This window comes from Mesoplodon bidens (assembly GCF_964165515.1).
Source record: "Mesoplodon bidens genome assembly, chromosome: 7".
In the NCBI taxonomy this organism is placed as follows: Eukaryota; Metazoa; Chordata; class Mammalia; order Artiodactyla; family Ziphiidae; genus Mesoplodon; species Mesoplodon bidens.
Window position 1 is genome coordinate 80693924 of NC_138164.1, and position 121896 is coordinate 80815819.

Sequence of the window (121896 nt, forward strand, 5' to 3'; positions counted from 1 at the left end):
TGAATAATATTCTATTGTGTATATATACCACATCATTTGTATCCATTCGTCTATTGATGGGCATTTAGGTTGTTTCCATATCTTGGCTATTGTGAATAATGCTGCAGTAAACCTGGGAATGCATATATTCTCTTTGAGATTCTATTTTCATTTCCTTTGGGTATTTACCTGGAAGTATGTTAGCTGAATTTTGAAATTTTTGATGAGCCTCCATATTGTTTTCCATAGTAGTTGGACCAGTTTACATTCCCACCAACAGTGTACAGTTGACCCTTAACAACAGCATTTCTGCATTCACAGATTCAACCAACCTCAGATTTTATTGAAAAAAAATCTAAGTGGACCTGCACAGTTCTAGCTTGTGTTCACAAGTGTTAACTGTATAAGGGTTCCCTTTTCACCACAGCCTCACCAGCACCCGTTATGTCACTTCTTGGTGACAGCCATTCTAACAGGTATGAGGTGTCTTATTATGGTTTTTATTTGCATTTCCCTGGAGATTAGGCATGTTGAGCATCCTTTCATGTACCTGTTGGCCATTCTGAGGTCTTTGGAAAACTGTCCATTTAGTTATGCCCATTTTTTAGCTGCATTGGGTTATTTTGTTATTAAGTTGTATGTATTGTTTATATATATTTTGGACATTAAGCCCTTATTTAATATATGGTGTGCAAAATTTTTTCTCCCATTCAGTAGGTTATCCTTTCATTTTTTGTCTCTTGCTGTGCAGAATTCTGAGTTTGATGTAGTCCCATTTGGTTTTTGTTTTTGTGCTTTTAGCATCATGTCCAAAAAATCATTGCTAAGGAGCTTCACCCCTTCTAGAAGTTTTATGGTGTCAGATCTTATGTTTAAGTCTTTGATCCAAGTTAACTTTTTTAATGCATGATTTCTGTTAATATATTCAAAGCAGGCCTTATTTGATTATATTATCAGAAATTGCCCCCTCATCTCCTCATTTACTATCAGATTAGCCTATTTTATTCACAGCACTTACCACTATTGAAGTTAATTTTTGTGAATGGTGTTAGGCATCCAATTTCATTGTTCTGCATGTGTTCTCTGGTTTCCCAGCACCATTTGTTGAAAAGACTATCCTTTCCCCATTGGGTGTTCTTGGCTCCCTCATCAAATATTAGGTGACCACTGGGATTTAATTCTGGGCTTTCTATTCTATTCCGTTGGTCAATGTGTCTATTTTTGTGCCAGTACCATAATGTTTTTATTACCGTGACTTTGTAATACAGTTTGAAATCTGAACGCATGATATCCACAGCTTAGTTCTTTTTTTCTCAGGATTATTTTGGCTGTTCAGGGCTTTTTTGTGGTTCCACAAAAATTTTTGGATTCTTTCTTCTGTGTCTGTAAAAGAATGCCTTTGGCACTTTGATGGGAACTGCACTGAATCTGTAGATACCTTTGGGTAGTAAGGACACCTAGTGAAGTCCTCCATTGGATTCTTCCAATCCATGAACATAGGATGTCTTTCCATTTGTGTCTTCTTTGATTTCTTTCAGCAGTCTTGTAGTTTTCATTGTACAGATCTTTCACTTCCTTGGTTAAGCTTTTCCTCAGTAGTATATTGTTTTTATGCTGTTTTGAGTGGGATAGTTTTATCAATATTTTGTTTTCAGACGCTTCATCATTAGTGTAAAGGAATGCAACTGACTTATGTGTGACGATTTTGTATCCTGAACTTTACTGAAATTGTTGATTAGTCCCAAGTGTTTTGGTTGACTCTGGGATTATCTATATATAAAACCAAATCATCACAAATAGAGACATTTTACTTCTTCCTTTCTGATTTGGATGCCTTTTTAAATTTTCTTGCCTAGTTGCTCTAGCTAGGAATTCCAATACTATAATGAATATGAGTGGTGAGAGTGGGCATCATTGTCTTGTTCCTGATCTTAGAGGAAAAACTTTCAATTGTTCTCCATTAACAGCTGTGGGTTTATGGTACACAGCCTTTATTATATTGAGGTATATTCTTTTTTTTACCCAATCTAAGGTTTTTATTATGAAAGGATGTTGTATTTTGTCAGATCCTTTTTCTGCATTTATTGAAATGATCATGTAATTTTTCTTTCATTTTATTGATGTGATATATTACATTTATTGATTTGCATATGTTAAATCATCCTTGCATACAAGGGATCAGTCCCACTTTGGTCATGGTATATAATCCTATTTGTGTGTCCTTGAATTTGGTTTGCTAATATCTGGTTGAGAGTTTTTGTGTCTATATTCAGCAGGGATATTGGTCTGTAATTTTCTTGTATCCTCATTTGGTTCTGGTATCAATGTAATGCTGGCCTTGTAGATGACTTTGGAAGACTTCCCTCCTCCTTAATACTTTGGAAGTGTTTGGAGGAAGATTGTGTTCATTCTTCTTTATGTTTGGTAGAATTCACCACTGAAGCCATCTGGTACTGTAGTTTTCTGTGTTGGGATTTTTTTTGATTACTGTTTCAGTTCCTTTACTCATTACTGGTCTGTCATGGAGATCTCTCTTCAGAAATCTGGGGTGTCGCTGAAAAGCAATGGGACCCTCCAACTGCAGCCCACAAGCTGAGTAGACTTATACTTACCCTTTTCACTTTCCACCTCCTCTGCTGGACAGGTTGCTGCTGCCGCCACAGCCAGTGTCACCACATCTCCCTTGGCTCCCTAGCCTCCTTTGAGGTTTCATTCACCTAATTTCAGATACATGGATGAATCTCTCTCAGGTGTCCTGGTATGCTGTGCAGAGGTACTTGTGTCCATTTATGGATGTCTGATTCGTTAGAAGTCAAAGGGAGAGAAAAGGAAGCACTGGTGCCACCATGATGCTGATGTCTTCACTAAAGGATCATCTTAAAGGCACTCCACTTGGAGACTCCTGCAAAAGGTAAAAGGAAACCCCTGGAAAGTTTTAAAAGGAGAAGTGATAGATTTGCACTTAGATTGCTCTGAATGGAATTTAGATTCTGAATGGAATTAGATTGCTTTGAATGGAATTTAAAGTGAATATGAGGGTATTAAGACTAGAAGTTTTAAATTCTTGAACCTCTTCAGTCATCTACATTCTTTTATGGGGCACCAGACCAAGAAGGCTTAAGGGAGGGAAACAGTAGAATGCAGAGAGAGAATGGATTTATAAAATATTTGGAATAGAAAACTTAGCTTTAATACTGACAGACTGGTCACTTAAATACTGTTATAAATTTTCTTATAACAAATTTCAATGATCAAATCATTTTGGTACCAATTTTGCTAATATTGGATGTACTAATAACGGAAATTATATTTACTCATTGCAAAACCAAGAGCAGGGCAAAAGGTTCAGACTAATGAGTTAACAAGTGAAAAAACACTGATTTTGAGTATTTGATTTATCTGATCAAACTGAACATTTATTTCCCTTAGAGCAGCTGCTATGAAACACACCTTTCCTCAAAAAATTCCAAATAACATTTCTGCAAAAGAAACTTAAGGCAAACAACTTAGAACAAGGACAAAGTTTAAAAGTCAGTTGAAATTTTCTTTTAATTAAAGACCCAAGGGACAAGAAGCTCCTTTGTGTTACAGTACATAACATATGGCTCTTATACAGAGTAAAATAGACACCAGGGAGTCAAGTGTTTGTACCAGCGCTAAATTCTTACTGTAGCAGCCAAAAAGTGAAGCAGGATTTCCTTTACTGGCATTGAGACTGTAATACATTTTTACATGCAATAAATTCTTTGGTAGACTTAATCATTCAGTGGAATTACAGAATTTTCAGAGAAAAGTAAAAGTAAAATATTTCATATAAAATTTGAGCACAGTACTTCTCACCATATGCTATTTATACAGACTTCAGAAAAAAAGTGAATCCTACTAAACTTTTAAATACTGCCTCAAAATTTGCCAGTTAACTTCTCTGTGCTCAAAAAAAAAAAAAAAAATGTAACTAAAATAAAGTAGGGCAGATAATGAGTTTTTTAAATATGCTTCATGATGCTTCTAGTAATTGTGCAAATGGAAACTAATCTGAAAGATGTGGAATTCTTTGAAATCCTGGACGGCTACCACTTTCTCCTCTCCAGCCTCCTCCCAAGCACATCTGTAAGGCATCATTTTGGAACATCTATCTAATACATCTTAAATTAAGTACATAAATAATGACAGCAATAATTTTCAACTATTACTACACCATAATATCCTCAAGACTTTGCCTTATTATATGAAGAACACGAGTTTCGAATGGTGAAAGTAAATCACTTACTACAAAAAGGAAAAACCCATGATGGGCAAAGGAGCATCAAATGATATTATGACACTGAGGCCCAGTATGTATAATGCCATGAAATGTCAGTATTGGTTTGGTTTGAAAACTGATGCTCCTCCTTCTGTGCAATGAGTGCTCTTCCATCGAGAAGTATATTTCTGAAGTAGCTTGTGTTTTGATTTTACCACACACCAAAATTTCTGAGACAGCATTTTCCTTTTAAAATCAGAAACTTGTTCCCACTGTGGATCCAGGACTGAAGCATTTTAATATTCTTTGGGTGACTTATAAGATTAGTGTCATAATCATGTAATTACACATGGGGTTATTTCACTTAAACCACCTGCACTGCTACAGTTCTAAACTCATCCTAGAGAGATTTAAAATAAATAAAGTGACTTAAGTTCTCTCACAGATGGGTTCTGTATTCAGAAACTTTCTCCTCATGAAGCTGCCATTGTAATCAGAGTTCATGGCAATGACCGATGGCCCCATCCAGTAGTCCTCTCACACAACAGTCTGTACAGGAGTGACACACTGTGCAGGAGAACCAGCTCTCTCCGAGGATGAGGTTGATCGGTTGGAAATTTCTCTCTGTAGTTCCTCTACTTTCTTCTGAAGCTCTGCTCGTTTAGCAAGAAGTTCTTTATATCTGTTGTGAATGGGCTCCTACAAGAGCAGCACACCCTAAAATTATTTAACTAGGCAATCCTAAACAAACCCAAAGTCAAGTCATTCCAGTATAGAGCTCCTTCCCTAAATGCTGCAATGTGTGTGTTTTCAGCTATGGGGACCACACCCACCTTTCTAGAACATCAGTGAAAATTAACTTCAGGGACTCCTCTGACACCACTGCTCTTTTCACTGGTTTCCCTAGTGCCCCCAAGTGTTTCCACAGAATACCCTGAAACTGGTACTTAGCCAAATACAACAAATAATTAAGTAACAATGTAATCTAAAAGCCAATACTCAAAGATTTCCTGTCATTTAGTTGCAGACTTTTTAGTCTTTTAAACAGTTCTAAGCAGTAAATATTCCATAACATTTTAAAAAAATCAACCAGAATTTTGTTAGGCTTTTAACTTTCCTAAAGCTATTTTCTCCAGCCTATTAAAACAAGACCTCTAGTCCAGCGCCCTCATTTTATAGAAGAGGGGAAAAAAGACAAAACAGAAGTGACTTGTCCAAGGCCAAACAAGAGAGTCATGATAAGAACCAAGTGTACTGATTATCCCTATGTAGTGCTTTTTCTACTATGCAATTAAAACTGTTAACATGAAAAAGTGAAATATGCACAGATAATTTTTCTAGCTGCTTTAAAGGGGACGAATGTAGTTCATACAACTGCATGGATAAAAACTCGCATTGTATATTGCAGGGCATATACCTGTGGCTTCATCCGCGGATTCCACCTTACGTAGTATCCCACCCAGAGCTCTAGGTGGCGCATGCTGGCTACTGGATAAAGGACATGATTGGAATAGCTCCCATAGAGAGGATTAGTGAAGTCCTCCAGCTGACTATTTATGTAAGACCACAGTGACACAGTCCTTTTGGGAAGATTCTATAAGAAGGAAAAAGATTCTCCATTATATAAGCTAATTATACTTTAGATGGAATTTGTAAAGAGGTATATTGTGTTCATTTAAATTGTTTCAGAGGGAGAGAGAACTCAAGACACTGTGGTGACAGCCCCACTTAGATTAAAATTAGAGAGTATTGGAAAACTGTGCAGTTCTGCAAAAAGTTAAACAGAGTTACCATACCAGCAATTCCACTCTTAGGTATATACCCAAGAGAAGTGAAAACACATGCACACACAACCCAGTACACAAATGTTCAAAGTAGCATCAGTCATAGTAGCCAAAAAGTAGAAACTACCCAAAAGACCATCAACTGATAAATGGATAAAATGCAGTATATCAATACAATGGATTATTAAGTCATAAAAAGAAATGAAGTACTGATACACGCTACAAATTGAACCTTGAAAACATTATGCTAAGTGAAAGAAGCCAAACACAAAGGCCACACCCTGACTGATTTCATTTATATGAAATGTCCAGAAGAGGCAAATCAAGAGACAGTTTAGTGTTTGCCAGGGTCTGAGAGAAGAATGGGGAGCAACTACTAATAGGCATGGGTTTCTTTTCAGTGTTCTGAAATTAATGGTGGTGACGGCTATACAACTCTAGAGATGCTAAAACCCACTAAATTATACACTTTAAAAGAGTGAATTTTATGGAATGCAAATTATGGCTCAGTTTTAAAAACATTTCTTTTTTTAAAGATATAGTGAATCCTATTTGAGGCTTTCAAAAAATGGAAGTATCTTTGGAAGTTATCTATTAATTACCTAACATGCAAGAAATTCTTTTTTTGTACCAATAATTGTTTCTTTTATTGCTGAGTAGTACTACATCATATAGAAATACCACAGGTGAAGGGCATTTAGGTTGCTTTCAGTTTTCAGCCACTGTAAATAAAGCTGGTATGAACATCTGTGGGAAGAAAATCAGAATTTTGTGGGAACAAAAGCTTCTATTTCTCTAGGATAAATACCCAGTAGTGTGATTACCAGGTCCTATGGTAAGTAAATGCATAGCTTTATATACATATGTCAACTGTTTATGAGACGTTCAATAAATTCTTGATTGCCTACTATGCATGGAAATATTTACTGCATGCTACATACTGAAGATGTAACGGTGAATTAAAAAATTTAATATCGGTTGACAAGGAATTTCTAGTCTAGGAAGCACTTACTACATGGCAGTTATTATAGTGTTTTGTATGGCTTATTTTATGTAATCCTCACAACAGTAAGCAGTATTAAGTACTTAAGTAAATAAGTACTATTATCCCTACTTTACAGAAGCCTAAATTAACTTGCCCAACTCCACACAGTAAGTCAAAGATCCAAGATTTGAACCCAGGCAGCCTGGCTCCAGAGCAAGCATTCTTTGCCACTAGGCTTTATAGAAAAGCATGAAGAAACTATTTTATAGCCACATTTTTTAGAATGAAAATTGAAGCAGAGGGAGACACTAATCAAGATAATTTAGAATTTCATACATAGGATAGATGTATTTTGAGGAAGACAACTTGAAATGTAATCCTTACAAGGTTTCTTCTAAATAATATCAACACTTAAAAGTGGTAACTCTGGGCTAGTGGGGTAACAAATTTTAACTTTCTACTTAGTATCTTTTCAGTGTTCGAATGTTTTATGGTATTATTTTACAATTTTAAAAAAACCTAAAATGGCTCATACATATGCAGAATATATTTGGGGAAGTGAGCTGTCCATTCATTCAAATATTTTTTTTTGCTCATTATATTTTTCTGCACCTGTTTTGATGGATTTCCATCCTGCAGGGAGTAACAGGTACATGGGCACTCCTAAGACTCCACATACTTCAGTTCTCTTTAGGAGACACTGCTTCCTACCCATAAACTCAACTGACAGCTGGCTAGCATGTTCAGCCTTGTGACAGAGGTGCTTTAAAATAGATCAGGTTCAGATGTATGGAAAGAAGCATATTACAGCATATAAAATAAAATATAGCTAAAGGAATCATCCAAAAGAACAACTGTTCAGCTGAAATCCATCAGAGGATGCACTCTAGTAGAGAAAGCACATATTAGGGATACAGGGGGGAGGGTCAGGGCTCATGTTTTACCTCTTTTCCTCTCTGCTGTTCACTGTTACAGAGGAATGTTCCAAACAAACAGCTATATAGGTGGTCCAAAATGGTAATGAGAAAGTATTCATTGAATTCAAATGCTGTAGGAAACTGCAAAATCAAACACCACAAACACACAAAATTATTAAGAAATCTTCTCAAGCATATTCATCCCTGTATACTGGCAGATACTTTGTAATACTTCTTAAAATTAGGCTAAACAATATTCAAGACTATATATTTCTAAGCCATTATGGTATTATCTGCTTGGTCTTCTGTTCAAAATTATTTTCTGAGGTAATTTTTCCTAATATCTCCTTTTCTTGTACAGTAAGAGTCTGAATGGTCTGATCTTAATGTTTCTGCATCCGTTTGTATCAGTTAACCCTCAACTTGAGCCTAATAAATTCTGACTTGTCTTTCTCTGCCAAAAATGACCATAAGCAACATAGGAAAATGTTTCTTTAAATCTTCAACAACATAGTTTTGTTTTTAGGAATTACACAAAAAAATATCGACGTCTCCAGAAAATGTCAGCAATGCACAAAAGTGAATTCCAAGGCAGACATGCAGATCATTTAAAAGTCAACCTACTTATCTTTTCAAGGAACATGCACTCAAACCAGGATATCTTGTAATCCAGTACTTTGGCAGCCTCTTTCTAAAAAAAGAAAATTCACTGTCTCTTTAACCTAGGACAAGTGCTTGACTGGATGTCTTGCTATTACACAAACAACACAATTTTGGGGGAATGTATCAAGGACCAATTACAGATACCAGGAAGGAGGGTAAGGGATTTAGTATAATCCATCCTATCCATCTAATGTTTCAAGAATTATTTGAAAGCTTCTATGTAGGACTGTACCATTTATAGGACTGTGAAAAGGAATTCCATGAATATTTGGATCGTGGATTTGGGAAATAAATATTGGTGCCAAATTTTTCTTAGAATGATCCCTACCCCATAGTGGAGGAAAACAGTATGAACTGCATGCAAAAGGGACAGGGATGCAAACAACTTTGCCTTGAAGTTTCCTAAATTTATAAGCACAGTAACATGGCAAATTTATCTTCTCAAACAATTTATCTTCTCGAACAATTCATCCTTGAATAATAATTTTTGTGGCTGTGAAGCAAATGAAGCAGGTAATAAAGCACATGCCAACATAAAGCCAATCAATTGTAAGAAACTTTGTCAAATCCCATTCATTCATTTACAGAACAAATCCCATCTCCTGTACTGTTTTTCTTTTTTTAATTTTTTACTTATTTATTTTTAGCTGCGTTGGGTCTTCGTTGCTCCGTGCAGGCTTTCTCTAGTTGCAGCGAGCTGGGGCTACTCTTCATTGCAGTGCATGGGCTTCTCATTGCAGTGGCTTCTCTTATCGAGGAGCATGGGCTCTAGGCGCACAGGCTTCAGTAGTGGCACGTGGGCTCAGCAGTTGTAGCTCACAGGCTGTAGAGCACAGGCTCAGTAGTTGTGGCACACAGGCTTAGCCCACAGCATGTGGCATCTTCCCAGTCCAGGGATTGAACCCGTGTCCCCTGCACTGGCAGGTGGACTCAACCACTGCACCACGAGGGAAGTCGCCCCATCTCCTGTACTGTTACACACTCTTAACAGCCTTATTTATTAGCCAACCATGAATGCACCCTGACTCATTACATAGCAAGCCAAAGGAGCTAAGCCTATGATTAGTCTTTCATCTTTGTGGCAAAACTATTATCTCAGTTATGAGAAGATGGCTTAATCAGTGAGCATTTCCTCACAACAAAACTAAAATAGCATTATTTTAGAGCATTATTTAAATAGAGTACTAAGTGCTGCTATTGTTTTTAAAATTCTGAGCAGAGGAGGAATATTTCGTTTCCTTACATGTTTAAAATCTAAAGGGCCCTTTATCAACTGCTTCCTGATCCCAGGACTGAGGGGATGAGGATGAGGGCAGAAGGAGATATAGAATCTGGCTAATTACATTATTGGTCCCATTTTAACAAATTTGCTATTTAAATCTCTGCACATTCAATTATTCATAAAACTGATTATTGCCAATAAACATTATTACTATCTAACACATTCAATGCTCAGGAAGAAAATATCATGCAGAAAAATATAAGAAGACATTTACAATAAAGACTCACAACTATAGTGGTATTTTAAGTTCTATCAATGAAACAAGATTAAACTGGTATTTCATTATTTAACTTAAGCTCAAAATTAGAGTTAAATTGCTTTTACATATACAGCATATAAAAAGTTAACACAACTACTTAGAAAGAAATGCATTTGTCATGTACTCTTCTATGTGAACAATTGGTAAATGTGACTGATTTTGTTTTTCTAACAAATATACCAGAACTAATAGTTCACACACAGTGCTCCTTTCAAGGTATGTTCCCCAGAAAGCAGTACACTTAACCATCAATGATGACTTCTGTAGTCCTTTGATATGGCATATTTGATTTTTACCAACATTGTCAAATATTACTTAAAGATTGATAATGGTCAAAAGTAGGTCCTATTGTTTTTGGTCAAACACCCCCCCCCAAAAAAAAGGATTGATAAGCATTTGTAATATCTAATATATCGAACACTATCTCAAAGGCAGTTCCAAAGGAAAAATTCAAACCTACTCCAAGAAGCAGTAAACATTATTAAACTAATAAGCATGTTGTACCTCCCTTCCTCCTTGTATGCCAAGGGCCTAATTTGTAGAACAAAACTGAATTGTATACACATTTGTATCACATGTGTTAAAATACCAGCCTTAACAAACAGTACTCATATCTATTACGACACTTCATTTAAGCCAGCAGGTTTCAAAACAATCCACCCAAATTGCAATGCTTATGGGAGAAAAATAAACTATTCGATATGTAATTAATGTGTTTCACTTGAGGATCACCATTTTTCTCTTAATGAAATTAAGAGTATTTTATTGAAGCCAGAACACAATCCTAAAGCCAAGCAGAGCCAGCAACTGCCCTACTTTATATTCCTGTGGCAGTCTAATGAAAAACTAACCAGGCTCCCAGTTGTTTGAGGCCTCATAAAACTCTTGGATAAATAATTAACTGAAAAAAAAATTAACTAATACACCAATGAACTGTATCTAACTTTTGGCTTCTGAGATTGTTTTTCCTGAGTTAAACATTTTTAAGACACCAATTCCTTGCCTCATTAGTGAACTGATCCCATAATAAATCAGGTGTTTTTCAATCTCCTCTGGCATCTTTCCAAAAGACTAAATCTATTTACAGTAATATTTCAAATCGTTTGCTAGAATGTTAAGTCTAAAAAAACATAATCTTTCTCTCTCTCCATACCTAAAAACAAAAAGAACTGAATCTATTACATACATACCTTGCCATAATTTCCATCTAAATACATTTTTCCATCAAAAGTGCTTAAAACAGGATTTCATTTCGCTTGAGTTACCTAGCCTATTTCATTTCTTCACCTCCTTTAGCAATGTACAGATGAGTTTCTGGGTGAATATAAAGCCATTATTTAACACTACTTGTCCAAAACAAAAGAGGAAACCTCTCAGGGGTTATTATCAATGCCATGCATTGAAATGCTAATGGAATCAAATTGTCAAGTGTTTAATACTACCTCCAAATAATATCCTTTAACTTAATTCATAATGTAATAATAGGTAATAGTTCTAGTACCTAGAAAACTTACAAGAATTTCCATTTTACATGAAATGTAAGATAATCAGTGATCAAATCCAACTCTGACTGGATAGCTTAAAAGAGAGATGTAAGAATGGATATCCCAGATAAATTACCTGTCTTGTCATTTGCCAGACACAGTCAATAAACTGAAGAAAAACAGGTGATCTGTCTGCATCTGCATGGTTCTTATCTCCATGGCCAAGTCTCTGAAGCAAAGAATGAAATATTACATGAGCTTTGTGGGATTTTTCAGCTTTTAATGAAAGTAATTTTATTTTCCAAGAAAAGTAATATTTGCTCAATATTTTTAAAAATTCAGAATATCTTTTTAAAAGAGCACTGCAAGGAAAATAAGAAATCACCATAATCCCACCAAGCAGAAATCTCTATCAACATTTCAATGTGCAAACTGCCAGGTTATTTCCTAACATGAGACACTTGTAACAGGAATTACAATTCAGTTTAGTAAATAAAACTCAGATCCTAAAAGGCTGATAATGGGACACAGGAGCAGCCAGACCTCAGAGCCCAGATTTTTCTTCTGGAGATTTTGCCCTGAATATTAACAGTTCCTTGTACACTAGCTTCAGGAAGCACCCTTCTCCTTTAACACCTTGGCCAGTGCATGAAGGGGACCTGTTGCATCTGAGCTCCAGACTGTCTTTCAAAAAGAATCACAGCACAAATCTTTGAAAACTTTTTAAAAATGCTTGACATCTCCCTTCAAGCATGCACTCAGTTACTTTCTCAATTTTTTCTTCTCCTCTGAGGACTTCTGCCCCCAGTGACTGAGGTAAACCTCTACTCTGTACCCAAAAACAGTGATTCTAGAAGTATGATCCACAGACTTCCGGCAGCAAGGCAGGTCTGTGAGTTCAAAACTATTTTTATAATATTACTAAGACACGTTTTGCCTTTTTCAATGTGTTGACATTTGCACTACTGGTGTAAAAGTGATGAAGGATGAAAACTTTTGGTACCTTAGGAGGAATCAAGAAGCAAGGCATTGAAATCAATCTATACTAGCAGTTATTATATTCTTCCCTGCCATTCCCTGCCAAACACGTGCAGTTAAAGAAGAAAAAAAAAGCCAATCTCTCTTAAGCCAGTTTCCTTGATGAAGCAGTAAAAATTATTAACTTTATTAAATCTCCCCACTTGAGTACAAATTTTTTAAGTATCCTATTAACAAAATGGGAAATACACATAATATGCTTCTGCTGCAGACTTAAGTAGGATGGTAGGAAACACGGCTTTTTCATGGAACATCATTTTGACTTGAAAGAACAATATATGAACTATGATTATTAAGACTTGAATATCTTGCAGACATTTTTTTGAAAATGTACAAAAGTGAATGCGTCACTTCAAGGAAAACAATGGACAGTATTTGTTACCAATGATACAATTCAAGTTTTTGAGTGAAAATTAGATTTGGGGGAAATTTTTATCTGCTACAATGAGTTTGATAATACTTTTCTGATAAAATCAGTAGTGGTATTAACAAATGTGACTATATTATATAATGAAATGCATTAATATTGGAAGGGCTGTGGAAATCAGTAAGCCAGTATTTTCCAAATTACCAACACTTGATGTTACGAAATCATGCATGGGTAAGAGATCTATTTATTCTAAGTGCAAGACAGACCAAAGGAATTTAATAGAACAAACAACGAAAAATTCATTGAGTTAGTTTTGGATTCCACATTACAATTAACTGCTAAGAAACTACCATTTGTCGAGTTTTGGCACAGTATCAAAGAAAAATATCCACAATTCCCTGAAAAAAATTAAAATACTCTCTCTGTTTCAACCTACATATCTGTGTGTGGTCAGATTTTCCTCATTTCTGCAACCAACAGAACATATTGCAACAGATTGAATGCACAAGGAGACATGAAATTCAGCTATCTTCTATTAAGCCAGACATTAGAGAAATTTGCAAAAAATGTAGAATAATGCCACTCTTCTCATTAAACTTCTTTATTTGTTTTGGAAAATATAGTTATTTTTCTTTAAAATGTTATTTATGTTAATATATAATAGTACTATGGTTTGAATGTTTGTGTTCCCCCAAAATTCACATGTTGAAATCCTAATGCCCAGTGTGATGGTATTAGGAGCTAACTAGGTCATGAGGGTGGAATCCTCATGAATAGGATTAATGCTCTTATCAAAAGAGACCCCACAAAAAAAAAAAAAAAAAAGAGACCCCACAGAGGCCCCAGCCCTCTTCCACCATTCAAGAACACAGCAAAATGTTGGCAGTCTGCAACCCGGAAAAGGACCTTTACCAGAAGGCCATGCTGGCACTCTGAACTTGGACTTCCAGCCGTCAAAACTGTGAGAAATATAGCCATCCAAATGGACTAAGAAAACAGATTTATTTCTTTAAATAATATTTAAATTTTTAAAATTTAATTTCTAATATGGTAAATACTGATAGATATAAACAAAGTTCTTTCGGGTCATCAATAATTGTTAAAAAAGGAAAGAGGTCCAGAAATCAAAAAGTTTGAGAATCATTACCCTGTATTAACCATGTGAGAATACCCTCTTGATCAGATGTCCTTTAACTGTCAAATTCTGCTTTCAGATAACAACTAAGGGGGAAAAAATGGAGTAGGTAACCAGAGTCAACAATTTAGGAATCCACTGCAACGCTAAGCGGTCTGAAATATTTATGATTTTGGCTACATTTATATGAACATGTACAGCTTTGGCTGACTAACACTTCATTCTTTTTTTTTTTAATGGTCTTTTCATGGTAAGTACATTTTATAGAGAATTGAAAAACATGAGCTATTTGAATAGATACTCCAGATGACCAATTTTATTTAACAGTTCAAGTTCAAAAGAGCAGACTACCTTTAAATGTCCGTTTCTTGCAAGTTTTTTTTATAAACACTGCTGGCAGCTACTGGATACTAATGGTTAACATTAGAGACAGCATCTGAGCAAACATGTTTCAGAAAGTCTTTCAGCTAATCTAGGAAAATGCTGCCAAAAATCACACTCTCAGGGGCTTCAAGGCCTCTGAACAATCTTAACTCTCATCTCCAGATTTTCTAAACCTGCCCCTCCCTCGACTCTACTCCAGCCACACTCAGTCCCACCCAGTGTGAGACATTTGCTCACACTGCTCCTCTTTCTTGGGAAAATATTCCTGCTCCGCACTCTCTAAATTCTATGATTACAGCTAACATATACCACGGATGGGCATACTGGGAACCAAGGCCTACAAGGTAACTGTTCCCAAGTTTGCTGATTCCGAATTTAGTGTTTAGCAGAAACACAGCTAAAAACCACTTGAATGTTTATTTAATTAAAAGCTACATGAATCTAAAGTATGTTGTAACAAAAAGCAAATACAAAAGCATAGTATCCTTTAAAAGGGACATAATAACCCCATTCCTCTATTTTAGGGACTACTACACTTTTGGGTACCACACTTGTAGAAAGCCATGAGCAAAGTCCAGAGGACAAAGGGGAGGGTGAGGGGATTAGGATGAGGAAAGACTGAAGAAAATGGACATTTTGCCAGAACTGAAGATTATGACTGACCCAGGAAGACAGCTACTTTCAAATATTTGCAGGGCTACCTTATTTGGATTAGTAGTCATATTTGTTCTTCTTATCTCCAAAGGGGAATGTAAGAAAATGAGAAGTAAATTTTAATTCACTATGAAGAAAAAGTTTGTAGTAGGTAGACTTTCTTCAGTGAGACTGGACAGCCTCAGGAAGGGACTTGCTGCTTATTTCTGAAGGTGTTAATGAAGAAACCAAACAACCATTTCACGGGGACACCAGAGAAGACATTCAACAGTTAATGCCTGGACTCTGAGCCCTTCCAACTTTTAGATTTGATACGAACGACAACATCAAAATAAATTTTAAGTCATATAGAGGGCACAAAAATTTGTCATTTCCATAAAACTAACTGCAACACTTTCCATACATATGGTCATTAAGAAGGGTAATAGAAAAGCTATTTTATTCCCAACTCTAAATTAAATTATTTTTTCTGTTATTTCTTTTAGTCCCAGTCTAAATTGTTTTAGACCCTGATCCTCTGTGTGAGTAGTGCTACTTTGTAGGGCTACTTTAAATTAAGAATAATAGGCCAGTCTCACGTTTTTTTAAGTCTACAGGAAAAGCTAGAAGCGCCCTGTAGCTCCATAACAGTCCATGCTGCTCTGAACTATCATTTGAAGGTGCAAGTCACAGAAGGGTATCTCCTATTCCTGATAGAGAGTATGGAAGAGATTGGGCCAGACGCCTGACAAACAGCTAACCCTGGCTCCAGACTGCAGAGCCACAGCAGGATAACCTAGTGCTTCCAAAACAAGCCCAAGGTTCTCTTGGGATGTTTACCCATTCAAACAAAGGATCAGATTTAGACAAATATCTAGTGAGTAAAGGCATGATTTTCACACGCCTTACATGACATGCATATGTGATACACTGAGTCACGGTTCTTTACTCACAAGCTGAAATCGATGTCCAAAGCTTAGCCACTCTTTTTCCACAAGGACTTCAAATCCTCGGATGGTTCGGTAGTATCCATCCAACATGAGCATGGCCAGGGAGGTCAGCTGAGCTGTGCGATCCCAGCCATCACTGCAGTGGACTACCACAGACGTCTTTCCTGACTCTACTTTGTCAGCAATCCTAAGAGCCCCTGCGAGAATAAGCTGCAGACAGACTTTTTAAATTAATTTTTTTAAAAATTAAATGCTTCCTTCTTCAAAATTTACTAATAGAGTTTTGTTTAGAGATGACTCAATACCATGTGGAGAAAAAAACATCAGTCCCTTCCTAAAAAGAATTTTTGTGAATGGTAGAAGATACATAAATTTTGCTTTTAAAACAAAAAAAATCTCATAAATGCAGACTCCTATTAATCCGCACAATGAAATATCCAAACAAAAGGTGCCTTTGAGTTCTAAACAAATAAAAAATATGAGTAAGAGGAAAGAAGGATTAAGTTCTAAAGAGATCTATTTCTGAGAATCTTCAAATATTCCAACATCATCCATTTAAATAAAAATAATACACCAACTTTAGTCTTACCTGTTATTTAAAACAATGATACTTAACCAAATTAGAATATGAAAGCAATAAAGTTGGATATTTTAAAATATTCTACAGCTTCTATAGCATTTATTCTACTGTTTTTATATACATCATATAGTATACAGCAAGCACAGTATAAAACTTCACAGTAAGCTGCTTTTTTTGTATCAGTATGAATGGAAAATTCTGATCGGACCAATATATTACCATGTCAATTTAACTGGTATCTAAAATAATTTCAGGGTTTTTTTTAAAATATGCAAAGACTCTGTAAAATAATTTACCTTTTCTGAAGCTGATCTTGAGTTAAAACTAGACAGAATTAGATGTAACCAAAAAAGAAACACAAAGTATGATATCCTTTAAAATGAACAATATAGCCATATTTTTCTCTGCAATGGCCAAATCATACTTAAAGAACAGCATGATTACACAAACATAGATAAGAATGAAAGAAAAGATATACTAGGCTTAGAGAATCTCATGATGACCTCCTTTTGATTATAACTGTAGGCATATTCTGGAAGTGAGGTACTCTGAGGCAATCTCAATCTTGACTATGCATCAGAGTCATTTGTGAGCATTAAAAAAAACAAAAACAAACACCTGGTCCCCATTCTCCACTAATCCTAACTCACTATTTTAAATAACTTCTACCTAAAATTCAAATGTATATCCAAACTTACACATCACTGACCCAAAGGATTAAAACAGCTGGGGAGTTAAGACTGACAAGAAAGAGTTATCCAAAGTGGTCATTTTCATTGATTGATTGATTGATTCATTCATTCAAAAGATAAACATTTACGGAGTCCCCTACCATGTGGCAGGCACAGCTCGAGGTGTTGGAAATAGAGCAGCAAACAGAACAAAGTGCTGGCTTAACGAAGTTTACATTCTACTTAGGTGAGGCCAGCCAGGTGCAAATAAAGAAAGAAATACACAGTGTGTCAGAGGGCAGTAAGTGAAAAAGCACCATCTAGGTCTAGGGAGTGCTGGCAGAACTGCTATTTTATATGGAGTGGTTGGGAAAGGCATCTTTGAGAAAGTGATATTTGAGCAGAGATTTAAAGAAAGTAAGTGGGTAAGCCTTGCAGGTGTGAGGACTGGGGGAGGAGAAAGTGGTCCAGACACAACTGTACCTCTTAAACTTCTAAGGAAACGTATTTCGGTTATAGCCAGATTTTTGGAGAGAATGTTGTACCTGCTAAAAATTGACCTGGAACTTACAGAATGCTGCAATTTATGTTAGTTCTGAATCAAGTCTTATCGTTTTCTACTTATACATCATACAATGCAACAGATGGTCCCATGACCATTATCTTTAACAGAAGAGTGTGTTTACACTTTGCTACATTCAAGCTTCTATGTTTCTAGAAGAGAAACAGTAATCAAAATAGTCTATAATTTTCATTAGGTCAATTTAGCTTTCAATTCTGTCTTAGTTTTAGAGGTTTTAATGTGAGTACAATCTGCTCCTTCTTAACATGAAAAATCTCATTTCCATTTAATTCATAATATGAATATATGTGGTCATATATATTATAGAAATCTATATTTTGGTAAGGTCTCTTACTGAAATTCAGATACTATCTGAAAATATTTGTAACTATATTAACTGAAATAACATTTGGTGCTTCAAACATTATATATATTAACATATTAGGCAAGCTAGGGCTCACATGGTAGTCTCCAAATCATTTAGCATTCAAATAGTATCCTTCATTTAACTACTTCACCTCATGTGACTGACCAGAATGGTTTTCACAAGCCATGCAACAATTATTTATTGAGTGCTTTATTCATATCATATAGTGCTGCCCTGGTTCCTGAGGGGACAAAGAAGAAATATGATTTAGCCTGTCCTACTCTCCATGAATTAGCAATATATGTTGGGTGACACATAAAAGTAATTAAATCAAGTGCATGGTAACACCTGATTAGCTGGAAAGCAAAAGTAAAGTGAAAAGTTCAGAGAAAATGAAAACGAATGCAATCTGGGAAGACTTCATGGAAGAAATGAAATATGAGCTGGGATCTGAAGGATGGGCAGAATTCAGATAGGATGGGAAAGAGAGGGAAAAAAAGAAGTACAACTGAACCAAATGCATAACACAGAAAACTAATTCATTCAGGCACCAAAACTTAAAAGTAGTTCTAATTATCAAAGCAGTTATCAATTTTTCGCTGTTTAAGAAGGTACTTTCATCTTGACTTCAATTGTAAGAAAAGAGCCGATATAGACAAAAGGGCAGAGAAAGTCCTTGTTTGATATTCTATGATAGTTTAAAGAAATAATAACATACCCACCTTAATATGCTCTAGCCAGTGAGTAGATTCCAAGTTAGACAACCAGTGGGTCTCCTCAATGTTGGGGTACACAATCTCCTTAAGTTTTCGTAAAGATTCTCTCATAACATGGATATTGTGGATATCTAGGAAAACTAGCTCTGCATTTTGATAGGCATCTTCACTTTCATAACCTCCACCTTTTGCCTGGAAAAAAAAAAGCAAACATCACAGGAAATCATAAATGAATTCACATTCATTGTATGTTGACATCCCCAAGAATGCCACAAAATATCCAATAGAATCAAAGATGATACACATTACTGATGGATAGGAAAACTCCACGGGAAAATGTGGCTGGCTCAAGGCAACTTAACACAACCATGCTCTATCACATGTTCTTCATAAAACAAGAATATACTCTCACCCTGACTTCCTTTTGTTGCTGTTATTAAAATATATGTGATAACATAAATGAAGGTAAAATTTCCCTATCCATATTTCAAGTCCTACTCAAACATAATTTCACAGAGAAGACTGAAGTCACCAGACTAGCAAGCTCCATGTGCAGGGACATCTGTCTAGTTTACCCCTGGCCCATGTTTCTTCACCTTCCTTCCTCTTCACCTCATTTTAATCTTAATATTTGCAAAGTGCTTTGCAATCATAGTGACTGGCTTCTATTATAACCACACAACTACTATTAAACAAAAAGACCAAACAAGTATAAAAGCACAGAGTACTATAGTATAATACTATCACTATTTTCAAAGATGTAAATCTACTAGTACAGAACAGAATGAGAAATATTTGGTGTTCACAATAAGCTATGGCTGGAGAACTAAATTTTTCTGGATTGAATCTTTCTCTATTTTAAGAATAAAATATTCTCCTACCTTATGTATAAAATATGCATCCTGTCTTATGTATAAAATCATGCTTCTTAGAGCACTAATGGAAAAAAAATTAGGAAGATACAGGAACAGCCACTGTAGTTATACAAAATTAAGAGATTACACCTTTGAAAACAACAAAACTCACCTCTTATCCAACAACAAATTACCAAAGGAAGTTCAAGTTTCCTTTCTGACACTGATAGTCTGGGAAATAGTTTGGAGTTAAGAATGGTACAGGTATAAAATTAACAGTGTTTCATTAGATACCTGTTAACATGGATTACTTCTGGAGAGTGGGATAGGACAGGCAAGGGGTAAAGGGACGTTCAAATTTGTTGCAACAAATCCTAGAAACATGGCAGTAGTAGCAACTACACAGAACCTGTCACAAAAACACACAGAATGAAAATGCTCTGGAATCAGATAGTTATACAACTTTATGAATGTAATAAAAACACTGAAATACAATACTTTAAAAGAGTGCATTTTATGGCATGTGAATTATATTTCAATAAAACTGATATTTTTAAAAATAGAGCAACTAGATAGTAAAACCAAAAACATCATTCAAGACAGAACTGGAGGACAAAGCCTTCCATCAAACCCCAAACCACCAACAATCACAAGATCTAGATGCTATCAGCGAATGTGTGAAGGAACAAATGGATATAAGATGGACTGGAGAACAAGAGATTCACAAGAGAGTCTTATAATGTATAGTGTTTGTTCTGCTTCCTTGTTTTAGCTTTCTTCCTCCAAAACTACAGGAAAGAACAACAGATCAATCTAAGAAGTACCACTGAAACCAGGAAGGGTTCTGTCCAGTCTAACAGCCGAGTTATTAGAGAAACTCAGAAATGAAATGAGACTTGGGAACAAATTAGAAATAAAAGAAAAAAAATCAAAAATAAAGACTAAATTAGAAGAAACTCTAGAGCAACTAAATACAATGGATATTAAATTAAAAGAAACAGACAGTGAAAAGCAAAATATAAAACCAAAACAGAAATAGAAAGCATAAAAAGGATTCAAGAGAAAGTGGCAAATGATGAAGACAGGCAAAGAAGAGCCAGCGCAGGAATAACAGGAGTCCAGAACAAGCAAGCCATACATGGAAACAAAACAAATACTAAGAACTATGATTAAAGAAAAAATTCATGAAATTTTTAAATTGGAAATTACCAATTAAAATAGCATACATGCACACTTGATAATATAGACCCAGAACACAAAACATGAAGACATATTCTGGCAAAATAACTGGACTTCAAAGAAAAAGAAAAAACAAAATCTTTCACAAATCCAAGTAAAAAGAGTGACTTAGAAGGAAAGGAAATTTAGTTTATCATCAGACTTTGAAACTTTATGCCAAAAAAAAGCAACATATTTAAGACATTCAATAAAATCAAATGTAAGCCAAGAATTTTATGCCCAGCAAAACTAACTCGAATATAAAGGACATAAAGCTGCTATCAGCATACAAATACTCAGAATATAGTTCTTATGAGCGTTGCTGAAATATTTACAAGAGAACAACTCCAGACAAAAGAAAAAGACCAGAAAGACATCCATATAAGAATTGGTTATCAGCACAAAATATTTAGCTACTTGTAGAAGTCAGAGGTAAAAGGCAAAAAGTATGTGTACAAAAGGGACTATGTAAAGACTACACATGCTCTGATGACGTAAATATAATACAATTCATTTTAAAATGGGAGCAAATGGAAAAAAATTTAACTTTTCAGTAAATGTACTGGTGATGATACTATTAATACTGTTATTCTCAGACCATGGTAGGATAAAGCAAATGAATAATTATGTAGCATACTAATGTTATTATCCCCTCTGTCTCTGAGAATCGGGATTTCTGGTGTGGAAGGAAGGAGATACACATGTAATTTAGAGGAAGTTATGCAAAAACTCTAGCACTGAATTTAAATTGAAAGCACCAGTATGAACTCATGAGGTATAATACTTTATCTTTAAAAACGTATAAATGTTTCCTAGCTCTATCCCCTGAAAAGACTTAGAAATTAGACCAACCCAGTAGCAAATAATTATCCTTAGCACCCAGATTATGGTTAGAAATACCATTTCCTACTAACAGAAAGAAGAACATCTTAGAGAAATGGCTATTGTAAGCCTGCGGCAGGAAACATACAAGATTTCCTGATGAGTCTGGTATACCTTGTCATACCAGATAGCAAAGATTACTACGGTTATGTCAAAAGAACTCAGGAGATAACTTGAAAAGTGTCCCTCAGACCAAAGGTGGGAATTTTTTTTTTCAAAAATACCATCTGCAATGAATTAGAAATTGTTGACTACATATAAATACATGCATTCGTAAAGACACTTAAAAAAATCAGTCACCCTCATGGGATGGTAGGGAGTAAATTCATTATTGGGAAAACTGATAAATAAGGAAAAAGAATCAAGCATTTATCCTGGCTTTCTTATATGAACTGAACTGCTGGTTAACCAAAATTTAGATAAGAGAAAGTGTTTCTTTACAGAAAGAGTTCAACTAAGCTGAAAAGGAAATCATGAAATTAGAATATCACCATTTTGCAACCCCAGTGAATTAACACATCTTGGTACTGAGTATGAACAGCTGCTGATATCCCACAAAGAAGAATCAGCCACAAATTATGTGCCTCCTGATATATCCCCTATAGCCTTGCCAAAGGAGTTGAACCTCAATCTGAATAAAGCTCTGAATTCATGTGAAGGAAATTCAGAGAACAGAAGAAGGTTGAACCATACCATAATATAATCGGCAAAATCTGGGCTGTGGAAAACCCTACAATAAAATATATTGGAGTGAAGGAGGGAGGGAAGGAGAAAGGAAGGGCAAGGGGAAGACTATAGATGAAGAGACTTAAAAGACATATCAAATACAATACTTGAAAAGGCAAGGCTAAGAGTCTAGAGATGTATACACTTCAGTAATAAAAGTATAAGGTAATGTAAGAAGACTACTATAAAAGTTAGGATAGTGGTTACTTTTAGCAGGGGTAGAAGGTAAATTTAATTGCGGTAGGGCACACATGGAAGACTCAGTGGCTAGTACAGTTTTAATTCTTGATACGGCTCATGGTGCAAAAGCAGCTGTCATATTCACACTGACAAAGCTATAAAAAATGTTCTTACTACGAAGGTAAAAAAATACTTGTTGCAACAAGGATGTATACTTTTGCAAATTTTAAAAGGGAGACGGTGGGGAGATTGGGTGAAGGTAGTAAAAAAGGGCAAACTTCTAGTTAAAAGATAAGTAAGTAGTGGTGATGTAATGTACAACATGATAACTACAGTCAACAATACTATATTGCATATTTGAAAGTTGCTAAGAGAGTAGACTTTGAAAATTCACAACGAAAAAAATGTAACTGCGTGAGGTGATGGATGTTAACTAAACTTAGGGGGGTGATCATTTCACAAAATATGCATATATCAAATCATTATGTTGTACACCTTAAACTTACACACTTTTCTATGCCAATTATATCTCAATAAAACGGCAGGAAAAAATATATCAAACTGGTAAACTAACCTTCCTGAAGAATGCTGGCAATATGTAACAAAACTTTTTAAAATATACATACTTTCAACTACCATATAGTAATGGTATATCTACAAAACTATTTTATGGAAATAAAGATGCCAACAAAAGATACTTATTTTAGCTATATTTTAAATACTAAATACTTAACCACCTAATATTAGAAGAATGATTAAGTGCACGATGATATAGCTGTATGATGAGTACTATTAAAGTTATTTCAAGAATATTTCATGAAAAGAAATAATTCATATAGAGAGGAAAAACAATGAAAAATAACAATACATAAATGCACAGAACAGTGGGAGAAAATATATCAAAGATTAGTGATTATAAGTGATTTCTATTTCTTTGCTTTCTCTATGCCTTCCTACATTTTTGTTGTCTATTACATATGAGAAAAATGTCTCAACAGATAAAATATATCAGAGTCTTTTTAAAAAAGAGAGATTTCTGTAGTGGAAATACGCATGGGAATGACTTAAAAAATAAGACGACACCAAGACACATATTAATCAAACTATCAAAAACTACAGACAAAGAAAAAATATTAAAAGCAGCAAGGGAAAAACAACAAATAACATGCAAGGGAATCCCCATAAGGTTAACGGCTGATCTTTTGCAGAAACTCTGCAAGCCAAAAGGAAGTGGCAGGACATATTTAAAGTGATGAAAGGGAAAAACCTACAACCAAGATTCTCTAACCAGCAAGAATCTCATTCAGATTCGATGGAGAAATTAAAACCTTTACAGACAAGCAAAACCTAACAGAATTGAGCACCATCAAACCAGCTTTACAACAAATGCTAAAGGAACTTCTCTATGCAGGAAACACAAGAGAAGGAAAAGACCTACAATAAGAAACCCAAAACAATTAAGAAAATTGTAATAGGAATATACATATCAATAATTACCTTAAAAGTAAATGGATTAAATAGACTGAAAGTGAGGGGATGGAAAAAGATATTCCATGCAAATGGAAATCAAAAGAAAGCTGGAGTAGAAATTCTCATACCAGAAAAAATAGACTTTAAAATAAAGACTATTACAAGAGACAAAGAAGGACACTCCATAATGATCAAGGGATCAGACCAAGAAGAAGATATAACAATTGTAAATATTTATGCATCCAACACAGGAGCACCTCAATATGTAAGGCAAATGCTAACAGCCATAAAAGGGGAACTCGACAGTAACACAATCATAGCAGGGGACTTTAACACCTCACTTTCACCAGTGGACAGATCATCCAAAATGAAAATGAATAAGGAAACACAAGCTTTAAATGATACATTAAACAAGATGGACTTAATTGATATTTCTAGGACATTCCATTCAAACACAACAGAATACACTTTCATCTCAAGTGCTCATAGAACATTCTCCAGGATAGATCATATCTTGGGTCACAAGTCAAGCCTTGGTAAATTTAAGAAAATTGAAATTGTATCAGGTATCTTTTCTGACCACAACGCTATGAGACTAGATATCAATTACAGGAAAAAATCTGTAAAAAATACAAACACATGGAGGCTAAACGATACGATACTAAATAACCAAGAGATCACTGAAGAAATCAAAGAGGAAATCAAAAAATACCTAGAAACAAAGACAAAGAAAACACGACGACCCATAACCTTTGGGATGCAGCAAAAGCAGTTCCAAGAGGGAAGTTTATCGCAATACAATCCTACCTCAAGTAACAAGAAAAATCTCAAATAAACAACCTAACCTTACACCTAAAGCAATTAGAGAAAGAAGAACAAAAAACCCCCAAAGATAGCAGAAGGAAAGAAATCATAAAGATCAGATCAGAAATAAATGAAAAAGAAATGAAGGAAATGATAGCAAAGATCACTAAAACTAAAAGCTGTTTCTTTGAGAAGATAAAATTAATAAACCATTAGTTAGACTCATCAAGAAAAACAGGGAGAAGACTCAAGTCAACAGCATTAGAAATGAAAAAGGAGAAGTAATAACTAACACTGCAGAAATACAAAAGATCATGAGAGATTACTACAAGCAACTATATGCCAATAAAATGGACAACCTGGAAGAAACGGACACATTCTTAGAAAAGCACAACCTTCCGAGACTGAACCAGGAAGAAACAGAAAATATAAACAGACCAATCACAAGCACTGAAATTGAAACTGTGATTAAAAATCTTCCAACAAACAAAAGACCAGGACCAGATGGCTTCACAGGCGAATTCTATCAAACATTTAAAGAAGAGCTAACACCTATCCTTCTCAAACTCTTTCAAAATATAGCAGAGGGAGGAACACTCGCAAACTCATTCTACAAGGCCACCAGCACCCTGATACCAAAACCAGACAAAGAGGTCACAAAGAAAGAAAACTACTGGCCAATATCACTGATAAACACAGACGCAAAAATCCTCAAAAAACTACTAGCAAACAGAATCCAACAGCACATTAAAAGGATCATACACCATAATCAAGTGGAGTTTATCCCAGAGATGCAAGGATTTTTCAATACACGCAAATCAATCAATGTGATACACCATATTAACAAACTGACGGAGAAAAACAATATGATCATCTCAGTAGATGCAGAAAAAGCTTTAGACAAAATTCAACACCCATTTACAATAAAAACCATACAGAAAGTAGGCATAGTGGGAACTTACCTCAACATAATAAAAGCCATATATGACAAACCCACAGCCAACATTGTTCTCAATGGTGAAAAACTGAAACCATTTCCTCTAAGATCAGGAACAAAACAAGGTTGTCCGCTCTCACCATTATTATTCAACATACTTTTGGAAGTTTTAGCCACAGCAATCAGAGAAGAAAAAGAAATAAAAGGAATCCACATTGGAAAAGAAGAAGTAAAGCTGTCACTGCTTTCAGATGACATGAGAATACATAGAGAATCCTAAAGATGCTACCAGAAAACTACTAGAGCTAATCAATGAATTTGGTAAAGCAGCAGGATACAAAATTAATGCACAGAAATCTCTTGCATTCCTATACACTAATGATAAAAAATCTGTATGAGAAATTAAGGCAACACTCCCATTTACCACTGCAACAAAAAGAATAAAATACCTAGGAATAAACCTACCTAAGGAGACAAAAGACCTGTATGCAGAAAACTATAAGACACTAAGTAAAGAAATTAAAGGTGATACAAGCAGATGGAGAGATATACCATGTTCTTGCACTGGAAGAATCAACATTGTGAAAATGACTCTACTACCCAAAGCAATCTACAGATTCAGTGCAATCCCTATGAAACTACCAATGGCATTCTTCACAGAACTAGAACAAAAAATTTCACAGTTTGTATGGAAATACAAAAGACCCAGAATAGCCAAAGCAATCTTCAGAAAGAAAAACGGAGCTGGAGGAATCAGGCTCCCGGACTTCAGACTATACTACAAAGCTACAGTAATCAAGACAGTATGGTACTGTCACAAAAACAGAAATACAGATCAATGGAATAGGAGAGAAAGTCCAGAGATAAACCCACACACATATGGTGACCATACTTTTGATAAAGGAGGCAAGAATATACGATGGAGAAAAGACAGCCTCTTCAATAAGTGGTGATGGGAAAACTGGAAATCTACATGTAAAAGAATGAAATTAGAACACTCCCTAACACCATACACAAAAGTAAACTCAAAATGTATTAAAGAACTAAATGTAAGGCCAGACAATATCAAACTCTTAGAGGAAAACACAGACAGAAAACTCTTTGACATAAATCACAGCAAGATCCTTTTTGAACCACCTCCTAGAGAAATGGAAATAAAAACAAAAATAAACAAATGGGACCTAATGAAACTTAAAAGCTTTTTGCACAGAAAAGGAAACCATAAATAAGATGAAAAGTCAACCCTCAAAATGGGAGAAAATACTTGCAAATGAAGCAACTGACAAAGGATTAATCTCCAAAATTTACAAGCAGCTCATGCAGCTCAATATCAAAAAAACAAACAACCCAATCCAAAAGTGAGCAGAAGACCTAAATAGACATTTCTCCAAAGAAGATATACAGATTGCCAACAAACACATGAAAGGATGCTCAACATCACTAATCATTTTAGAGAAATGCAAATCAAAACTACGATGAGGTATCACCTCACACCAGTCAGAATGGCCATCATCAAAAAATGTACAAACAATAAATGCTGGAGAGGATGTGGAGAAAAGGGAACCCTCTTGCACTGGTGGTGGGAATGTAAATTGATACAGCCAGTATGGAGAAAGTATGGAGGTTCCTTATAAAGCTAAAAATAGAACTACCATACCACCCAGCAATCCCACTACTGGGCATATATGCTGAGAAAACCGTAATTCAAAAAGAGTCATGTACCACAATGTTCACTGCAGCTCTATTTACAATAGACAGGACATGGAAGCAACCTAGGTGTCCATCAATCAACAGATGAATGGATAAAGAAGATGTGGCACATATATACAATGGAATATTACTCAGCCATAAAAATAAATGAAATTGAACTATTTGTAGTGAGGTGGATGGACCTAGAGTCTGTCATACAGAGTGAAGTAAGTCAGAAAGAGAAAAACAAATACCATATGCTAACACATATATATGGAATCTTAAAAAAAAAAAAAAAAAAGGTTCTGAAGAACCTAGGGGCAGGACAGGAATAAAGACACAGACCTACTAGAGAATGGACTTGAGGACATGGGGAGGGGGAAGGGTAAGCTGGGATGAAGTGAAAGAGTGGCTTGTACATATATACACTACCAAACGTAAAATAGATAGCTAGTGGGAAGCAGCCACATAGCACAGGGAGATCAGCTCAGTGCTTTGTGACCACCTAGAGGGGTGGGATAGGGAGGGTGGGAGGGAGGGAGATGCAAGAGAGAGGAGATATGGGGATATATGTATATGTATAGCTAATTCACTATGTTATAAAGCAGAAGCTAACACACCATTATAAAGCAATTATACTCCAATAAAGATGTTAAAAAAAAAAAGAAGAGGAATGTAACATTTTGCTCTACCCCCTTTTCTGCCTTATACGCCTCTCTCCTTTTCTCATCCTAGATAACATCTTAAGTCTCATTCATGCTAATTCATGGTATAAGGTTTACGGAATGGAACAAGTAATTACTGGAAAAATACATGCCAGTCTCTGGGGTACCAGCTTCATATACACATTGCCTCATTTCTCCTTTAAGGGGAAATACTTACAGTTTAACAGAGAATGTCTGAAATTCACAATGTTCCCAAAACACTAAATAGGACAGAAATAATTAGGTACATGATCCATAATTTAATTTAAGGATGGTCACCCCAGCACTGTTTATAATAGCAAAAAAAAAAAAACCAGAAATAACCTAAATATCCAAAAACAATTGGTGTAATTATCATGTTACAGATATTTATTGACATAGAAGGAAACAGCACCAATTAAAAAAAGGAAGTTGCAATTATCCCATTCTGTCTCAAACATATGTGTGCACGCATCTGCACATAGGCCTGGAAGTATAACCAAGATTTAATGGTGTTTCTCTCTTATTTCGTTATAGGATTTGGGGTGTTTTAGTTTTGGGGGTGCTTTTGGGGGTTTTTCTGCTTATATGTGAGGTAATTTTTTAAAGCTACATTGTATCTCTTCTCTTTCCTTCTCCTATGGTAGATTTTGTCAACTGGACTAGAATTTCTATTTCCACAATGCTAATATTTATTCTATAGCAGAAATCAGGACCACTGTTCTAGCTAACTGCAAGTTTTCAGTCTGAATAGCTTGTACAGGTGGAGAGCTGCCAGAAGAGGGCAGCACTGGTCACTGAGAACACTGCATGATTTCTACAACAGTGCTGTGCAGACTTCTTTTGTCAGTCACAAGCTCAGTTTATTGTCCAGTTTGCAGAAGGGAAAGAGAAACTAGTAATTGATGAATACCTATTTCTTACGTAAGTAAGCAGGATTATGCACTATTTTTTATCAGGTGAGTTTTGCCCCTAAAACAACCCTGTTAGTTATTATGATTCTCATTTCACAAATAAGCAAATTAAAGTTACTAAAAAGTTTAAATAACTGACTCCACATTATACTGGGATTGACATGTACACACTGCTATATTTAAAACAGATAACCAATAAGGACCTACTGTATAGCACAGGGAACTGTGATCAAAATTCTGTAATAACCTAAATGGGAAAAGAATTTGAAAAAGAATAGATACATTTATATGTATAAATGAGTCACTTTGCTGTATACCTGAAACTAATACAATATTGTTAATAAACTATACTCCAAATTTTTATAAAATAATTTAAAAAAAAAAAAAAGTTATACTATCAAGTAGAAGAGCCAGGATTAGAATCTACATTTTTATCATTGAAAAGCCTGAAGTCTTTCTAGTGCACTGTGGCTCCCACCAAACTCATGAAACTGTAACTATAATCTTAATTACTGGAAGACGATCTCACCTTATTGGCAACAGCATTAACACTTGGCCGGGCGTCAAATATAAACATTTTATGAGATTGGGCATTGGAGTCCATAATGGCTTGAAGGTATTTTTCATCTTCTTTGCTTCGCTTCCCACTTACCCCTACCATGGGCTGGCTACATCGAGTGATTGTAGCTTGACTTTCAGGATGAATCCATGATAAAACCTTAATGGGGGGAAAACAATGCCAACACACCCTTTACATGCTTCTCTGTTTATAATCCTTCTGAAAATCATTACTCTATAAAACTCTGCTTTCTAATTGGATTCAAAGCCTAGCCATAAAAGGATATACGAGGCTGCTATGAAAAATCACCTTTCTTTCAAGCCAATTCTGGCATGTGGAAAACCTGATCTAATTCGTTAATCAGATATTGATTTATGAAAGTCACTGATTATTGGAAGTGTTGTCTCTAGAAAAAAACAGATTAAAAGGGGGCTAAGTAAACCCCACTTTTAAAGTCTGAGTACTATATCAGCAAAACTGTCCAACTATAAAGTCTTCAGAATCTGAATTTTTGTACCTAAAATTATTTGAGCTTTCTAGAACACAGTAATTCATCATAAATTTGTAAAGTTTTCTTCTTTCTAGGATTTAAAGGAAAAAAAGCATTTATCACCATGACCAAAGATGTATATAATAAGATAAAGAAATAGTGAATACAGAGCCAACTTCGTTTTTGAGTTAAGAACCATGCAATTCTGTGCAGCTCTCTAATATCTATCTCAAATTCTCCAGAAATGTCTTTAGTCTAAGTCTTTCCTCTGGTTTTAATCATACTAAATAACACATTCCCTAATATCCCCAGAGAAGACCTGCCACTGTAGCTATTTTTAATCCTGCAACCATTCTCCCATTTGCCATCCTCATCATTATGTGAAGTACAAAAGCAATGGGAAAGTTTCAGCACAGCTTCATACTTACTGGGATACGGCCCCGTGATCTGAAGGATGCCACTCTCTTTAATTCTTCATCAGGAATATTTGCCGGCACAACCAAGAGGGCAGGGTATGTATCACAAAGCTCATACCGTTCATTTATCTTTGATATTCTCCAGCTTTCATTTGGAATTCCCTACATGTGAAATAAAACATAAGACAAATTACTGCCTAACAAAAATATTTTAAAACATCAGAACAGAAGCCTCCTATTCAACTTCTCTTTTCTCCACTATCTATCACTTAAGTTGTTGGAATAGTTATTGTCTGCCTGTGGTGACCAGGCTTTTAAGATGAGATATTCTAACACAGGGATCTGTGTTTATTTTGGCATTCAATTTTATGTTAATAGATTTATTAAATCATTAAATACTGACTGAGTGTTGGGTCTGTCCTAAGCACATCAAATGAAAAGCAAGGAAACAGTAAGACTGAAAATGTTCTTGTCTTTAAAAAGAACACAGGCTCATACAGTTTGACTGGTGAGTGATTCTGCTGCCATTCATCTATACAAAGAAATTTCTGAGGGCAGGCACCAAGTGTCCCAGAATGCTACGTACATGTTTATCACTTACATACCTAAAGTGAATTTTACAGTATTAATAAAATGTTGCTGATGTAAAACATATTAAACATATTAAAAAAAAAAAACAAGGAAGTAATGGAAGGCAAAACCAAAAAAAGAGGCAAGAGAAACACTTAAAACAATTATTAAACTCATTTGGTCCTTAAATATTTGCCATATTTATAGCTAGTATACCACTTCACATATAGGATTACTTAATAAGACACTTTAAAATTTCCATCCTCCATTCCATAGAAAATAAAGCCATTACATTAAATGGCTGGAATTAAGAAAATACATATATTTTTAATTTTATTACTTCTGACAACTCATAATAAACCGAAAAAGACAAAACTGAAAGAAACCAAATTACAGAAAAAAAAAACTTTTATTGAGTACCTACTATGTGCAGGCACTATGCCAGCAGCCTTTCTCTCTATCCCTCCCTCCCTCCCTCCCCCACCCGCCCCCCAACATACACATACTACTGTATTCAGGTTTCATTACTGTCATTTTATAGATAAAGAAACTGTGGCACAAACTGTAACTTGACCAAAGGAAGCTGTAAAGAATTCCATGTACATTCTAAAACTACCCTTTTAATAAAAAAAGTACATTGTGCCTCAAGAAAAATTTTACTATCCTGGTTCACAAAATTGTTATAAAAATCTTAAATCAAAGGGCTGGAGGTACTCTCCTTTAAAAGGGTATTTCTAAAGCTGTTGCTGAACACCCAGGAGGATATTAAAATTAAGAAAGGAAAATTCCCTTCCAGTAATCATGTGATAAATATTATCAACAGAGTTTCCACCTATCCCTAGCCAAGGTCTGTCTCTTCATTAGTGCCTTAAATACTATTTACCCCATTTATTTAGCCTGGTCCCAACTTGCTTCCTATGATCTACATCTCTCCTTCCCTCCTGCTTTCCTCAACTTTCTAGATAATTGTTCAGATAAGATCCTTATTTCCAGAAATAAAAAAAAAGGTTTAAGAGATGTTTAAAATAAATGTTCATGCTATAATAAAAAATGTACAATGAAAAAAATGAATTCGTAAGTTTAGAGAGGTGGTACTCAACCAAGAAACTTGGATACCACCTCTAACTCTCGCTCACCCTCTACTTCCAACGAATGACTAATTTTTATGATTTTTTTCTTCCAAAAGTGCCTGAAACAAGTTTGCTCACTTCACTCAATCTTCACTGTCACTTCCTTAATTCAGGCCATTGCCACTTCTTTTCTGTCCCTCCGCAATCCGTTCTCCACATTGCCTCAAAATTCTTTTAAGATGCAAAAGCTATCACATCATTCTTCTGCCTAAAAACTATCAATGGCTACCTATTCCTTTTCACATAAAGTATAGAACCCTTTATGGGACTTGGCAAAGACCTTCACACTCCTGCTTTCCCCAGACTGATCTCTGGCCACTCTAAACTCTAGTCTAGCCTATACCAAACACCTTCAGTTTCCAGATGGCTTCATATTCTATCACCAGAGTACTTGCTCTATTATTCACAATATTCATCACTGTGTATTTTGATTGTCAGTTTACTTCTTTGAATCCTCCATTAAACATATGTTCTTTGGGAGTCAGGATTGTGTCTTTCTGTTTTAGCCACTAGTACACAGTAGGTGCTACATGAATTTGATGAATGAATGAATGAATATATGAATGAATAAAATCAATGAACCACAAGGAAGCTTCTACAAGAAGCAAAATTAGTTTCTGAAGTTTTCTTAGAAAATATGGAGTCAAAGCTGAAAGGGTCAGATCTCCTGAGATCCTAGTGTACCATCTTTAACCCAGGTAGGTAACTCCCATCTCTCTCTCACTGCCTTCCCATATCCTTGAAAGATCACTACCAGGGAGAACTGTTACCACTGAGATTGTGTCATATTCTTCAGAAAAATGGATGGGTGGGAGTAGAATCATTGACTTAAATTACCTTAATGGCTATTGTCCTCCTCATTCTTAGAGAAGCTGACACACCTATCTCCACTAAAGGAACTGCCTTCTAAGCAGAAAACTGGAGTTGGCTAGTCAGCATATACATTCTTTGTAGACAGTGCTAAAGATATAAGGACAGCTGTTGATCTCTGGCATACATCTTTCTATTCTCCATGCAAATCACTGCCCTTCAGTTGATGTATCCTTTTGTCAGAGTCAATTTACAACCAAATTAACTGGATTATAGCTTTCCCTAGTTACTTACATTCCAGTTCTGAGGAAAAATTCTGTTCTCCTTTACTGTACTTGAGTGCTCTCCATATTTGTTAAGCAAGGTATCTACCATATGATTACTTCTGCAGAAGACCATGCTCATTTTCTATATACTGATTTTTACTATTTTTAGCAACTTGATAATTTCTCTTGACCTTATCCACAAATTTCAGGGTCCTCTGTATAATCACTACATGTGTCAAGAGAAAATTAAAGAAATACTCTCTTATATAACAAATAAATTGTTACTAACAGTTTTGCCCATTTAAAAAATATATAATCTAATTTCTTTAGGCACTATAACGTATAGGTCTACAAATTTAATGTGGCTTTCCTTTTGTGTTTCAGCGGCAGCACACAAAAAGCCAACCAATCATGACTTCTGTTTTTAGAGCTTTACAATGTAATAAATGTAATAATAATCATTTGGATCGATTTCTATGGTTTATAATGTGCCTTTCTGTATATCACTAATCCTTCAAACAATCCTATAAGGCAGTTACTATCACCAAGTAAAAAATAAAGGCACTGTGACATGAGTGACTCATTCAACAGCACATATCTAAGTGTGACAGCTAAGCAAGTGCTAGAGCTAGGATTCAAAACTGAGTCTTCTAAATGATCTGGAATTAGATTGTGGTGACAGCTGCACAACCTTTAGTAGAAAATTTTATGGTATGTGAATTATATATCAATTTTAAAGAAAAAAAGAATAGAGAGGCTGTGTGTTTTGAGATGGTATAATCTCCAAAATATGTTAGATGAAAAAGAAGGGTACAGTGTGCACAGAATGCTATTATCTGCTTTAAAAAAATACTGTATACACATTATACAAGCTGTGTAGCATAAAATCTCTAAAAGGATATACAGGTAATGAGTAACATTATTTCCTAAAGGGAGAGGAACTGGGATGGCTGGGGAACAATGTTGCCGTAAGGGAAACCTTCCTTTCAGTATAACCTTTTATACCTTTTGAATTATATACAGAGTGTATTACCGCATCCATTTTTTTTAATTTAAAAGAAGAAAAAAGGAATACTCTGATGCTTTATCTTTAGTCTCAACATTTATATTAAGAGATTACCCTGAAGAGCAAAGGAAAAACCATCAACAAAATGAAAAGGCACCCTATGAAATTGGAGAAAATATTTGCAAACCATATACCTGATATGGTGTTAATATCCAAAATATATAAAGAACTTAAAAACAACAACAAAAAATCCGATTAAAAATGAGCAAAGGATCTGAATAAACATTTTCCCAAAGACATACAAATGGCTAGCAAGCACATGAAAAGATGCTCAACATCACTCATCATCAGGGAAATGCAAATCAAAACTACAATGAGATATCACCTCACACCTGTTAAAATGGCTAATTACACAGCATTGTAAAGCAATTATACTCAATAAAGATGTACTAAAAAATAAATAATTTTTAAATAAATAAATAAATAATAAAATAAAATGGCTAATCACCAAAAAAACAAGAAATCACAAGCGTTGGCAAGGATGTGCAGAAAAGGGAGCCCTTGTGCAGTGTTGGTGGAAAACAGTAAGGAGGTTCCTCAAAAAATTAAAAATAGAACTACTATATGATCCAGCAATTCCACTTCTGAGTATTTATTCAAAGAAAATAAAAACACTAAGTCAAAAAGATATATGCTTCTATTCATTGTAGCATTATTTACAATAGCCAAGATATGGACACAATGTAAGTGCTCACTGATGAATGAAGAAAATGTGGCATATTATATATATGTGTGTGTGTGTGTGTGTATATATATATATATATATAAAGAGAGCGAGAGATCTCTATATATAATGGAATTTTATTCAACCACAGAAAGAATGAAATCTTGCCACTTGTGACAACATGGATGGAACCTGAGCGCATAATGTTAAGTGAAATAAGACAGAAAAAAGCAAATATTGTATGACGATCTCACTTATATGTGGAATCTTAAAAAAAAAACAAGAAAACAAGCTCATAGATAAAGGGAACAAACTGATGGTTGGTTGTTGGAAGCTTGGAAGCAGGGGGTCAGGAGTGGGCGAAATGGTGAAGGGAGCCAAAAGGTACAAGCTTCCAATTATGAAGTAAATGTAAGTCACAGGGATACACTGTACAGATGGTAACTATAGTTAATACTGTATTGTATATTTGAAAGTTGGGAAGAGAATAAATCTTGAAAGATCTCATCACAAGAAAAAAAAATCCTGTAACTGCTTTTGGTGACACTGCCTAGATGTTAACTAGACTTACTGTGGTGATTATTTCGCAATATATATAAATATCAAATCATTATGGTGTATACCTGAAACTAATATAATGTCATATGTCAATTATACCTCAATGAAAACAAGAAAAGAAACAAACAGAAGAGATTATCTTCATTTTCTTCAGTAATAAACTTAATTTTTTTTTAAAAAGTCTTCTAACTACACCAAATACAGTGTCCTCTCCACTAGACTTTAACTTAGTTGACTCAGAGACAAAGTGTCCAACTCTGCAGTAAAAAGCCAACAAATTAATCTAGTAAGTCAAAGACCATAAAGCATCTGTATTATTCAATGTAGAGTTCAATGCTGTATTCTGATTACCGCATTTCCTAATCTCATAATTCTCTTTCTGAATGCGTATAGCTGTTCATTTACTCTTTTTTCTCAATTGGAGTATAGCTAATTTACAATATTGTATTACTTTCAAATGTACAGCAAAGTGATTCAGTTATACATATTTTCTCTGATTTTTTTCCATTATAGGTTATTACAAGATATTGAATATAGGTTCCTGTATTATACAGTAAATCACTGTTGTTTATTTTACGTACAGTGGTGTGTATCTGTTAATCCCATACTCCTAACTTATCTCTCCCCCTACCTCTTTCCCCTTTGGTAAACATGAGTTTGTTTTCTATGTCAGTGAGTCTGTTTCTGTTTTGTAAACAAGTTAATTTGTAGTACTTTTTTAGTTCCACATATAAGTGGTATTATATATTTGTCTTTCTCTGCCTGGCTTACTTCACTCACTATGATAATCTCTAGGTCCATTCACATTGCTGCAAATGGCAATATTTCACTCCTTTTTATGGCTGAGTAATATTCCAGTGTGTGTGTGTGTGTGTGTGTGTGTGTGTGTATATACACACCACATCTTCTTGATCCATTCATCAGTTGATGAACACTTAGGTTGCTTCCATGCCTTTGCTACTGTAAATAGTGATGCTATGAAACATTAGGGTGCGTGTATCTCTTTGAATTAGAGTTTTCATCTTTTCCAGATCACATGGTAACTCTTAGCTTTTTAAGGAACCTCCAGACTATTTTCCATAGTGACTATACCAATTTACATTCCCACCAAAAGTGTAGGAAGGTTCTCTTTTCTCCACACCCTCTGCAGCATTTATTTGTAGACTTTTTGATGATGGCCATTCTGACCAGGGTGAGGTGATACTTCATTATAGTTTTGAATTGCATTTCTCTAATAATTGGCAATGTTGAGCCTCTTTTCATGTGATTGTTGGCCATCTGCATGTCTTTGGAGAAATGTCTATTTAGGTCTTCTGCCCATTTTTTGATCGGGTTGTTTGTGTTTTCGCACTCACTCTTCAACTTATTCTTTTTCATATTAATTTCTTTCTTTTCGCTGGACACAGTTATCTCATCTCCTTTCCAAAGTTCTATGTTGAATGCTACTACAACAGACAGCAATTTTTGCCCAGATTCCCAAAGAATACTCTTCATTTTTACAATCTACAGACATTTGTTAGTTTTTGATTGCTTTGCCACCTAATTCTGACACTGGATTTTTAGTTTAGCAAAAATTTTGCAATGTTATTTGTAGACTCTTGGTTTTTAAAAGCTGATCCATTTATTTTGTATTCTGCTTCATATTTTGCCAGCTGATGGTTTTATAACTGAATAGTTTTATAACTGGTGATTTTATAACTAATTTTAAATTTTACTTGCCACATGCAATTGAGCAACAAAATCAGTTTCAAACCATCTGGATATCTTTAGTTCTCTAGTGATGGTTATTTATTCTTCCTGGCTTTCTGAAACAAACCTAAAAAATTAGAAGCTTTATAGTAATTAAAATGCAATGTTTAAAATCTAAATACAAAAATCACAGCCTAATGTTTGTCGTATTTGAATTCTAGATGATTTGAATATCAAATCTAATAATTACCAAGAAACAATCATGTGTTTGAAAAATTCTCAAGAATGCACAGTGAACATGTGGAAAGTTAAAAATAAAGACTATTTTTGGTAGAGTTTAAGTATTGCAGTATACGAACTCTGGGAAGTGGTATATTGAGGAAGAACAGGGAGAATGATACACTCTAACACAGATTTCAAGACTGAATTCTGGGGCTTCCCTGGTGGCGCAGTGGTTGAGAGTCCGCCTGCCGATGCAGGGGACACGGGTTCGTGCCCCAGTCCAGGAAGATCCCACATGCCGCAGAGCGGCTGGGCCCGTGAGCCATGGCCGCTGAGACTGCGCGTCCGGAGCCTGTGCTCCGCAACGGGAGAGACCACAACAGTGAGAGACCCGCGTACCGCAAAAAAAAAAAAAAAAAAAAAAAAGACTGAATTCTGCTTTAATCTCCTACTGTGGTGAATCACATTATTAGGTTTTCTAACATTAAGCAAACTCACCTTAGTCATGATGTATTTTCTTTTTTGTATACTATCAGATTTGATTTATTAACATTTTATGTAGAAGTGTGTCCCCTGAAAATGTAGAACTTTCAAATGTTTATGTGCAGCTAAATTATAAGCAATAGAATTATTAGGAAATGATTTCCAGAATTAAATTATAGGATACTCACAAAAGAAAAATCTGAGTGAATAATGCGAATGGCATATAAAAACATTAAAACGTAAATATATTTACAATTTTATTTTTTTTAATTATTAAACATTTTTTAAATAAACTGATTTACTTGTAAACTCTTAGATAAGATTCATGAAAGATCATTGGCATAGTCTGAAAAGCTGTTTAAAGAAACTGAAAGGCAATCAAAAAAATCAAGATTAGCCTTTATTAAAGAAACAACAACAAAAACCACAAAACTATATAAAGTTGTTCACTTCTATCCATGAACATTTTGTTGTAATGAAAAGAATACAGAATATTGAAATTCAAAAAAAAAAAGTACTTACCTGCCTTCTATACTCTAAAAGAGAGTCATATAGCTTCCACCCATTTTCAGGGAATACTTCTTTGTACTCAAAAGCAAAAAGAGGCTACGAAAAGTAAAGAGTTAATAGCTAAAAAAGACATTTAAGAAGGTAATGAATCAGAAATGTAACCTTATCATACCCCAAGTTTTCATTTACTTATCTGTAAGGATATTTTGTATTGGTATTCTTCTTTATATTGTTGTTTTAGCTTTTGTTTTATAATTTTGAAAACTTACTTTTTTTTATATTTTCAAGCACAGAAAAGCACAAAGGTCTGCCACCAAGATTTATCAAATGCTAACATATCACCATGTTTCCTTCAGATATCTTTGGTAGCTGTTTTAGGTTTACTTCTAAATAATGAAAGATATTACATTAAAAAGACATCTTCTGATATAATTAATTAGTTTGACATCACAGATATCAGCACTTAAGCAGCTTTAAAGATTATGCTACATTTTCTAAAACATACTGAATAAACTTTTTATTTTAGGGCACGCTATCTGTACCAAAAAAGAAACTTTAATTTATCATTAATTTAGACAGAATAGCAGGAACAACTATGATGATAAAACACTCAAACTCGAGTCAGAAGACCAGGATTGATTCTAAATTTTACTTCTTACTAACTATTCCACTGAGTCAATTGTTTACCCTGCTCCTGGTTTCAACTTTAAAATATGGATAAATAATATTTAGCACCATAGGGCTACTGTAGAAGTTAGATTATATAAAATAAATGGGGAAACCTAGTACTGTTAATAGCACACAGTAGGAACTCAGTTCTAAGTATTTATCCGCCCTTCCCTCCTGAAATTGCTAGACTTAACTCTCAGCTCTCAATTAAAAAGATTTCACATCCTAATGAAAACCACATACAGCTTTTCATCATGGGAATACCCTGGATAGAAAGGTCATATAATGACAGAATATCAGTCTGCAGGGATGGACCTCAGAAATCAGCTAGTCCAGCTTCCTCATTTTATACTCTAAAAAGCTGGTCCTATAGATTAAACCTAAACTAGACATCTGGCAAGGTGGGATTGTAAACAGAGAGATTTCTAAATAGCCTAGATAAGTTTCTTGACACTACACCAACAATTATAATATAGCTTTTTCAAAGATGAGAAACCTCTTACCAGGTTATTAGAGACAGGAAATGCATATTTCATTAGATTCTCAAATATAGATCTTCTTGTTCGCCCCTCAGGCTTATGAGCAAACCGTAAGTTCCGAATATCCTAGAAAAGAGTTATGATTCAAGTCACCTATCATTGTTCACTTTTTATTTAATGAACAAATAAGGCAACTATTTGTTCATTAAATAAAAAGTGAATGAATGTGGGATACAAAAATAGACAACAGCTCCTGGAGGCAGGGAAATTACAATGCCTTATTGAGAGAAACAAAAATAAACACAAGACACTCTGATACAAGGCACAATTCAGAGGACAGAAAATTTCCCTCTGCTTATGAACTCAAAATAGGCCACTGAAGGAGCCAGCATCTGATGTAGGCACTGGAGATTAGAGATACTATATCTGAAGTCATGATATTACATAGCTGATACACACTATCAACACTATGTCCTGGGACTTCCCTGGTGGTCCAGTGGTAAAGAATCCACCTTCCAATGCAGGGGACACGGGTTGATCCCTGGTCGGGGAACTAAGACTCCACATGCCACAGGGCAACTAAGCCCCCTCGCCACAACTACTGAGCTCACATGCCTCAACTAGAGAGCTCGCTTGCCGCAAACTACAGAGCCCACGTGCTCGGGAACCCGCACGCCACAACTACAGAGCCCACATGCCACAACTAGAGAAGAGAAAACCTGCACACCACAACTACAGAGAAGCCCATGCACTGGAACAAAAGATCCGCGTGCCTCAACGAATATCCCACATGCCGCAACTAAGACCCAATGCAGCCAAAAATAAATTAAATAAATAAATCTTAAAAAAAAAATATGTCCTTTCCCTGTGAAAGCCCAATGTCTGTTATGAATTTCCCTATTAAAAACCTGATTAGCTGTTGTTATATTTCATAAATGTCTTCATTCCCATTATGCTTGGTGATCATTTGCCTACTTATAATCCCTTTCCAGGACTCATTTCCATTGGATCTTCAATTCATAAGGCTCCTGCTACTAGACTGATAGAACCAAACTCTGCCTAAAGGTCTTCCTCCAGTCCACGTCCCAAGTTCTTCAACTATCTACTAGCAAAAACTTTGAATAGTTTGACTGATATCATCCAGGCTCTAAAGTCAGATCTAAAGAGCAAAATTCCCTTCCCTTATTTGTTCTCAAACAGTTTGCTATGCTCAGGCTGAATGTAGATATTCATGTTCCAATTTACTGAGACCTTAATAGCACTAAGAAAATAAACGGGATTAAGAATAATTTTAAGACTATTCATTTCTTTTTTTTTTTTTTTTTTTTTGCAGTACACGGGCCTCTCACTGTTGTGGCCTCTCCCGCTGCGGAGCACAGGCTCCAGACGCGCAGGCTCAGCGGCCATGGCTCACGGGCCCAGCCGCTCCGTGGCATGTGGAATCCTCCCGGACCGGGGCACGAACCCGTGTCCCCTGCATCGGCAGGCGGACTCTCAACCACTGCACCACCAGGGAAGCCCAAGACTATTCATTTTATTTAAGTGGTTTCATCTAGACAGAATTCAAAATAGCTTTTTTCCACTGCATTCTGTAAAACTGAGCACACTCCACTACAATGCACCTACAGAACATGAACAAGTAGAACATTTTATCATAAATCTGATCCAAAATTAGAATGCCAGCTCTACCATCTTCTAAAACAAATGTGTGAGAACCTAAGCTGATATTTTGTTTTTCATCAGTAAATACCTTTACAACTAATAGAGATATTCATAATCACTCTGTTTAACAGAGCTCTCCAAAAGTACCATAACAGGGGCCCTACAAATGTTTGGGTTTATTAATAATGGTCTTGTTCTATGGAAAGTTATATTTAAAATGATCAAAATTTCAAAGTCACCCTCTTTCATGTCCTCTTATATTCTATGCTCTATTTACTCTTAGACCACAGAAGAGCAATCAGGAGACAATGTGCCTGTCACACAGCTGACAGCTATTATACTCTTAGAGCCCTTCCAACTATAATGGAAAAGCACACAAATAATTACTAAGTCATTAGCTTTAATACTAGATTCATAAGGCTTCTAAGATTGGCATGAGAAAGGATCTTGAAAGTTACGCATATGCTGTTGCTTTTACTTTTTTGGCACTCGCAGAACAGCAAAAGAAAGGAAAAAGATAATCTAGAAGTGAGATGTACACAGCTGTTAATTAGGCTATATAGTAAGAACAGTGACCTTAGAAGTGGCAATGGTATTAAATATTTATAACTGAATGTTAAGATTATAACAATCTAACTCTCATTCAAGTATCAATGCACTTAAGGAATACCAGTTAGATAAGAAAATGCAGAAGGTCTATAACATGAAGTTTTCCTCACCACTGTTTCAGAAGCGGAAAAATTATGAGAACTAGAAATAGGAAAGAGAGGTGATTGTATCATAATCAGTTCCTCCACTACAAAGTACTATGAGCCTTAACTGCTCAGAGTCTTATGTTTCTAATTTGTAAATTAAAGGTAATAATGTCCATCATGCCTACTTCAAGATTTTTATGAGGCTCAAAAAATGAAATAACGAATGTGAGAGTACTTTGTGTTCAGTCCAAAAAATTCAAGTCTAATTCACGACCGATCACTTTTTATTACTCCTAAATGTTGTTTTCTTCTACCAGAATGACGCTTCTAGCATGAAATCCATTTGATATTTTGGAAGTTTCTAAAATATCTATTCAATAGAAAGCTTTTCAAATAAACAAAAAAATTGCATACGTATTACAACATTTACCTTGCACACAGTTTCAAGTCCGTAAGAGTTTTCACCTCGACTAGAAGCACCACCAATTTTTTCTACTCTACTTATAACACCAAGAGAAGCATCTAAAACAAATGGGGGATCCTAAAAGAAGGGAAAAAAAAAGAAAACTGAGCAACTGATACTGTACAATTATAGCTGAGAAAAATATTAACTAGAAATGCTCTAATTAACAATGACCAAAGATGAACAAACAACACACAGATGTACATATAAAAATCTAATCCAACAAGCCTTACCCGTTCCATGCTTTTGAAATATAACCTGTAATTCGTAACAGTCAGAGTTCCTCGTACAGCACCAGTGAATGGACATATATAAGTTACATCTTTGGCTGAAAAGGAAAAGAGCCCACAATTTACTATACATTGTGCACTATTAAAAACTGCACTATCATCTTTTCACAACAAAATTTAAAAGAATTCTGATTGCTAGTCTAAATTACAATCAAAAAAATCACAGAATCAGTGATTCAAAGAGACCTCAAATGCCAAATCCAAGCTTCTAACCACACACTAATCTTGGGAAGGAATGTAGAATAAATGGGTAAGCATTTTTTTTTTTTTTTTTTTTTTGCGGTACGCGGGCCTCTCACTGCTGTGGCCTCTCCCGTTGCGGAGCACAGGCTCTGGACGCGCAGGCTCAGTGGCCATGTCTCACGGGCCCAGCCGCTCTGCGGCATGTGGGATCTTCCCGGACTGGGGCACGAACCCGTGTCCCCTGTATTGGCAGGCGGACTCTCAACCACCGTGCCACCAGGGAAGCCCTTAGAATAAATGGGAAGGACTGAAGAAGCGGAGGGACATCCTTTACCCTGAGACAGACACAAGGAAACAAAGATGGCCACTCTCCCTGATGGACAGACTAGGTGTGGCAGTTGGAGTGGTGAGTGGAGGAGTAGTGGTAAAGGTGGGAACAACAGTAAATGTCTCAAGTCACAGTCACCAATCATCTAATCATAGTTCCTAGATCATCTCTCCAATCTGCTGGTCTTCTTCTGGCCACAGTCTAGTGTGTCACCATTCCTCTAACTATACAATACCTAAAACATAATAACAGAAACTCCTGACCTGATTATATTTATATGGAAAATACTGTACAGAAAATGAAACATATATGAAATAGATTCTTAGAAAAAATAACAATACGAGGGTATTATATTCCTGACCGAGCAACAGATGTCAAACTTTGTAGAGAAATAACCACAAGCATTGTTTAATTAAATGATAAATGAATCTATACAGTATTATCGCTTTTTAAAACGTGTTAATTAAGCAGGGTAACTCAGCTACCACCAGCTCAAAATAATATTTAATATGGTAGAGTTCATATGCCCAATACAAAGGTTTTTTGTATCTTAAAACATTCATAAATCCCTGCTATGTCATTATTGTAACAAAGCAGCAGGTAAAGGAACACCTTCATTGTTCCAAGAAACTAAGGCACAATTAGGAGCAAAAAATTTCTAAGAACGTTTCAAGGGGCTTCTGGGAAAACTTAGGAACATGAAATATGTTTAATAAGGTATTGCAACGTCCTGACTTTGCTTTCTATTCCTCACTTTGAAGGACTGACCGCTTTGTATGGAGTTTGAAATGAGACTGATCTTCTAACAAACATTTCTAACCTTCAAAATAGCTCCCCTGGGAATGTTCAAGTATGAGCTAAATTATTTGAATCATTGTTTCCAATGCATTTCCAATGTTTCATTTAGAGGGAAGCTATTAAAATTAAATAAACCAATAATTATAGAAAGATACATAAACTTGCCTTGCAGACATTTTCTTGCCCTTATGAATTTTTATCTCAACTGGGAAAGCTTTATTCAATGTTACTAAAAACATTTCTTGTTTTCCAGAGCCAATTTTCTTCACTCACACAAGAAAATCAGTCTTATTATTCTATATTCTACTACAGGATATGTCTCTCTTAGTCCCAGCCCAAAGTTTTTGTTACACTTCCCCTTTATTCTAAAATCATGAAATAATATACATGAAAGTGCTTCCAAAATTAAAAATACTCTACTAGATATTGGGTTGGCCAAAAAGTTCATTTGGTTAATGAATATATTATTCAATAAACTTCTTGATGAAAATTACTTACAACCGAACGAACTTTTTGGCCAATCCAATACAAGGGTTTATAGCTATGTTACTATTATCATCATTAGGCTTGGCTTTGCTCTGTCCCTTTTATCCTTTTTCCTCAGGCTGGTGGCAGCTAAGTCACTCTGAAGAGAGAATTTATGCCTAGCAGAGTTTGTACCAAGTAGAAGAGAGACTGTGATTAGGAATCTTAACCAGAGCGAATGACAATAGTAACAACCAGCACTGATAGCCTAGCACTTCAGAATTTATAAAGTACTTTTTACCTGAGTACCTCCCTTAACCTTCAAAACAACCTTTAAATATAAAACCTCTAATTACCTACAATTTTTAGATGAGAATACCAGGGCTCAGAGAAGTAAAACAAATTATCTAATGTTTCATAACCAGTAACTGCTAAGATTAGGACTTGAATGCAATTCCTATGACTGCAAATTCAAATTTCCTTCCACCACATCATGCAAAGCTAAGCCACTCAAGTAGCACAGTCTGTCTCCTGTGTTAAAGGGTGAAATACTGCCGTCTGGGGCCACCTCTACTGCTGATGTGTGCAGGCCACAATACTCTGAGGCTGTTGCTGCTACTGTTAAAGCATTCTGTTGATGTTCCTAACACTACTCTTTTAAAAAATGTCTAAACTGCAGATTTACATTAAACCAACTAAGAATGTCTTTTCTATATGAAGTAATACACTCAAGGTTACCAGCCTTATCCTTTGTATTACATTGAATTTTTTGAAGAATAATCAAGTCTATACAGATGACTTTGAATCAGAATATTTTATTTAATATGTTAGGTATTCCTCTAAATTTCCCAATATTGATACTGCCTAGTGGTACCAAAAGAGCTTAGATTTACCAATCCTCTCAAATTTTCCCTGAGCTCACAAAGAATCAATAATAGTTTCCATGAGGCAGTTCAAAATGACTTTGAGAGTACATATCTATAAGGATGTAAAATATATACAAATAAATGTAATATATGAGAACATGCAGTCTGTGCAGAAAGAGAGGCACAAAAACATACTCTAAGTAATACAAAGAAGGAAAGTCCATTAAGCTATGGGATCGGAGAAGGTTCAAGGAACACAGCCATGTGAGTTGTGCCCCACTGGCTGGTATCCTTTTAATGGGTAGAGATGTTGATACAGCACTCAATGCAGAGAAGAACCTAAACTAAAATACAGAAGTAAGAAAGTAAAGTAACTATTTGGACAAGGTAAGTATACAGTCTGGATCTCTCTAATTTATATTATATCACATTCTCTTCATTCCTTCTCAGTTTCCCTCCCTGGTTCTTCTTCTACCATTTACCAAAGCTATGTTCTTGGCCCTCTTTTTACTCCATACATTCTCTGGGTTATTTTCCTCCTTTCATTTTCAACTAATATCCATATTCTGATGATTCCAAAATATTTACTTCCAGCCCTGCTCTCTCTCCCAAACTCCTACAAGTTTCTCATAGGTACTTGAAATTCAAGGTACATAAATATTATACCAAGGGCTCATGAAAATGAGAGAAAAAGATATAATTCAAGAAATTTTTAGAGATTACTCCTCTGGATCTGGTAACTGACTGAATGTCAGAGTTCAGAAAAAAAGAGCAGCCGAGGATGACTCCCAGATTTCTGCCTTGAGTGAACGGACAACCAATGCTAATATTAACTGACGGAAAGAATAAAAGAAAAGGAGTAAATTTAGAGATAAAGGTGATGACAGTTTTGGAGATGCTGAGCATAAGGGATATCTACAGAATATCCAAGGGCATGTGTCTAAGACACAGGCATTTGTTTTACACATATTAAGACAGAGGTTCACACTAGAAGTAACAAATTTTGGAGTCATCAGTAAATTCATGGTAGGTAAAGCTACTATTTTAGATATGATCAACTAAAAAGAGCAAATAGGAGAGAAAAGGGAAATGAGCCAACAATGAAGTCCTAACTGGAGTGTTGCTATCTGAAGGAGGAGAAGACAACAAAAGAGATTGAGTGGTAACTTGAAAATCTTTTACAAGGCCATTTATCATAGTGGAAATAGCATATGCTTTAGGCTTAGAAGAGGGAAAAAAAATTGTCTCAGTGCTAGCTATAACTTTACTAGCTAGGTAGTCTCCCTATGCCTTAGTTTCTTCATCTACAAAATGGGATTAATATCTTCTTCAGAAGATCACTGTGAGGATGATTAAATGAGACAGTAGGCACTTAATAGTGATAACTACTGTTATTATATAATATCCAGTGGTAATAACACATAACACCTAACTTAGTAGGTAGCTCAGCAGAACAAGCTTAGGATACCTGAGGTGAGTAGGGGGGGAAAAAGGAATATGGAGGTATTCAATCAAGAGTTAAAAGAAAGAAGAGAGAAATGCTAAGTGTGAGGGAACTAAATGTACCTCAGGCAAAAACAACACATTTAGGGGATAGGTCCTCTTTGGCTTGCTTATTTTTACACAAGGAAATGACATGTGGCCAGGGGAAATTAGGCATTTATTAAGTGCTTTTTAAAATTATGATTGATAATCAAATGAAAGGTGGTGTTTACTTTGAATGAAAAACCATCTACTGTATTCTCCTATATATTACTTTATTTCTCAAAAGCTATGAGTATTTTCTTTTAATGACTGAATAATATCCCATTGCATATATATAAATATATAAACATACCGCATTTTTTAATCATCTTACAGTATTTCTTTACAGAGTTCTTTTACGAACACAAGCATACAATTTTTTCTTTTCTTTTTTTTTTAATTGAAGTATAGTTTCTGTACAATATTATGTAAGCTACAGGTGCACATATGGCAATTCACAATTTTTAAAGGTTTTATTCCATTATAGTTGTTCTAAAATACTGGCTATATTCCCTGTGTTGTACAATATATCCTTGTAGCTTATTTTATAACTAATAGTTTGTACCTCTTAATCTCCTACCCCTATATTGCCCCTCCCCGCTTCCCTCACCCCACCTGTGACCACTAGTTTGTTCTCTGTATCTGTGAGTCTGCTTCTTTTTTGTTATATTCAGTAGTCTGTTGTACTTTTTAGATTCTACACATAAGAGATATCATACAGTATTTGTCTTTCTTTGACTTATTTCACCTAGCATAATGACCTCCAAGTCCATCCATGTTGCTGCAAATGGCAAAATTTCACCTTTTTATGGCTAAGTAATATTCCATTTTACACACACACACACACACACACACACCACAGCTTCTTTATCCATTCATCTATTGACAAACACTTAGGTTGCTTCCATATCTTGGAAATTGTAAATAATGCTGCTATGAACACTGGGGTGCATGTATCTTTCTGAATCAGTGTTTTGGGGTTTTTTGTTTTTTGGATATATACCCAGGAGTGGAACTGCTGGGTCATATGGTAGTTCTAAATGTACCTCATCTTCTTTATCCATTCCTCTGTTGATGGACACCTAGAAAAGAATGAAATCTTGCCATCTGCAAGAACATGAATAGACCTGGAGGGTATTATTTTTAATGAAATAAGTCAGACAGAGAAAGACAAACACCATACCATTTACATATACATGGAATTAAAATAACAAAGGAACAAATATAACAAAACAGAAACAGACTCACAGATACAGAGAACAAACTAGTGGTTACTAGAGGGTAGAGGGGTGGGGAAAGGAGCAAAACAGGTAAAGGGGATTAAGAAGTATAAACTACCAATTGTAAAATAAATAATTTACAAGGATGTAATGTGCAGCACAGGGAATATAGTCAATATTTTATAACAACTTTGCATGTTGTGTAATCTATAAAAATATCAAATTACTATGTTGTACACCTGAAACTAATACTGTAAGTCAACTATACTTCAATAAATAAATAAACATCTTAAAAATTAAAAAAGCTATGGGTATTTTGTAGATCAGCACACAAATGAAACAAAATAAAAGCATGAGGACAAAAAAATAGCTTAGAAGTGTGTTTCCAGTTTCCAGTCCATACAATAAGTTAATGCTTAGTTATTTAGGCTGGACAAAGAAAGGCACCTACATGAAAATGGCTTGCTTTGCAATGGAGATGAAATATATTTATCCAAAATTGACAAATTTATTCAGAGTAGGAAAAAATAAAGCAGCAAAATGAGAGAATGTGCTTTAAGAAAAATTACTTGTACAAAGTGACAATTCCATTTTTTTATCTATGCAACCCACTATCTTACTGCAGTAATTCAAAATAATGAAATTTACTTTCACGAAATTCAGCAACAGTTTTTAAAATAAGTCACCTACTTTCAATGAAAGTAAAGCAAACCAGAGAAGCAGCAGAATATCATTCAACTTGCATGTTCCCCGGTAGTCCAAATCCAAACACAACCAACAGGTCTAGACTTAAGCTTACAGAACACACTGGATGCTGGGAAGGCTGGCAGTAATGAGTCCACCAAACAGGAGGTGTCTAGGCAGTGAGCCTGTTCTCTGTACACTGAGAGTACTGAATAGTCTGTACAGTCACAAAAGAGGAGGAAATTCGACAAAAAATACCATTACAGACCCATGTCTTTAATATTTTCTCCTGGAAGTAAGGGTGGTTCTTCCATTTCTGCTAATTTGTTAGACTCCCTCAGGACCTGGATTGGAAAGGGGAGGAGAGAGCAAGAAAAGAAACATTTTTTTTATTCAAAGGCTAACTTTTTACTCAAATTTCAACTGTGTATGCTTGGTCTTATTTAAAGTTATAAACTATATTACATATACTGCTTTAAATCAAATTATAAAGACTATAATGCTGGCATGTGTCACATGTGAAATTGCTGTTTTTCTACAAAACATGTACTGAGTGCCTACTTCGCATAAGGTACAACACAAAACACTACGTTTTCTCACTGACTCCTACAACAGCCCTATAAGAGTAGGTATTATCATCCTCATTTCCTAGATGAGGAAAAAGAGGCCAGAATTAACTTGTTCAAGATCCTATAGCTAAAAAGTGTCAGAGCCTAGATGTGAATTATAGTTTTGGTGGACTAGGAAGCCCATTTTCTTTCCCTTAAGCCATGCTCAAATGCCTTAGTGCATTTAGACTTGGATGAAATCAAACTCTTATATAGATTTAATGTTTAGAGAACTTGGAAATGATGTTGATAAAGAATCTTACTGAAAAAGAGATATTTAATAAATTAAAATCAAGATCAACATTTATTGAGTAGTTACCTTATGAAGGATGTTATACTGGATTCCAAGAATGTAAAGGTACAGATCATGGTTCTAATGGATTTACAACCCAGAGACCACAAACATACACGCACGCACGCACACGCGTGCACGGGCGCGCAATTGTCATATGCTATATATCGCAATTGTAATACACTAAATATCGCAATTGTCATATGCTAAATATCACAATTGCAATATGCTAAATATCACAATTGTCGTATGCTAGATACATCCCGCTAACTGCCAAAAGCCTCCCCTTTCACCTCTTTCACTGCTAAACAATAACCTTCACTGTCGCCAGTCCTTTACCTCCCATTAATGCCTCAACCTTCTGCAATCTGGCTTTGCGACCTAACCCAACCCCTTCCAGGGAACCTGCTTTCTCCCCAGTAACCTCCTCAGTATTAAAGACAATGGGTATTTTTCAGTCTTTATTTCTATCTCCTAGCTACATGTAATACTATCTGCACTTGCCTGCTTCTTGAAAGTACACTCTCCTGGCTAAACTCTTCCTTCTCTGGCCATTCTTTTCCAATGACCTTTATATGCCCTTTTCTCAACCCTCCCTATTTCTTCAAGGTTTGTCCATTTCTCACTTTACTCACTTCCTGTTGACTTCATACCTTATCTATGACATTACCTAACTTCAATCTACATTGTCAGCCGAGATTTTTCTTGGACTCTAGTTCCATACATCCAACTGCTTAATGTTCCTCTCCATCTAGATGTCTCACACTCTGAACGCAACAGATTTAAAATTGATCTGTGTTCCATACTTAGCAAGAGGCACTACCATCCATTTGGTTGTCCTAGCCTGTCTGGGGGGAGGGCGGAGCAGTGGTCTCTGTGAGCAGACTCAGGCCTTCTACTTCAACCTCAATTTGTTTCATTAGGCTGAGAACCAATGCTACTAGAAAAAAGATCCTCAATTTTTTTTTAAATAGCTTTTGACTTTTATTTCCTTCCATCCAAAAAGTAGACTTAAGAGTCCTCAAAAGAAGGTAAAAGGGAGAAAAAACAAGGTATTACCACCTCCTTAAAGGTCACCTTCTGCAGGCCGTCAAAACTGAGTTACATGTCTGCCATGAGTGAGCTCCTATCTGGCACTTACTACACTACTCTAATTGCCTGTCTGTCTTCTTCCATACTAGACCCCTAGAGAAAAGGTTACCATACCTTATACAATTTTGAATTCCCAATAAAAATATAACACAAGGCACATACGTAATTTTCAATCGTCTTATAGTCACATTAGAAAAAGAAAAAACAGTCAAAAATTGATTTCAATAACATATTTTATTTAATCTAGTAAGTAAAAACTATTGTCATTTCAACACGTAATAAATATTTTTAAGTATTAATGATATTTTATATTCTTTTATTCATACTAAGCCTTCAAAATCCAGAGTATGTTTTATACTTCTAGCACATCTCAACCAGACCAGCCGCATTTCCAGTGTTCAATAGCCATCTATCTAGTGGTGCCCATATTGGCAGCACTAATCCAATGAATCTAATTCTTACTGATAGTCAAGTCATTCCCTAGTTTAAGTTAGGTGCTTAGGGAGGATTACACAAAAGGGTTAGACATTACTGCCACAGCCCAATGCTCACCTAAGGCCAATAAAGGAAGAACTACAAAGAACAAATTACTTCTGTTCAATAAATTTGCAATCTAAACAAATTCATACTTTTGAAAATCTTAAAATTTATTTCAGAAAGTCATCTTAGTGCAATACCTAAAGAACTAAAATATATACACACATACATACTTTTTTAATATTCCACATTCTAAAACTCAAAAAAGGTCATATTTTTGAATGGTATCTCATTGCCAGTTCCTGATATAGTCTTTTATGTAGTCATAAAAGAAACTTAAGAAAAAAGGAAGAGAGAGAAGTAGGGAATGAAGGAGAAAGGGCGGGCCCATGAAGATGCAGAAAAACAGGATAAAAACTTGTGCTATGCAAATATGTAGATTCCCTGGCTTCAAAACCTGACTGTGCTATATGTTAGCTAAGTACTCTTAGACAAGTGTTCAACTTCTTTATGCCTCATTTTTTCCACCTATAAAATGGTGATAATTACAGTATGCCACAAAAGGGCTGTTATAACTTAAATGAGTTAATACAGTTAAAGCATTTACATCAGTGTTGACACAAAATATATACTTAATAAGTATTTTCTATTTATAGAAATAATAATAGTAAAATTAATAATAATAGTAAAAATTTAGACTAACAAGATTGCCAGAATCTGCTAAGGATTTCTACTAATTATGAAAACAATTAGATCAAAAGATATGAATAATAACTAACACACAGTATACTGAAAAAACCAAACAAGGCTACACATGTGAAAGATCACATAAAGGGAATCTGCTTTATCCTTTGTCTACTGTCTACCACTTGATTTGGAAATACAAAGATTATGTCACTTCCAAAGCTGGGCACTAGTTCGCTATTGCACAGGTATACCTTCTTATAGTTGCCATAGTGTTGTTCCCCATGGTTTCCTCTCTTTCTATATATCTATACTCAGAAGGAAGCTGCAAACCCCAGAAAATATGTGTGTTGTAGACAGGTGTGGAGAGAAAGGCAGTTCTGGCAGAGGCACAGGTGTATGACGAGGTACAATCTTCATAAGTAAAGCTTTGCAAAGTGAGAAAAGACACAGGGAAACGCATGCAAGTAGTGCATGTGAGAATCATAGGCTCTCTTATACCCTTGGACTAGAATGTCAGACAGCAAGACAATGAAGAGAAGCAAGATGGACAGCTTTGTTTGGAAAATCTGCACCAGATGACAGACTTTCAATAATAGGCATACACTGGAGGTTATACATGAACAACTCACTTTAGAGCTCAAGATATAGAAAGGAACTCAAACAAGTACACAAAGCAGGGCCAAGGGCAATCCAGACCCTTTATTTACTGGCAAACACTGATTCTGAACCAAGCTATCCTTAATGAAACAGAAGAGAAAAAAAAATAGGGCCTAATAAAAAAGATTATTTGACAAGAAAAAGGTAGTATCAGCCTGAAGCTCAAAAAAAGAGCAGTTCTCTGAAAACATTCCTATAAGCATTAGTAGAAACAATGTATAAACTATATGGTATACCCCAAAGGAAACCAGCCTATCCCCTAGGACACAGGAATAGAAAGGAGAGACTGAAACTAAGAGAAATGGGTAAAATAAGGAATTACTACAAAAAAATTTAAATGTAACAGCAGAAATAAAATCTGTGCTGGAGTTAATAAAGAACTGAATGGATTATTCAGAAGACAGCATTTATGTACAGGGCAAATGTGAAAAATCCTCTAATAATTTGTAGAAAAGAACAGACATAAAAATCATGAGAGAAGATGATAACCAATAAAAGAATTCTATTCCCTAAAGGAAAAAATTAAAACAGGATAGAATTAAATTAAAATTAAATTAAATTAAAATTAAAACAATCCAATATGTAATTGAAGAACATGCTTTTGAAATGAGTAAAGATTTTCTAAGTTTGCTGATCAAAATAGTTTATCATGTTCCACATAAAAATCAGTGAACAGACATATATGTATATCTCAGCAAAAATTTTTGAACTGTAATTAAAAGACAAACTGTGAAAATACAGACAAAAATGTTTAGAAAGAGAAAGAATTTACATATAAAAGCAAAATCAGGCTACTTTCAAATTTCTCTGTAAAACCATATTCTAGAAGACAATAAGAAAATGTTATCAGATTCTTGAGGGAAAATGTTCTGACCTCTCTAATGTGGAAGTCATTCTCAGATATGCCAAGTCAACAAAAATGTAACCCACGTGTCCTGCTTTTGAAAAAAGAAAAAAAATTACCCAAAGCAGTAATTGAAGTGAAAAAGGGGAATGAAAATTAAAATTTATATATAAGAAATTTGTGGTACCCAGTGAAGACAAGTTTTTTATATCCTAACTGCCTTCCAGCCAAAAAAAAAAAAACAAAAGAAAGCTCATTTGGTGGCAGTAGCCACCATACTAACCTCTCTAAGTCTTAGTTTCATCATTTATATTATTACGGTAATATTAATATCCACCTTACAGGTTTGTGAATATGAAATGAGATAGCTGCATCATAAAGGGATTTGCAAGATGCTATTAAAATATAAGAAATACTTATTATTCACTTAACAGAAGCATCAACATAAATTTGCACTGTCCCTTCTCACAATGGCTTATTCACATGGTGCTTTATTCCTCTGCTCTAAAATACACCGGGATTAATATTTGAGACAGCATGTCATAAAGGTAACCATATATCTCTCTAACTCTTGACCTACTAACTTCTAGACTTAGCTACAGAATAGCAAGCATCTTACTTTTCTAAAGAAAGCAGCAAGAGAAGTGATGCTAGCTCCATGGTAGCATAAAGCATCCCTCATTTTCACTGTCCTTTAGCATCTAAAATTTGGTATCTAGCCATGAACAAAAGTGTCCCCATGGGAGCTATGGAATCCAGCACCATATGCCAAGGGACCTAGAAGGAGTTTCCCCCACCACTGCATCGTGTAAAAAGCAGACAGAACTTGATACAGGCTATGGAACCAGCAGGAGCCTGTGAACTGACTCCAACCCCTCTTAACTGAGGTACCTGGAAAACAATGACTTGAGCAAATACCCACAGATGAGAAAGGCTTTATGGAAGTTCAGGTTCCTAAAGAAGTTCCAGCACTCCAGTTGGAACAACAACAAAAAAATAATAAGTTTGGACCCATTAGAGTAAGAGGACCTTTGCCAGTATCACCCCTCCCCCCAAGGTGGCACAGCCTCGAGAAAAAGGTTTGGAATCCCTCTGGGGAAAAGGGAAAACAGTGAGTGAGCACACAGCTTTCCCAGCTGTGGGGACACGGCTAAAGAAACCCACCTCTCTCCCACAGCCTCAGAGTATTATTAAAGCAAGAGCTCCGTGAGAGGAGTTCAGGGAAGAGGCAGGTAAGAATACCAGAGGGCATTAAATGGATGTGGTTCTCTGCATTCTAGACTCCAGGAGGAAGGCCACCATGAGTCACTGGAAAATCTTCATCCAAAGATCCCCTAATCTGACCCACCAGAACTCCCAATTCCCCAAATGCCACATCCAGACCCTCCCCACTCTGCAGCCAGCTCCTTGTTCACATTTCCAAGGGCAACAACAGTGAGAGTAAGCTCAGGTAGACAGGGAGTGTACACAGAAAACAAGCCAGGGTCTATGGGCAAGGGAGAAACCACAATCTTGAGCTGTAGCACCACCCTCTGGAAAATGAAAGAGAGGTTAACCAACAGCCAGCCTGGGTCACAGTAAGATTTAGGGAAGACATACAAGCTTAATAATTCTGCCACCAGAGGGAGCAAGAAGTGTGGAGCTGATGTACCCATACAAGGTCACAGAAAGCCCCAGAACACAAGTAGGATCAACAAAAAGTATCTCTCAGCTAGTAAAGATTGGAGGAAGCAACTTACTTCAAATGCCAAAACAGCAATGTAAAACGACAAGGAACATGAAGAATAAAGGAACTGTGACATTACCAAAAGATCATAATTATCCCCCAGTAACTGAAGGCAAAGACACAGAGATCTGTGATTTATCCAGTAAAGAATTCAAAATAGCCATTTGAGGAAACTCAATGACCTACAAGAAAATAAAGAGACAATTTAACAAAACCTGGAAAACAATACAGGATCAAAATGAGAAATAAACAGAGATAGAAATCATTAAAAGAACCAAACATGAATTCTGGAGCTGAAGAATTCAATGAATGAAATGAAGAATGCAAAAGAAAGCATCAACAGCAGAACAGAACAGTCAGAAGATAGAATCCATGAGTTAGAGGATAGGAACTTTGAAATAACCCAGTCAGAGAAGAACAAAGAAGAAAGAATGAAAAAGAATAAAGAGGGCCTACATGATCTATGGAACACTATCAAAAGAAGCAATAGCAGAATCATTGGAGTTCCAGAAGGAAAAGAGAAAAGAAAGGGGGAATAAAGCTTATTAAAAAGAAATAATGGCTGAAAACTTCCCAAACCTGGGGAGAACGTTGCACACCCAAGTTCATAAAGCTAATAGATCCCCCATTGTTTCAATTCAAAATTATTTTGTCCAAGACACATTATACTCAAACTGTCAAAAATCAAAGACAAAGAGAAAATCCTAACAGCAGTAAGATAAAGATTGTAAACTACGAAGGAACCCCCAGTAGGCTATCAGCAGATTTCTGAGCAGAAACCTTTCAGGCCGGAGAGAGTGGAATGAATGATATATTCAAAGTGCTGAAAGGAAAAAATTGCCAGCTAAGAATACTCTATCCAACAAAGGTATCCTTCAGAAATGAAGACATTCCCAGATGAATAAAAGCTAGATCAGCCATATAAAATCATCACCACTAGATATACCTTACAAAAAATGCTGAAAGGAATTCTTCAAGCTGAAATGAAAAGACACTAATAGTAACATGAAAATATACAATTCACTGATAAAGGTAAATATACAGTGAGGTTCAGAAAATTCTAATTCTGTATTAGGATGGTGTGTTAACCACTTAACTTTAAACATTATATAGTTTAAAGGAAAAGAAATAACTAGAGCCAGTATAATTTCTTCATGAATACACAATATAAAAAGAGGTAAATTTTAACACTAAAAACATAGAAAGTTCAAAGCAATCCCTATCAAAATTCCACTGGCATTTTTCAACAGAAATACAAAAAAAAAATCCTAAAATTTGTATGAAACCACAAAAGATCTTGAACAGCCAAAGAAAACTTGAGAAAGAACACAGCTGGAGGCATACTTCCTGATTTCAAACTACATTACAAAGCTATAGTAGTCAAACAGTGTGGTACTGGCATAAAAAATACACATAAATCAATGGAACAGAATAGAGAGCACAGAAATAAACCCACTCATCTATGGTCAATTAATTTACAACAAAATTGCCAAGAATATACAATGGGGAAAGGACAGTCTCTTTAACGAATAGTGCTGGGAAAACTGGACAGCCAAATGCAAAAGAGTGAAAATAGACTCCTATCTTACACCATACACAAGAATCAACTCAAAAGGAATTAAAGACTTGAATGTAAGACCTGAAAGCATAAAATTCCTAGAAGAAAATATAAAGGATAAGCTCCTTGACATCAGTCTTGGCAATGATTTTTTGGATTTGACACCAAAAGCAAAGGCAAAAAAAGCAAAAATAAACAACTGGGACTATATCAAACTAAAAAGCTTCTGCACAACAAAGGAAACCATCAACAACAAAAAAAGACAATCTTCCAAATGGGAGAAAATATTTGCTAATCATATATCTGATAAGGGGTTAATATTGAATATATAGAGAATTGATACAACTCAATAGTGTGTTTGGAAATGTTTAGAATAAAATATGGGGGAAGTGGGGAGAGTAAGGATTTTAACCTTGACCAGTCATGTTAAGGAAAACCACTGCAGGTCTCTGATAGAGGTAAATGGCATGGTCATAAAGGTGCACAAAACTGTATATGATAAAGATGAAAGGATAATAATCTAGGACAAAAATATCAAAATCCTGGATTAGTCTGTGGTAGGAGAAATAAAGATGCATATGAAATAGCTTGTTGGAAGAAGTGATCAAATTTTACCCTAGGTTTATAAAAAAATACAAGCAATTATTGAGTAATACAGGATGCTTTTCACTTGAAGAGAACTGCATTTCAGATATGTCAGTAATGAAAAAAGAAATGCAGATTAAACAAAGGAGTTAAGGTCAAAACAAGAGTCAACTCAAAAACACCAGGGTCCCACCTTCCTAAAATGAGAGTAGAGAAACTAGGACAGCAAAGCCAGACTGATTCATTAGGTTTGTCAGCAAACTATTTTCGAAGTGCTCAGTAACTTTCCATGTGACTCTAACCTACCTCCCTTTCTCTCCTTCTCTCTGATCAGGAAATTACTATAAAGAAAATTCAGAAACCTTGTCTATAATGATGATCTGGAAGTTGGCAAGTTTATGGGTCAGTTTTCACATGGAATGTCAGATGACAGAAAGATAGGAAAGAATTTTTCTGAAATCTGCAAAACACTAAATTATAATCACCTGAAAGGGAAAAATGAGTCTGTAGAAGTTACACACTATCTCTCACAGCTTCTTTATGTACTAGAACTGTGAAGAAAAGAATAATGAACTTACTCTTCATAGGATAATTCTATTAAAGAAAATTATTTTACATCAACTTCACTTTATTCTATTTTTATACTTCACTGACAAACCACAAAGTACGCAAATGAATCATACAAACCAAAATCTGAAGAGGCACAGACTGGCGTCTGGGATGGATCTTACTGGTTACATATTTGAAAGTATATCCAAATTCAAGCACAAGGAAGCCCGTTCTTTTTACAACACTACCAAGGACACTGGTTTTCAGATGAAAGCACAATTAGTAAGATATGGATAATATTACATCATCATCAATGATTGAACAACAACAAAAAAAGGGCAAGTATCTACACAGGAACAGTCTGGAAAGCATCACTTCATGCTATGGGTTGAACTGTGCCCCTCAATAAACATAGGTTGAGGTATTAACTGACAGCACCTTGGAATATGACCTTATTTGGAAACAGGGTCAATGCAGATGTAATTAGTTAAATGAGGATATACTGGATAGGGTGGACCCCTAATCCAATATGACTGTTATCTATATAAGAAGACATCCCTAGAAGACACAGAGATACCGGAATAATGACATATGAAGATGGAGGCAGAGATTGGAGTGATGGATCTACAAGGCAAGGAACACCAAGGATCGTTGGTCCTCCCCAGCAGCAAGAAAAGAGGTATCAAACAGATTCTTCCTCTGAACCCTCAGAAGTAGCCAACCCTCTCAACACCTTGATTTTAGATTATGAGAAAGAAAGAAAAATCAGTTTTTCTATCCTCTACTCTCAACACTTCTGACACCAGATGTGTGGTTTTTTCCACACCAAGTAATTCTCCAATTCTCAGCAGATACTAACTGGGTGCCCTATAACTCAGTTACTACACTATCACCCATAGTTAGTGCAGACTTCACACTGTAAGGGCTTAGTCCCACAAGACTGCCCCCTACTTCAAGCACTAATCTCAAGTCCCAGATTGCCAACTGTACTTCTGACCAATCGTTCATAAATCAGGGGTTCCCACAACCCCTTCTTGGGTTCAATAATTTGCTAAAATGGTTCACAAAACTCAGGGAAATACCTTACCTACATTCGCCAGTTTATCATGAAGGACAGAACTCAGAAACAACCAGATGGAAGACCTACACAGGGCAAGGAATGGGATATGAGGCTGTGTGGAATTTCCATGCCCTGTCTGGGCATATTACTCTCCTAGAACCTCAAAGTGTTCACCAGTCTGGAAGCTCTCTAAACCCCTTCAGTAAGGGTATTTTTATGGAGGCTTCATTACTTAGACATGATTGATTAAATTACTGGCCATTAGTGATTAACTTAACCTCCAGCCCCTCTCCCCCCCCCAGAGATGGGAGGGGGCTGAAAGTTCCAAACCTAATCAAAGGTGGATTCTCATGACAACCAGGCCCCATCCTTAGGGGCTTTCCAAAAGTCACTCATTAATATAAACTCAGGTGTGATCCAAAGAGGTGTGTTATGAATAACAAAAGATGTTTTACTTTTATCACTCTGGAACCAGAGACAAAAACTAAATATTATATCAAAAGATGCTCCTATGGCTCTTATCACTTAGAAAATGACAAAAGTTTTAGGAGCTCTGACCAAGAATTAAGGATGAAGACCAATATATATATATATATATTTCTTATTACATACTCCAGAACTGTGAGAGAATAGATTTTTATTGTTTTAAGCCACCCAGTTTGTACATTCTGTTACAGCAGCCCTAGGAATGAACACACCTAACATCAAGAAAAATTTTCAAGTTTAAAATCTTAAAATGCAAGGTGTTCATAACTGCCAAAACTTGGAAGCAACAGAAAAGTCCTTCAGTGAGTTAATGGATAAACAAACTGTGGTACATCAATACAAAGGGATATTATTTAGTGATAAGAAGAAATGAGCTATCAAGCCACAAAAAGATATGGAGGAATCTCAAAGGAATACTGCTAAGTGAAAGAAGCCAATCCGGCTATGTATTAGATAATTCCAACTATATGACATTCTGGAAAAGCAAAACTATGGAGACAGTAAAAAGATCAGTGGTAGTCAGGGGTTCAGGGAGAAGGGGGAGGGACAAATAGGTGGAGTAAAGAGTACTTTTAGGGTAGTTAAACTACTTTGTATGATACAGTAATGGTGGAAACATGTCATTATACATTTGTCAAAACCCACAGAATGTACTACACAAAGACTGAACCCTAATGTAAACTACAGATTTTAATTAATATTATTATGTGTCAATATTGGTTCATCCATTATAACAAATGCACCACACTAATATGTAAATAGGATGTAAATAGGAGAAACTGTGGAGGTTGAGGAGGGGAATAACATAGGGCTGCAACTTTTTTAAAAAAACACTTAGGACATTAAAATAACCACAAAAACAACTACCATTGGGACTTCCCTGGTGGCACAGTGGTTAAGAATCCACCTGCCATTGCAGGGGACACGGGTTCGAGCCCTGGTCCGGGAAGTTCCCACATACCGCAGAGCAACTAAGCCTGCACGCCACAACTACTGAGCCTGCGCTCTACAGCCCACGAGCCACAACTACTGAGCCCACGTGCCACAACTACTGAAGCCCGTGCACCTAGAGCCCGTGCTCCGCAACACGAGAAGCCACCACAATGAGAAGCCTGTGCACCAAGCCCGCGCACAGCAACGAAGACCCAACGCAGCCAAAAATAAATAAATAAATTTTAAAAATTAAAAAAAAAACTACCATCTATGACCAATATCATTTCATAAAAGAAAGGAGACTTTTAAAACCAAAAAGTTAGAATGATATAATCCTGTGATAAAGAACACTTCTTCCCAGTAAAGGATGGCTTATATTAATTTCTGCCAAAAACAAACAGAAGTAGATAGGTAGGTAGATAAAATATTATCTCATTACTTTCATTTTACCTCATACACAGAAGATATCATCATGACCTGACCTGGTTAATGCACTGCTTTTAGAAGATCATTATAATACCTTGAAAGAGAAGTAGTGTTTTTATTCCCATTTCTAAATGGGGTAACTGACCCTTAGAGAAGATAAGCAACTTTTCCAAGGTGACATATACCTCACAACAGCAGCTGAACTTGAACAGATGTATGACTGAACTAAGACTATGACCATGACATAATAGCATCCTACTGTAACTGTATAGCAAACAAGTGATATGATGGATCAGAGGCTGAGAAAGAGATCACAACCAGAGGTAAAGATATGGGAGTCATCCATAAAGTGACGACAGCTGAAGTTATGAGAAAGAAAGAGCATAAGGAAGACAGGAGTAGGGAGTCTGGGGGTGAGCAAGGGATGAAGGACATATTATGGTCACCTTGTTTAGCTGAGGAGAGAGGAACAGCAAGTACACAAAGGAGGGGCAGTCCGATAGAAAAGAAGTGAACCCATAAATTGTCACCAGGTTTGAAACCTGGAGTCATCTTTGACTCCTCTCTCCCCCAATCTGCAATACTCAGGCAGCTTAAACACATTACGTCCACATAAATATTTTTTCAAACCTGTCCTTTACTCTGCATTGTCATTACCCTAGTGCATGCCCTTTATCAATTTTTACTTGGAATTGTACAAACAGCCTCCAAACATTATCTCCTTGTTTTCATTCTACCTGCTTCTAATTAATACCCGTTTATGTATCCACGGCTTCTTCTAGCCCTCCCCCAACAATTCCCAGCAAATGGAAACTTAAACACACTCTTCTGTCCTGAATTTTTTAACCTATCTTGAACATATCTTCATATCCACACATGAAAATCCATTTCTTCTTGGGCCTCCCTGGTGGCGCAGTGGTTGAGAGTCCGCCTGCCGATGCAGGGGATACGGGTTCGTGCCCCGGTCTGGGAGGATCCCATATGCCGCGGAGCGGCTGGGCCCGTGAGCCATGGCCGCTGGGCCTGCGCGTCCGGAGCCTGTGCTCCGCAACGGGAGAGGCCACAACAGTGAGAGGCCCGCATACCACAAAAAAAAAAGAAAAAGAAAAAAAAAAAGAAAATCCATTTCTTCTTTCCAAATACTACATAGTATTCAACTGTAAACACATAATTTATTTAACCATCCCCCTAAGCAAAAAACATTTCTATTGTTTCCAAACTTTTGTCATTACAAATCTGAGAATCAGCTTGTCAAGTCTTAACCATATTATTTACAGAATAAGCAAGAATTAAAATCTGAACAATATTGAGCCTTTCTATCAAAAAACAAGGTAAGACTTTCCATTTATTTAAGTGTTCTTTTATATTACTCAGCAGAGTTTTAAAGTTTCTTCATATAGTTTCTTCCTATATCTTAAGTTTATTCCTGGATAGTTTATATTTTTAATTGTTATTATAAATAGGACCTTTCCCTTCCTGGTATAATTTATAAGTATTTTTATAATAGAAAGCTGTTGATCCTTTACATATCGATTTTGGCTTTTAGTATGCCTTGTAATGTTCTGCTGAAAGTTGGACATGATGCACCAGGTAAAAAGAGCTGAGATAAACAGGCCCCTAATGATGTCGTAGTGAGGTGAGGAGGTGGGAGGGGAAATGTTCTATAGTCCTATGACTGAATCCCATAGTCCTCTGTCTTTTAATGAGCTTGTGCCCCTGCAGTGTGATGTTTACAAGTGCTTCTTTGTCCCCCCACCCCTCCCACCCCCAGGTAGGACAGGTTGGCTAGAGGGTGCTGAAGTCTGTATGTATTTCTCTTCTCCCATGGGGAAGGTTAGAGGAGGCTGGAATTGGGTATTTCCCTTCCCCCAGGTCAGTTAGGCTCTCACAAAGCCCGTAGGCTGGGATAGTAAGATAGTTTCTTTTGAGGTGGGCCTTGTTAAGAAGAACAGAATGTTCTGGACATTTTCAAAATAGCTGCTTTTCCCCTCCCTCTGCCAGAAGCAAAAGAGATTTTTCTCAGTCTTCACTGTGAGAACCTGGTAGGGCTCCTATACGTAAAACTCACAAAACTATGAAGGCCCCCCTAAGACTGGGACCCCCTTGAGTATTTAACTCTCAGACTTGTCCACGCTGATCCGCCAGCAATTCGTCAATTACAGTTTAAGTTGTCCTGCCCCTTACTGGTTCCAGAGACAGTTTCTGCTGACTGGTTTCTGCTCTGCCTGTCTCTCTAATCTGGGAGACAGCCATTTGTCCTGTGATCTCAATTCTCTGATGGATCTAAGAAGAGTTAAATTTCAACTGTCTGGCTTTTTACTTGTTTGTTAGGACAGATGACTTCCAAGCTTCTTTTTGTAACCAGTCACCTGATTAGTCTTTTGCTTCTAATAATTTTCATTTGATTTTCTTAGCTTCCAGGTAAAAAGAATGCTCCTTTTCAGTAATATGCCTCCCATGCACAGTCGTCCCTTGGTATCCACAAGGGATTGGTTCCAGGACCCCCAGTGGATACCAAAATCTGAGGATTCTCAAGGCCCTTTTATAAAATGGCGTAGTATTTGCATATAACTTACGCACATTCTCCCACATACTTTAAATCAATTCTAGACTACTGAAAAAAACTAATAAAATGTAAGTGCTATGTAAATAGTTGCTGGTGAGTGGCAAATTCAAGTTCTGTTTTTTGAAAATTCTGGAATTTTTTTCCCCAAGTATTTTCAATCCGCAGTTAGTTGAATCTGCTGATAAGGAACCTGTGGATTCAGGGGGCAGACTATATTTCTCTAATCTAACTGCATCAGACAGTACTTACAAAGAATGCTAAATAACACAGGCATGATAGTAGGTACCTTGTCTTGTTCTTTAATGGGACTACTTCTAATGTTTTAATATTAGGCACAATGCTTAATAAGTATTTACCTATTCCCTTCTAATTAAAAGTTCTAAAAACCTGAAACAGGTTAAATTTGGTCAAATACTCTTTATTAAATGCCTTTTCTGCATATATAAAGATAATTATGTGGAACCCTCTCTGTCTTGTAAAAGAAGTTATATCAGCAGCACTTTTACTATGCTTAGCTTTGAAGTGTTAAACATTCTCTACTCCAGTATCAGGATCATGTTAATAAGTGTTCTACCTAATTAAATATACTTTAGGCACAAACACTTTTCCTTATCTCCTTACTATCAACTGAATATACTCACTATTATTCCCGTTGCATCATGACTATATTAAATATACTTTTATGTTTATCAGTTTTTCCATACATTCTAATTTTTTAATAATCTCTATATATGTTTCTATTATAATTATTTGGCTCTTTTTACTAAAACTCGTAACAGAGTTAATTCACAGCTTTTATTCTTTTAAGCCTTAAAGGGGCTAATAATATCTGCAATATAATCTGCAAATCACATCAAAATAATTACAAACCCAATAAACATGCTATAGACTATTCAACAGTATAGCATCTAAGACCCTACTTACTATAGCTTAGCCAACTGCTGACATCATGAACTTGTGGTGAGTAGAGTTGAAGAGCTTTTACTCTGATACCCAATCTTATAACTGTAAAAGTTCTACGTAAAACTTTTAAGGAAGATTTTTTGTGTACCAAATACTAAGAGTAATGGTGACAGTAGTAGAGGCACTGGTGATTTTTATTTTTTTCTTAATCCTATTTCTATTTCCCACAAATTAGTACACTGTATTACTTCTACAATAAAAAAAAACTCTCAAGGTTATTATAAAAGACACAAAATTTTACAAATATGAGTCAGGTAATTTTGGAGAGAAAAGTTTCAGTAAAATGGAAATCATGAGGGTGTGGCCTGAAGTCATTTCTCTATTAAGCATGGAAATGAGACAACTGTGAACATTTTCAAGTGTGATGAAGGAACTGAATTAGTGACTGTCTCTCTTCCAAATTATCCTCATGGAACTTCTTCAAAGTTTTTTTTTTTTTTTTTCTTTTTGCGGTATGCGGGCCTCTCACTGTCGTGGCCTCTCCCGTTGCGGAGCACAGGCTCCGGACGCGCAGGCCCAGTGGCCATGGCTCACGGGCCCAGCCGCTCCGCGGCATATGGGATCCTCCCAGACCGGGGCACGAACCCGTATCCCCTGCATCCGCAGGCGGACTCTCAACCACTGCGCCACCAGGGAGGCCCTCTTCAAAGTTTTTTCAACATTGTTCTCTCTCTGATTTTTATCTAAATATCTCCCATCAGAAAAAAAAAAGATCATAATGAGCTAGAAGGGTCAGAGATGGGACTGAGTCTATGATAAACGGGCTGACCATGATTTGTTTCACTGAAGAGCAGAAGAAGTACATTCCAGATGTGTGAGTGAGTGATCATGAATGCAAGTGAGAATGAGCACATATTGTGTAAGGGACCAGAAGAAGAATCCCTATCTATCAGGGTGGGATTACACTTGGGGACAGTTAGAAGTACAGTGTGATAGTTGTGATGGGAGCAAACACACAGAACCCTGAACACAAGGTTTAGAAGTCTGCACTCACTACTGTAAGAAATGGGGATCCCCTTGAAGAATTTTTAAACAGGGTATCACATATGAAAGTGATGTCAGAGGAAGATTAGCCTTATGGTAGTGCATTAGCTGTATCAGACAAAGACAAGCCTATCAGACATAAGAACTAGAGGACTGTTAACAATGGAAAGTAAAGGGGAAATGAGCATTTTTCAAAAGATATGACATTCTATTAAAAGAGAAAGTAACTTCGTATTTCTCATTCTCTTCAACTGATTAGTCAAAACACTTTTCCTGGGTACCTTCCACATTCCAAATATGGAGTTCTAAGGATACAAGACAGGACAACAGATATATCTGATCTGTATATATCTTATAGTATATTCTCTTTTTCTTTCCAGAACGTTTATTTTTCTTTAAATTCTTGTTTTTGTAAATGCCCTCCAAGTTTTTTAAATATGTTTAAATGTAGTAGTACTTTATTTACTTATAATGTAAACTGCTTTAGAATGTTCTGCCCTTTCTGCTCCCAAGGTATACCTTTGTCATAGTACCTATCATATAATCATGGATTTGCTTACCTCCTTTTCCACTGTACATATAGATTTTTCTTAAGTCTTCTGTATATACAATCATTTATAAATAATAAGAGTTTTGTTTCTTCCTTTCATTTCTTATATTATTTATCCTTTTCCTATTTTACTGGCTAGGACTTCTAGCATAATGTTGAACAAAAGTGGTGATAGAAATCATCATCATGTTTCTAAGTTTAAAGGAAATGCTTCTAACATCTTCCCATTAAGTATGAGGCTTATTGTGGAGTTTTGGTGGGTATCCTTTATTTCGCTAAGATGTTCTTTTCAATTCCTAGGCTCAAGAGTTGATGTTGGTATGAGGGGTGGTGGTATTAATCATAATAAGTGCTAATTTCAATCAGTTTTTGCTCTGGCTATTGAAATAATTACATATAATAGACACTGTTCTCTGTTTACCTAACATCTGTGCTATGAGCCTTAACTCATTCCAACTAGATTTGCATACTTACAGAATATGTCAATATTACATTCATGTACACACTCTAGATAAGAAATAATCCAATTATCTCTGACCTTTGGTTCATAAAGAAATATGAATATAACACAAATTTTGAAAGGATAATCACACTTGCTTGATTTAAGCCCATTAAATATTTCAAGGGCAGATGGTTAAGAACAAAACCCAAAATATTGTTAACTTTTATCTCATATTTATTTATGTATACATGAACTATATAAATATATATATATTCTGAGATCAAATAGGCCTTCTAAAATAGAGATAAGAAACACAGAATACAATTTCATTTTAATATTTGATTTTGAATTGAAGACAAACATCCATATAAGTGTCATATCACAGGCATCAACAAAGGAAAGGGGATACTGCGTAGCCTGACTTTTATCTTTTAATCACCACCATTTAAGGAACATACTTCGCTTAAAGCCCAATGCTATACTAATTACTATTTATACTATTAAACAGTATAAATACTATACTAATTAAAATTTATACTATTTATAAATAAATAGAGGTGTGCATTTGAATTTTAAAATCCTGTATTTCATGGGATTTTAGTCTTCAGTGAGCAAATAAATCAACCAAACACAAGTTCCCTAGGTTAATTCCACTGTCAAACTTTAAAAATATGTTCTTATTTAAGAAAGTCTGATTTTAAAAATTGCAAATTTTAAAATAATTAAAAATTCTATACAAAAGGATTTTAAGTTTTTTAAATGAAATTAAATAGGCTGCACTACCAAGTGAAGAACAAGTGAAGCAAAGAGAAAACACTAATGTTACTGAGGATTCAATTTATCAAGCCTAAGCTTGTGCTCAACTTTTTAGAAATATATCTACTGGATTAAACCTGTATATGACTTTTTCCACAACAAACAAGGCTCACAGGGTGAAAAAGTACCACAAAAAGAATTCCACCTGAGTAAATACAAGTTCAAGATATCTAGAATAGTCCACTACCCTCACTGATTTTCCATTCTGCTTTACTGATGTAGGAGCAAAGAATCTTGCTTGACTAAGAAATTCATAACAGAAGCTTTCACAGCTGTTACTCCACTACAACACTAACCTTTCAGGAAAGTGTCACTTCATGGTGCCTGCAGCAGAAAACCTATACAATTCGATTTAATATTTTTAATGAAACAGGATTAGCTTTTCAATGCATTATGTTCTTTACACTTCTATTTAAAAGTTGTTACTAACAGAGCTTCTAAAACGTTGAGGCTCAGGGCAGAGATAAACAGTGAGGCTATGTGGAGAACTCAAAGCCTAGAGGTTAACCAACTTCAAATCATCTGTGAATGATGATGTTCAAACTACCATACCAAGCCCCTCATCTCATGAATAGAGCCAAACCATGGTCAAAGAACAACACAGCTGTCTGCAGTTAGTTGCACCTATAATTTACTAGAACACTACCATTTTATAGCCACTAAAGGTATACATAATAAAAGCAAAATATCATCAACTAACAAAATTGAGAAGGGGGAGAGATCAGATATTATTAGAAAAACCATCTTTTATGATTAATTAGAAAAGCAATTCTCACTTATTAAGGAATATTGAAAACCGCTATTTCTACCTCAAAAATGTGTTAAAGTTATTCCTTTTAATTAAGAAAATCGCACTTCACATTTGAAAAAACTTAGCAACAAAATTATGGGAGAAGAGTCTCTCTGGATAATGTGCTGTACAGGAATATGACCAATCTGAGACCAAATATCAATAAAAGGGCAACACCTAGCTGTGTGCCTTTAAGCACATGATTTAATTCAGCTCTTCTGAATACCAGGTTGCTCTTTGTCAAACGGGGTAGTGATATCTGTCTCACAGGATTGTTGTGAAAGTTAAATGAGATAAGTCGTGTATAAATATTTATCCAGGTAGCAAACTACATTTTTTTCAATTATTAGAAGTATGTTCTTCCTCCACCCTACACATACATTTGAAATCAGGCTGCATTTTTAAAATGATATTAAATGTTACTCATTAATTTCCCTTCCACAATGGAAAAAAAGACTGTGATTCAGGTAAAGATTATATCTAATAATCAAGGATATCTTTTAAAATGAGGAAACAGGAAAACAGTCAGCTTAAGCATATTAGTTTCCTTTTTTCTCTGTCCTTTCAGGCACTCTACCGTGGAAAGTACTGTTAACCTTTGGTTGCCCAAAACCATCTTCTCCTTAATTTAACATTTAACAATTGTCTCTTCATTTGTCTATTAAAAATTATCTGAGGGCCCCACGAAGTTGTGAAAGATGCTGAACTGACAAGGCACTAATGGGGATAATTCCTGAAGTCATGGACCTGATGTATAAATTTAACAGATTCCCTTAGTATCCTAGTGCTAAGAGAGTCAATAATTCAGGACATTTTTGTGTCTAATGTAAAACCTGAAGGGACAACAGCATAAAATAATACTATTCCAGACAAACTTACATATATGATCACCAGACTCATTATCTCCAAATAGGATGTATGCAAATGATCTTTTGCTTCAGCAGGAGAATAAAAGTACTTTGTTACCTTTTTTGGGGAAGGGAGGGAGGGAGAGAGGAAGGAAGGAAGGGAGGGAGAACGTAGTGCCCAGATCTTGGTTTCTAATACCATTCTCCAATAAAAGAAATCTGGCTCCCTGAGAAATGGATGATGATTCTAGGACTGGGGCAGGAAGTATCAAGATGAGCTTGGAGTATCTTTCAGTGACAGAAAGTAAGGAAGAGCTAATAAACAAACAACAAACCAGAAAATCAACAACAGCAGCAAAACACCATAATGATGGGAGTATGTCAAAGGGACACAAGATCTGACTGAAAGAAATCCCAATCTGGAGCTGGAACAATTTGAGCAACAAAGTAGTACTGGACTGTAATATATAAAATAAATATCCATGAATCTATACTGATATAAATAAATGATTGCATAAATCAATAAATGAGGGAGAAGAGACAAATCTCTCATGCAAAAGAAATGAAAGGTGTTCCACTCTAACAAGGTAGAGTCTGGGCTCCTTAAGCATGGACTGTGCATAGTTACTTCCTTTCAAAGAGTACAGTATAAGGATAAGAAGGGGAAAAAAGAGTATTTTATAGTAAAAGAACCTAACACTACCTCAACCAAGTGATTAATGTTTACAGCAACAGTGACAAATCATGTTGATAGTATGTACCTTTGATATATGATGAAAATGGCTCTTCACCTCTGTGGTCTTCTTCCCCAAAAGATATAATCACAGTCTAATAATGGGTAAAACATCAGACATTCTACAAAGTATCTGACCAGTGCTCTTCGAAACTAACAGGGTCATGAAAAACGAAGAAAGTCTGAAAACCTGTCACAGCCAAGAGGTGCCATGCCTAAGGAGACATGACTACTAAATGCAGTGTGGTATCCTGGATGGATCATGGAACAAAAAGAAGGACATTAGGTAAAAACTAAGGATATGTGAATAAAGCATTGATTTTAGTTAATAATGCACCAACATTGGTTCATTAATTTTGACAAACATACCATACTAATGTAAGATATTAATAATAGGGGAAACTGGATGTCAAGTATCTGGGAACTCTGTAGTATCTTTGCAATTTTTCTGTAAATCTAAACCTGTTCTAAATTTAAAATTTTATCTAATAAAAATAAGAAATCAATTATAATATTTAATCTGCAGATTAACATTATGACCCTTATTTTGTCCCAATGTAAGCCAGTCACTCTTATTATGGTATACATGACATCCTGAGGAAATAAAGGGGGTCTGCACACAGAGAAGCTGACAGTGGAGGCCTCCTTTCAGCATCCTACAATGTACTGCAATTCACACCCATGCCTAGTTAAGTAGTACTAAGCTAACCCTCACAAGAATACACACATGGTTTAACATATTTTAGGCAAGAAACAGCAGGTAAAATATAATATTAATAATATAAGCACAGGCTAGAAATAAAAGCGACATTTCTCCCATTCCTAATATGAGTTCTTTATCAGTCAAAAGAAGTTAAAAACGATGATGTTTTTAACTAATAAAATCTGACCAGAAGTAGGCCAAAAAATTTCAAAATTATCAAGAGGCCTAGAGGCCTTTAATGTATTTTTATTAATGTAATGACTAAACCAAGCTTAGATACATATATCAAATATGTATTTTTATTTATTTTTTTTTTTTATTTTTTTTTTTTGCGGTACGCGGGCCTCTCACTGTTGTGGCCTCTCCCGTTGCTGAGCACAGGCTCCGGAGGTGCAGGCTCAGCGGCCATGGCTCACAGGCCCAGCCGCTCCGCGGCATGTGGGATCTTCCCGGACCAGGACACGAACCCGTGTCCCCTGCATCGGCAGGCGGACTCTCAACCACTGCACCACCAGGGAAGCCCTCAAATATGTATTTTTAAATAGTAATAAATTAATGAAAGGCAACAGTGGACTTATATCCACTATTATTAATGATAAACCCTGCCCTAAATGTATGCTGTGCTTCAAGATAACAGCTAATGATATTATGAGGGCTTTTTAACCAGCACAACATATATTCAGATTATAAAGATAAATGTTTATCATTTGTAGCAATGTTTAAAGTCCTGCTAAACCCAATTTAGTATTTTATGACATTTCACAAGAGATAATGGCAAATATGCAGAAGCCTTTACACACGCTTCTAACCTGTCTTCCTTACATTTGTTGGATTCTGGTTTTGAAAATGAAATACATGAAAAAGATATATTCTCAATATAGTCTCAACAGCAAACGACTTCATTAATGAAAACAATGTTTTAGTTAAAATTGTGAAAGTATAACCACTGAGAAGGCAGTCATTTGATTAGAATAAAAAGATTTTGAGGTAAGGTTTAAAGGTTATCACTACATATGAAATTCATTTTCCCATCATTCATAGACAAGCAGCAGTAGAAAAGCAGATGAATCCAAAAATGTACAAAGTGCTACAGGATATCATTGATATGGTTAGTTTCATAGCAACAAGACCTTTAATAAATAGAGGAATACCTACGTACTATAATGAGGTATGTAGCAACTATAGCACAGTATTTAAGTGACTTAGCTCCAGAACTGGACTACATGAGCTGTAATACTGACAATTAAATTTATTAGCTATGAGACCCTGGACGGGTTATTTAATCTCTCTGAGTTACTGTCATCTGTAGAATGGTAGTAATAATAATTTCTACCTCACAGAATCGCTATAAGTATTACAAGAGATATTTCATTAGAGCACTTAGAACAATACTTGGCACATGTTAAGTATGCAAAAAAATTAGCTATTATTGGGAGTACTCATGAAAATCTTTTATATCACAAAATTCATTAATTATCTTAAAGATATCAAACCCAGAGATGAATTACACATTTTTCTTTTACAAATAAATAAGAATGGCCTGTTCTGGGATATTACATAAACACTCAGGTCTTTGAGACTTCCATCAGTGTCTCCTTCTTAATTAGTTAAAGGTTATACTGATAGTGTGGCCACAAACAGCTAACAGAAAATACTCACTAGAACTTAGAAACAGTATACGTACCCTCAAATCAGGAGAAAAGTTCTCTGCAGAAGTTGATATGGAATCCGATGATACAACAGAAGCTGATTTTGTATGCACTGAATTCTCTGAATGAGAAGTGGAAGCACTACAAGATACAAAAGCACAGTGTGTTTGAAAAATGGGCGTGTTAAAAACCAATTTCAGAAATTTTATTAACTATAACTATTATTTCTTAAAACTTCCACTGCCAACCAGTCCTTCTTTGCCTATTCAATCTTATCTCCAAATACTGATAAATTGCAAGCTCTATTGGTTAAGAATAGGGCTAAGTATTATTACCATACACATTTCCTCTGGACAAGCTTCCCCAGTACTCATGAATACACTCCAGGTTAATTCTTCCTTTTTATCCAACCATCCATTTATTCATCCAATGATCAGGCTAATGTGCAAAACCATTACACCAGGCACTATGATTTGGAGATAAGTATGGCAAAACCCTCATGTTCATAAAGCTCACAAGCTTGTGAAAGAGACAGACAAGTAGATAATGGTGCAATGTGATAACTCTAACTACATACACACACACACACGGGGTGGGGTGAGGGCAGAGAGAGAGAGAAAGAGAAAGAAGGACTATGATTACGAACTTGGAGAAAAGAAAAGAAAGCACCTAACTCTACCCAGGAAAGTTTAGGGAAGACATCACAGAGGAGGTGATATCTGAACTGAGTCTTGAACGATAGGAAACTGTCAGGCTGACAAACAAGGGAATTCCAAAAACAAACAAAAAACACTACAGCAGTATAGAATTATCAAAGAGCACAGAACACTTGAGAAACTACAAATAGTTCGACAGTGCTGGATGAGCAGAAGAGCAGAAGAGAGAAAGATGAGCCTGTCTTTGTACCTTGTACCTTTCCACCAAACCAAATTCTATATTTTTAACAAGCCTGTCTTAAATATCCACTTCTTCCTTTACAATAAGTAATCACACTCTAGAGTTACTTTTAGTCTCTTAAATTCTTATAGAACTTTTGATACCTGATCACATACTGCCTTTTACTGTTTACTGATCTCAGGTATGTAAATTTAGTTTCACCAACTAAAATTTAAATACCCCAAGAGGGAGGATCGTGTCTTTATTTTCCTTAAAATCGACTTCAGTGCCTGTGTATACAGTTAACATGTATTATGTTTCTTAAATTCAAAAATACAGGACTTCCCTGGTGGTCCAGTGGTTAAGACTCCGCATTTCCACTGCAGGGGCCATGGGTTCAACCCCTGGTCAGGGAACTGAGATCCCACATGCCCTGCGGCCAAAAATACAGTGACAATATACCTATGCCACAAACTGAAATGATTTACATCATTTCCTTTTATCAGTAAAAAAAAAAAAATTAATTATTTAAGGAAGAAAAATCAATGGTAGAAAAATCTCAGACACTCTGAATTGAAACTTAAAGTTCTGATAAAAAAATATTTTTTTCTGAAGTTTCATTCCCAACATATTAAAAGTCTCCCTCACATGAAAAGTCAAAACTTCTTCATTAGATTCTGATGGAATAATCCACCTTGAGGTTGTGATAATATTTAAGAACCATATTTTTGTTTTAAAATTTGTTCATCATAAACCTGTGTATAATGATTACTATTTTTACAATGTGAAAATCATCTCCCCTCAAAAAACTGTCAGTTCATTTTTTTATTGGTTTTTTCAGCTTTATTGAGGTTTGATTACTAAAAATTGTATATATTTTAGGTGTACAACATGTTTTGACATATGTATACGTTGTGAAATGATCACCACAATTAAGCTAACTGAAACATCCATCAGCTCACACAGTTACCTTTCTCTGGTGAGAGAATTTGAGATCTACTGTCTTGGCAGTTTCCAGTATACAATACCGTATTACTAACTATAGTCACCATGCTATACATTAGGTACCCAGAACTTAATTTGTAACTGAAAATTTGTCCCTTTTGATCAGTATGTCCACTTTTTCCCTCTTCAGATAGGATTTGAAAACATTTTCTTTCACTCGGTAGGTCACTTTTTCATTTTGTTTATTTTTTCTTTTGTTATAGGGAAACTTTTTGTTTTTGATGTAGTCCCAATAGTTTATTTTTGCTTTTGTTGCCTGCACTATTGGTGTCAAATCCCAGAAACCATTCTCAAGACCAACACCAAAGAGTTTTTTCCCTATGTTTTCCTCCAGGAGTGTTACAGATTCAGGTCTTACTTTTAAATGTTTAATCCATTTTGTGTTGATTTTTGTGTGTGATGTAATACAAGAGTCCAATTTCATCCTTTTGCATGTGGATATCCATTTTCACCAACACCATTTATTGAAGAGTCTATCATTTCCCCACTGTGCATTCCTGGTGCCCTTTCAAAGGCAAGTTGAGTGTATACATGTGTGGTTCTAGTTCTGGGCTCTCTATTCTGTTCTAATGTCTATGCGTCTATTTTCTTATGCTGGTACCATATTGTTTTGATAACTATAGTTTCGTAATACAGTTTGAAGTTAGGAAGTATGATGCCTCCAGCTTTGTTCTTTGTGCTCAAGATTGCTTTAGCTATTTCAGGTTTTGTGTGGTTCCATACTGACTTTAGAATTGTTTTTCTATCTGTGAAAAATGCCATCAGAAATTTTATGTAGAATGCGTTCAATCTGTAGATCACTTTGGGCAGCAGTGACATTTTAACAAGATTAATTCTTCAAATCTATTAACATAGGATAACTTTCTATTGATTTGTGTCTTCTTCAATTTCTTCCATCATTTTATAGTTTCCTTCATACAGGTCTTTTACTGCCTTGGTTAATTTTACTCCTTAGTATTTTATTCTTGTTGATGTTATTGCAATGAATTTGTTTTCTTAATGTCTTTTTTGGAAAGTTCATTGCTAGCATATAGAAACAACTGATTTCTGCATGTTGATTTTGTATCCTGCGACTTAACCGGAATTTGCTTGTTAGTTTTAACCGTTCTTTTGGTAGAGTTTTTAGTGTTCCATGTATAAGATCATGCTATCTACGATATGTTTTTCTATATTTATACAAAGTGAAAACCACCTCCCCCAAGATAAACTGTCACTTCACTTAAATGAGTGAAAATGGCATTCCAGTGTGAACACTTCAAAATTGTTTTTTCAAATACAAACATCTCTTTATTTTATTAACTATTTCAAAGTATAATTGTGTAATTTTTTTTGTATCCAAAAATCTATATTATACAAAGGAGCAGTCATAAGAATTCTATTATCTAGTTTTATAATGCAAGGAAAGATAAACTGATAGCCTGAGAATGATTTCTTCCTTTTTTCCTGTACCAATTTCTGAGTAATTAAATTCCATGTGCATTAAAATAACAAGTAAAATAGACAAACTTTAGGCACAGTACTCTAACAGATATTGATTGCTGCCTGCTCCATATATATACACACCCCTTTCTTTCCTGACTTTAGTGAGGACAGTTTGTGGCCAGCCCAAGATGATGTGCTTGTTTTTGGCTCCCTTGTGTCTAGGAAACAATGTGACACCATTTTGGCTAATGAGATTTAAGGGGCAGTTTATTAATTGTTATTGAAGCCTCTTATGTTCTTAATAAAGGGGAGCAGAAATAGAAAGGCGGTCCTTAACCTTTCCTACTTTCTCTTGCCTGTACCAAGAACATAAAGCTTGGATATACTGTGGCCATCCTGTAAACATGAGCAAATGCTGGCTTGCAAAGGACACAAAAGAGCATAAAGTCCTTTCCTGGTGAGCAGCTGAATCTACACCAACAACTAACTCCCTACTTTGGGAATTCTGGTTATGTAAAATAAATGAAGTTCAATTTTTAAAATCACTAATGGAGTTTTCTATTCTGTATAGCCAAACACAATTCTAAGTGTTACAGCAATCAACACCTCACAAAGTCTATTTTGAACAAGCTGAAATGCATGGTACTATTTTTTATGTATATGACCTTCTGGGAAAACAGAAAAAACATGTAAAGGCAATAAAACACAATTTGGAATTATGGGTAGTGTATACCTAAAAATAATAGTATCAATAGGAATATTATAGCATGTACCATAAAGACACCAAATAGTTCTTTAGAGCCAAAGTATGAAATAAACAAATTTAAGAGAAATAAAATAACAAACAAAACCAGGTCTTGCAACTAATACTTTGCAGTCTCAAAGAATCAATCTTTCAAGCAAAAGTGTGGAAAACAGCCTTTAATGATTAACTTCTCTTTTCAGATACACATAAACGTGGGTAGATATTGTGATCTACACTGTTGCATTTGAATAAGCACTAAAAGGTTTTAAACTCCAGGCAGGCAACGAGGGGCTGGAGGGGACAAGGGTGGGAATACTTGTGATTACAGCAAACACAAATACACACACCACCACCACCACCACCACCACCAGAACTCCTGAAAGTTCTGGTATAAACATGAAGTGGCTACTCAGACTGAGGGTGGCCACAGAATACAATTCTTTTTCAGCAGTTATTTTTCTCCTGTCATATGGGCTCTATGCATGCTTCTGATCACCAGGGCTACTACAATAATACAACCTAATTTCCACTGCTCTCTTCCATTTCCCCACTGCTCATCTTGAGGTCAAGCTCTCTATGTTGACCTTTTATGAACTGTTCCACAAACAAGCTCTGTATTTCCCTGAATTCATACCTTTGCTCATGCCATTCCAAAAAGAATGCCCATTTATCCCAATCTATTTATTAACATCCTACTTACACTTTAAGACCCTGTTAAAAGGCTAGCTTTTCCAAGAAATCTTCCCCAGGTCTTCCAGCTGGAACAAAACTCTCAGTCGACTACACTTCTGCCTATACTCTAAAATGGCACTTAACACCTTCCACATTAGACTAGAGCTCTTTGGTTACACAGCCTCCTCCTTTTAAAATTATAAACTGCTAGAGAATAAGAATCTTGTAATTGGCAAGGCATTTGAACTCAGAGCAAAGACTGCAGTCTGCTAATCTCATTAAGTAACCAATGACACTTTGATTTTCCTAGGCCCAGAAACTTCACTACATAAATTTCAATCCAAACATTCCTGTTATCCTTGTCATCCTGAACTTCAAAAATGCCAGACCTTCTGGTCCGACTATGTGTTTTCTCCATCCATTTTCCCTGCCCAAGTCTTCCTTCAGCTCCTGACTTTTCCTAACCTTTATACTAGACTGTTTACTCCATACTGAATAAATTTTCTTACATCTTCAACCAAATTCTCCCCTCCACCTCTCTGCTTCAACTGAGATCTCCTTCCAGGAATCCACTTCACTGCAGCCTTTTCTAGAGAAAACTTTCTTGTCCCACATCTTAAGAGCCCAAAGGTGAAGCCAGCATTTCCCCAGCTCCTTTCTCATGCTTCTACACTAGTATTACTTTTCCATCTTCATATATAAAAGCCTTCTTCCTCTGAGGTTCATGGGATTTGGGTATAAAACCTCTCTGTAACTATCATCCACTCACCTTTTAATTACTCCTCCTCACTCAGTAAGAACTTTCTAATCTGGCTCACTTTCTTCTCTAAAGCTTCTTTCTACTCCAAAAGTGCCTTCATCATGGGAATTTTAATGCCCGTAAGGGCAAACTAGCAACAACCTAGCTCAAAATTCCTCACTTCCTACATCCCTCATCTATATCCCCACCTTAGCAATGTGCTTCTGTACTTTATCATTTCTGGAAACTACCCAGCCTTTGTAATCTTAAACTTAAGGAAACCAGTATCTGACCACAGATGCTATTCTTTCCAAATATCTCACTTTCTTAACTTTCCCTTCATCTAATCTTCAACCTAGTGGTGACAACTCATCCTTCAACTCCTCCATTTGTCATTATCCTTCATGCTTTACTGCTCTCTCTATCCCCTTTCACTTCCTTCCCCATCCAACCTGGAATACACAGTAACATTTTATACTCTCTCTCGCCAAACACTCAGTATCCTTATATCCTTATCCACTGACCACCACTTCCCTAACTAATCCCTAAATTCAGATCAATATATTGAATAACTATCTACCTTCTCCTGTGCTAATGGAATAAATTTTCACATTGGGGCCATTTAAAACTCATGGTTAGAAAATATTAGCTAGGCCCTGGGCAGTGCTCAGCAACACTCCCACTTACCAAGTGATTCTTCTAAATCATCACCATCTTTTCCCCAAGCCAATCACATCCAATCAATCCAAAGTCCTGTAGAGTCTACCTCCCTATCATCTTTTTTTTTTTTTTTTTTTTTTTTTTTTTTGCGGTATGCAGGCCTCTCACTATTGTGGCCTCTCCCGTTGTGGAGCACAGGCTCCGGACGCGCAGGCCCAGCGGCCAAGGCTCACGGGCCCAGCCGCTCTGCAGCACACAGGATCCTCCCGGACCGGGGCACGAACCCACATCCCCTGCATCAGCAGGTGGACCCTCAACCACTGCGCCACCAGGGAAGCCCCCCTATCATCTCTTGAATGCATCCTTTTTCCTATCCTAATTCTTACTGTCTTAGCTCGACACCTCTTCCCTCGATTACTCATCCAATATATCATCCCAGACTAATACCAAAGTGATCTTTCAAAAACAGATCTGATCCTATCATTCCTCTGCTTAAAACTTTTTTCTAAATTGAGATATAATAGACATATAACATTATATTAGTTTCAGGTGTACAGCATAATGATTCCATGTTTGTATATATTACGAAATAATCACAGTTAAGTCTTGTTAACATCCATCACCATGCATATTTACAATTTTTCTTCTAATGAGAACTTTCTTTAAAATAAGTTTATTTATTTATTTATTTATTGGCTGCATTGGGTCTCTGTTGCTGTGTGCGGGCTTTCTCTAGTTGCAGTGAGTGGGGGCTACTCTTTGTTGCGGTGTGCGGCTTCTCATTGTAGTGGCTTCTCTTGTTGTGGAGCACAGGCTCTAGGCGTGCGGGTTTCAGTAGCTGTGGCTCGTGGGCTCTAGAGCGCAGGCTCAGTAGTTGTGGCGCACGGGCTTAGTTGCTCCGCGGCATGTGGGATCTTCCCAGACCAGGGCTCGAACCCATGTCCCCTGCATTGGCAGGCGGATTCTTAATCACTGCGCCACCAGGGAAGTCTCTGATGAGAACTTTTAAGATCAACTCTCTTAGCAACTCTCAACTATACAATACAGTATTATTAACTATAGTCACCATGCTGTACATCACATCCCCATGACTTTATTTCATGACCAGAAGTACTTTGACCACCTTCACATTTCACCCATTCCCTCCTGCACTAATCCCCTGCCTCTGGCAACCACCAATCTGTTCTATGTGAGTTCGGTTTTTGTTTTTCAGATTCCACATATAAGTGAGATCATACAGTATCTGTCTTTCTCTGACTTATTTCACTTAGCATAATGCTCTCAAGATCCACCCATGTTGTTGCAAATGACAAGATTTCCTTCTTTTTATGGTAAATAATATCCCGTTTTGTGTCTGTGTGTGTGTGTGTGTGTGTGTGTAGCACATTTTCTTTATCAATTCATCCATCAGTGGACCCTTAGGTTGCTTCCATATTTTGGTTATTGTAAATAATGCTGCAATGAACATGAGGATGCACATATCTTTTTGAGTTAGTGTTTTTGTTTTTCTCAGATAAATATCCAGAAGTCGAATTGCTGGATCATACAGTAGTTCTATTTTTAATTTTTTGAGGAACCTCCATCCTGTTTCCCATAGCGACTGTACCACTTTATATGCCGACCAACAGTCTACCAGGGTTCCCTTTTCTTCACATCCTCACCAACACGTGTGATGTTTTGTCTTTTTGATAAGAGCCATTCTAACAGGTGTGAGGTGATATCTCATTGTGGTTTTAACTTGCATTCCCTGCTTAAATCTTCAGTGATTACTCACTGCCTACAGAATCGAGCCCAAACTCCTTAGCACAACACTTGAAGTCTTTCATGATCTGGCCTTTGTTCTACATATCTAGCTGGAGCTCTTATTCATCTGAACCCACTGGGAACGGCTTGCAGATTCTCTAAGTTCTTTAGCTACTTCATGCATCTGCACCTTTGTTAATCCTGCTGTCTTTGCCTCTAATGTCCTTCGTACACTTCCATGCCCTCTTTGCCCCTATCCATCTTGTAAACATGACTACTTCTTCCTTCACTGTTCACTGTACATATTTCTATCATAATACCTGTAACACTGTATTGTATTTACTCATCTACGAGCTCCTCTTCTCAGACACTTTGTTATTGTTTACTATTCCAAGATCATTTACCACAGATCGTTTCCCTATCTTGCTCGCAATAAAATATGTAAAGCATCTAAAAAAAATGTAGTACCATGTGTAAGTATCGATATTAGCTGTAATTATTTATGACAAATGAGTGTTATTACACAGAAATTATGCCACCCCAAGTAAGATTAGCTGCATAAATTTAAAAAAGTATAATGGCAAGGTTGCTGTTTCACCTCTCATTAATACTACTTTCAGCTGTGACATATTACAAGTCAGAATACAAATGTCCCCTAGTGACTGTACCCACAGATTTACTGGGGGGGCAGAGGGGACAGCAAGATCTACAATTAAAGACCTGGTATTCACAAAATAAGGAGTTATGTCTTTTGGACATTATGTTAGAAGTATTAGAAAAATGAATATTTTTCCCACTATAAGGGCATGTGTATTGGCACTGTGAACGCAATTTAAAAATGAAGTCTGTCGTTGACATGAACTGATGGTGCCCCCCCAAATTCTTACAATGAAGCTCACTATGAGCCCCAAAGTGATTATAATTGGTGACAGGGCTTTTAGGAGATAATTAAAGTTAAATGAAGTCATAAGGGTTGGGTATAAATTAAGATCGATAGGATTAGTGGCCTTATAAGAAGAGGAAGAGAGAAAGCCTATCGTTGCCCCCATCCCTACCTGACTCTGCAAGCACACACCAGGAAAGGCCATGTAAGAAAACAGCAAGAAGACAGCCACCTGCAAGCCAGTCAAAGAGAGTCCTCACTGGGAACTGAATCGGCCAGCACCTTGATCCCAGACTTCCCAGCCTCTAAAACTGTGAGAAATAAATTTCTGTTGTTTAAGCCACAAGTCTATAGTATTGCTTTGTATGCAAGTCTGAGCTGACTAATACAGTCACAGAGAATAAAATTCATCAGAGGAGGTTTTCTTGGATATACTGATAGAAGTGAAAGATTTCCAATTTGAAATTGATAATATAAAATTAATTTTTTTCTTTACAAAAAAAGCTCAAAAGTTCTGAGAAGTACTAAAAAGGACATGGCAGTCCTACCAGAAGAGACTTAATTATGTCATCAGAAATAACCCTTCTCTGGGAAAAATATGAATAAAAATTAATGTTCATGTTGCCTATTATGTTTTCCACAGAACTACCTTTCCCAAAACTGTTCACCCCAACTTGATAGACACTCCAACTGCATGCAGTCATTTCCATCAAGAAACAGTTTATATTTTCATTTCTTCTTCCCTTCCTTTCTTTCACATTGAATGTGTTTTTTATTTCCCATTTCATGTCTCACTGTAGCTCAATACACTTTTGCTGAAAAAAAGCTGGAATCAGCTCATAACTGGATTCATTCAGGGATGTCAGTCACATCACTTTCTAATATGTAATATTCAAATCTACAAGAATAATGTTCTTCAAGCATCACTCCAACAATCCTGTAGCACCTGTATTCATTATGATGAAAGTGAGTATACTGGTACCCAATTGCCTCCAAATCAAATTAAATCTCGTAATAGCTTTCAGAGTGCCAAGGCTCTCCACCATACCTACTTCTAGCTCCAGTTTACATTTCACTCCAGCCAGACAAACCTGTTCCTTGCCCCTGGTCATGAGAATCAGACTCTTCTCTGTTTCCGCTCAGAATAGCTTCTAATTTAGTCTCCAAACTGTCTTCTCTTTTGACCAACTCTGGTTTTTAACCACCTGAAACTTATCTTGAAGGTGCATTTTCCACAATAAACCAGTCCTAAGTTATTCTTACTGATTCCTTTCAATAAGTCTAGTCATTCCAACACCTTTGCATTTGTATTCAGTTATGTTTACATTGATGTACTATGTTTATACTGATTCATTTTGTCTATATTGATTCACTGTTTAATGTACATATACCTTTAAAAATTTTTTAACAATTACCAAACCCTGACTATGTACAAAATACTAGATTACAGAACAGCCTCTGCCCTTGAGATTTCAGCCCGATAAGAGACATTATACCACATAAGCATATCAATAATACCATGAGAGGTACAAACAAGGGCCAGGAGAAAAAACTCAGAGGAAATGGTAATAATTTGAGGATTAGAGAAAAGAAGAAATACATTAAGTTGAACCATTTGAAATTGCTGTTTTGTAGGTAAAATGGTCAAATATCAGCTATTCCACATGGCTTGATGTGTTCAAATGAAGGAGAAAGAAATTCAGCTGGGTCTTTAAGGAAGGACTGCAAGGCACAGATCAAGGCTTTGCAAACCACAAGCACCCCCTCCCACCCCCTCAACACACACACACACACACACACACACACACACAGAGAGAATTTTTTTATAAGAGTTTTGGAAAGTATAGGGCGTATTTTGTGAATAATAAGTCACTGACTCAAACAAAATAGATAAAAGGCCTGGTACCAGAACACTGCGAATCCTAAATGCCAGGCTTAAAAACCTTGCTAGGAAAAGGCAAGGGGTTCACAATGAGAAACCACTCCACACCCTCTAGGGTGGCTAAATTCAAAAAGACAATAACAAGCGTAAGCAAAACTGTGGAGAAATTGGAACCCTCATACATTGCTGATGGGAATGTTAGATGGTATAGCCACTTTAGAAATCAGTCTTGCAGTTCCTTAAAAGGTGAAATGGAGTTACCAAATTACATAGCAATTCCACTCCTAAACATATATCCAGGACAAATGAAAACATGCCTACTTAAAAAACTATACAAATGTACACGGATGTTCACAGTAGCATTATTCATAATAGCCAAAAAGTTAAAATGCACCATGCCACCCCCCTGCTTGAAATCCTTCCATGGCTCCCCACTGCTCTTACTTACCTTAGCCTCAAGTAGCTACATGATCTGCCCCCGCCTCCTTCTCCAGCCTCCTCTTGTACATCTCTCTCTCTCTCCTTGCTCTTCTGTCCAACCACAGTGGCCTTCTTTGAGATCCTTAAATAAGCTGGCACCTGTGCAGGGAGCCTAGTTCTGCAAAACTCCCTGACTAGTTCCTCTAAGACTACAAACTTTAAGAAGGAAGAACTGTCCATTTTGCTCGCCATTCTATTCCTAAGACCTAGCATGGTACCTGGTATAGAACAGGCACTCAAGAAATACTGCTCAAACTAATTAATGAGTGAAAAAACGAGAATGATCAAAAGATTGAATTATTCTAATCAAATTCATCAGAGGCCATGACTAGAACATAAGACAAGATGAAAAAGAAATGTGGCAAAGGGGGGCTGGAGGGGACAGAACAAAGCAGGGGAAGATAAACAGAAAGTTTCATTTTCCTTCTGGAGTTCCTGTGCATGTGTTACTTTATATACCATATATAGTATTCCATTTCCATTGAAAAATTTCTTAGGACATTGGAGCAAATATTTTGTTAAGGAGGCTATGTCTTAAGTGAATGACAAATAATCCTTAAACAACTGGTGGGAATTGTTTTTTGACTGTTATTTCTACTGGAATGATTAAAGAAAAGGTTGGGAATTAAGAAACAAGGATACTTAACAGCAGTATCCATGGCCAAGTGACGTAATCCCCACTCCCCATTACAGTTTCATTATCTGTGAATAGTACCGATGAGACTCTTTTAATGGTTAGCTTTTTGATGGTCAGATACCTCTTTGAAAAATCTCATGAAAACTATTCCCTGAATTGTTGACAACGTCAGGGACTTTAAGGTTAAGAACTGTGGCCTAGATAATTCCTTTTAGTTCTAACATAGTCCAGAGCTTCAGAAATGAGTATTCTGCCTTTTGAAATATTCACACAATATCTAGATAAATACTGAAAAATTAAACTGATTGTCCAAAAGGTATATGTGTAAGTGTATATATACGTATGTTTTTTCTAATTAGATAATCACAGTCTTGAATATGAAGTTAAGACTCAAACTAAATAGAAATATTCCAATATTGTATTTCATACAATAGAGTCAAAAGGAAACTAAATCCAATAGCTATACTTATCTCAGGAACTCTGGGCTATCACTGTGTAAATTCAACGCCCCTGATTATAGATAAATAGAAACGATACCCTATCAAGAAATATAAGCCACAATTTCTTTAAATATTTTCATTGTTTTTATATTAAGTGATTTTATCAGAAGCCATATCTATCTTTTAAAATACACTTGAAAAATATTCTAATTTAGCTAAGAAATGATTCTTTTTTCCATTTTTTCTTTCTTTTTTTTTTTTTTTAACTAACTAGATGGGCCACAGAAGTCTCCCCCATAATGTCATTTCAAGTGCAATGGAAAGACCTTCACTGTCCGCCTCCCTGGCCCTACCATACATTATTAACAGCTTCCACCATTAGGGTTTCTGAGCTTAATGATTCTATTTCAAATGTCATACATTTCAAAACATACCTGTAATAATTAGGGGGAGATACCTCCTTAAAAATATACATATGGTTGGCTCAGTAACTCTTCTAAATAAATAATTTCATCAGAATGAATTGGAACACAAGAATATAAACTCAGTGACTCAGGAACATCACCCTTGCCAATGCCCAACATGGTTATGTTTCAAGGCTTCTTATTCTGTGATTCGCACACTTAATCTAACCTTGTGGCCTCAGTACACTGGAACTCATCATTAGCTTCAGTGGCCTGACTCACTGGACTGCTTCTCCTCTGCCAAGGTGAAAAAGGAAAACACATGACTTGGAGTAATCTTGGCACTTGTGTTTCTGAGAGCACACTCATTTTTCTTTCAAACACCGCATGTGGTTTTCCTTCACAAGTCTCTTCCCAAATCTGCAGGCCATATTCCATTTCTTAAGAGTTTAGCTACCTTCTACATTACAGCAAATTGTCTATCCTCAATGGTTCCATTTTCTTAGTACCCACTCGTTCCCTAATTCCTCCCCATCTGGCCTCTGCCTCTATCAAGCCCCTAAAATGGTTCCTTCCTATAGTTACTAATAACCTGATTATTTTTTTAAAAAAGGTCTTTCTCAGTTCTGATACTATAAATTCAGCTCTCTTCACTAGCATATTCTTTTGGTTATCCCATATCTTAGTTTAATTTCATCAATACTCTTGAGCATCTACTATATGCAAGACACTACTGTTCTAGGAACTACTAGAGATACAGAGATAACATAGGGTTGCTGCCCCTAGTGAGCTTTCACTCCAATGTACTTAATATAAGTACAGAAAAATCACAACACAATATAGAATATGAAAAGTGAAAGAAATAAAGACCTTAGGGGTTGGGAAATTGGAATGCTTATATACAGCTTTAACTTAGGGGCTTGAAAAAGGTTTTAAGAGGTAGCATTTGAAGTTAGACTACAGAAGAGGTTCAACACCTTCTCAACAATTTCACTAAGCAAAAGAACAATATGAAAAAAAGAAAAGAAAAAGAAAGTATTAGGAAATTCAGGGCATATTAAAGCTATTGTAAGAGGCAGACCACTTTGGTTGAAGTGTGGGATACTTGTAAGGCTCAGTAAGAGATATGCCAGAAAAGGTAAGTTTTGATTAGCCTGTACAAGTTCTAAAAAATAAGTTGGTATCTAGATATTTAGTTCTGAAAGCAGTGAGAAGCCACTGAAAGTTTCTGTGCTTTCGGAAGATCATTTTAACAACAGGTCAAAGAATGGATGACAACAGCAGGAAACTCTGTTCGAAAACTATTAGGAGACCTCCTCAAGTCAGAGGTAAGAAGGGCCTCAACTAGCAGAAAAATGAAATAGGAGCGGATGCAAGGCACACTGGAGACAGAATCAATAGAACTTGGCAAATGACTTGACATGATGAGAACGGGAGAGAAAAGGGTCAAAATATGAACCCAAGTACTGCTGACTGAGAAACCAGTGTGCCAAATTAGAGAGCAAGAAAAGTAGGTAGTTTGGGGAGCTAATGAGTTTCATCTTGGAATTTTTAAGGCTGAGGTGGCATCAAGGCATCCACAGAGAAACATACACACCCCATACAGCAGTAGGCCAAAGGATTTTATATTTTACCTGGTCATGCATTTGTTCATCCATTCATTCAGGCAATTTTGATCTGCTGCTTACACTGTGTTGGATGAGTGCACTGTGAAGATACATGCAATACGGCAACATTAGATGTGCTCCCAAATTAAATCTTCATGGGAGAGGCTGACTCCTATTCAACTATCTATGAAACTGACTGTGATAAATGCTATAGGAGTGGTTTAAAAAATACTCTAGAGTAGAAGAGCAAAGGACTAAGTGCGACTGGGAAAGGTTGAGGCAGACCTGAAAAATGTGTCATTTTGTTATGGACAACGGCCCGTTAATAGGATTTGATGGTAGAGTGGAAAACTAAAAACATTCCACACAGAGAACAGCAGAAGTAACTAGATTACTTGGGGAAACCTATGTGACTGGGCTTTGTGGATCATGGCAGGGGTGGAGGCAAGAAAGGCTGAGCTATGTTCTATGAAGAAACCATAGAAATTGTGGTTCTATGAAGGATACCATAATAAGAGTTCAGATTCTATTCTGTAGACAATGGGAAGCCATCAAACATTTCTGAGCATAAGTGTTACATAATCAGCTCTATGTGCAGAGAGAGATTCTGCTGGCATGATGGAGCACCAACTGGGGGAAAACCTCTAGAGGAAGTCAGACTAGTTAACAGGCTATTGAACGAAATAATTAATAGACATTTGGAAGAGGCCACACAATGACAAAGACACGAAATACAGAAGAAAGAGCAAATTTGAATGGGTTATTGAAAATATGCAGTAGATTTTGATGTTGTTGAACTTGAAGCTCTTACAAAGTACCCAAGTGTTCATTAAGTGGAAGTACAAAACTTTTCCAGTTTTGAAATTCTTTGGAGAGGTTACAGTTAGTTGACAGCTAAATCCATAAAACTGAATCATGTAGCCCAGGGACAGGATGTATAAAGCAGTAAGAGATTTGAGATTTAGTGAACAGAACTACAGTCATTTTCACAGAATACAGACTGGAGGTAGAAGTCTAGAAAAAAATGGCGAGAGAGATGAAAGAATCAAGAGAAAAAGTTTAGTGAAAGCCAAAAAGAGTGTTTTAAATTGATAGTTCATAATACATAATAATACTACAAAGAGGTCAAGGAAAATAAGAGAAAAATCCAATGGAATTATTAATAAGATATGTAAAATCAATTACTGTCAACAAGATCTATATGTTTTAGAAACAATAATCTAATAAGAATGAAAAACTGAGGTAATAAGGCATATTGTCTCTCTCTCAGTAAACTTAACTGTGTCCAAACCCACTCTTTCCTCCTATCTTAGATTATAACACATCCCTTCTCAGGTTCAAGGCAAGTCCCTCCTCCTGTGTTCTTCATCCTGCCCCATCCAGTCATCTTCAGGAGAGGAGAGTGAGTGTGTGTGTGTGTGCATGCGTACACATGCATAGACTTTATACAACACTGAATATCCAGTAGAAACTCAACACTGATTTGCTGAATCTATGTCAGGTTCATTAATAACTCTACCCTCCACTGCTCTAATGATACTGCTTTCTGGATGTCATGTGACTTCAGGCAGTTTCTCTAGTTCTTGCCCTCCTTAACTTCTCTGCAATATCTGACACTACCGGCACTGCCTCCCTCTTGGGATTCTTTTCCTCTCTAAATTTCCGCTGTCATCAAAATTTCCTGGCTTCCTCCAGGTTCTTTTCTTCCAGTTGCCCCCTAAATATAGATTCTCTTGAAAGTTCTGACCTTGGCTCTGTTCTCTGTCCTCAGTCTCTCTCTGAAACATCATGGATTCCCACAGCTTCAGTTATCACCTCCATGCCAACGATTTGCAAACATCTTTAGTCTTCTCAGTCCCACATTTACAAATACTACTAGTACTATCTGGCCCCACCCTTTCTCTCTCCAGTCCTATTTCTCACTCTGATCCTGTCTGGCTACTGCCCACACCTCACAATGACACTAAGCTGCACAGTAACCACAGTTATACCAAATAATAGTTTTTAATTGTTCCTTTCAAATGCAAGTATAGGCACCAGTTAGCCAACTACTCTGATAGTTAGCCAGTTAATTAAAGAATATTACAACTTTCAAGGACCTCCAAGATTTTAGTGAAACTCCCCTCATTTACAGATAAAATACAGCCCAAAGAAGTGAATGATTTGAAATACGATATCAAATAAGTGGCAGAGCCAGATACATCAGGTCCCATTTTGACTAAATCACACTGCTTCTGATATGGAGTACAGAACCAAAAGGACAAATACCCTCAGGGTGTTTACTATCTAACTAGGGACATGAAACAAATGTGCGTGCACACGCACGCACACACACACACATTTCTATCACGTAAGCTCACTGTATGAAGATGAAGTTCAGCTGAGACTACTCAAGGAATGCTCCCTAGAGAAGATAAAGCTGAACTGGATTTAGAAGTGGGTTAAGTGGCTTCCCTGGTGGCGCAGTGGTTCAGAGTCTGCCTGCCGATGCAGGGGACACGGGTTCGTGCCCTGGTCTGGGAAGATCCCACATGCCACGGAGCGGCTGGGCCCATGAGCCATGGCCACTGAGCCTGCGTGTCCAGAGCCTGTGCTCCACAACAGGAGAGGCCCGCGTACCGCAAAAAAAAAAAAAAAAAAAGAAGTGGGTTAAGAATAAAACAACCAGAAAGCAGTTTCTTTGGGTTTCTTTCCCATAATTTTTTTTTTAAGTTTTTGGACAATAAACACAAGGACCATATTCAGTATGAGAAGACTGGATTGTTCATTAAATCTCCCATTTAGAATTCAGTATGAAAAGGATGTGATAATAAGAACAAAAATAAAAAAATATACATATATAATGAGGTAAAAAAAAGAATTCAGTATAAATCCAAGTGATATTGTAGAATCTTGAAAGTAAATGAAAGCTCCAATGACAATCTACTTTTTTTTTCTTTTGCAGTACGCGGGCCTCTCACTGTTGTGGCCTCTCCCATTGTGAAGCACAGGCTCTGGATGCGCAGGCTCAGCGGCCATGGCTCACGGGCCCAGCCGCTCCGAGGCATGTGGGATCTTCCCGGACCGGGACACGAACCCATGTCCCCTGCATTGGCAGGCAGACTCTCAACCACCGCGCCACCAGGGAAGCCCGACAATCTACTGTTATCTCAGAATGTTACTGTTCCTTGACTCCTCATCTACTTTACTGTTTAAGACTGCTTCATCTCCTTTTACTCCACTACTCAGCAGCCACGTGGCTGTGGGCAGGATGCTCTACCTCACTAAGTCTCAGTTTCTTTATGTGTAAAATGGAAATGATAAACTCTACCTCATATAATTGATCATTTATTCAGCTCCTTGTGTTCCAAATAAGACCACCCATTCCCCCCAGCCCCCAGCCCCCATCAGTAGGAGTTATGAAAGAACATCAGAAATCCAAGTGCCCTGGAAGAGTAAGACTGTGTGCCTCCATCTCCCCATAGCCTCCCCAACATCACTGGCAAGTGAAGAGTAGATCCCAGAACTGTCAGTGATCTCTACAGGACCTCACCCTTCCCTCCCCCTCAATACTCAGTCTCCCTACATTCCATCATCCCATCTTAAAAACTGTAAGGACTAACTTCATTATACCCTTTATCTCTGTTTACAACAGTTCCCACAAGAAGTCAGAACCACCAGACTAATTCCCTCCTCTCATCTCATCTTCCATTCACTCCCCCCACCAACTCCCGTGCTTCTGAATTTCAAGGTCAATCATCAGCAAAATATCCTCTACCTTGCTCTCCCTTAAATGGTCTATTTACCTTTTGCTCTAACTAAAGCCTGGTTTTTCCCCCTGAGAACACTGCTCTCCCTACAGCCCTTTCAAATGGAAAAATAAGCCCTCTTATTTTCTCACCAATATCTCTCTCCCACAACTGGGCCTGGAAATTAGGCCTTGTTCTCCATTGCCACTTTCAGACTATTCTTCCTCTCCATGTCTAAAAACCCCAATCATTCATCTTATGTCATCAGGTTATACTACCTTCTACCCTTCCTTGCTGAGGTCAACAACCAGTCTCTAACTCACTCTCCCTCACTCCTTGAAGAATTAGCTTCATGCTCACCCTGACTCTTTCTAATATCAACACAATTGCCATAATTCTTATTGATTTCAATATCCATATAAATGAATATTCCAACACCCTGGCCTCTCAGTGCCTTACCTCCTCTCCACCAATGATCTTGTCCTCCACTCTACCCCAGATCAGGATCACACCCTAAAACACTGGCATTCCCAATTAACTGACCTCCATAGTTTAAATTTCAACCGTTCTACTAACTACCAGCTCATCTCTCTAGGACACTAGTCAACATCTTTTAATTGTTCAATTACACCAAGGCCTCCACTGTTCCTACTGTCTTTCACTGTCTCTATTTCATGACCTTGTTTCTCTTTCCCCAACTTATTAAATTCTATAGCTTGTAATTACAATCATCTCTGGTCCTTGCTTGCTTCATGGTACTTACCTGGCAACACCCAAATGCTAGTTAAGCCAACTCTCTGCCTACTCCAGATCTGTACCCATACAGTTGGATTAGTGTAGAGAAAAACACACAACCATACGGCCTGGACTCACTTTGAATACATGATCACTCACGTCAACCAAGCCCTTAATACTGCCCAGCAAACATACTACATTTCCCTAATCCATATGTTCTCCCATTCTTCCAGACAACTATTTCATATGGTCTTTTCTTTCCTCATCCTCCACCATCCTCTCCATCTTGAATTTAGTAGGTGACCTAGATTCCCATTTCACTGAAAAATATAGAAGTAATCAAAAAGATCTTTCACAGGCTCCCTCAACTACAACCTCTTTGCATCAGTGCATACGTACTCTGCCTTCCTTTCTCTTACTGTAGGGAAAGCATCCATACTTCCATCTAAAGCCAGCTCCTCCACTGAACTATCTCCCCTCATCTTCACAAGAAAATCTCTCCAGCAATTCTTCCCTCTGGTTCCTGTATCATAAAAATTTTCCTCTCTTCTCAATCATGCCAGTCAGCATAGAAACATGCTATTATTTCTCTTAACTTACCCTCCAGATACCACTTCGCTTCTCTGAGCTTCCTTACAGCAAAACTCCTTGAAACAGATGTCTACTCACTGCTTCCAATTGTTCACTTCTCATTCTCTCTGAACCCACTTCCAATGGGCCAACAAAAATGCTTTTGTCAGGCCATCAAGGAACTCCACTTTGCTAAACTCAATTGTCAATACTTAGTCCTCATCTATAAGCAGCATTTGACATAGCTGATCCTTCCTTCTTGAAATACTTTCTATCCTTGGCTTCCAAAACACTGTTTTTTGTTTTTTGGTTTTTTTTGCAGTACGTGGGCCTTTCACTGCTGTGGCCTCTCCCATTGCGGAGCACAGGCTCCGGACGTGCAGGCTCAGCGGCCATGGCTCACGGGCCCAGCCGCTCAGCGGCACGTGGGATCCACCTGGACCGGGGCACGAACCCATGTCCCCTGAACTGGCAGGCGGACTCCCAACCACTGCGCCACCAGGGAAGCCCCCCAAAACACTGTACTCTTATGGCTACCTCATGAGCCCTTCTTCCTCTCAGGTCTCCTGTAGTGATTCCTTCTCACTTCTGAACCTCCTTACACTGGAGTACCCCTAAACTCTCAGTCCTTGAAACTCTTATCTTCTCTATGTACACCTCCCCTCAATAATTTCATCCAGTCTCACAACTTTAACATCTCTAAACTGATTAACCCAAATGTATAGCATTATCCCACACTTTTCTCTTGAATTCCAGATTCCAATAACTTATTTATGTAACACCTCCAGGTGAACAATATGCCCCAAACCAAATCCCTGCTCTTCTTCCTGAAACCAGCTCTAACATCTTAGTAAATGTTAATTCTATCCTTCTATACTTTCTTGAGCCAAAAAGTCTGGAGTCAACTTTGACTCTTCCCCTACACTACATGTTCAATCCATCAGGAAATCCTATTGGCTGAACCCTCAAAACATGTCTAGTATCCAATCACTTCTCTTTCCTCTTTGGCTACTACCATCATCTCCCTCCTGGATGATTCCAATTGCCTACAAACCAGTCTCCCTGCTTCTGCATCCTAGTCTTTCTTAACACAGCAGCCACAGTGATCCTTCTGAAACATCTGACATAGTCACTCCCTGGCAAAAAACCTTCCACTACCTTCCCATCTCACTCAAAACAAAAGCCAAAGTCTTTAATACGGCCCAAAAGGCTTTCACATCTGCCCCCACCCTTACCTCCCTGACCTCATCTTCTACTATTCCCCCCTCTGCTCCTTTGCACTATAATAACACAGGAGCCCTTGCTGTTCCTCAAACACACCAGGCAAGCTCCCACTTCAAGTCCTTCATATCTTCCATTACCTCTATCTGTAACTCTCTTCTCCTAAATATTCTGTTTCTTCCTTTACTTTCTTCAGCTTTTTTGCTCAGATGTTGCCTACTTAGTGAGACCTTCCCTGGCCATTCTATTTAAAATCGCAAACAACTCCAAACCCACCCACTCATTCTCTATTTAACCTCCCTGCTTTATTTTTCCCAAAACACTCATTGCTATCTGACATACTTTTTGTTTTACTTATTTATTTTCTGTTTCCTCCATTTAGTTAATACTTGCTGAGTACTTACTTACCACATGCCAGAAAGAGTTCACATACTGATAAAGATTAAATAAAATGTGCATGCAAAGAGCTTAGTACATTACCTGACAGAAACACCTTAACAATGTAAAATACTATTTTTATCTAATGGAGGCTGGAATGGGATGCTGCCTACTGTCATCAGAGAACACCAGTTTAACAGAATGAGGTTAAACACAGGGTTGGAGAATTAAAACAAATGAAACTCTAACAATTTTATCCTTAAAGAAGCAAGGAGCTAAATTATCCATAATCAGATAGTCTCTGCCAGAGAAAATGTAATACAATTTATTTAAAACATCACAAGAAAGCAAAAATAACTTCTGGAAAAGGAAATTTCATATTTCCCCTCTAGCAACCAGTTCCAATTATTAAATCATTGTTGGAAACATAAGATCCTTTCTGCTTTTAACACAAATGCTGTGTACATTTCATGACCAAAAAGGGATGTCTACCATTAAGCGTTTAATAGTGGATTATTATAAGTAACCATACTGCAAAGCACCTTCACAGTATGAAGCATGGGACACTTTGGAGGATGCTAACACACAAACTATTCTCTCACCCCAACTAGGACATGTAGTTTAAGCTACAAGAAGAGAAAGGAAAATTAGGTGTCGTAAATCATGGCAAGTCATTTAGCCCCTCTCAGGGCCTCAATTTCATACTGCAAAGTAGGGATAAAAATACTGATACTTGTTCTTATCTCACTGGATAGTCCTAAAATGATGTGAAAATGCTATCTAAGCATTAAGATTCTTTTATATATAAACACCACTACTAAGGGGGGCGGGGAGGGACCAGCATCCAACAACTGATAATGTACTAAAATATGGAAAATGAAGTTACTGTGAAAATGTTTAAGATATACATGGGGCTATCTAAGAAAGAAGACATCTTCTCAGGAAGACTTTCCACATTAACACCATTCCTCCTGGATGACTCCTTGGATATATACCCCCCTCATCACATTCACCTTTGAGTCACAGCTATTTCTTACAGTTCTTTGCTAATGTTTTCAAGCAAGCTTACATTTTCTAGTTAGGTAAAATGTACAAAATAAATGCTTATGTACCAAGAAAACTTCCCAAATAAAAATCAGAGCTCCTTCGAGATTAGCATTTAGGACATATCCATTATATTTAAAATGGTAAGCCGGACCTATTTACACTAAAATAATTTAAAGGAATAACTGATTTATAGGAAAAGACATTAAATAAATGTCTATTTATATTTGAGATGATCAAATCTATCATGACAAACAGTAAAAGACTCGTGAAAAAGTCACCAGATGTCCAAAAAAAAAAAATCACATCATCTTATTTTTGACAAAAGCCAAATTGGATAGAATTTGGGCACACAAATGAAAAGATGACATAAGAGAGTCACAGGTTCATGGTCCAAATACTATTTTTTTAATGACCATTAGTTTCATAACAGTTTCACAGAGTGATTTCAAAGAGTCAAGATAAAAAGAATTGTGGTGTTACTATTCAAATTAAATTATAACCATTCCATAGTATCTGATTTAATCATGAAATGTCACCTGCCCTCATGACAAAAAGGATTTTTCCAAATGTATGCTTAAATGAGAAATACAACTATGGTTCCAAACTAAGCGATCATTCTCCACTATCCATATTCCATTTAATTGACAGGCTAACAAAAGGGTCATTTCCTATACCCAATGCCTCTTTTCTTTGATGAGAGGGATCTCCAAAATGGAGCAGGAAGTGTTGAGTAAGTGAGAGCTTTGTGAATGATGACATTCAAGTCTTAAGGAAGACCTGAGGGGTGGAGCTGCTATACAAGATGGTCTCAAAGTTCAAATCTAAGGTTCTATGATTCAGAGCATAAAAATCCTAGAGATAAAATTCTAGGATTACAAATGAGGAGTTATGGTTCTAACTATTGGAAATATTTGCTAAACTGGATTTTACCATTTTTTTTTTAGATGTTGGGGGTAGGAGTTTATTAATTAATTAATTTATTTTTGCTGTGTTGGGTCTTCGTTTCTGTGCGAGGGCTTTCTCCAGTTGTGGCAAGCGGGGGCCACTCTTCATCACAGTGTGCGGGCCTCTCACTATCGCAGCCTCTCTTATTGTGGAGCACAGGCTCCAGATGTGCAGGCTCAGTAGTTGTGGCTCATGGGCCTAGTTGCTCCGTGGCATGTGGGATCCTCCCAGACCAGGGCTCGAACCCGTGTCCCCTGCATTAGCAGGCAGATTCTCAACCACTGCGCCACAAGGGAAGCCCGGATTTTACCATTTTTAATATCCCTTTCAGTTCTTGATAGTCATCATGCCCCCAACTCTCCTCTCTTATACACACACATGCATACATACATAGAAATAAACTACTGTCCCATATGAAAATGTGATTCAAAGACTTCTCCGTCAATATTATTTCTTATGTATACTGCATAAACTTTCCCTATAAAAAGGCTGTCACACAGCAGCAACATCGTGAAATTTTATTCATTTTCAATTAGTGTGGGCACTTTTCTGCCCAAACCTTTTATCAGAATTGTTATTAAGAAATAGTATCCAATTATAATCATTCTGTTCCTATAAATCCTTTAATGGAGGTACAAAAAACCACTGACAAGGTTCAAATACCTAAGCCATAAATAAATACAACATTCCCTGGCCCTGGATAACCTGCAGGTTATTAATGAGGTTCAGAATAATGGAAAGGTAAGTGTACTTTGGAACAAAAACAATCATAATACCTCAAGGGTAGGCCAAACAATTTCTGCCCTCAAGAGCAGTAATGTCTGTACTTAGAAAAGTGTGCTATGTCCAAAAAAAAGTATAAATAAAACACACATTTTAGAAATTAATAAAGTTGTTATAGAGAGAATATTTTCTCAAAAGCTACAAAACTGATAAAAATATAACCAGCACTGTAGAATACTCTTGTTACTAATACTAATTATTCTTTATACTTATTCATATGTAGACTGCTTTTCTCAGGAGGCTCAAAATACCTCAGAATAAAACTGCATTATATTCTAAATTCTGATCCATTGTATAATCCTTTGGAAGACCAGTTAAAGATTATATGAACATGCAAACAATTTACATTCTCAGATGTGCTTATCCAAATTTGCAGAGCCATGGCCATTGTAAATGAGAAACCATTCTCAGTAGAACTCCCCTCTTTAACCCACTTCTTATTCTACCCTAGACTATATTATTCTCTTTATTCCTAATTTAAAGGAATCAAGTCAATAGTATTTAAATGTTAACTTCTGGCTCCACAAAATAACCAAATGAACATACATACATACCTATAAAAGAACAGAACTTAGCTTTATAGTGACTAAGAGAGGCATAATACAGGAAAGCACTAGTCATACTATTTTTCAATAGTCCTGCCACTATCTCAGCCAGAGTGATGCAGTTTTCTTTCCACCACAAGATCAAAACAGACATCCCATCATCTGACTCTTAGTCTTTCCCACACATTTACTGGTCTGTTGTTATTGCAACAGAATATCTTTTTCCCTTGCTACACTATTCCTAAGAGCAATGTTCCACCCTTCTGGTCTCAAAAGTTCTACTATTTCAAAGTGTAGCATTTAGGCGAACAGAGTTATACAAACTATTTATTGGTAGGAAGATAGAAATTACTCTTTATATGCTTTCCAAAATATATAGTATTAAATAAGGTACTCTCCACTTTTCAATTTTTTTGTTTGTTTCAGTTAGATTTTTTTTAAGTTATACTTATTCCTGAGAATTAATCAGGCTAAAAACTTGCTAATTATGACAATTATGTCTAAACAAATGAACTTTGGTACCTACTACAAAAGTATTTCTTGCCTCAATACTACTGAACTTACAAGCATCCCTGGTAATGCTGCAAAGGCAGAAAAATCTGTCTCCAGATAGCAGGGGTCACTTATCAATTCCAAATATTCCCATGCCTCAAAGTACCCCTCAGCTTCCTCAAGGATGGAGACTAAGAATCTCTACCTCCACTAAAGGCCTCTTAGCCATCTTGCCTCTGGCTCTTCACACTCTTCCCCCCCATTTGCAGGGCAGGAACTTCCTAAGTCTCCTATTTCATACCCTCCCCTCTCATAGACATTTACTGACATCACCAATGTATCATGTACTGGGGACAGTGTTGAAAACGGATTCATTTTCTTCAAGGGACTTATGGTCTAAGGAAGATGCTGGATATCTAAGTATCTCATAATAGTAAAATGTGGGACTGAAAGGATATAAAGGACACAATGGAAACACAGAAGAGAACACAAAGCACAGAGCACAGATGCAGAAGTGCTCAGTAGCTGAAAATATGAGCTGCAGGGTCACAGGGGCTTGGTTTCCAGCTTAGCAAGTAATAATTCAAGCAAGTTACTTAATCTAACTTCTTTCTTTATAAAATAAGGTAATGATATCTTATTAAGACCATAGTAAGGATAAAAAACATGACCTGTAGAAAGCAATTCGTACTAAATACTTAACTGGTAGAAAGCGTTCAACGAATAGCATCGTGGAAATACAAGAGTACCCTTGTCAGAAAGGAAAACAGTATGAAATCAGAAATAAGGGTTTCCTTTTAAAAAGGAACCCACTAATTAAATTAAAATGAAGCAAAGCCCTTGGCCCTAAAAGTATGTTTCACTCAGATGTACACTGTAAAATATCTTCATTTGACTAAGATAACTAAACGTATAAACTTTTAAACATAAAAAAAAAAGTTTCAGTTAATGGACGAATCACTGAATACTAAGCACAAATATCAAGGGGAAAATTTTTTAATATATATAAATATGTACATATTATACACATACACTCACACACACACCCTCACACACGTGCATACATGCATCCTGTGTAACTTCTGATAGATTCAAGCAGAAGACTGGCCCAAAGCTTCAATCACAAAACCAATTCCATCACCAGTATTTTTCAATGTAACTGTTAGCAAAGCACTGACCCTCTTTGACTCTGCTGGTTTGCTGGACTGTAAATGGAATTAACATTAGTTTATTGTCAACTGCACCAACACTGGTGGTATTTCACAATAATGAACAGAAAAATAAAATTCAAGCACTAAAAGATGCCAAAAATATAGTTATACTCCTCTTAGTTCTCCTGATTTAACATTTCAAAATCCCATAAAAACATTTCTAGCAAAAGTGAAAAAGTGTGTCTGAAAATTAGGGATGCAGATAAACATACCAACATTTTACACTCTTAATTCAAAACAACCTAGAAACAAGTCACCTATCTTTCCATATATCCTAGTAAACAAATGCTTCCCAAGGATTTAATTTCTTTTATTTCCAGTCATTACTGACTATAATCATTACAATAAGATTTAAATCACTTGCCTTATTTAAACTGCTTCACTCCTACTGCCAATTCAATTTTTCTTCAGTATTCCATGGAAAGAAAAGGTTCTTTTCAAAAAAGTATTCTCCTGTAAGTAATGTCCTGAGCACATACATAGCATGTTTGCCCAAGAACATTAAAGAATGTATTCTATATTCTGACTGTGAACGAGCTTTTCTAGAAATGCAAACTTTGCTGTCAATACTTACACAATGGACTACAGTGCATAAGCACTGTTCATGCTCTATTAGTCATTCTTTTGGAAATTTTATTAAAAAAAAATAAAAGGCCTGCAGTGTGTATAAAGCACTTAGGATACAAAAGACGTATTGTCAGAATATTTGCAGGATCTCCAAAATAGAAAAACAACTCCCCCAAACAAATTAATTACAGCTTATAGTAATTATTTTTTTAAATGCTACACCAGAAACCTGAATTTCTTAACTTAACCAATCTATAGTATAAAAGAGATGACATAAGTGATCTTATCATCATGGCATCTGATTGACAGATGAGAGCCTACATTTTGTATTCTTCTGAGAACAAAGGGGATCTGAACTCTGAGACAGCTGGTGCAGTGCATGTTGGCACTTAGTCTGGAAAATCCCTAGGTTCTGAGGTACACATGACCTTGGATACAGTTTAATTTGTATTATTTTATTTTCAGGTCTATCAACTACATTTCCCTAACTAAAAGTTAGGGCATATTACTTGGTAATGCAACAGAAAGTATGAAAAACCAGGTGTATAGAAATAGTTTATATACATGTTTTTCTTCTGCAGAGTATTATTTCCTCAAAGATCTTACCTGGAAATATAAATAAATAGGTAAAAGCCTAAGTATTCTAGCCAAAATGAGTGTGTCCATGGGGAATGGGGTGAGAATTGGACAGGAGGAGGGACTTTCAGTCCCAGCACCAATCCCAACACCCTCAGCAACTCCTTAAAAGAGTTTCTCAGAACCCCTTCAAAAATCCTGATTCAAACTCTGATGAGAGCTGAAATTAAAACTCACATGGATTCATAAGTAGCCTAGAGAGGAAAAGTTAGCAATTTGGCTGAGAAAAATGTGGCACTAAACTGAAAGTTGAAAGAATAGAGCTCAAAGCGCACTACACTGAAATTGCATTTCCTTTTAGAAATGAACACTTCCATCCAAATTGAAGTATAAGGGCAGAAACACTAAAAAGAGGAGAGTTGACCTATTCTGTAAATGCTTGCTCAACAAACACTTTTACCTGGACAAACAATAGAAAACACACGGGGAATTCATGCTTTGATAAATGACCTTGCATGTAATTTTCTCATTCCATCATGCAAATCTGAATTCATTATTAAAACCATGAAGTCACATATCCATTCTTTAGGCTATCTAGACAGACATTTTGTTTTCCCAAGACAGAGAAAAACAAATTATTACTATTAATTGGTCACAACCCCATCAGCATAATGAGATATAACTTTTCTGCACAAACTTCAGTCATATAAGTGAAGCTGACATAGGTGTTTTATGTTATTTTGTCCTGCACTCACTAAAACATTTTGTAGGAAAATAAGAGCATTCAACATCTCTACCTTTTCCTAGCCTGGAATGGTTAAATTAAAAATCTAATGTATTGGCATCATTCCGCGATTTATCCCGCCTTAATTTTGAATACTATTCTCTCTTTACCAGATTAAGCTGGTTGTTTTTTCTTGCTTGTTTTTGCCTTTTTTTCCTCTACCTGTATAAAAAGGTTGAGGAAAACATCTCTCTTTTAAAGTACTTTTAGAATAGTAATACTTAACGTTAGCATAGCCCTTTACAAATGTCAAAGAGCTCTCATACACATTTATCTTCCATACATATTACCAACCCTGGGGCTAGACTGCCTGGTACTAAATTCTGGTTCTACCACCCTGTTGTGACCTCAAGGAAGTTACTTAACCTCTCTGTGCCTCAGATTCCTCATCTAGAAAGTGGGGATAATGATAATGCTTATACCTCATGGGACTGTTATGAGAATTAAATGAATAGATGTAAAATACTTAAAACAGTGCCTACTACATGGTACACACTACACAGGCATTAACTATTCTTTTAAATTATTGTCATCAACATAAATCATCATATTTAGGTCTCACAACGATTCTGTAAAAATAGGACAGCAAGTATCATTTTACCGTTTTTCCAGATAAGGGAATCAGGCTCAGAGAAATCAAGGGACTCATCCAGAGTCATAGTTAAGAAGTAGAATCCGAACTAAAAAACACAGGCCTAAGAAAGTATCAAGGAATACAATGAAGGAATTATACTGCATGATAAGACTCCTTTTTAGAACAACCATATTTACAATTTTAAGTCTGTGGTTACAAAAAGAGCAAAAAAAAATATTTCATGGGAAGAAAATTTTAAATTACAAAAATAAAGCTTATTAGAAATGAATATGTGATCTTAAAATGTCTTTTTAAAAATCTTACAGTTAAAACATGTCCCAAAATTTCCGGAAAATTGAATAATAGCATTTTATAGTTAAACTCAGTCGTTAACTTGAGAATTACAGAGTATTTCAAAGAAAACTGGATAACGACATTTACTAATGTAAGGTTACAATTCAGTAACTATCAATATACCATACACAATACAATATAAAATACACATACAACACTAAAATTAATTCAAATACATATAGTTCAGAAAATACTTTAGAATAATTTAGTCCCTGAGAGATATTGTGAATATCAACTACAACAATGGAGTATCATAAATATAAATGACTTCAATTATTTAAGGTCTCTGGCTTGGTATACAAAGTATCAGCTTCTGTACAAAGCAAATAAAACCACGCCTGATAGTAGCTTATAGAATACAAAGGAAAAAAACAAAGTTTTAACAGTAACCTGTTCATACTATTTATCAAGCACCTACTATTTGCAAAGCACTATGCTAGCTACCCATCATTCAAAAAGGAAATCAGATCCTTCCTCTTCAAAAGCATAAAATTTAAAGACCAAGTAGGGATAGTGCCATGGGGGGAATAAAAGGTTTTTTCCTCTTCCTGGACTACCAGGGGTTCCCCCCAACCCCAGTGATTTCAAAATCAGAACCAGTCATATATCTCACTAAAGATGAAGAAACAAACAGTTGATGTTCTTCAGTTATTTTTTTAGTTACTTTTTTCAGGAACAGTGATGAACTGCCTATGATTTTACATATATACGCTGTCTGGCCTAATAAAACCCACAACGTGACTTGAAGTCTAGGAGTCAGCAGATCACTTCTGGCACTAAATATCTCCGTGACTTTGGAGAAAACACCACCAACCATTCCTGGCCTTCTAACACTTATGGTGCCTTTGGGTAAAGTTATTAAACTTCTCTAGGTCTGTTCCCTCAACTGCAAACTTATACAGCTGTACTAGAATCCAAAAAGTAACTGGATCGGTAGGGTTCTCACTTTAAGTAGAGACTCCTGGGCCCACTCCCAGTGATTCAGAATGTCTGGCCTGGAACCCAGGAAGCTAAGTGTTCACCAAGCACCACAAGTGACTGAAATGTGCAGGCGGGCCTCAGCCACACTTGAGAAATTAACTACATGATCTCTAATGCACCGACTGTATAAAAATATGACATAACAAGGTGACATAACTTATTTCAGAAACAAGGTCTTAGGAATCCTGGATCTAGCTCAATATACAGGACATAATCTATGTTAAACAAATACAGAGAGTAAGAAAGGAAGGAAGGGAGCTGGTAAAGACAGAAGGGAAGGCAGGGAGGAGGCTAGCTAGCTTACTGGTCATAGTTCTGCCTAAGAAACATACAGAATGATAGTAAAATTAAAACTGTGCAAAACATACATCAGCAGCTAGAAAGCGAAGACCTCAGTCTCTACACACATACAATTTTAAATACAACATCAGCCCTTGTCAAAGTGCAAAGTACTAAGGAGAAAAAAGCAAAAAACAGTACATGGAAGCCAAAAGAATCCTAATGGAAAATTACTGATGACTAAAACTTAGTGACTGCTTTCCCTAGGTAGAAGAGAACAGAATTTTAAGAACTAGGACTTGGAATTGGGACTAAAGTTTGAAGTTACTGGTTAGTCACATGCATAAATTGCATTTGGGGTAATATATGAATTGCAGAAATATTGTTGGCAATATTCCCTTCTGTCCATTTTTTATTTCCATTTTCCCATGCACTTACATTATAATTTTTGAGATGTTTTATCTTCACTTCTGATGATCTTCACATGTCAATGGCTCTTAACACATTAACTGTAAACAAACACAAAGGAACTTAGGGGAATTCAGATAAGGAACCCTACAGTAAAGTATTCTAAAGTATTCTGTGAAGCCTACAGGGGAGGGAGGGTTGGGAAGAGGCATCATGTTTACTTGCTTTTTTATTTATCCGATGTTCAAAATGTAAAACTATTTTTCTGAATGAAAACGATACTATCCTCTTAATCATCAGGCAAAGAAAAAAAAATCCTATTTTCTGTCAGAAGAAAAAACATTCAAAGCTAGAGAAAATTCTCTCCAAAGATGGACATTCTGAACTCACTAATGTATTGTGTACCTTATCCTTCTCCTGCTCAGCAGTACAGCTGGTCAAGGAAACTCATTTCCTCATCAAGACAACCCAACTGACCTGCCCTGGGACTGCCCTTAACTACCAAGTTTTGCCCTGGAGCTGGGGCACCAGATCATCAGGTATGATGAGTTCATTACAGCACAGAGACTCTGAAGTTAAAAATGACTTGGGTTCAAATGTCAAACTGCTCTCCCTAATCTTCAGTTTTCTCATCTGTAAAATGGAAACAGTAATACTGTTTATTTTATACAGTTATGAGGATTATATGAGAAAATGCATATAAAGGATTTACCACTATGCCTAGCATATAGTAAGCATTCAATAAATGTTAAGTGCTATTATTTATATTATTATTATTGGAACTGTTGATATTAATACTATTAATTGCTTACTACAACAACTTTCTACCACTTGAAAAGCAAAGCTTATCTCAGATGTTCATATTTTTAGGTACTGCCTTTGGTTAAAATGGAAGAGTATCATCCAATACTAGTAACAGAGGACATTCATATCATATTAAAATTTTATTTTTCATCTTTGCTGCATTTCCTGGCTCAACTCAAGAAAATTAAGGCTCATATTCACTAGCCCATCATCAGCGAAAGTTATTACACCTTTTGCTAATACACAACCTCCTAACCTCCTAAGTTGTCCTAGTTGAACAACTATTCACTTGCTGTTTTCAGTAATGGCAATTCTGTTAAGAAAGGAGATGGATATATTTGTAACTCATGCCTATTAAACCCTATGAGCACAATGAATAATGCTGTATCAGCCCAGAAGAGACTCCTCTACCCTCCTCTACCCCCCTCTACTTATCCCCAAATGATTAAACGCCTTCTGTTTGACATTACATGCTTAAAATCTTAATATTTAAGTTAGATGACACAAAAATGCATAAAACACTGAGTTCTCTGAATTTTCAATCAAACCTTTAGGTTGAAGATATAAAACTAAACACAAGATACTGGCAAAAACATTCATAAATTAACATGACCCAAAATGGCCTGCTTTATTTCTCTTACGAAGACCAAAGCTTTTGAACTGAAATGAGAGAAAATACCTAAGTACGACCTGATGCAATATTCTAGGGGGAGATAAAACACATGGATACGTGGCTTGGAAATGAACGCCAAACTGCAGAGGAGTAATCAGTGTAGGCCATCATCCTCACACCACCACTACTTTACCAGGCAACTCCTTGAGCTCTTCAAATGAAATAACATAGCTGATCATTCCTCATCTGATTTCTATTTGCCTTTCACTTAATGACCTGGCAATTAATAAGTCTATCCCCTTTATTTTATGGTCCTAGATTAAGATTATAAAAATCTGGCCCAAGATAATACAAACAAAAAAAAGTAAAAAGCTTAAAAACTCAAGAGTTTAGAGCATTCCAAGATACAGTTCTCTTTTTCGGTCTGCTACGATATATCAGCTCTCTCTTTCCAAGCATTTTCTACTATGGTCATTGCAGGCAAATCTAAGAATGTCTTTGGCATAAATTAAGTGTTGTACACTCGAACTGAAAAATATTTTCCCTGCTTTAAGATGATTTATTTGTATACGTGGAAGAAGCTGTTATCTCCAATACCCATTCTCTCCTTAGAGATAGACCTCCAATTTCCAGCTCAGAATAAAGCCTCCCAGAAGAGACTACGTATTCTAGCCTCCGTTGTGGCTAGGTATGGCCATGGGACCATGATCTGACCAACTGGATGTAAGCTTAAAGGTGGTATGTGACTTCAAAAAAAAGTATCCTTTACATAGAGGAACACCTTTCTTCTTCCCTTCCTCCTTCCTTTCGACTAATGAAGATCCAATGGGTAAAGCATTGCAATAGCAATTTCAGTTTTTGAGGTAACACTGGAATGTAACATATACTAAGTTAGAAAGAGTCTGTGTCCTTGATACTTTATATCCACTATATCAGATCTGTATTAACTATCTCCGGGCTTTTACCGTGGGGGGAAAAACCCCGCAAAATTATCTGTTTTAAGCCACTGTTAGTTTGGATTTTCTGTTATACTCTAAACCTAAATCCTAACTTTAAAAACATAATAAAGAAGAGTTTTCCAAGTAAGTGTATTTAGGTTTTTTGAAGTGTATAGGTTGAAACATTTTAAAAGTTAATTTTTATTATATTGAAAACATAGCATTTGCCCTTATTTAATCTAGACTAAGAAGTACTTAAAGAGGTCAAGAGTTAATCACATCCAGTAAAGAGTCTTTGAAAGAAGTAAAGTTCATCAGCAATTACTGCATGGGTACTATGTACTTGGCCAGGAGAAGAATTATGAGGCTTGTTCATTAGTGGTCTATAGTGATGACAACATTGGTATATATAGAGAAACACATTAAGAGGGATAAGTACAATCAGTTCTGTGTAATAAAGCTACAAGAAAGGGAATTGAGGTTATTATTTTCATTAAGAGGGCATCTTCTCTAGTCCCTTTAATTTTAAGAACCTTGTATCTTTTCATTTTATATAGTTCCGTTTTTAACCTGACTTCCTGTGGAATGCAGGCTTATAAAATCACTCCCTATCCATATCACCTCTCAATAGTTTTAATCCTATCCACTGATTTAACTAAATTATAGAGTAGACCAAGAGATGGCAAGTGCTTTACCTATTCAAAACTTCCTTCCTTTAAAAAGAGAAAATATTCTATACTAATCTAGGGAATTGTCAAGTCCTGAATCACATGCAACCTTTGTCCCTGATGAATTTGAATACAATAGCACTAACTGGCAGCTTTCCAAAATAAACTCACTGCTTACTGAACATCTGTATCTGGGTTATTTCCTTCCCTTGGGCATAATCCTTTATTGGTTCAGGTGATGGCCTCCTGGAATTCTTTATAATACTTTTTTAATATGTATGTTACCACTAACGCATCTCACCAAGGATCTATTTTTAAGAAAAGCCTAAAACATATATTCTTGATTTGGTGTTCTTTCTTGTGGCTACGAAAGAAAAGAGTTCAGGAAATTTCCAAAAAGCAAGACATAATAAATCCACAAGAGATGACTTTTACCTCTCACTACTTCAGTCAATATTTTTACAAAAGTGCTTAACTAATAGGCTTATAGTAGTTCTAACACAGACCTTAACCTAGACCATTTCAACTAATATTGATGGAGTTACTAGGCAACAATCAGGAAAAGACCCAAGACAATGGTTCTCAAACTTCAGCATGCATCAGGATCACCTGGAGGTCTTGCTAAAATACAAACTGTGGAATCCACCCCCAAAGTTTTTGATTCAGTTAGACCTGAGGTAGGCCCAGGAAATCTGTATTTTAACAAATTCCCAAGGGATGCTGATGCCACTGTCCTGGAATTACTGACCTATATTAATAGAAGACTACTGATGATAGCATAAGGAAGAAAGAATAAAACATACACAGGACCCAGTCTCAGCTTTAGTATTAACTTGTATACTTTTGATTGGTAAGTAATTTAAATGTTCTTCCAGAAAAATATATACAATTACTGATTAGTTCACAAGAATACTGGATCTTATCTAACAGAACTTTAAGGTTCTTTTAGGGTCCTGTTATAATGAAACCCAAAATAAGTAATTTTTAGGCTACCAAAATGTTCAATGTCTGATGCAAGGTGTTAATAATAAGGCCAAGGTTGGAGATTCAACCTATTAGCTTCACTTTGTTCTGTCTGTAGCTATAGTTTCTACCACCAATCAGGCCAGCTGCCTCAGAAGACATGCCAAGAGTCAAAAGGAGTATTGGTAAGAATGTGTGACTGGATACAAATCCATCACCACTACTGAAAAAACAACCTAAAAGGATATTTCCTACTTACATCACCTCTAAGTAACCTTGGGGCTGAAACTAGAAATGAGACCTTATGACAAAATATTTTAGAAATCTTAAAAACTCTCCTACCTCTTCAGGCTATAAGTACCATCAAAACTCATGGAAACAGAAATCCAGGATCTACTGTTTTCGAATGATGATAATTTTAAGGAAGACATGCAATTCAAAAATCTAATTAGTCGGAGCTACTTTTTTGATTACATTATGTGCACCTCCCCTCTGATTTTTTTTAATCTAAGTTAAATGTAAATACAGAATGTTCATAAATACCAATGAATATACAGACTAGAAATCAACTGATAACCCAAAATCATCTGAGACAAACAAGTGGTGCCCAGAGTAATTAGAAAATGAGGATATATATATATAGGATGAAAGAAATATACATTAAATAAAATGACAAAAAATAAATTAGAGAGAAAGAGACCAAAGTAATCAATCCGGTAGGCTAAGGAAACAATGTTGTGAAGACATACAGGAGTGGGCACAGAAAAGATAATGCAGACAATAAAATAGCTCAGGGTGTCAAGAGGCTTCATGCAAGGGTACCTTCCCAGCTTGAACCTGAAGTTGTGACTTTACAGGCCAAATCCACCTAAGAAAACCCTTTTTAATTCTTTGAATAGAAACAGCAAATAAGACAAGTGGTGAACATTCAGTCAACATTTCTTTATTCAATCATTCACTGGGCACATATTCAGCACTAGATATATTAGCATGTGATTATGCACTGTAAAAAGTAATCAAAGAAACTCACTTAAGCAGTACATTTCATAACAGTGTACCAAATGGAAAACCAGACTAAGAAGGCAGAATAGTACCAATATAGTATCAAATTCTGCTGTGTAACTTCTACAATTCTAAGGCTCAGGCCTACCCTAGCTACCATATCCAGCCTACAGTATTGTTTTATCAATATCCTACACAAGAATCAGAGCAAAACCAACAAGAAGAAAATTATGGAATACAGCCAGATGAACAGTGTGAAGTGAATTTTTTCACAACTCTCTCTCTCTGTGGGGCAGAACATGTGTGATGAATGGACAATAGCAGGATATACAAGAGGTGCTGAACAGCTCACTGAAGTAGACAATACCAAGCAGGACTCACCAAAGAAAACTACTTTTTTTTAAGGATGCAAGATGACGTAATTCCTAATCATATACAGCTGATTAGGAAACTGCTATGTGAATATCATATTAAGAATGAAACTGTTCTTCTGTGACCAAAGATATCAGGCCTATGATGACCTAGAAGGCAAAGCTAGAGCAACAGCAATTCTGAGCTGACTACAGATTTATAGATACATAGACAGTAGATATATAGATATCAAGATTCGATATATGCTTAGTGTGAACTACAGATCCCACAAGAGCCAGTCACCCAACTTAAATGGAGTGTGTCATTTTCCAAAAAACAATGGGTAACCACATAGGTTATAGTACTATTTTTCAGATTTATATTCTTCCTACTTCCCAGAAGTGTAAAACATTTTACAAATTAACACATTTAAACATAATATTTAAACTGAATTCATCTAACAGAAGTACTTGAAGAAATTAAAGATGAGTATATTACCAACTTCAGTTATAAATCTGACTTAAGTCTTTTGCCAAATTGAAGATGCATTAATGGTTTCCATTTTCAAACAAATAGGAAATATAATTTTTTGCATAAACAATTTTCCTTGGAACTAAACTCAGCAGAAATTTGTTAATCAAATGTGTAAAAGACAATCTGTAACACACTGAACAGTATTATTAACTATTATTCTACAGGAGATATCAAAACAATTTCACAACGCAATTTCCTAATTGAAAATTTGAAAATGAAAATTTCCTAATTGTATAAAACAAAAGCATAACTACAATTTAAGGGTGAGATTTCTGCAAAAGGCTGAGATAATACAGTTCAAACACCAATATTTTGCTTTATTATAGGCTAACAAAAGTAATAAACTTAATCTGGGTAGCCACTTAACATTGCTTTTATAACCACAGTTGTCCACCCCCGTCCCCTGTGTACTAGAATCATCTGTGACTGTTACCCTAAATTAAGTTTAAAATTAGGCTTTCTAACAAGTGTCTACAATGCAGCTTTCTATAATGTTGATTAAAGAGAATGCCACAAACAGGTGTAATGATTCATGAAATAAAAGATATGAAAGAATTTAGCAGGGTGGACTGTATACAGTAGACAATCAATAAATGTTATTTATCCACCTTCTAGAGAAGAGGAATGAAAGCTGGCATTTTCCTGTGAAAGTAGAGTCATACTTATATTTTTGTCTGGAGGGGATGAAGCTAACATACTCTAGTCAAAATTCAAGTTCTTAATTTTCTCAAATTCATATGTAACATAATGTTTCATTAAGAAGTTAAAAAATATATATATATAAACTTTAAAGTTGCTGGGCTTTTTTTTTTTTTTAGAAAATAATTGTGCTTAAGTGGCACAGGTAGGTACATTAGTTTGTAATACTAACAGACATTTATTTAGTGTAATTGCAAAAATTCATAACAAAGGTTATTATCATCAAGTATTATCATTAAGATAAAGAATTTTAGAGCTCCAAAGGACCTTACAGGTTTTCTAGATCAACCCCCTTATTTCAAAAGATGAAAAAACTGCAGAACGGAAAGGTTAAATGATACAGGCCAAATCACAAGCTGAGCCTAGGACTTTAAAAGAGCCTGAGCCTCCTGACTTCCAGTACTTTCTTTCTAACAACACTATGCTGCCTCCTGTGGTCCCAAATCCTCTCCCTTGGATGAGATTACTAGTTGCCTCATTTTTGTTCTTTACAATCTATCCTGAGCCATAGTTGTCATTCGTAATTCTCCCATAAAATTGTAATTTTCCAACCTGTTTTCTGAATGATTTTACAGCTGAGTGTAAATCCCCAGCTTTCTAAATTTCCAAGTAATAAACATAAACCTAAAAAATACGTGAAACAAATGTACACTGTACATAATCAAACACAAAGAAAAATTCTTCTCTCCTGGATAACTCAATATACAAATTAAAAAAAAAAAACATTTATTAAGCACCTCTGACAGGCAGGGTCTCTGTTTAATGCTGGTGATATGAAGATGAATACGATCCTTGTCCTCAAGTAGCTTATAGCCTAGTAGAGAAGACAATTAAACCAACAATTACACTGTGCTTGTTAAGGACTCTGAACAAAGCGTGGGCAGGTTGCTATGAACGCATTTAAGAGAATCTAATTTAGAACGGTGGGATCAGCTAATGATTTCCCAATGAGGTCCCGAACAGCAACAGGAAAAAAAATGGCAGTATCACCCATATCTAGCAGAATCGAAAATGAATTAAAAGAGACAGAGCAACTTCAATTTATTCACAGGAAAAAATGAAAATAGCGTGTTTTCACAGCGGTTTAGTATCTAGTAACTCTCTAATAACAACTAGACTATTTTTCAATGGAAAAGAACCTGATTTCATTGTGGCCATATAACAAATACAGGTCTTCCAATTATTTCTTAATAAAATTTTAAATCATTATTTTAAAACCAAAGGAAAAAACTGCGTCTGAAACACGTGTAGTTAACATTCACAACAGCTCTCTGCAAAGCTGCATAGTAAAGTCCTCCTCAAAATCCCATCTGGTACAAGAGAAATAACCTGGCGAACCGGTAGCCGAAGAAGGAAGAAAACTACCACTCACTAGTTACTCGGGAACAATGACTTTCATCTGGAAGATTCAGACCTGAGAAGCACAGTGGTGGGTATTTTTACTTACATTTTAAAGCAAAGTTGGGCGGGGGGGAGATCAGAATGTAAGGAAAATAGTAAAAGAGATAAGTGAAACGAAGGGAAAGAGAGGAAAGACTCGGCAAGAAACCAAAAAGCAAAGACTTAAAGACGGATGGAAAAAACACTGGAGGATGATTTTGGAAAGAGTGGTCAAGAGAGAAAGGCAGGGAGGAAATGGGGGAAGGGCTATCCAAAAAATGAATTAAGACGTAATGACAGATTAGAGAATGTAATGAACCGGGGCTTCCCCAACCGCGGATAAAACGACCTCGGAATACAAAAGGTAGAGGAGCCGAAAAAGAAGCAGTGAGTTTTAACCTCCTCTCTCCCAGCCTCTAACCCCCAGAGAGGGATAAAGACGTTCCCAGTCCTAAGGAAGGAATTCCGGGGCAGTCTTCTGGAAACTGAGGCGGCGAGCTGGGGAACCATCCAGCGAGGCCCCGGCCCCTCTTCATCCCCCTCGGACGCTGGGCGAGGCCCTGGGCGTCCCGGTTACCTGGACAGGGAATCCACGCTCGGTGGCCGTGCTACTGCCGGCTGGGAGCCAAGACTCTCGCAACTCGAGCTCTTCTCCATGGCGCGGCGGAGGCAGCGGGAGAGAAAGCCTGCAGCGACCTCCGCGGCTGCCGGGCTGGAGAAACGGAGGGCGTAGTGCGACGGGCCGGGACCGCGGTCAGGCCCGCGCCAGCCCAGGAGGGAGACCGGAAGCGGCCATGTTCCCCCAGCTTGCACCGCGCGCGGGGGCTGCCGGGGAGCCGGAGGACCCCGCGGCGCCCTCAGACGCCCGCCCCCCACGCGCCACGCACGCTGTGACCCCCCGCGCCCCAACGAGCCGCGCCAGCTGTGTCCGCCGTGCCTCCGCTGGTCGATGGGAAAGAGAGGGGGCGGCACCGGAGGGGAGGGGATTCCGTAAGGCAGAAGGGACCAGGAGTCTGCGGAAGGAGGGGACATTTTAAAAATAAGAGAGAGGAAACAGGGAATGTTACGAACGAGGGTCTCAAGAGAAGAAAGAGACAAGGACCTTAAGGACGGGGAAGATTGTGACAGGAATGTGGAGGTCAGGGAAAGTGGGAGAACAGAGTAATAAAGGAACGTGGGCAAACAGTAGGATGAGGGGGCAGAGGGACTTGGGGGATGAGGAAGGGAGGAAGAGAACATAGGGACGCGTAAAGGATACGGATATGAGAGATGAGATGGCAAAATGTTCACCGGATTAGGGGCTGAAAATAATGATTAAATAGTTGTTCATTAAATCATAATTAAAGGCTGCTTTAGAGTTAGTCATGTATTCAAATCCTGCCTCTGCCAGTTATTTGCAGTGTAATTCAAGGCATGGAACATCAGCTTCCTTATCTTTAACATAGGAATAATAATAGCTTCAGAGATTAGATGAGTTAATACATGTTAAATGCTTAAAATAATGCTTGATACATAGAAAATACTCAAATGTAAGTAGGATTACTACTGTCTCCGTAGGGGTTGTTAGGATGGAATGGACTAATGTATATCAACAGTTTCTAATACAACTTCAAAAATGGTGGCTGTAGGAGGGGAAGATATAGGAAGCAGGGCTGAGAAGTAGGGAAGTGATTGGTATGGGAAGGGTAATAGGGAAAGTATAAAACAGGTAGGGAAAAAGTTAATGTTCATCATTCTATTTCCGTTGCACCCCTGGCCCAGCATTGTAGAAAGGGCGCTAGAACAGAAGCTGAAACTTTCAGTCCTACTCTGAGTTGGATTAAAGTCTCTGTGGTCTGGAAGTGTCTGAAGGGGAAAATCACTTTTGGCATTAATCCATTGTCCACACAAAAACAGTATGAAAGAGGAAATGGGGAAGGAACTGTTAATTGTGTGAAAAGATTAGACACATATACTATTGGATGCAGTGGTGTTGGACGGAGGGCAAACTTTTAGTAATCTTTCCCTGTCCTCTCAAATTCCCAAGCAGGGCAGGAAGGGAGAGTAGGGGGATAGAACTGTGATAAGAGAACCAGAACTGGGTGAAGGAGAAATGCTTCTGCTGGTAATTTTCTGTTACAGAGGACAAAGGAATGCCATAGGAAGGATACCATAAAAGAATTTTTCTGATAGAGACTGAATCCCAATCACCTCGTGTATGTGGTATAAAACTATGCAAAGATTATTTCTGTAAAAAAATTAGACAATGAGTCGTTTTAAAAAAACACTTCCTTTCTAGGATAAATAGAATTATGTTGATTTAAACTATATTTAATTTATACTGGCAACTGATGTTTTTAAGAAAATCTTAAAGTATAGGGCCAGTGAAATTGAAATATTAACTTGCAAGTACATTCCCCAGAGGAACAACTAGCCTAGTTGTGTTCAGTATAAACTATAGTACCTATTACAATGAATGAATATGTGTTTAAGCAGAAAGATGTGGCCTTTCTGTTCCATTTTCCAGCTTGGCAGGGACAGGATGGTAACTGATGGTTTTTATGTCTACAATTTTTTTTTTTTTTTTTTTGCGGTACGCGGGCCTTTCACTGTTGTGGCCTCTCTCATTGTGGAGCACAGGCTCCGGACACGCAGGCTCAGCGGCCATGGGCCCACGGGCCCAGCCGCTCCGCGGCATGTGGGATCTTCCCGGACCGGGGCACGAACCCATATCCCCTGCATCGGCAGCGGACTCTCAACCACTGCACCACCAGGGAAGCCCATTTCTATAACTTTTAAAGAGAACTGTACTCCTCTGATAGGCAGAGAGAATAGGTAGTCAGTAACACTTGACAAGAATAAACATCTACAGTGATTCATTAAAAAATCTTGCCGGGCGCGGTGGCGCACGCCTGTAGTCCCAGCTACTCGGGAGACTGAGGCAGGAGGATCACTTGAGCCCAGGGGTTCTGGGCTGTAGTGCGCTATGACGATCGGGTGTCCGCACTAAGTTTGGCATCAATATGGTGACCTCACGGGAGCGGGGGACCACCAGGTTGCCTAAGGAGGGGTGAACCGCCCCAGGTCGGAAACGGAGCAGGTCAAAACTCCCGTGCTGATCAGTAGTGGGATCACGCCTGTGAATAGCCACTGCACTCCAGCCTGGGCAACATAGCGAGAACCCGTCTCTAAAAAAAAAAAAAAAAAAAAAAATCTTATTGCTTCTCCATCCCTACCTGCCTTCTAAAATGCTGGCTCACTGTCATCTGATACCTTGACATAGATTTTCCAAACTAAGTTTAGTAGAAACTGATGAATCCTTGAACGGGAGGCCCATGTACTTTCTACTACCCAGTTCATTTTTAGCACTGTGTTAATAGAGCACTTGAAACCATCTGCCTGATGATGTAATAATTTGTATATGAGTCTATTTGATTATTAATAAAGCACAGTAATGTTAAGTGTATAGACTTTGGAACCAGAAAAATCTGAATTGGAATCCTGATTCTGTCACTTACTTGCTCTGTGATTTTGATTAAGATGCTTCACCAAGACTCAGTTTTCTCATTTCTAATATGGCATTAAAAATACCCATATAATGGGTTTTTCTCTACATAGAGTTCGTTGCATAGTATCCTTTCCACAGATAAAAACTATAAACTCTAGACGAAATACAAAAAAAAAAAAAAAAGAAAGAAACCCTGAGGGGTCAAGAGAGTGAACAGAAGCAGGCAAAGTCAAAATGTGGAGTTAGTCACCAACACAGAGTGAGTTTCCCATTTTCTGGTGGCTTTGACCTATGGACAGATCAAAATTGTGGTGCAATTAAGAGTAACAAAAACTATCATAGAAAGCCCACTATCTTTCTGGCCTGAAAAGCCCAGGGCAGCTAGAGAATGAGGCAAGAATTCCAAAACAGAACCAGATAGGGGAACTCTAAACTCTGTATAAAAACTCAGACATATGCAATTTCACTCCTGGGTGTATAGCTGAAAGAAACAAAAACACTAATTTGAAGATACATACACCCAATGTTCATAGCAACATTATTTACAATTACCAAGATATGGCAGCAACCTAAGGATCCATCAACAGATAAACAGATAAAGAAGATGTGGTATACACACACACACACACACACACACACACACACACACACACACACACAAAATGTAATACTATTCAGCCATAAAAAAAGGATGAGATTTTGCCATTTGCAGCAACATGGATGTCTTGCAGGGCATTATGCTAAGTGAAATAAGTCAGATGGAGAAAGACAAATACTGTATGATATCACGTATATGTGGAATCTAAAAAATACGACAAACTAGTGAGTAAAACAACAAAAGAAGCAGACTCAGATATAGAGAACAAATTCGTGGTTGGTTATCAGTAGGGAGAGGGGCAATAGGGGTAGGGGAAAAAGGGGGTTATTATGAGATTATATGAAATCATCTGTGTGAAACTTTTGAAAATTGTAAAGCACTATAGAATTTTAAAAATCATTCAATAAAAACAAAAATTTTTTTAAAACCCTATTTTGATTTGAATAACATAAAGACAGAATGCAAGCAGCTCAGATAAAAAAAACCTACTACTCTTCCAGTTAAAAGAACTGAAGCAAGGTTTGAGTTGTTACCCACTACAAGCAAAACAAAATCTTCAGTTTGTTTCAAACCAAGTTAATTTCTTGCTAAACAAAAGCATCGGTACTTTGCGGAGAAATAAAACAGAATCCAGCGACTCTAAAACAATGTTCATAAATGCCAAACACACAATTCAGAATTACTTGAAATTAAAAGTACCAAGAAAGTGAGACCTAGTGTCAAAGGAAAAAGTAAAGAGAAGCTAAATTCCAGATGACAAAAATGTTGGGATTATTAGACAATGACTTTAAAGCAGCTAATATTGAACTATGTTCAATGAAATAAAAGACAATACACGTAATCAATGAAAAGATAGTAAAACTCAGCAGAGGAATCAAATATAAAAGATTCAAATGGAAATTTTAAGAAAAATACAGTCCCTGAAATAAAAAGATTCACTGGCTGGGCCTAACAGCAGAATGGACTTAACAGAGAAAAATGCCAGAAATTAATAAATCAATAGAAATTATCCAATATGAAAAAGCATGAGGAAAAAAATATTAACAGAGCCCAAGGGACATGTAGGACAATATCAAAAGGTCTAATATACAAATAATTGGAGCCCAGAAGAAGTAGAAAAAATGAGGCAGAGAAAACTATTTAAAGAAACTAGCCAAAAAAAACTTACCAAAATTTGACTAACAACATAAATTTACAGATTCAAGATGCTCAGAAAACATAAAACAGGATAAATTCAAAGAAAACTATGCCTAGACACATCATAATTAAACTGCTGAAAACCAAAAAAAATCTTAAAAGCAGCTACAGAAAAACGACACATTACATATAGGGAACCACAATTCTAAGGGTCACAGGTTTTCCAGCAAATATTATGAGTGATAGAAAACAGCAGAGCAAAATCTTTAGAGTGTTTAAAGAAATAAAAAGGTAAAACTACATATATATATATATATATATATATATATATATATATATATCTCACAGAAACATCTTTCAAGGATGATGGTGCAATGAAGACATTTTTAGATGAAGGACATTAAGAGAATGTGTTGCCAGCAGACACACACCACAAGATACACTAAAGGAAATTCTTCAGGCTAAAGAGAAATGATACCAATGGAAACTTGGGCATTCAGGATGAAGATTAATAATGGGAACTATCTGGATAAATATAAAAGACTGTTTTCCCTTTTAATTTCTTTAAAATACATAATACTTTTTTTTTTTTTTTTTTTTTTTTGCGGTACGCGGGCCTCTCCCGTTACGGCGCACAGGCTCCGGACGCGCAGGCTCACTGTCCATGGATCACGGGCCCAGCCGCTCCACGGCATGTGGGATCTTCCCGGACCAGGGCACGAACCCGTGTCCCCTGCATCGGCAGGCGGACTCTCAACCACTGCGCCACCAGGGAAGCCCTAAAATACATAATACTTTTTAAAGCAAAACTTACAGCATTTTCTGGTGGAGTTTGTAATGCATGTAGATGTAATATATATGAAAATCAGAGCATAAAGGCTGTCAAGGGTTCATTGTAAATAGAACTATGTAATTACAAAGTTTCTGTATTTTCCATGAAGCGGTTCAAATAATTCTAAAGAATCTTATTGTTAAGGTATTATTATTATCCCTATTTTACAGAGTAAAACATTTCTGAAGCTTTGTAAGTTTAAATATTTCAAGATCATCTGAAGTACAATTTAAGTCTATTTAACTCTGATGCTTATCTTCTTAATCACTGTGCTGTGCTTCTTCATGAATAATTCATATAATCCTCACAACAAGCCTTTGAGTTAAATGCTCATTGAGGATTGGTAACAAAATTTCCTTTGCTTAGTATACTTCTATAAGCTTCTTGGTCCAATTCTTCTTTGCTCTGGAAGTCCCCTAAAATTAATGACTCTCCCCCAGCTTTCCAGGAGGCAAATGGGATCAGCAAATTATACTAGTATTCTTCATTAAATCGTTCACAATTTTTTCTAAGAAAGCTGTATTTCACAAGTTTATCACAACAATACAGTATGCCTGCAAAATTCTTATAAGAATTCTCTCTCTCAGCACTCTTACTCACTATTTAATATTGCTTGTAAAGAGCAGAGAGCATATAGCATATTAAACCCTAACCTCCAACCCACCCATGGAATTGTGATTAGATCCTGTCAGACCAAATCATTTCCACCACAAAGAAAGTAATAAAAAGGGTCGGGACTTCCAATTCTTGACAAAATGGTGAACTAACATGGACTCTGTCTTCCTCCTCCAACTCAACACTTGTAGTCATGCAGGAGCAGGAAGGAGATTGGGGGGCCTGAGAAAATAAAAAACTGTGAGAAGTCCTTTGAGAAAGAGAAGGTGACTGGCTTCCAGTGCATGGAGAATAGCAGTCCATATGAAAAGTGAGGGGAAAAAAATTAGATGTGTTTTTTTCCTGCACATTACAACAAGTGGATCACTGTCTTCCAGGCATTTCTGCAAGGCAGAAAATATGTGTTAGGCTAGCATCAAGAAATGGCAATGTTTTCCTGGATGTGAATTCAAAACCACAGACAACAATAACCAGAGTACTTTAAGAATACATAAAAGAGTACTTACCGATCAACAACAGAAAGTCAGATAATCCTATTACAAAATGGGCAAAGGACTTCAATAGACATTTCTCCAAAGATGATATACAAATGGCCAACAAGCATATGAAAAAGACACTCAACGTCACTAATTACTGGAGAGCTGCAAATCAAAACCATAATGAGATTCTGCTTCATACCCATTAAGATGGCTACTATCAAAAACTCCCCCAAATAACAAATATTGGTAAGGATATGGAGAAATTGGAACCCTGTGCAATATTGGTGGGGTTTAAAATGATTCAACTTCTGTAGAGAACAGTATTGGAGGTTCCTCAAAAAATTGAATATAGAACTACTGTACCATATGATCCAGCATCCCACTTCTGGGTATATATGCAAAGGAATTTAAAGCAGGATCTCAAAGATATATTTGTACACCTATGTTTATAGCGGCAATATTCGCAATAGCCAAGAGGCAGAAGCACCCCAAATGCCGATCGACAGATGAATGGATAAACAAATGTGGTATATATATTCAACGGAATATTATTTAGACTTAAAAAGGGAGTTCTGTCACATGCTACAACATGGATGAAGCTTGAGGACACTATGCTAAGTGAAATAAGCCAGTTGCAAAAAGACAAATACCGTATGATTCCACTTAAATGAGGTAAATAAAGTAGTCACACTCTTAGAAACAGAAAGTATAATGGTGATTGCCAGGGGCTGGGAGGGATGGGGAAAAGGGAATCATTGTTCAATGGGTATAGAGTTTCAGTTTTGCAAGATGAAAATATTTCTAGACATCTGTTGCACAATGAGGTACATATAGTTAACACTACTTAAAAGTGGTTAAGATAGTAAATTTTATGTTATATATTTTTTACCAGAAAAAATAGATAAATAAAAATAAAAAATAGGATTACCATATGATCCAGCAATTCCACTTGTGGGTATATATTTAAAAGAATTAAAAGTATGGCCATTATTTACCTTTACAATAATGATTCAGAAGTTGCACAGTTGAATTCAGCTCCTGTCTGATCGGCCAGAATTTAGTCACAGACCACACCTACTGCAAGAGAAGCATAGAAGTATAATGTTTAAATATGTGCCTCTACTCATTTTCTATTTTTGTGTAAAAAATAATCACAAATTTAGTAGCATAACCTGACACATTTATTATCTCACAGTTTTTGTGGATCAGGAGTCTTAGCAATATTTCACTGGATCCTCTGTGCAGGATCTCACTAGGTTGAAATGAAGGTGTTGGCTGGGCTCTCTTCTCATCTGGAGGCTTGACTGGAACAATCTGCTTCCAAGCTAATTCAGGTTCAGGTTCTTGCAAAATACCTGCACCTTTACCATGTAATGCAATCTAATCACAGGAGTGAAATCCCATCACATTCACAAATCCTGCCGTACTCAGGGTGAGGGGTTATACAGGGTATGTACACTAGTGTTAAGAATCTTCTGGGTGATCTTAGAATTCTGTCTATTTTGCCTGTTTGTCCAACTACAAAGTATTTTTTTAATTGTGGAAGAAGCAGGAAATGGATATTGGGGACAACTAATAGTTTCTAATACAATCCACCCTTTTGGCAACCCCCAAACCTGTGTACTCTCTTTTAATAACACACAGAACATGTTTCTTTTCCTAATGTAATCTCATTCATAACTCTATACAGCTCAAGGTCCTCTACTTGTGGGTGAAATGCATTCCTCTTCATCATTTCCAGATATGGCTTCCTGTGGTCTGGCATCCTATAACATTTTAAAAAAATATTATATGCACCTCTCCACTCACATACACATACACATACCCATTATATGATGGTGGATCAGGAAAGGATAACTACAATAAAAACTCACATTCAGAAGAGGAAAGGATGGGAAATAGTCACAGATCTACAGAAATCATGAAATCCTGCTGGGTAGAAATTGTAAAGAACCCCCATTTTAACAATGGGGTAAACTTCTAGTTTAGCTCATTTGACATCCTGTATTTCTCTACTCTTGAAGGAATATCTTTCTTCATTATCCTCCATGGCCCTTAGCTTTGCCTTCTAGGAAGTTTTTTTTTGTCCATTATGCTATACGACACATTTGAAGTGGGTATTGGAGAGAATTAATTTTGGGGTGAAGGTGGAGAGTGTTTCACAATTTTTGCAGCCATCTTTCTGTTGAAAGTTTGGAGACCTTCAGGTTGATTTAGCAGTCAAATAATCATAAGCTTCTAGAACGGACTTGGAACTTCTTTGCCAATATAATTCCCTCAAAACAGGCTTCAAGTTTGTGTGTATGGTCAGTTCTTTATATATAAACCACATCCAAAGATTTCTGTTGGAATAGTTTAATACCTGAGAAGTCTGTGTTCTCTTCTTCTCTTCTCTTCACTTGCCTCTGTGCTCTGCTGGCTATTTTAAACAGAAAAACATTTAAAGCAGAATTAGTTGCCTATTTGCAAGGAGGCTCTGAGGCTTTCTAACTGAAAGGAAAAGCACTAAGCAGAGAGGCTGACACCCAGCAGTAGCTCAATAAATGCAATTGGCCTCTGCATTATTAAAAAATGCCACATCATATGATACAGAAAACAAATGGCTAGAGTTAGGGGACAAGGACATTTGTTATTTATAATACTGGAAAGCTGGAAGCCAGGACCTGACCTACAGTAAGGAGGCAGGCTAAATAAATCAACGGCACATCCATATGATGATGGGCTATTATACGGCTTTTAAAAATGCTGTTTAAAGATAAATTAGTGGAATGGGAAAATTCTCTTAACAATTAGCAAATAAAGGAAGAGAAAATGTATAAATAGCACAATACCAATGATGTAAAACTAATATATACCTTTATATATGCATGTGCATTTCATCTTTGGGAGATACACGCAAATTATAATCTTAATTTCTGGGTGGTGAAATTTTAAGCTTTTTTCATCTCTTCTGTATACTTCACTCTACAGTAAGTCTCCTACATACGAACCTTCAAGCTGCAAACTTTCAAAGATGTGAATGTGTGTTCGCTGGCTCAATGCCAGCCCCTGTATTCCAGCTGTTGTACTATACCGTACTTTTCAAGGTACTGTACAGTAAGATTAAAAATGTTTTCTTCAAAAAAAAAAAGAATTAGTTGCCTATACAGTTGTGATAGGGGTGAGTGAGTAGCCTCTAGGCAGGGCCTTCAGGAATGATTCTCAGAATGACGTAGCTAAATAGGCTTTCCAAGGGAACAAGCGTTAGCAGTATACTAAAATGAAGAAAGTGGGGAATTGGGATGCTGTCATAGGAACTGGTTACTATATACAATCCAGAGATCAAGAAACAAATACCGTCTAGGCTAGCAATCAGCCAAAACAGAAAATAAATGGCCTCTATCCTCACTTCCATTTTTCAAGTTTTTTGTGAATGAATCTAATTGACAGAATTGAATTCGTATTCAGAATCCTACATACAGGAAGTCTGAAAATTCTATTTTGTAATTTTGCAACCTCTGCCATTCTGGAAGTTACTTTAAAAAGAGGCTAACATACATTCTGGGCGCCAATCCACTATATCCACTACAATTTATACCTTTGGCTATTCTACTTTCAGAAACACGTTTCTGTTGAGACTTCAACTCCCAAATAACAAGTGCAACCATAACATTCTTCCAGCCACAATGAAACTAACCTTTATACAGATTAAAACACACTTACTCCCAAAAGAGGAAACCCAAAGTCTCATCAGTCTCTACAGCTATTTCTGAGTGATGTTTATTCCTTTTCTCCTTAAATCACATCCCCAACACAATGTCCTGTAATTCAAGGATTGAATAATAAAATTAACCACTCATACTATATAAAGTAGTAGGGGAAATGTAAATAAATAAGTAAAGAAAATAAAGACATTGTAGCACAAGGAAGAAAATAGCTATCATAATCCTAATTTCCACAATTTATCACAAAGCCTTTGATCGGCACTTACAATTATTTTTTCCAGCACTTCTTCCATTTTTCCTTAATCCTCATTTAGCACCTTAGATAGTTGGGGTTCTTTGCCTTTTTAGGGGATTCAAATCTTTGTTACAGAGAGATATGAATACATGGAATTCCTGAATGTATTATGTTGCTATGGTTTTTATTATCTTTTACCATTGGATATAGCAATTAAGGAAGGTACTTCCAGAAGTTCTCCTAGGTTCTAAATATATTTTCTTGCCTTCATAATGTAGCAGCAACTCCCATTTCCATTTGATAATCAGGATCAATCACTTATGGATTCAGTAACTCACCTTC

At 36.5% G+C, this 121896-nt stretch overlaps 1 protein-coding gene across 8 annotated transcripts; it reads right to left on the reverse strand.

The window, feature by feature from the left end:
* Positions 1–3502: 3502 nt before the first annotated feature.
* MTMR2 (myotubularin related protein 2) lies at positions 3503–111364 on the reverse strand. 8 transcript variants are annotated; one of them, XM_081239735.1, is made up of 17 exons: positions 111045–111133; positions 102546–102616; positions 86365–86437; positions 72178–72283; positions 49387–49462; positions 42994–43088; positions 42728–42838; positions 39965–40066; positions 38805–38888; positions 30837–30986; positions 29889–30077; positions 19009–19194; positions 16110–16316; positions 11733–11825; positions 7936–8049; positions 5640–5816; positions 3503–4921 (listed from the first exon to the last, which is right to left on the reverse strand). In XM_081239735.1, the coding sequence occupies exons 3-17, from the start codon at positions 86382–86384 to the stop codon at positions 4760–4762; spliced, it is 1872 nt and encodes a 623-aa protein (XP_081095861.1). In that variant the 5' UTR covers positions 86385–86437; positions 102546–102616; positions 111045–111133; the 3' UTR covers positions 3503–4759. The 8 variants fall into 8 exon arrangements, with proteins under 8 accessions (XP_081095861.1, XP_081095860.1, XP_081095866.1 ...); XM_081239734.1 differs by lacking the exon at positions 111045–111133 and adding an exon at positions 109825–109903; XM_081239740.1 differs by lacking the exons at positions 86365–86437; positions 102546–102616 and adding an exon at positions 109825–109901 and having other exon boundaries at positions 111045–111211.
* Positions 111365–121896: the final 10532 nt, after the last annotated feature.

Excerpts from the sequence above, each read along its gene's own strand:
- MTMR2 (XM_081239733.1), bottom strand. The coding sequence starts at position 111,124 with ATGGAGAAGAGCTCGAGTTGCGAGAGTCTTGGCTCCCAGCCGGCAGTA. Across the intron at positions 38,889-39,964 it reads TTCCTGTCTCTAATAACCTG|CCTCTTTTTGCTTTTGAGTA; the intron begins GTAAGAGGTTTC and ends TACTTTTCGTAG. Across the intron at positions 8,050-11,732 it reads TCTGGCAAATGACAAGACAG|TTTCCTACAGCATTTGAATT; the intron begins GTAATTTATCTG and ends TTGATTTTGCAG.